We start from the raw sequence: 122,282 nt of genomic DNA, 5'->3' as shown, positions 1-122,282 counted from the left end.
TGCTCTATACCAGTGGTTCCCAACCTTGACCAACTCACGGCCCACATGAAATTCTCAAAAATATTTGTGGCCTACATCCGACCCCAAACGATACAGATGCCAAATAATATCACTTGTCGATTGACCATCTGTCTCTTGACCTTTTAATTCTTCCTGTTGCTCACCAGCTAACCATTTTATTCTCCAGGTTTTGCCATGAATGTGATCTTTTAGCGCACAATCAGACTGTGATGGCAAAAAAAAGAATATGATGTTTCTATGATTGGCTTATCACAGTGATAGGCCTTAATAAGAGAATTTTTTATGTTTTTAAAGATCATTACATTTTAAAACATTTAAAAACTTGACTTATCTTTACTTATTTTTCAGTTTATTCTTAAATTATTAGATTTTTCACCAAAATTGTACTGTTTTACAAATGATTTGTGGCCCACTTGCAATACCTTGGTGGCCCACCAGTGGGCCCACAGGTTGGAAACGACTGCTCTATACAAAGGGTTAATGTCCACAGGTTCACAGTTTCAGATTGATGTCCTATCTAAAGTTTCTGTAGACAGTATCCTCTGGCAGATGGACACATGAACATGAACATGAACATGAACACTTTATTAGGAACACCTGTGCCCCCTGCTTATTCCTGCAATTATCCAATAAGCCAATCAGTGCAATGTATAAAATCCTGTAGATATACAGGTCAGAAGTTGCCTGATTGTTGGTGCCAGACAGGCTGGTTTGAGTATTTCTGAAACTGGTGATATCCTGGGATTTTCACACACAGTGGTGTGTAGAGTTTACTCTGAATGTGGGAAAAAGAAAAAAAGTGAACACCATGGATGGCCAGACTGGTTGGAGCTGACAGAAAGTCTACGGTAACTCAGATAACTACTTTTTACAACTATGGTGAGCAGAAAAGCATCAGAGTGAACAGCATGTCAAACCGTGTGGTGGATGGAGTACAGCAGCAGAAGGCCATGTCATGTTCCACTCCTGTCAACCGTGAACATAAAGCTGAGGCTGCAGCGAGCTCAGCCTCACCAAAACTGGACAGCTGAAGACTGTAGCAGATGGTACGGTCAGGGTTCAGCATCAACAGCATGAATCCGTGGACTGTGGACTGTGTCTATCTTGTGTCAACAGTCCAGGCGTCTGCTGGTGGTGTATGGGTTTTCTTGCCACAGTTGTTGGGGCCTTAATACTAATACGTGCCATGACCTGAGGCTGCTGGCCCTATACCCAGTATTAGTATGGTGTTCCTAATATATTTTCTATGACTGTATATTGATCTATGTTGAAAACAACCTATAAGGGAAAATTGAAAATAATAACAACCAGTCTCCTGAGTGCAGGTGTTATGTTGAACCCATACATTCACTATGACCTGCTCATTACATGGGCTTTGTAGCTCTTAATACTATCTCATCTAACTTCCTAAAGCCTCTCTGGCAGGAGGTCTTTGTCAATTAAAATACATTTCAAGCCATGACAGTAATGTTATATAACTAGTTAACAGACAATATATGTACCATGTATTTGGAGTACATGGAGTAATTAAAAATCACCTGGAAAAAGACAGGAATGCTTTTAGTCCTAGTCAGGCGTTTTTTTTTTTTTACTTGCCTCTCAGGGCCTCTGTATCTAAGTAATCTTTAAGAAAATGTAAATGTTGGGGTTTGCGTGTGAATGAGTTTTCAAGATAAACACTGTTTGTTTAATTTTGGGGGGGATTGGAGAGGAGGTGGCTTGTTATAAATATTGAGAGATAAAGTAATCTTATGTTCAGCGAACTTTAATTGCCCAATAGATTTAAAGAAAACATTTGAATAATCTGAGATTCACACTTCTGAGCACATATTGTAGTTTTAAAAAAGGTTATTATTTTGCACATATTTGTATGTCAAAGGAATAACTTGCACGCTAATGGGCTTTTGATGAAACAGTAAAAGTCCAACTGTACATGTTGTTGAGGGACTAAATATAAAAATTCTCCTACGAGTAAATCAAAGCTTTGTTTTTCCTTTTCCGCAGCACAGTGACTCATAAGCCTCATGTTTTTTTTTCTGGGTCCCCCCCCCCGCTGCGTCTATCTGTTTAGCTTTGCCCATGACAAATTGTGGAATTAACAGAACAAACAATGACCACTGAAATCTCAACAAAGCACAATGTAAAGTATCGGCATAGCAAATGAACAGAAAATAGCTCTGGCTGCTGGATGCAAACACAGGAAGTGCCATTCTTTCTCTGCATGAAGTCCTTTTGTTTATTGTTTTCACCCAGAAGGCAATGCAGACTTATATCATGCTGCTGCAAGACATTTCTGCCTCTTTAATCAACACAGATGTAAGTCTAATCAGGGCTTTGATATAATACAATACACATGTACAGAACAGTCCAGGAATGAATCCAAGTAGCACGGCTGGAGTATACATTTTGACCACTAGATGGAGTGATAATGCAAAGAAACAGATGAGTTTGATGACACTGTAGTGTGCGTTGAATCTTGTAATAACATGACCCCACCTTTGCTGCAGTGTTAGCAGCAGTGATGAAGTTACTTCACAGTGAAAAGCCCCTCATCATGTCTGTTTATTAGGCAGCTGGTATGCATGTTCACATGTGAGTCATACTCAGATACACAAGACCCAGAGTAAACTAGAGTCAGAAACTGCTCTACCAAAAACAAACACACCATCACTACACACCATCCGATATTGATCAAAACTGTCTTTCAGGTTCGTCTCAATTCTGGAAGGAAACCCCAGGTCAGCGTTCAGCCCATTTTGGCCCTTGCCTAGAATTCACCTTCCTCTCACATTATGAATGCCGGCCACAACAAACTGCAAATATTGAGGGAATAAAACACGATAGCCAGTCACTTAATGTATGGTCTTTTTCACAGCAGCCCTTTCAACCTGTCTTAGCAGAAAAGCACAGGAGCCATGAACTTAAAACGGAGGCTATCCATGAACAATCTTCACAGACATAACTGTGGCTGCATTCCAGTTAGGTGTTGCACCTTCGGGGGGGCCTGGTTATTGTGCATGCTGGCTGGCTCAATGGGGTATGAGCTTGCTGGGACATGTAAATAGGCCTTTATCACAGAAGACGTGTTGAGACATGTCAAAGTAGGAAAAGCACAGGGGTAAAAAAATGGCTGAATTCCTTTTAGTTGCGTCAGTTTCATGGAACTGGTATCATTCAGAAAAGAACAAATTAATAACTACTAATAACTGTTATTGTTATTAGTAAAACTTTAAAAGTCTAATTAAATTAAATAAAAGAAGAAAGGATATTGTCTAAGCTTGAAAAACAAGATGACCCTCAGCTTCTGTAGAGACACTCATTGAAAGCATATTTCATAAAAGTACATTAGATGATATATTTTACTTTTGCTCTTCTGTGACTTTTCATAAATGCACCATATGGAAAATTCATAGGATTCATTTCCGTATTAATGAAACAATCTGTTAGTTTGGGTGAGTAAGGGCTTTGTATAAAGGATCCACAAGGAGCAAAAGTAAAGTCAGCCACCTATGTTTGATGTTTAATTCATCAGGAAACGTTGTTGTTGTGTAATATCTCTATAAGAATAAGAGCAGATAATTCATAATGTAGCTGTGGAGGTTACAGAGAGGAGCACATTTTACAATTTCTTCCACATAAGTTCAAAATAATATCAGTAAACCTGTCGTACTGTTTTAACACCAGATGGCGCTCTCCACTTTGCATCCACAGTGGAGGTGCTATAGACTTCTCCCCATCCCTGAATCCAAATACCAATCAGTCTCAGTGGGTTAAAACTTACTTCAAACATCTACAGACATCACTGTCATCATGATGTAAAAGGTAAAAAAAAAATTACAAATGACTAAAGTCACTGTAACAATATGACAAAACAAAATTAAAATTTCAAGCAAAATAAATTAAACCGCCTGTTGATGTGTTTGTGATGCTGAACGCAGCAGGTTTGCAGAGATCCAACCTGTGACCTTTGAACTAAGTCAAAAGTCACTCCAGACGCTGGCTGGACTGTAATCCATACACAGATCAGTGGCACTGAGAGCAGACACTACAGCAGGGTGATGTGAGTGCACACAACAAAGGAGGCGTTTTACATGCAAAATCGTGAAAGCTGGTTGGAACCAGTTTTCATGGCTCCACGTGGATGCCAGCAGTAATCTCATCCATCTCATCACAGTGTTTACCAGCCCCCAGGAAGCAGACAACAGCCACAGCCACACAAAGGCCACACAGATCTCTCTCTCTCTCTCTCTCTCTCTCTCATTCTCAGGCCGCTTATCTTTCCTGTATCATTCTCCTTTTTCTCTTGTCTTTCTCCGTGCTTTGGCTGACTTAAAGTAAGCATAATTACTACACCAGCCAAACAGACGGTGTGTGAAAGCTCGTGTTTGGATTAGAGGTTACAGACGAAGAAAGCAGTCTGGCAAGATCGTGAAATAAAAAGTGATTTCAGGTTTTGGAGAATGTATCAGTAACATCAATCCTTTAAATATAAATTGGGCAAAGTACCACTGAAAACAATTTAACAGCCCACAGCAGCCTTGCAAGCTGCCCACAAGCTTTGAACTGGCTCCTGAGGAGGCTGACCTCCAGTGTTGTGACATAACTCCAGCCGGGGTAAATGGATGACTCATAATTGTGGGCAATAACAAGCTTAGTAGTTCTAATTTCTTGCAGCACCTGTGTGTTCTCAGTGCTCTAAATCTGATTGAAAGTACAAAGCTCTCTATGATCTGCAAGTGCGGAGTCACTGATGATTCAGGGGTTTGATCTTTCAGGCTGGTTATTAAGGCATAAAGCTGAGAAGAATTTGAGCAATGGTGATGTCCATCTTTGTAAGCCCCTCTGGCTGGTTTTGACACTGAACAATGGAACTATGCTCTAAAAACAAAGCTTTCCCAGGCGGGAAACAGAATTATGTCACTAAAAAATTCCAAATTCACAAAATTCAGCCTGCTCAGCAGAGGTTACTGTTTTGTGTATGGTGTGGTACGTCTGTTCTGGCCAGCTGACAGCTGATCTGCTTATAGGCTTTACTGTAGGTGCCAGGCTGCCTGGATAAAGCAGTGGTGTGGTGTGCTCTACTATGATCTCTCCAGTTCCCTCTGACTTGACCCACAGGGTTAATCTGAACAGGTTTGAAACCGGTTCTGGGACAGCCTGCCTGGTCTAAGCACATGCAGGCAGATACTCTACTCTCACAGATTTTACTCTCTGTTGTTGTTCCAGCATTATGCTCTCTGTGAGCCTTAAAGCCTCCTGTTCTCAGCTCAGGCTGTACTTTATTGTGTTAAAATAGAAAGTCAGCTGATGTGTATTCATTAAAGTTATTTATAATGCAGATGAGTTTATCCTATTAAACAGTGCTACTTTTCAGCTGAAACATTAACAGCCAGGATAGAAGAAACAAATTTTTCCCATGAGGAGGAGAGTTGGGGTCAAACAGAGTAGAGCCAGCAAAAGCAGCTGCTACTTCATGTTATTCATTCTGTTCATGCAGAAGAACATTGGTGCTGCACGCTCAAAGAAAATAACTGATTCAGTAAAAGCATGTGTATGCATATTCTGTAAATGCTTGCACAGAATAACAACATGCTAGCAGCTCAGTGAGGCTGTTCTTACTGGTAAACATCAACATCTCAGCATGCTAGTGTGCTCACAACGATAATGCTAAGTTGTTGATGTTTAGCAGGTATAATGTTAACATGTTACAATGCTAACACGTTATAACACTAAATCATCCTCTGGGGATCATGAATGTCTGTAACGAATATCTGTAACCAATCTATATATATCAATAAGAAACTTCATGGTAGTGATGGAGTAAAAATCAGAGTGTAGTATATAGTGCCGCACACTGATGTAGTACTGTACTGAAGTTGAGATGGAGACGGAGTGTTAGTTGTATGGTTGCTCTCAGGTCTAAAGCTATGTGCATGTCACGCTGGATGTTCATCATATGCTGCAAGAGCCCCGGTCATATTGAAGTTATTACACAGAGGATCTGCAGTAATTAGGAATCAACATCTGGGAACCATGAATGTCTGTGCAAAATCTTGTGCCGATTCATCCAGTTGGTGGATACTTCACTGAATAAGTGAGAATTTTAACCTGCAGTGTAAGTTGGTGATATAGGCACAAAACTGTTGCATTTTTCTGCTTGTGTATGTGCATCATATTCCCTCCTGCAGAGGTTATATAGTTCACATTAAGGCTCCAGATATACTTTTAAGGAGTTCCACTATTTGAATTTTCTACTGTAAATGATTTTGAAAGAAACAAATATTTCATTTTGGACAGAGATATTTCAGTAACTTAAATGTTAGATGGTTTGTTATTGAATCAACACTCTCCAAAATTATAGCGTCTATTTTTCCACTGTTTATGTTTGATTGAATCTATTCCAAACTTTAAAAGCTTTTATTTTGTTAAAGGTCATCCTGCATGACACAGCTGCTATTGGCAGTGACACTATGAAAAACTCTCTGTACTGTTACATGAACACGAAGAAAATATGGCAACACTAAACAAAAAATAAGGGCATATGTAAGAAATAGGTTTGTCTTTGTTTTCTATGCATGAAATATTTTAGGGGCTTTTTTTTTCAGATTCTGTCTTCCTCCTCCAGCTGGAAGTGAAGAGGCACAGTGTCATCTTCTTCGTGACCACGATGATGATGACCTGCAGCTCTGACCCCGTTAAGGACCCTCTCACAGCGATCTCCTCTCCGTAGCGGTCATGCTCTCATCATGTGGCCCCCGCCGGTTTGCCAAAGCCTTCATCTTCACTGCTGCACTGAGCCGACATCAGTAGCCAGATTAAGAGCTCTTAACACAAACCACCCCAGCCTAACAACTACCGACTGCCTCCCTCTCGCTCTGATTATCATAGTGATGTTGATTACAGGCTAAGATAAATACAGCTTCTCACATCTTACCAGCAGCTGAAGAACAGAGCGGAGGAGGATAAAGAAGATATTTGAGCAGGGCTCTGAGATCGTATGTTTGTTGAGCAACGCTGCACAGAACTAATGGCAACACAAACTTTCAGTCTTTGGCTGCAGAAGACAAAAGTCTCACTGGATGACCCTGATGAAGGCCACCTGTTTCTAATGGATCATTAAAAGAAGCATTAATACGTTTTGGTATATGTATTTTTATTTTCCTTGTGTCTCTTCTTTTTGTTTCTTTCTTTCTTTCTTTCTTTGTCTTTCTTTTTTTCTTTCTTCTTTCTTTCTTTCTCCTTTCTTTCTCATTTTGTATGATGTAATTTTTATTTTATGTTGAGGTGAGGTTTAAAATAAGGCTTCAATGGGTTCCTTACCTCACTTGCACATTCTCCCAATAAAAAAAAACTATATACAAAGTATTTGTAATGTTTTATGTGTGTGAATAAATAAAATCAAAAAGGCCATAAGCCGCAAAGCTTTGGTCTAACAATAAAGTTGTTCTGTATACTGCAAGTGTTGCTGGAGTTTTGACATCTTTGAAAGTCTCATGTGTTTTTGTTTCATTACCATTTCAGTCTAGTGGCTTTCCACTAAGAATATAACGTAAACATGTGCTGACATGTGTCATTAGGGGTTACAATAATCTCATACACTGTAAATTTCACTAACGATAAATTGTGGAAAAGTTCAGAAGGTACAAAGATCTAACTTGACAATTTCAACACATTTGCTTGTTTGTGATTCTATTCCTTTCTGAGAGAGAACATTTACTGTACTTCTTGTCTCTCTATTGAACAACAGGTGTCAGGTTTTGATTTTAATGACAAAAACTAACAAATATAGGTATTCAGGCTTTCTTCCCAAAAGAGTCTCTCTAGCCTCTCAAAAAAAAAACATTTTTGTGCATCCAGGACACTTCTTCAGGCTGTATCCATGGTTCACTCACGCACCTCTGATGTCTCAGATCAGAGGTCAGACGTGTGGTCTCTGTCGATAGGAGCCTGTGCATTAGTACATTTCTTGTACTGTGGATCAATATATGATCTATGTCACATAAAGTTGAAAAGTGGAGCTTGTCCTCTCTGCCCCCGGCTCTGCGGGCTACATGTAATTACTCTACTAACGTGTTCCCTCCTGCACAGACCCAGCCCGGTCATCGGCAGCACTGGTTGTTCAAACACACAAAATCAAACAAAGCAACAAAGTCAAATACAGTTCATGTTGTTTTGTATTGTACTTTTGGCATCTCAAGACACTCTCACCTTAGTTCTTTGTATTCAGTGTTGGCAGGTCTACGCTGCTCTCATTCATGTTCAACCAGTTATTGGAGACAAAAAGCCAAATAATTGTCATTTAATTATAACTGTTCACGCCTGAGGGTTTGACTTCAATGCAGTTGACTCTGGTTTTAGTTTCAGAGTGACTCACACAGACTTTCCAGATTTAATACATTTACGATCTGATGAAACCGTGCTAGAGGAAACACGCACAGCAACCAGGCCTCAGGGGGAAACACATGCACAGTAGGCTTTATGAAGTTGAATCATATCTTAAATTTCTCATGATATTGACGTGACAACACTAAATCAATGTTGCTGTTTCATCCCATATGTTGCAACGAACCTATAATGTGCTGCAATCACAAGAAAAAAAACAACAACACCGTGGTTTCATCTGGAAACTGGAGGAAGACGACGAAACATCAGTTATGTTTCTGAGGACTGTGAGTTCACTGCTCTGTTCCATCTTTCACCAAAATCCTGACGTAAACAAAGGGGAAGGAACCTAGAGAGGAGTTTAGGTTGACAAGAAAGTGGCCAACACAACATCTGAGTGGTGCATCCATACACACCCTGTAACATGCCTCTCTTTGAGACTTAATATCTCCATAATGAAACACAGATGCATTAGCTTTTAGCTATGGCGGTGACCATTTGTTTCATGACAAAAACTCATGGTTTTAAGCTTCGTATGGACACTTTGAAAACTCTTTTTACTTCTCTGTCTCTTAGATGTGCATGCTCTGAACACAACCGGATCCAGGTGGACTACATCCACTTGGGCTGTCTGGCAGAGATGGTGCGGGTTCAACAAACATACTGTGGCTCATGTGGAGGGGCCCTCAGACTGGCGCTGCAGGCTCTGACAGGTCCAGACAACAGACCTTTGTTTAGACTGAGCATCATAGTGAGGTTTTTTTTTTTCTATTGTAGTCTGTAAAGCTGCTTTCAGCATGAAAAAAGTGTTGTTAGAATGTAGTTTTCAGCAAACATGGCTGGACGTTTTAAATCTTGAATAAAACCATTATTTCAGATATTCTCCTGTGGTGTGATGTGTGCCGACCCACATACGCTTCACTGCTGTAGGGAACATGCCTGATAATCAATTTTATTTTCAATCCTCCTTAATGAGCCTGAACACCTTCACAACCAAGTTCTACCAGTGCCCCCCCCACCCCCCACCCCCCCCCACCCCCCCCATAAAAAAAGACTGTGTGCATAAAACACACAGTCACACACCTTTGAGGCAATGAAACAATCTGCCGTCTGATTGGTCTCTGCTTTGTGATTGGACTGTCACTGTCTAATCAGATTGTAAAGTGTAAAGGCAGGGTCTGAATTCGTATTTGTAACACAGTGTGGGAACTTTGAGCGCTGGCTTTTACACACAGTTTATATGCTGCTTTGTATCTGCACACAGATGTTCACCATGTTTTTTCCAGTGTCTTTGTGTAACTTAAGCACCGACATCATTTGTTGATAGATTTTAATCACACAGTCTCATTTTTTTTACTATTACAGATCTTATCTACACATGTACAAGCTTGAGATTTTATTTTACAGGTTTACATTGGCTGATTTACGAATACACACTCATGAATTATTCCTGAAATCACTTTACCAGCTCAAAATCTCATTGGCAATAATTTGAGCCAACACACAGAGAGAGCCACTGTGTCTGTGACAGGATCTGCCAAATGTGTCGACAGATTATTGCAAAGATAACCAGAGGAAGTAAATGATGCACAATATATCAGAAGTGAACAAAGCGCTTTGTTCCTTTGAAAATCACCGGCCCGTCTATTATATTGCATGTCCTAATGAACTGACCTCGGCAGCTGTTTAACACATTAACGCTCATGCAGACCACAGACACAAACCCAGCCCGCACCAAAGCGTGACTGTGGCAGACGGACTACATATCCACTGTCCCAGTGGCGTAATGCCTGACGTTTGCCCACTCAGATATGGATCAGCTACAGAGCAATTGAGCGTTATCAGCTTCCCCTTTCTTAATCAAGTTCCTGTCTCAGCTGATGGATGTTGGGCAGGTCTGTGTGTTTGGAAACAGCTATTGTTGTACACATTTTACTCTGGAACTATGATTATGAACATATGTCCAAAGCAATATCCACAGAAGCCGAGGATGTAAACAAACAGTCTTTATGGCACCGTTCACATGATTCCAGCTAAAGCTTTCATCAGCTGTGTATTTCCTGACAGCATTTCCCCTTTGTGGCTGACATAAAGGTTTGACATAAACACTGCTATAATTGGAAAAAATATTTTTTTGTGTTTGTTTTCTTTTGTGAACTTATTCTTGCAGTTGTCATGCAGTTTTGTAGAAATGTTTTGAGACAGAAGTATAAAAGATTATATTATCAGCGCTTACACCTGAAAAGAAATGAGACACACATTCATGAGAGAGTTGTCAGTTATGTAATGATCTTGTAATGGTTTTGTAGGTGGGGTCTAAGTGATGCTACAGCCTCTTCCAGCACGACAAACCATCAGTTTTCTTTATCTAAAATATTTTATTTTATTTTATGTTTTTGTATTTTATATTTCATTTTTTCATTCAAAGCTGTCAGTACATACTGAAGACAGCTGAGGCCCTCATACCAGGCCGTATGCTTAATGAGGGGATTTTTAGTTTTCCAAAAATAACTCTGAACTCTACTCACTCAACTGTATGAATTTTAAAGGAAGTTACTACAATGTTACAGCTCCTGGCCAAGAAATAGTTCCTTTTGGTTCTTCTTTTTTCACCCACATGTCATGGGACAGGTCTTAAATCCAGGGGTGATGTGTAGCTGGTTTTGTGTTGAGTGCAATCAGTTTGCACTGCCAAAAAAATGCTGGAGGCCTCACCTGAACCCTGACGAGTTCAACTCATCTTCTGTGGTGATGCTTCACTCAAGATGGGCGGTGGGTGCTTCAGCTACCGTACACGTTGGTGGCATTGGTTTCAGTTTATTTCAGTCAGCATATAAAAGCAGAAAAATATACTGAACTAAAAACACTTGAAGGATGATGGTTATTTTTCATTATCAGTCATGGTCTCAAAGAAGGAGAATGCCAAAATTCCTCTGTTTGTGTATTAATTTTGTGTAACAGTACTCCGTTGCAAGCATTGTTTGATTCAGAAATCCCCTCCCACACTTTTCCGATGTCATAGTTGCGGGAAGGCTTAGTCCAATAATTCCTGTAACTTCCCCAATCTGACAATATCATGTTTACACTCACTTCACACAGTGGCTGTACAAGTTTTCAGAGGTGAGAAAGTCAATTCCTGTAACTTTTCATGTTCCTATCATAGTGTAACACCCTGGCTTCAGGGAGAGAGTGTTCAGACGCGTGTGCAATTATCAAATCATCATTTATACAACTCATTGTGTCTCTCCCTGCTCTATAACAACAGGCTGTTCACCATGCCTTTAAATGTGGCAGTTCTGATTTGCACTTTGTAGCATCTCACTTGTTCGAGAACTCACTGACCCTGTACAGCAGACTGTGTTTGTTTTCAAAGTTTGTACTTTGGAACATTTTAGAGTTCTTCAGTGTCAGGACTGCAGTGTGCTCAGTGCTTGTTTCCTCAGCAGTACACACGTTTTCCTCCTGCACAGCTTTGATAAGCTCACATTTCACGCAAATTCATTCCACTTTTTTCCCTTGAGAGATTTCACAATATGTTAAGACTCTATTATAAAATATTGCAACTGAATGCACACAAATTCATTGTTTAGCTCAGTGAAAAATTGCATTGTTTTGCTGCCATGCTTATTTGTGAGACCATATCACAAATATTCTGAAGGAAAGTCAACAACAGTCCTCAACATTTTATACTGGAAAACCAGTAGGTAAATGTCCAACAGGTCACTGACTGGCTGCTGTGTGCACTGTTGTTGTTTGAGGTGTGAACGCACAGCAATAATCCCACTTTACAACATCAGCGATTTGCACTGTTCGGTCTGACACAGCCTTCAAAATTCAAAATGACTGTGTTGCACCCAGGTCACACACTCACTGCTCTGTTACACTTTATCTTTCTGCCACATTTCACCAGCCGAGCACTTTGATCCGTATCATATCGTACTGTAGGTGTTCACCTGCAGTATTTCTCAAGCACTCTCGGGACGCTCATGAGGATGTCATCATTGGCAGATTGCACTTGACCAGCAGAGATAATGTCGACCCTTTGCACCGCACCAGCATCCATCCATTACATCATACATTCATTGCACTTCCTGTGCTCAGCTGGCTGCCTTCTCCTGGTGTTTCCCCGACTTTCACCCAATATGTGCTGCAGCTATGTGTTGAATTAAGATACTCAACTATAAAATCATCTCTGAGGGAGATATGCGTGATTTCCACAGGTCATATTAATACGTTAAAATTAGACAACAGACCGTATCTGCACTGGATAGTAAATGTGAGGCCTAACACTCCAAGTACCATATAAAATGTACTTTACACCTAGGTCAAAGGGGAATCCCATAACCCTTCAGCAAGGCTCAACATGCTGACACAGGGAGTTTTACAACACAGTGTAGTTACAAAATTGTATGGACTGATGTCAAACCCCCAGAATAAGCAGTCAAACGCAGATATAAAACAAAAGAATTGATATATAAATAGGAACTGAGGCCTGCTATTGTTTCTAGGCCTGTGCTTCCTCCTTCTCTGGCCCACAGATCAGCTGCACCTGCAAGGCAAGAGACAGGAGGAGAGGGTGGAGGTATAAGAGGGTGGGAGGGAGGGGGGGTTGGCAGACTGAAGAGGACAAAGGGAGTGAGGGGCAGAACAATAGTAAGGCCTTGTGGTGGAACTGGAGCGAGACAGCATGTCTGCAGGGCCGCCGGCCGCCCAGCCCCAGAAGGAACCTCCAGCGCCACACAGGAAAGGGCTTTTTCCAGAGCTGCCTGAAACACACACACACACACACACACACACACACACACACACACACACACACATACCAACACAACATACAAACACACAATGATATAGACAAATGCGAACAATAGAGGCCTCCATCCTGACCAAGTCCTGGACATGACTCTGCTGTAACTCCAGGGACTCATCTCACACAAACTCATAGAACAGACCGTCCTGTCAGGGAGAGGTTACAGCCCTCGGGTAAACTGACTTCTGATCTGCTTACACAGCACTAACTCTCCGAGGTGGCCACATTATGACTGGATACGGCCGGTTTCTGTCATTTATCTCAAATTCAAGGAAAAACAGCATCTGAAACATGAAGCTGCTCAGCCGGTCTGACCTCCAGTTGGTGATGATCACAAGGCAACACCATCAGCTATCAACAAACTATTCTGTTACGAATCACGCTCCACTTGATGCTTCATATCACATCAAATGGATGGGAGCAGAAAAAGAGAGCACGTGTTCTGTAACAGAGAGGCTCTGTTTTCATGGCCACTCACGGTTTTCACTGAAAAAAAGGTTGAACTCTTTACATACAGATCAAAAATGAGCTTGTTTGCATAAGCAAAACATTCTGGTCTGCAGGCATCATTTGATGCAGTGAACCACTTCATTCACTGCCTCCCAACACACAGTCGCCTGCACCTGCTCAACGATGTCATGCTACTAGTTTAGCATTTTGAGCTTCGCTTTTAAACAGTGTGGATTTCAGTGTTTTAAGTATCTGAGAGGTGTTTGATGGAGTACTATGACGTGTTGTACGGATATTCATGGTTCCCAGAAGACGAATCCTTTGGTCATTCCCTTATTTTGCCTCTAGCACCATCATGAGGTTGACATTTGTGGTCATCTGAAACTATTAGATGGATTACCCCAAAATCTGGTGCAGATCAGGATCAATTGTAATCCCCTGACTTTTACAGTTAATGGCATCACCGGATAAAAAATTTAATTTGTGCAGTAATTTGGTTTTTCGCCAAATACCTTAAAAACTAACAACATTCACATCAGCCTCAGCAAATGTTGGCACATCCTGTTGGCCTGGGGGTGGGGATGCTGACCGTGAACTCCTCAACCTCCCTGGTCTGCGTCAAGCCAGACTCTTTTGTTGAATGACTGTCCCCATCTCTCTCCCCCCTCATTTCCTTTCATCTCTTTGCCAAAAGATGCCAAAAAGAAAAAAAAAAAAGAATTCAAGGAACAAATACCAAGTGTTAACATGGCACAACATTAAACTAAGACACTGAACATGTGAAACATTATACCTGCTAAACATCAGCATGTGAAATGTTGTTCTGAAGAACTCCCAAGCTCCATCTGGCAAACAGACTCACAGTTCATTATTTGACAGCCCTTTGACAAATGTGCCGGACGCAGTAGATTACACATCAGACTGTGTGGGTGGTTCTTCGGCACACACATCGGTGTCAAAACTCAGATGAACTGTGGATCTGTAGTTTCACTTTGAATGGGTCTGTCCAATACAACACTTGTCTAACACAACTTAAAAGTTGGTTTATCCTCAACAGCATCAAATACAACCACAGAGTAAGAGAGTATGAGCGGTTTTCAGGGAAAAAAATGTAATCTTGCAAACACACCACATGGAAACTCATCCATTTCCTCGGAAACAAAAGCGTTTCTACCATAAAAGGTCATATTTTTATCCTCTACTGTGTGAACCATCGATATTCATCCCATGTTTGTCAAATCCACGAGCAGCCACAGTGCAGCAAGGTTCACCACGGTGTGATCCTGAGCAGCTAAGGTGATTTGAATGTTTTATTCAGGAAGTGGAGGAAGGCTCATGGTGGCCACATGGTCATCGTGTAGGTGTCGTCCAGCTGGCAAGGGTCATCTTCGACGCACACCACTGACGCAACATGTACAGCGATGATGATGTGAGGCTGGGGCGAATTGCGTACCAGAGTGAGGGCAAGTGTGCACAATACACTGACTCATCCAAAAACAACAAAGAGGGCCCTCTAGACTGCGCTGGTCCTCTCCGGAGCAAATGACATCTGCACATAGACAATCACAAACTGCAAATGTGCCACATTCCAGGAATCCTTCTTTGATGTGGAGGAATGTCTTTCATTTTCAGTTGTATTCCCATCATGAGCTAATCCGGATGAAGCTAGTGCACACATGGGGCCCCTGTGGGAGAAGCTGTGAGTCAGACAGGCCATCGCTTCAAGGAAAACTCTCGGACAGCCTGTGCCCATTCTTTTCCTGTATTCTTCTTCTTCACACATTTGACCCTCTTCCTGGATGGATATTACATCACCTTCACCCTCTGACCTTTGCTCTGTCCAGTCAAACCAGCTGCTTTTGACACGTGGTGGTGAAAATAGGACAGAGCTTTGGACTGAACTATCAAACACACTCTACACTGGAGGAGGCAACTATGTCAGTCAGTCAGGGAGGAGGGTGCTTGAGGATTATAAAGAATCTGAATTTGACGCACTAAACAGTCATTCACAGCAGGCTCTGTTTTCCCTTGGCTGTAATGACGGGATCCAGCTGAAGGAGCCTGTGACTGATGATTAAGCTATCTAAATGAGACAAGTGTTGCTCGGCAAGTATAAACTTCACTGGGTTCTAACCTGGAACTCAAACGACTGCCGTGTTTTCCTGTTAGTTCTATCATAGGACAACACTGTCAGTAATCACACTGTCGTACATCCAGCCGGAGCTGAAGAGTTTCAGAGGAAGAGGAACCTCTAAACTTCCTAACATCCCTAAATAGTACTTACTATGCACTTTCAGAGCACTTCTTTACCTGATCACCTTGCACTTATTAGAATAGATGTAGTACTAATCACTTATGCCAAGGTCTCCTACTGCACTGAAGCTTTAGTGTTGTCCCTCACTTGTAAGTCACTTTGGATGAAAGCGTCTGACACATGAGTAAATGTGAATGTAAAATGATAGTTTGCTATTTGTCAAAGTGGCTTATAAAAAAAATTGGGCTGATGTTCAGGTTTACCTGCTGCCGTATCTCTACTCATAGAAATCTGTCACAACAGTAAAGCTGGAATTACGCTATGCACGTTAGCAAACGTACATTGGTGTCGTTTGGACATGTTACTGTGTGTGTGTGTGTCTTATACAGAATGGGGGTATCATGCATGTGCCCTTCAGGAAGCAGTGTCACATTTAACAGACCACAAGGTAAAGAAAGAAGAGAGGACACCAGGAAACAAACATGAAAGAATTTGGATTCATCAGCGTTTATGGACATGACAATGACAAGATAGACAACAGTACTGAGTCACTTCAGGGGGGGGTTTAGTTTCCTCTGCTCAGCTAAAAGATCACTTGTGGCAGTATGATGTTGAAATGTATGCCCAAACTTTGTGAAACAGAAAAGAGAGAGAACTTTCTGATTGAATGAGGGATCAACCAGTCAGTGTGGTTGATCCGCAGGTCTGCGCTGTGTGCTGCTGAGATTTGGAAGGTGTGAATGTTGGCTCCTCTGTGAGCCTCTGAGACCTGACGGCCTTTATTGCGTAGGTTGACACGGACATATAAGTTTATCTGTGCAGAAGCATAATTCCTACCTTAAGTCTACCAACAGCTGCACTCAGGGGCTGCTTTGGTGCTTTGAACAAAATCCTTATATTAGCATGCTAACATGCTCACAGTGGCAATGCTAATGTATTTATCAGGTAATATTCATCATTTCCACAAGTATAGCGAGGTAGCTGTATGTCATCCCCTCTCTCTCCCCAGACGTTCCTCTCTGTCTCCACTTTCACTGTCATAATAAAGGCAAAATGCCCATAAAGTTGGAGTATGCACAATATTTTGTAGCCATTCATCAATTATTTGTTGAGATATTCTACCAAAGTCAAGGAAGACCTTGACGTGATGGCACTAAATGAAAAGTCATGGGATCACCATCAGCAGGATTACTACTATACCATGAATCCCTGTACAAAATTACATGTTAATCCATCAAATCACTGTTGGGATATTTCAGCTTAGACAAACTAAAAAATGCTGGACTCTCCAACTGATAGACATTGCCAAAAAACTAAATCCATTTTAAACATAAACCCATAACAATCTAATCAAGCATCTCTATTAATCAAACCAAACAATGTGGGAGCTGTTTCCAATGAAATTCTAGAGCAGCTGGTGGGTGGCTGACGGTAACCTCCTTCACTTCTATTCCTCTAAAATAAACATTATGGAGAATATTCTGTTTTGTTACGTGCGATGAATGTGAATATAATCATGTTAGGAAAGAGCTAGCAGAATGGCACAATTTCCGATTAAAAACAAACTAAATATAGAATCAAGAATAAACTTCTGTTAAGTTTTGTTAGACGGGCCAAGTGTCGCAGCCCCACACACTACTTCAAACACGACATTGACTTACAGTGAAGGCTGTTGATTTTATGGCAGGATTTTCCAGCTGAACACTGACTAATCCTAAGCCTGTGTACAGCTCATGCTCAGTTCCTCATCACAGACTTTGGTTTGAACCAGTTTGCACTGGATTCGGGTTGACTGCCACTCCCTGTGCCGTAATCACTAATCTAGCACCTCTCCAATTCGCTTCCCTCTTTCTCTTTCTTGATCTAACAGCACTAATATTTCACCTCTCAGGGAGCAGGTCGTCCAAATAAGGAGGAGCCACACTGCAGCCGTTTCTCTTTGTTCAGGGAAATGATTGAACAAGATCCTTTTGTGGCTGTGTATTCTGTCATTAATATGCATGTGTCTCAGAAGACGGAGAGCATAAAGACTCTGTATTAGACATACTGACTCAAGCAGCCTTCATTAAAGCTCCTCTAACATTTTCTAAATATAAAAATCCGAAACTAAGGGATAGAAATAAAAGACCATTTCATTTCTGAGCATTATATATTCTTTAATCTGATTTATTTAATTTATTTTCATTTCAACAAATGAATCTTTATTGTCTCGGTGTGTTTTTTGTACACTATTATTCACATTTTTCTTATAGGTTTCAATCATGCATAGTAAAAGTTGTTAAGTTTTACATACCATCTGTTATATTCTCCCAATATAACTTTACTGTGCCCCTGCCTCCTCGTCCACATGCACACAGCTCCACCCTATATCTTCCTCTCTCTGCGGTTACTGTCCTCCAGACCCGAGCGCTGTCTGCCACAGTGTCTGTTGACATCAAAGCATTCACCGTTTCTAAGGCCGATGAAAGGCAGGAAGAGGGTGGGAGAGCACAGACCCAGGTTCAACACTTGCACACCACTGCCAACACAGCAAAGACAGCCAAGACAATTGCCTTGAATATTTAGCTTTCTTTTCCTTAACAATTGGATAGCCCTAAAAGCGAATAGGGGGCCAATAAAAAAAGGCAGCCTGGTGTGAGCTACACGAGCCAAACAAAAGGGACAGCTGCGAGATAAAAGAGCGAAAATAGACAGCATGATTAACAAACTGTGATAAAGTTGTGCATGAAAAGGTGAGTGAACTGTGACCTTTGTAACCTTGGCTGAAGATTTAAATGAAAGAAAAACCAAAAAGATATTACATTTAATGGTATTGGAGGCTTGTTTTCTTTTGAAGGAAAAGCTATTGACATATTGGAAAATACAGAAATTCACTTTCTTGGGGGGAGTTGCAGATAAGAAGATTGATACCACTCTCATGGCTGTATGTTAAATACTAAGCTACAGCAGCTGGTTATCTTAGCTTAGCATAAACACTGGACACAAGGAGAAACAGTTAGCCTAGCAAAAATAACAAAATCCACCTGCCATCAATACGTAAACATCTTTTGTTTTATTGGCTTTTTTACTGGCTGCCGGTGGTAGTATATTTACCATAAAGATACGAGTGTGCTAATCTGAACCGTAGCAAATAGTTAAGGGCCGAGCAACCTTATAAGCACATTTGCCAAAATGTAAAATTATTTCTTTCAGTATTCTTTAAATTCATACCATTAAGAGTCATGTCAAAAAAATGGTATAACTTAAACCTCCGATAGTTGATTTTTATGGCCACTTGTGGGCGGCAGAAACAAGTTCTGACACTAACATTTTGTTTTAAATGGCAAATTTGTTAGCAAACATTTGCTTCCAGCGGTACGCAACATTATCATTCGTTTGCACTTTGCATCCATCTGCACACCTGGTGAATGTCCGTCCATGAATCTTTTAGCTCTGCTTTGGGTCTCTACCAACTCCTGAGAAAAAATATCTGGCTTTTGGACTGCTAAATGCTCCACTGCACTGGCTGGTTGCTAACCGTGTCTCTCTGCTGTCTGGAGCTGAGCAGGTAGTTTTTTTTTTGCTTAAAACAGCTTCCAGGAACAACTGAAAATGACACTAAGAGAGCAGAGAGAGTTTTTGGTTCAAACAAGTAAGAAGTCAAAATTCACTATAAATCTTTTAAGCCAAGTTAAGCAGATTTGGGTGATAATCCTCTGTAGGTTCATCAATATGAGTGACCACTTTCACATTGTCATATTGTGATTTATATTGCCCACTAAATATCTGTCAATGACAAATTTCATGAGTAAAATTTCACTCAGCATCATAAAACCTGTAAAACACCTTCAAAGTACAAGTCATTTCTTAACCATTAAATGTAATGATGTAAACGGTCGTGTACATGAAGAAAATAGACGAGCTCTATCTTGAATATAGTTACTTTGATTATTCTATACTTTCCCCTTTTTCTTAAATGTTATTTACCCTGTACAGAAAAGCCCTTTCTAATTCCCCTTTGAAAGTTATAACAGATGATAGTTGGATTACAGCGTCAGCATCTGACTGTCTGCGACGTGGAGTAATTAGTGTCTGGCATCAGCAAACAGACACTTCTTTTACCAGTCACAAGTGATTATTCACAACTGCACCTTAGGGCGACTGATACTTGAGCTTCCCATATCTCTCAGCACATGCGAGGAGCGCCTACAGTCAGATGTCGTCATGCACAACAACCCAGGGAACTGGTTTGAGCCGGTAGAGGGACTATCAAAGCAAGCAGATTAGCAGGCATCTACTGAAGTGATCTGTGTGTCTCTAGCTATAAGCCTGGGTACACACCCTCCCACTGATGAACTACTGTGAAAAACACCAAAATGGTCTGAGATGGGGTGTAAATGTAATAGATGGTTGTAGTGATGGAGGGGATGATTTATCCTTTACCTGAAGGTAAAGAGTCAGAAGGCAAGGAGGCAAAGCCTCTACTGGTCTAAACCCTGTAATGCTACTTAGACAGGCTCTTATCTAGAGAGCAGGCATGATTAAATAGACTCCAACGCAAACAAGCTGCGAGGAGAAAGCCACCCCCGCCCTCTCAGGCCAACCTGAGCTAAACTGGTTCGTGCCGGTCTGGAGAGGCATCGCCTACAGCACTGTCAGGGAAACCCAGTGAAGGTTAACCACATCCTCTCATGAGTAACTCTGCTCCCTTCAAATGCCCTTTGCTGCATCAGAGTGAAAAACAATGCGGCCAGAAATGATCTCACCATGTGCCGCTCTCTTTTTTTGTTGGTTTTTTTTTTAACAAATCAATAAACATTAACTTAATCCTAGATTACATGACTCAACACTGCTGTGACATTTACACTAATGTCACAGACATAAGTTCAAGACAAGAACACACATCGGTTTCCTTTTTTCATGGAGGTTTCATCCGTGGGGTTTCCCTCTTTATGACTAACACAGACTAACAGCTGTTCAATAGCAGATGGCAAAGATGTATTTTGTGTCATATTGCTAAAGATAATGTTGGCCAGACATCTAATTTTGGATCCAGATTTATCATTTTTATTGAAAACATGTTAAATTTTATGCTAAAATTAGATGATGTCACTGTTAGCCTATATATTTACACTACTGTGTCATCTTTTCTTAAAATGCATGAAGATGGGCTTTTTGTTCTTTCTATTTTTTCCTATCCTCATGGTTTAACACCTCACTAATCCTCAAATGATAAAGGTCAACACCTGTGACCCTAAGTGTTTATCTATCCCATGCATTTTAACTGTCTACTACCAGAACCAGGATTAAACCTAACATGCCATTAATATAAGGTATCTGCCATACCTAAACAGGATGCATTAACCTCATATGACCTGATGTACTGACCAATAAGAGCATTAATGCCGCACAAATTAAAACCACATGAAACATGTAATAAGGACAAACAAGGTGCAGCTTTTGTATACAATTCAATAATTTATTAAAAATGACAAAGACAGGAACATTATAAATGTAAATCATTTTTGTGACAGTAACACATTAGTGGCCACTAATGAACAGTGTTCATATAACAAAGAGAAGCTGAGAGACAAGGCATGTGTTCAGGACAGGCATTCATGTAGGCAGATTCTTCGGCACTAAAAAGTCTCATATCGCAGCTGTGCACGAGCATCAACACAGTGATGTGTAGCCGCACGAGCTACTGCTTCACAGTCATCACAGCATCCACAGGAACGCTTTATCAATTCAAGTCTCAAGGAAGACGTGAATGCCCATTGTATTCCCAGTCAGTTCATCTCGCTCCATCCGCTCCAGGGAGGACTCTCCGCTGTCACCTCCGTCCACGAGGCCACAGCTGCTTCACGATGCCCTCCGGGCGGCTGGCTGCACACTCTCCGCGCCTGACGCGCCCTTCCAGGCGATAGGTGAGCCGCACCTGCGGCTGTAACCCAGCATTGGGAGTGTTTTCACAGTCGGCTCACACACGAGCCGACAGAGAGACAAAGGCAGTTAAAGACTGGTGAAACGCAGTCATCGCAGGTTGAGCAGCTGTCGCACCATGCCCGCGATCTGGAGGAACTTGTCCTTCTTTCGCTGCTTCAGAGCCATCAGAGCCCGGGCCGTCTCCTCCGGGTCCTGGGTGTAGGAGAAGATGCTCCTCACCCTCTCCTCCGCCTTCATGTCTCCCGTTTTCTGGAAGAGTCTCATCAGCGCGTCCTGGTTGACGTTCTCGAAGATGTTGGCCACGGCCTTCTTGCGGTGCGCCGTGTCAAACTTGTTGCCGTGGACAGAAGGGCTGACCCGGCGGCTCTCAGAGGACACGTAGGTCGACATCTTGTCTCTTTGTTTCTCCGGTGGATGTCTCGTGTTGCTCTGGTCCAAAGTGTGGCCCCCCAACTCGCCGAGGATGAGTTGTTAGGTGCGCACTGCTTCGCCGGAGCGGCTTTCGGCTTTCGGCTTGGGTGATTGAGTGAGTGCCGGAGAGCGGAGGCTGCGCGTATTTATAGGGCCGCTGTGGGAGGTTTGCTCTGCAAGGACGCACTTCCAGCGGTGACATCAGCAGTCGTGAAGCGGACGTAGGCGCCGCCTCTCGGGGAGCAGTACAGGGGAGAGCCAGCTGCAGCTCGGCAGACTGAGTGATGAAACCATCCTGCAAAATATCACTTCATCTTTCTGATGGGGCATCAAGAGTACAATCAAACAAACAAATAAACAACTGACATACTGTCATTTAAAGAAATTCCTTCATTTATCTTATTCCACGATATAAAATGCGCTCACTTAGGATGGCCAATGGTTTCCTTGACTATTGTTTTGTCTATGTGTTTATTTTACTAGGCCTATAAATATTATTTTAATATAATAATAGATAATCAAATAATAATAATAATAATAATAATAATATATATAATATATATAGTAGTATATATAATATGATGGACTTTTGGGGTTACTATTGGATTGGATTATATATGTATAAGCAGCTGTTTTCTGTTAACTGTTTAGCTGTCCACTTACTAGCACTTTATAGCTGTACAGTTCAATCTATCCTCAGGTTTACTTAAGCACAGCACTACACACATTCCACCTATGGTCTACTTTTCAATCAAGATAAAGTAAACATGCAACACTGATATATTATGGGTGATGGTGAGGGGTATATCTGTATACTGATATGTGTGGATATTCTGTTATTATGTGTAGGACACGGATGTAACAACTGGGACACGATGGCTCATCTGAGTCATTTGTGTTTATTCTCTTGTTATTGGCTGATGAGCAGTTGAACCAGTTTATAAAGGAGAAATAAGATAAATAAAGTTCAGTTCAGTCCTCTAACAGAGATGTGTTTACTGAGTGAGTGTTCTTTTCCTGGTGGGACATCCTTCCTTTACTCTGGCTGGAGCTGTGCTGTAAATATAGTCTGAAAACATGCTAATGATTTTAAGATTATAATATTGTCTTTTTTTTTACTAAACAATAACTGAAGTAATGTAGTAAGTTGAAAAAAAAAATCTGTGTACAAACTTGTTTTGAGGTGATATTTTTAAAAGCAAATTTCACACTTCAATTAACTAAAAGTGTGTTTCCTACTGTGCCTAAAATTGCTACAGGAGATTACATCTTACTTTTCCAGTTAGCAGTGCTAAAAATATTCAGCTTACATTTTGGGCTTCAGAGGGGAGGGTTAGCGAGTTGTGTTTACAAGTGGAGTGACCCGTGGCCCATGCAACCTGCTGATCTGAGCCGATAAGGCTGCAAGGCGTTCCCCCTTCAGACACAACTCTCCCCCATAGTAAACAGAAAAGTGTCACTCTCATGCTGGTGTAGCTCTTATGCTTTCCTAAAAAAAATTTGCATTTGCCCAAAGGTGTCCCCTCTACAAGTGTGACCACAGACTGGTGCCTTATATGGAAGAAGACAGTAGGGAGCAATGGCCACAAGTGGTTCAGGAAGTTTATTTTTTCCTTTTGAGGGCTGCAGAATGAAGCTTATGCATGGTATGCCCGGCATGTGGCACCGACTTTATGTGCTGAGTCGAACAATAAAGCGAAGATCCTTGCTGAGTCTGAAGTGAAACAATAGCCAGATGCTTGCTGACAGCTTTGTTTTCCAGGTCTGTCTGAACAATGTGTCGCCACAGGATACCTGCCTTGTCTCCAGCTGGCATGACAGTTATGACTGGAGACAAAGAATGCCACTGCACTTCCACACAAAAAAAAAAGTGTCAGTTAGTGGAAATGGCATATTTATGACCCCAAAGTTGTCTCCAAAGGCACGAGAGACAAGCAATGCACAATGAGATTTCAGCGGGTAGACGGAAACCGGAGCCTTGAGCTGCTGACCCTCTTCTCCTGTCCACACCAGGCATTCATGCTTTATCATAACAAATGAGACACTAAGTTTAACTGGGGTCAAAGGTCTGTCATCTTTTTCCCCTCAGGGAGGGATTCTCAGGAGACAGTTGGCTGACTCCCTTGTACATCCCTTCAAGATAAAGCTCCCTTCACAGAAGTTGAACATCCCATTTTGGCTCAACTTGCATAATCACTCTCCCAAAAGTCCCTAAAATAGAGTCCAGGTCACAGATAAGGCTGCTCATGGAAAAGGAGGCAGCAAGTTCAAACTTGCAGAATGTCAGAAGTTTGAGTCGTCTTGATTAAGTAACATGGTCAATGTTCAGCTTTATCTATCTAGAGCAATATTTCTGTGTTTCCCTCCTCTCTGTCTTTGTTCATGGTTGTACTGTTCTACAGGCAGTAAAATATGATAGTGGGTTTCTCTGAAACCTCCTCCACAATTATTTGTCAGTCACCGTCTGGAGCTGCAAGAAGCTGACATTCACCCCCGACTGCAAAATATTTCTGCTTAAAATCAGGATTGGATTTTGAAACTGTTGACCTCACAGTTTGCAGAGATCAGGTTATAAAACGTAGCAGGTAGCCAGACATTAAATGTTTTACAGCCTGCAGCTCTTGATACGGAGCCTGACATCGATTAGTGAGCCAATATTCTCTATCTATAATGGAAGTCCTATAAGTAGGTTGATAAGTGGTAAGAGTAATGCACAAATGTGTCAGACACTATAGGCTGATTTAAGTATAGCAAATGCTTACACGCTGTAAATTGATTTTGCTTTTAATTTGCTGCCCTGTGTGAAAGTCAAATAAAGATTATTATCATTATTATTATTATTATTATTATTAAGGTAGTTATATTTCCCTTTAGTCTTTATAAGTAATTAAGACTGGTGTCCTCAGACAGGACAGTCATAAAAAAATAAAACCTAATACCTGTTAAGATACAACCTGTTAAGAACTTAACACATGTTAAGACAAATGGCAGGAGGGTGGCCCAGCAGTTAAAAAGTCAGTCTAAAGTCTACCTTGAAAATCACAGGTTCACTCTTGATTAAAGTTTTTTTGTCCTGCACACTAAATTTTGGACTTAAAGAAGACCAATTAACACCCAACATGTAACAAACATAGTCCTGTTTCTCTTATATGAGAAGATCGATACCACTCTCACTTCTGTCCTTTAAATATGAAGCTACAGTTTGTGTTGAATGTGAAGAACAGACATGGGGAGTTCCCCACATTGTATATGGAAAATGTACATTACTGTGTCAAAGTTATAAATGTCCTGGGTCGTTGGTTTGCTTCAGCGATCGCTTTGACTCTATTTTTATTAGGTTAAATTTGTATTTCATAAGCTGTGGACAGAGTTAGTGCAGCTGTTTCCCAAAGCTAAGTTAATCAGCTGTTGGCTCTAGCTTCATATGTAACAGACAGATACAGGAGTGGTATCAGTCTTCTCAAGTGAAGAAGTGTATTTCTCAGATGTTGAACCAGTCCTTTAATGGCAGCAAGAATATCTTAATTTTTCTTCAGCCTTTTATGGTTTTTCCATGTTCCTTTCCATGAAGTAAGGACACGTGTTCACAGGTGTTCAGCAGAATCTTATCCAAATCATCTGTGGTTCTTGTACAACTGAGCTGATGGCTCACCTTTTAGTAAACAGTGATGTTTGCAGCGGGTGATCTGAACAGTAAACAGTGAGTAATGTAAGAAGACAAAATGACAGCATCTGTACACACAAAATCATCTGTAATTCAGAGATACTGAATGACTGATGTCAGGTTATGGGATGTTTGCCTTTCTCTAATATGGATACAGTGTTTTGGAAATGCCTCAGCTGCTGTTTGCTGTTATTCTTGTGTAATCTGCACATGTCCCAGATATCCCAGACGATATCAATGTTCACTTCTTGAGGTAAGCAGAAACCATTTTTATCAGAAGACGGTTCACAGTTTTGTTGAGACTTTGACCCCTGAGTTCACATTCGATCATACGACCCAACAGAAAAATACTGATATGAGGAATATGAGAGAAAGATGTGATTCAGTTCATGAGAGGGAAATCTAACATTTCCATTAAGCAGCAATGAAAAAGAAATGTGTTGGTCGCATGACGTGGAAAGAAAAATAACAGCTGTTTCATCATCAGTGGCAGTAAACTGAATTAAATGACCCGTGGCATCTTGGTGGATATAGCACGATAACATGCTGATGAATAATGAATCCCCCCAGAGGCTTTGTGGTTACAGTAACAGAATACATGTCTTCATTTGAGCCTGTGTTTATGTGTGACTGCAGGACCTTACTGGAATCTGTCACTGGCAGCAAACACCCAGCATGTCTGTTCAGCAAGTGGCTTCTTATGTAACATTAACACAGGAGGGGAGGGACATTTGGGGGAGAGTAGGAGTATCTAGGGGACTAGTGTTTGTGCGTATATAATAGGGACAGTGAACACAGACGCCTCCCATGGTGAGTCTCCAAAGAGAAAAGGGCAGGTTCTGGGTGGGAGATTTCAGAATGGTGCCACAGGGGGGTGGAGAACATAAACATTACTCAAATTTAACTGGCACTGTGGGGGTCGTGTCTGATTGTTTGACGGTAACACAGCTGAACTCTGACCCACTAACAAACATCAATATCATTTGAGATTTTATTGCAGACACAAACACATTGTGCAGGCAGGGGGCCCCGTCGAGGCAATAAAAAACGAACTAATCATGTTAACTAAGAGTTCGAAATAACGATTGCAAAATGTTAATCAGTGCCGGATTTCCCAGAAAAGGGTAAAATGGGTAACATTTTACTTGAAGTAAACTATGACACATAGCAAGCAGTCGATAAACCCAGCGTGACTTAGACTTTTGTCATGATTAATCATCAGACAAACTTAAAAAATACACTTAATTAACATAATACATGAGTCATACAGGTTCCCCATAAACTCTTCTTTTGTTTTTATGTCTTGCTCATATCTTACTCATATGCACCTACATGCAATGCAGTTATGATTAAAATGATCACCACCTGAAGTTAAGGCTTGAGAGGAAGACTTTTTGACTGGACCATAACAGCAGCGCCAACCCTATGAACGCAAATGTTGCTGACTGACTGAGTGATGAAGTTACACCATTGGTCAACCAAGTGTTGAAGTGCTCTGTCAAAATGATGTAGCACAAATAAGCAGTGTTGACAACTTAAGGCCTTTGCTGCTAGATTTACAGCCTCTTCAGATCACTTTAGTGACTTTTTTTGTCAAGTAAGCACCTAGTGACAAATCTAGTGACATTTAGGAACAACCTTAGCTAATTTCCTTAGAAGAGAGTCATCAGTACTGCTCCACAAAAGCAAGGTTATTTCATGAGGTTTGTCAGATGACGTTGTGATTATAAAATCAGGATTTTTTAGCAGTGTAGAGTAGCAGCAACTTGGACCATTGTCTGAAAACATAAACTGAAAACATGTAAATGAGAATTGCTTTATTCAACTATATTAGAATATTGTGCTGTATATGTGAGTACAGGGATTCAAAAAGGAAATAAACATATGAAGCTCTGAAGCCCGTGGAATGCAAATACAACAGTCCAGTCTTATCCTAGGTTTTGACCCAGTCTTGTTTTTTACTGAGGCAGGGCAGAGTGCAACATGTTTCACAACCTGCAAGGGTGAGCAGCATCAGAGCCACAATGGACCAGGCGGTAACACTTGCACGCAAAGCGGAGTTCATGTTTCCTCTTTCCTCTGCTCCCCCCTCCCTCCCTTCCATCCCGCCCTACTCCCTCCTGATCTACCCCCCCCCCCCCCAGGGACCAGCCTGTGCATGCAGATTAAATGACCTTGCGCTGAGCCAGCATGGACACCAAGGCAATGCTAGGTACCATTACACTGAACCGGTTCTATCTGGCTACCGCTCGGTTCACGGCCGGCTGCACTACAGGGGCCCCAGGCCAACACTACTGTACATCCATCCACAAGATGCTCCTCACTCAGGATCCTAAACTGTGCCTGCCCGTCCAGGCCCCACTGGATCAGGTGGATCATATTAAGGTCACTGGTCTACAGGGTGGTTGCTGAGGGACAGCGGGGTCAAGGAGGCATTCTACAGGAACAGAATGTTGTGGTCTCTTTACAGCTCCCAGGTTGATGGATATAAGCTTTGATATAATGCACCTACGGTTGTTTGTTGTTGTCTTTGCACATATATAATTTTATATGAGCACTGTTTACATACACATAGATGCTTTATTAAATCAACATAAAACTTAAATAATGAGTGCGGGAACATTTTTATGGATGGTCCACCAATGAAAAAACCTTGTACAGACATTCACAATCCTCAAAAGATGAATTATACTGACACAAGTTTTCACTTATTCCGTGAGATAGCTTGACATTTACACAATTGATTGACAATATATTTTGTACAAAGACTTTGGGGATCCCCTGACTTTTCATTTGGTGCCACTATCAGGTTGATATTTTTGGTTCTGAGTGAAATTTCTAGACAGCTGTTGAATGGATTACCATAAAATTACAAATATACAAGGTCCCTGGAGGATATATTCTAATGACTTTCATGATACAATAACTTTTAAGTGACCCAATGATAAGTGTCATCATTGGGTCCAAATTTTCATTTGTCCAACCTATGGCAAAATGACATTCCCATCAATCTTAGCTATATTACTAGTAGTTAGCAGATGTTAGCATGCTAACATGCTAATTTGAGTGGGTGAACCTGGTAAATAGTAGTTGCTAAACACCAACATATTAGCATTACTGTGAGCATGTAAGCATGCTGATATTAGCATTTAGCTAAAAGCACCACTGTCCCTATAAGTACAGCCTCAGAGAGCCGCTGTTTTAATCTGTCTCTTGTGTCTTGTGAAGGTTCAATCCTAAACCTCTTTATTTAGTTGTATTGTGTTCTTTAGTTAATGATATAAATACATAAAAACCCATAGTAATCTTGGTCATGGGGGCTTGATGGTTGAGCATCAGGTACTATCAGCACAACTGGAACACCCTCATGTCAGCACAGTTCAAAGCTCAAGTATCAGCACAGAGACCAAAACATCTATAAAACACACATGCCCACATACACTGTTACAGTTTCTGTTTATCATTAGCAGAGCCTGCAGAGCAGGGTAGCACTGTAAAGTGCTCTTCACCCCTGGGTGAGGTAACCCAGGATGCACTGCTGCTGACAGCTTAGCATGAGCTCAGATGCCTTACTGTCTCCATGACAGTGAGGAGACAGTAAGGCACTATCTTATTACCCAGCAGTGGAGGGCAAGTCAGTGGGTGGAGGGAGTTGGAGAGGCAGGGAGAATATTGCTAGGGTTTGTCTCGGTCACCATAACACTGCAGCACCAAACAAGCAGTGACTCAGTGTGTTTGACAAACTACAACGTCCTGTTATACGTGGGGACAGAGAAACAGTCGCTGTGGAGCCTGGGAGAGTCCAGCTCTGCTGAGTACACTGGAAAAAGTTAGTGTAATCATTTATATCTGATATTCCTGAATTGGGTGCGTAGGTTGTGTGTTGTCACAGTTGTTTTACGCAGTTGTTTTAAAGATAATATTAATCATCAGTTCATACCCTTCCAAAACGAGCATTTCACCCTTCTTTCCACACTTATGATTTTTTCAGTATTCTCAGCCAAACTGTATTCGAGTCTGCTGACTCACACACTGACACTGAGAGCTGCCCAATTCAACTGGCTTGTCCTGTAGCCACCACTACAGTATATAATTAGATGAATGTGGGATTGCCAATGCTGACCCTGTATTAAGTTAACAGGACAGCAGAGAACCACATGCATTGATGGGGTTTGGTCCAGCGCCAGGTAAAGGAAAGTGCTGGAGCCGGTCCACAGCAGGCCTATTGTTCATCATGGTGGGAGGGCAAGGTCATATTGGAGAGACCGCAGGGAGTAACACGGAAGTCTGCATTGATGAACAAGTCTGTGGCAGGATTCTTGATACATTTGAGAGAATACACCTTTTCATAGGAAGTGTCACACTGAGTGAGTAGAAAAAGGAGAAAAAAGCTAGCCTGGCTCTTTACAAAGGTTGTCATATGTTGCCTATTATTAAATAATGAGTTTTAGCCTTGCTCGTGGACAGATTATGTTACCATTGTTCAGAGCCAGGCTAGCTGTTTCCCCCTTGTTTCCAGTCTGTATGCTAAGCTAGCTAACATCTGCTGGCTGTAGCTTCATATTGACCAGACAGGTATGAAAGCGGCATCAATCTTCTCAGAAAACTCTCAGCAAGAGAATGCATAGGTGTATTTCCCAAAAAATGTATAATTTCTGTCAGTATTCTATAAATTCAAATAGTCATGTCATAGTTAATGTGCAAACTTTGACAGTTGCTTATCAATGGAACAACATTAACATTCATTTTGAGTCATGTTTCTGTCCATATGATGAATATGAGTCCTATCACTATTTCTCAGCTGTGTTTTTGGTCTCCTGATTGAAATCTGGCTCTTTAACTGCTAAATGCTCCAGTATGTTCACCAGCTAGTCACTAAGTGTCTTTCACACTGAAAACAGCTGCCTGCTGCAGCTAAAAACGACTTTAAGTGAATCTACAGATGTAATGTAAAAATGTTTCATTATATTGTACCTATGTATGTAAAATACAGGCTGTATTTTACAGCCTAAAACATACTGCTTGAAAATGATATTTTATGTAGGCTAGTTTCAAACCCTAATTTTTTAAAGTTTTTAACTGAAATGGAAACACACATTGAATTCTGTGTTCTAGCTAGTAGGCTAAGCCCTCAGGTCATCCTGCCATTTGTGTAATTTTGAAGATTTTAAAGTAGAGGCTAAGGAAGTGTGACCTCAAATAAGTCTTCACATTTATTAAAAGTACTCTGCCACTTCTTTTCACTTCTCTCATCCCAAACCCAGCACTTGAGAACTATGAAAATGATTCATCCTCTTTCAAGAGAATGGGCGTGTCAGACAGACTGAGACGCAGCTACACAATTAGATAGACTGCCGCTGAGACAGAGAGGAAAACACCACTTACGAAACATAAAGCACCTCTTATTTACCATCATTAGACATTTATTAGACTGCAGTGAGACAGACTGAAAGGCATGGGAGAAGCTTTGAAGCTCTTCCTGCCAGATCCAGACAGTTCCAAAACAAAAGCAATAATCATATGGTATGGATCAGTTTGGTAAGACAAGCAATGGAACATTGAATAAAGAAAGTACCGTTTCTGTAAAATCCATTAATCGTGAAACTAGGCAGATTAAGAGGAAGCTGGTCTTTTAGGAAATTCAATGAGCTCAGGAAGGTTTAAAAGTGCTTAGTGTGGTAGCCTGGATGTGGAACTGAGAGCCACGGCTAGTTTCAGCTTCAGGCTGGTTCAAACCGGTCTGTTGGTTAGAGAAATCTGTCTTGTGTGTGACTTAACTCACCACTAGGGTCTTCTGTATCTATACGTAAGGTAGAAAATAGGGAAAGCTGGTGAGAAATAATAAATAAATATCAGCTGGGTAAACTGTAGTGTATTATCCACTTCATTCCTTCCTTCTTAAACAGTTTAAATTGTTATAGATCCTTCCTTTATGTAAGTTTATTAATAAGTTAAAGTCTTTGTCAATTAAAGTTTTATTAAAGGTTTCTTTGAAATTACATATTATAAGTTAAGGTTAAGGAATGTGTATTAGGGGTAAATTTGCTTACTCTTCAGGATTTCTGTCTCCTACTAAATAAGACACTCAGGATGTGTGGGTCCTTTTTCTGGACCAAAAGACCAAGAGGTTAGAGATCAGAGGTTATTGACCAGATATGGTCGACAATTGAGTGAAGGCCCTTCTATTAAAAGAAAGGCTCATCCCAAAGGTGGGATGAGACAGATAAATAGAGGGGTTTGTGAGACAGTAGAAGAGGGTTCTCACATTGGCAGAGATACTCCAGGATTCGGCATTTTAGACACTGTTTCTTTCTTGTTAATAAACTTCTTTTGAATTACAAGCAAAGACGTGTCGGCGGTGATCACTTCTTCACATCAGCACCTCAAGATACCACATAAACAAAATGCAAATCTGTTATCTGAGCCTGGGCCTCTTGACCTCACGTGAAACGCATCATGAAATATGTGACAACAACAACAAAGAGGAGAAAGGCAGAGAGGGAGTGAGAGTGGGGGTGAGAGATAAAGCAGAAAACACTGAAATTAGGTCAACAGTCACTCCGTCTTTACAGCATCAGGGACCCACTCAGCATGCACACAGCAATGCTAATGGAGTCATAAGGTTGAGAATGTAGCATTAAACCAAAAGACCGCCGGGTGTAAGTCCATGTTTTGCTGCTGTAGAAAAGACAGCAGGGCCGGCATCATCCCCTCTACTCCAGTTCAGGGCAGCGGCACGTGGCATAAATAAACAACAGCCATGTGTGTAAGTTAATGCAGCATGAGCTTCATCTTCAACCTGTCAACAACATTTCTTCAGCCAAGATCCAGTACTAATGAAAATATCACATGCATTTTACACTTTTACACTTTGACACTTCTGACAGATGTATTATTATAAAGCTATTCAGGAATGAAGAGACAAAAGACAAGGAATGGAAACAATACAAGCTCAAGAACATGATATAAATATACAGACTTTCAAACATTTGAGAAGTTAATCTGAACAGGGAGATTTGTTGCAGAGATTGAACAAGAGAGCAGAGAGAAACAAAAAAGATGGATGTATCTGCAGGCAGAGCATGTGGTGTCACATATTTACAACACAGATACAATATCCCCAGCAACAGAACAGAGTTTCATGTAAAATATTCTGCACCAGATCATCACGAGGAGCATGTTTTCCAGCTTATTTAGTTTGCTCTGTGTTGCAGTGTAAATTGAATGTTGGATGACTCAGAGCATTAGTTTGTTGAAGCCTAAGCTTTATGTCTCTGCTTTTCATGTCATTTGCAGCTTAACTGTGTTCTACATGGCATTATTTTTATTAAAATTATTGACCAGTAATTATCAGATTGTGTCATCGGCATGGAGACAATATTGTTTCTGATTTCTGATGACTGTTGTATTTTTATAAAATGCTTTTATTTTTATAAAATAGGATGCACTATTATAGACTACAGGCCCTGCTCAGCCTCACAGGTGCTTGTAGTTATTGAGTCTGGCTACGTTTGGTCAGGTTGGAGTTGTGCAAAGCTATGCTGACATTAATGTGAGGTTACCGTGACTCCATGTAAAACGTTTACTTTGTTGTACTAGAAAAACATGTGCAACAAGATCATTTGTGCAAAACATAAAAAAACATTTCAACACCCCGATAGGAGCCATTTTATTTTTGACATAATACTTTTCTATCTTTACTCAATAATAATTATTGATCCAGGACTTTTACTTGTAACAGAGTATTTTTTTTACTTTTTGTGATGTTTCCACTTTTACCTCAGTAAAGAATCAGCTCCGCCTTTGCTGATGGTGCAAAGTAAAATTTAGCTTGCAGGATTTTTCTTGTAACTGAGCATTTCTACTTTGTGGTTTAGTTACTTTGAAATGGGATTTAAAACCAGGAAAAATTCCACATGATATTTAATGTCATGCAGGCGAGAGTACATAGAGCAATACAGCATTCTCTTCTAATATACTGGCACATCCAATAGACTCTAATGTGTACAAATGTAACACATGTTATGAATTATGTACAGTATCTACATTGAATGATGCAACTATTTCTTTAGACAAGTGGGAAACAGATAGCAGCTGGTAAACATGATGTAGAGGCCCCTCTAAGTCACTTGTATCTCCTGTTAGGTCAAAGGTCAAATGGAGGGTTCCTGCAACACCAAGTAAAATGGAGCTGGGCAATGGTTCTTATTCAGCTTTAATGCTCTCCTAATAAAGATCAAATTAATGGAAATGTCAAAGTGAGTTCAAGCTCAGAGGTTTTTGTCCTTTTAAAAGTACCAGCTGAAAATGGATTTGAACTGATTCCACAGCAGTGATGAGATATAGATCGTGGCCTGCAGGGAAACTGGAAAATATTGCAGCCTGTTTCATCTGTGATCATCAAGGTCAGAGCAGCAGTGTGGAAACAGACTGCAGTGTCCCTGGCAGGACTCCATCAGTAAACAGTTTACATTGTCGAACTTTCTGTGTGTGCGTGTATCAGTAAAGTCACTTTTTTATTTCCACAGAGGCCGGTCACGCAGGCCCAGCTGTCCTCCCAGTGCCCGGCCGCACAGCAGCGCCGTCAGCCCGAAGGATGGGCAGCTAGATTATGTACACAAAATCCATCACTGCTGGTCATACAGCCTTTTTTTTTTTTTTTTTGTCTTGTCTAGAGACCAATTAAACCTTCCGCTGACCTACTGATACTGGTGAGGTGATGTCAGTCAATATATTAACACTGCTTCAAGTAAACTGTCATCTCCAGTATGAGATGATATTTTAACATGACTGTTTGTGACCAGAGGACTTGTCAATGTTTGTGCATTATGTGAGAGCCCCCCACAGGCAGTCCAGGTTCACTGCAGCTGGGTGGTTATGACGTGAAGAGATCACCCTCTGCTGGTGATGCTGTAAAGTGCAAATTAGTGAAAGATGAATAATGATAAATACATGTGGGCACTGACTCTGAGTCAGAGGCCAGCACTGTAGAATCTTTGGTAAAAATCTTTTTCATTCACTTTCATTCATTTTATATTCAGTTTAGAGGTGGAAGAAGTGCTCAGTAAAAGTCCTGCATTCAAAATTTCACTAAAGTAAAAGTACATAAGTTCAAAGCTCAAAACATATTTGTATAAATCACACTTAATTCTTGATTTCAATGCTTTTATGTTAGGTTTCTACTTTTGGTTTTATTTTCTATTTTGTTTTATTGATTTTATTGTTTATTAACGTGCGTATTTGTAATTCTCCCTGTTATACTTGCCTTCCTAAGTGACACTTTACTTCTCTTCTCTGTGTCTTTTTTTGCTTAGTTTGTTTTTATGTATGTATAGTACTTTGTAACTCTGTTTTGAAAAGTGCTAGTAATCATTATTATTGGTATTATTATTATTATTATTATTATTATTATTGTTGTTGTTATTGTTGTTTTTGTTATTATTATTATTATTATTAGCAACAAAATATACTTAAAGTACCAAAGGTAAAGTAATCATTATGCAAAATGGGACATTTTAGAAAAATTGAAATAATAATTATTTTGCATTAATGTGGATTATATTTTGTATTAATAATGTGAATCTGCAAATTAACTAGAAACAAATAAATGCAGCAGAGTAAAAAGTAAAAGATTTTCCTCTGAAATAATATGGAGTAGAAGTGTAAAGTAGCATAAATAGAAATACTAGCAAGTAAAGTCAAATACAATACCTCAATATTGTTTTTAAATACAGTACTTGGGTAAATTACTTTCCACAACAGGTCACTTGACATAATTGAATAANTTTGTTATTATTATTATTATTATTAGCAACAAAATATACTTAAAGTACCAAAGGTAAAGTAATCATTATGCAAAATGGGACATTTTAGAAAAATTGAAATAATAATTATTGTTGCATTAATGTGGATTATATTTTGTATTAATAATGTGAATCTGCAAATTAACTAGAAACAAATAAATGCAGCAGAGTAAAAAGTAAAAGATTTTCCTCTGAAATAATATGGAGTAGAAGTGTAAAGTAGCATAAATAGAAATACTAGCAAGTAAAGTCAAATACAATACCTCAATATTGTTTTTAAATACAGTACTTGGGTAAATTACTTTCCACAACAGGTCACTTGACATAATTGAATAACCAACATTTTGAGTTTGAAGTTAGATTTATTAGCATTTTTTTTTAGATATATTCATTTCTAGATGACGCACACTCATTTAGTAATTTTGTGTTGCCAAGACTCAAGTTCCGTTATCTTTAAGTTGCATCAATGAAATGTTCTTTCTTTTTAAGCACCGTGCCTGTAAAAGATGTGACTCATGCAATGAGCAGTGGTAAAGGGAACTCTGCTGATTACACATCACAGTCTGTTTACAGATGTTTGTGTATGTGTATGTGAAAGAAGTTGTCTTTAGTGGCTGCAGAGGGAGCTGTGGGAAGTAAAGTGCCTTGATTGACATCAGACGATATCTCTGCTGGTCCTGTGTCAAGTCTGAGTCTGACAGTGTTCCAGTTGTGATGCATGTTTGTTTAATTTGCAGTCAATTCTACAAGTTTACTTTAGTTTTTTATTATTTTTTCATTTATTTATTGGCGTAGTTAACTTTGAGTAACAAAGAAGCTACTGATGTATAGTTTGTTTTCAACACCGCTCATTATTACTGTCATGTCAGTGTTTGTCCAGCTGGTATATGTGTCCTCCTCATGTCATTGCAGGCCAGTTTTCAGTAGTTTGTTTTTTTTACCTCTGTTGGGTTCTAATTTAGTTAATCATCACTTTCCTTTGTTCTTTCTCATTTTCATGTAAATAAAGACCGACCTTTTTGAAATGCAAAAGCCCATGTCTTCTCCTAAAGAAGCTCCCGCAAATAATACTGAAACATGATCCTCTGGAATATTTAAAAACTGGCTCATGATTTTTAATTGTTCCACAATATATATTACGAGTTCAGTGGTACCAGCTGTTTCGTGTTTGTAGTTCCTTTGGATTATGCTTTGATTTATCTCAGTTTATTTTTAAGATTAAAAGGTTTTAAAAGTGAAATGACTGCATGATTTTGTTCTTTTGGTTAATTAAAGTTAATTATAATCTTCATTCTTGTCATCATCATCAACATGGTAAATAAACCATCAACACCATCAACAGGGGAACAGGAGCCAGAAATTTGACAAAGAAAATGAACATTGCTGTTTCATGTTTTTACAAGTGAATATTTCTGTTACTGAATAATTCTCAGTGAAATGTGACCTTTAGGCTTAATCATTAACCAGACTTCACAGAAAAGATTCAAAACATTTCACCCTGTGAATGCTCAGCAGAGAGTCTGATGAAACACTAGTAACACATTAACATTTTAAATGTCCTTCATGAAATTCACTTCCCCATCCCCAGGCTACGCCACTCACTAATACAGGTAAAAAAGCAGACGCAATACATCTCAATGCCAGTCAGATGCCACACTCAAGGATGCAATTGGCCACATCTGTTTGAAGGCTGATATTATTTATTATCAGTGCCTTTTTTGTGAGTAGGTTTATACTGTAATTCAAAAGCATTCTGAAAAAAATAAAATTTTGTGTTTCTCACACTAAAAAATCCTTCAAAGTTATTGCAGTTTATGTATTTAAAGAGTTGAAGATGCTCTGATAGACCACAAGGGGGCGCACAGAGAACTAAATTCTAAGATAAAAATAAAATAGAAGAGGTAGAAAATATAACACGTGTCTTTATTCCTGTAATTGCAGCCACAGTCAAGCTAAATATAGGATTTTACACCCACCTACACATTATGTCAGATTAACTTGTGATCACGCACGTGCATGCAGGAACATCTCACACATCTGTGTGGACGTCTTAGTACTTTCCCACACAGGTGGAACAGGTTAGGTGGGTGACGTATCAGGTAATGTCACATACAATTCGGGAAATACTGCTGCGAATAACAATAATCTTTCGATTCTGATCTTTAGCTTTACAGAAAACATTCAGACCCCTTCACTCTTTGGACATTTTATTGATGTTGTCGACTGAACTGTAAATGGATAAATATTTCGCCCTTCAATCAAAAAAGTGAAAACATGTTTTTAGAATTTTTGAGCAAATTTATTCAAAACCAAAAACTGAAATCTTTCATTTACAAGAGGTGAAACTGGGCAGGTCTCACCACAGGTGGTCTATGGGGTTTTAGTCTGGACTTTAGCTGAACCACTCAAAGACAGTCAGAGGCTTGTCCTGAAGCTGCTCCAGCGTTGTCTTGGCTGTTTGCTTTGGATCATTGTTGTGCTGAAAGATGAAACCTCACCACAGTCCCAGGTCATGTGGACTCTGGAACTGGTTTCTTCAAGCTGCCACCACCGTGCTTCACTGTAGGGATGGTATTAGTCAGGTGAAAACCAGTGCCTGGTGTTTGCCAGACGTAGTCTTTGGAGTTCTGCCCAAAGAGTTCAGTTTCTGTCTCATCAGCCCAGAGAATCTTTTTTCTCATGCTCTCAGAGTCCTTTAAATCTGAAGCTCTGTTAAAGTGACTGTTGGATTCTTGGTCACCCCACTGAACAAGGCCTATATTGCCTGGTTGCTCATATTGGCCAACTCTAGGAGGAGTCCTGGTGGAACCAGACCACTTCCATTTCTCCATTATCGAGGCCACTGTGCTCCTGGAAACACTCAACGCTTTAGAAATGGTTTTATTTTTTTATTGTTTTGTTTGTCCTGAACTATGCCTCACCACAGTTTTATCACAGGTCCACAGAGGGTTGTGTTTTTATCCTGACACACAGTGTGAATCATGGGACCTTATACACATAGGTGTGAACCTCTCTAAACTTTGTCCAATCAGTCCAGTACCATAATTTCTATCTTCATCGTGATTCACAGAAACACAGACGGTCTCTCTGACACTGCAGACAAACTCACAAGATTATCTGAGACATTGACACACTGTGTCATTACACCAGTTATACGTGACTTTACAGGACAAGTCACCAGCAAATGCAGCTCATAAGCAAAACGAGTATAACTGTACACTCTTAAAGCTGCTGGGTTAAGAATAACCCAATTTTTTAAACCCATATTGTCATTTGTGGGTGCTGCGTCAAAAAGGGACCGACCCAGCCATGAGCTGGACCGACCCAGCATGTTGGGTTATGTTTCTACCCAAAATAGGAAAAAATTACAATGTTGTTGAATTAAAGCTGCCAAAAACTGGGTTGAAAAAAAACAACCCAAATTCTGGGTTAAATTACTTATTTTTTTCCAGTCAATTTTCTGCTGTTAATGTTAAAATTAAATTAAAACTCTTATATAATTATGAAACAAAGAAACAAGCACATGATGTCCCAGCCCTTCTTTTATTGCTACAACCAATAAATATCAAGTTATCTATGTATAACTTAATGTTACAATACATTTAAAATGTATAAAAATATAAACCACTAATATCAAATACATGTTTCTCATACCAGTCTTTCTTCCACTGCGAAGAATGATGAGCCTCGATTTCAGGGTATATCTTCAACCCATCTGCCGCCTTAGTGTTTTATGTCTGTCTTGTCATTTCCTGCTTTATTTTGGTAGTTTCCCTCTTGTGTCTTTACTTCCTCCCGTGTGATTACCTGCCTTCTCCCTAATGTGTTTCACCTGTGTCTCGTTATTCCCAACAGTATTTATGCCCTGTGTGTCCCTTTGCACTTTGCCAGTTTGTTTTCTTTCCCAGTGAGTTACTTACCAGTGTTTTTCCTGACTGCCATTCGGCGAGAGACCGTTTCTGTTACCCGTTTCCTGAGATCTGCCTGTTCCCTGTCGGTACCGTTGCCTGATTCTGCCTGTCTGTGTTTCGACCCTGCCCGCCTGACCACGTCTCTCAGTTTTTTCCCCCCATTGGATTCCTCGCCTGTTTCCTTTGGGCTTGCCAGTTTTTCTGGAACGCTGTTGTCAGGATTCATTGATTTTGATCAATAAACTGCCTGATTGTTAACTGCCTCTCTGGTCGTGCTTTTGGGTTCAACCTTCGTGTCTTGAGCCTGACACCATTGCGTTCGGTCTCTGTATTTAACCCAACGTTAGATCAAACCTAAACCTAATAACCCAATTGTAACCTCTACTAGGTTACAATTGGGTTATTAGGTTTAGGTTTGATGTAACCTCTACTAGGTTACAATTGGGTTATTAGGTTTAGGTTTCCTAAATTGGGTTATTAAGAAAACCATGCCTTTTTTTAGTGTGTACATATAATTAGATAACATGAGGTGGTGAGAATTAAAATTTACTCTGATATCAATGTGATCCTGCTGCAGGAAGAGGAAATCTTGTAACTCATGTGACAGTCAAGAAAGCTTATCATCAAGACACTTCTCTCAGAAAGCTACACCACAGTACCACAGTTGGATGTGTCCTGTTTGCCGGAGAAACACTTGGTCTGATGTTGGTAAGTGTCTCCTCCATGTGTTAAGAACTCAGGCTCAGATACATGATACATTATGACCATGAAGACATTATATTTCAAACGTGCTTTGAGTCATAAATCTAAGCTGCTGGGAAATTTGAAAAGTAAGAGATGATGGTGATGTGTCACGGGGTTTCATCATGTGCGGAACGTGTCACGTAATCTAAAGCATCACACAAATACTTAATAACACAGCTGGATTAGGTTTAACATCTGCTTTCAGATTCAGACGCCTGTAGGCCTATACATACTGCTACACCAGTGTTATACAATAATTACTTGCTAAGTATTTGACAAGTAGGTTTGTTAAACTAGAAATTCCAGACTGAAAGCAGCACACGTCATCACTGATGTTTCAGTGTGACACACAGCTTTGTGAGTACAGAGGTTGATGATATTTGCATTTAAAGGATTGGCTCCCATTTGTCTGTCTGTCAAACATTACTCACATGTCCAATTGTGCACAAGTAGCGTTATTGACTGCTCTGATCATTCCTCCTCTTCCACACTGGCTACGAATAACACTACACCCTAACCAACACCCGAACACAACTCCAGCGTAAGAGAGTGGACATCTACAGTTGTCGTACTGTGAGAAAATGCATTATTACGTCCAGCCGATGCTAATATGATGATTCAGCAGTCCTCAGTGAGTCAGCATGGTTCTGTGGATGGAAATGTTGGTTTCCTGTCAGTCGGTTGGTTGGTTGGTGCAGACTGAAATATCTGGACAGCTATCGGTTGGATTACTGTGAATTTTTTTGCAGACAGTCATGCTTTAGTGATGCTCTGACTTTTCCTCTTGAGCCACTATGAGGTCGACATTAGTTGTAGTTTTGAGTTTCGATGAATCGCTGTCAGATTTGATGCAGACGTCCATGTGCACAGGGGTACAGAGTTGTAATAACTTTGTTTTCATCTGGTGCCATCATCAGCTCAAAATGTAACTCTGTCCCATTGGTTTCTAACTAAACAGCTGCATTACTGACACGCCCCTCAGCCTCAGCTGCACGTTGTGTTCAACAAAGCACATCCATGCAAACTTTATCATGGATCTTTGCACAGAAGGCTGCAGATGTTCTGCCTGATCACCTTTGATCACAGTGACTAACACCTACTTGTTTTACGTGAAGTTGCTTGATGCAAAGTTTGACTCTTGGTCACACTCTGTATTATTTTGGGAATCCCAAACGCAGAAACGAACCGGCTGAGGGCCTTGACTACAGATTTTGCAGAGAGTGTACGCAGTGGGTTAGCGGCTGGATATCTAGTTGACACATTACAGTTAACAAATAAGAACAACCTGACTTGGAACGGGGAACAGGACCCACACTGATATTAATAATCAAGATGTTCAAATGGCCGAGTGGACGCAGGTATTGGACACAAAGGAGCAGGTTTTATATTTCGATTAGGTTTGCTTGTGACTCGACAAGCGTTACACATCTTCACGACCTGGCTCGAAGGAAGGACAAAATGTGGAGACCACCAGTGACTCTTCAAAGGAAAAATACATTTATTGAAGAAAACTAAACGAAGTGTGCAGTCAGTTGATCAGTAATGTGTGCAGTGTGTGAACATGTGAACATGCAGGAGTGTAAGAAAACCAAAAATAAATTAAACCAAAAGTCCAAGTAACGTCAGGGAAGAGAAGGACGTTTAAGAGGTTTAAACCATCACTTCCAATGAGCCACTCCTCACATCCCAACTAACAGGACATCAGGTCCGGAGGTCTGGAGGCCGTCACAGTACATGTGTGACAGAAGAACCAGTATCAGGGCTGATTCTCTAGAGACGAGTTGTTTTCACTCACAGTGCGGAGCCAGAAAAACCAGAGATTCTGACTTTTTGCTTTGAGGGCAGAGTGGTCACCGCGCTCACAGTGAGCCAATTGTTCAGTTAGGTCATGTCCTGTGTGAATGGAAGATGATGAAATGAATGAGCATCCTACAGCTGCACAAACAATTCGTTTCTGACCAGGATTTAACTGAATGGACACATAAATGAATCCATATTTACTCCATGTCTGATGATCACATGGTTAAATGTACATTTAAGTGCTGCTGGACGCTCGCCGGGCAGAGGGAATCTGTGTACATCATCTGCCAATCCTTTTAGTGTTCAGCGATTACGTCTCTGTCCTTTGGATTTCTGTTGATATTCTGCGTGTGTCGCGTTCAGTGCTAATAATCTAGTAGTATAGTCTGATCATTTCTGACTGATGTCAAGTAGCCTTTGTACTTCCTATGTGTTGGTGGCTTTTACACAGGAAAACACTTTACTCCTCCACTGAGTGTTTGTTTTCACTCTGTTGCCTTGTATGACCTGTGTAAAGCCCTTTGTAACAAGTTCTAGAAATAAAAATCTTTATTATCATTATTATTATTATTACTGAGAATAAGAAAACTGACTTCACTTACATCATACTGCCACACTGTGGTACTTGAGCTTCACTATGCTCCACCTACTGAACCACACAGGCTGACCCCCGTGTCCTGAATTGTCCCTCTCTTGTGCACATTGGCTTTATTGTCTTTGCTGTGACCCCAAGCATTTGCTCAGTGGGAGAGGGACGGACGAGGCAGGGAAGGAGCGTCCGAGGAGCTGCGGATAGAGCTCAGTAATCAGTTTCTAAATCTGCCAAACATTCTGAAATATGATGTGGTGACGACCGTGTGACAAGTGATGCATGTGGAATTTACCATATGGTTTCAGAGGTGCGAGTGAGTCAGTCACAACAATGAGTCAAACTGCTGATGTTAATGGAAAAAAAAAAAAGAAGAAGAGCGGCTAAAATTTCATCCATCAAAAAAGGTAGGAGAACTGTCACAACCTTTGCATCATGTCTGTGTGTAAATAACTGTGAGACAGTATCGTGTGTCATGAATCTTAATGTGTGACAATGCAAGGCAAGCTTTGGCCACAACAGTATTCTTCCTGCATTCCTAAAAAGAGCAGGGGCATGCTCAGGCCGGTTGTGAGTGTGGTGTAAATTTATTGTCAATCAGGAAGTGAGCTGTGACAGGTTCTGGAGGGCCGGCCGAAGGTGTGGCCACGCATGAACAGCAACGCAGCATGCAGGTAGAGTGGCATAAAGCCTTGATCAGAGCACCGATCTGCTCTGTTACAGTGACTGTCTGCACTTGGACAATGACGCCAACTCTTCTATTGTGGATCCTCATCCTAAATGCCTCGCTCAAGCCCTCGGGTAAGTCACTGGATACTGTTACCTCCACTCAGCACGGTGGCTAATTAATAACTAAAGCCCAGGTTTATCCTATCCTACTTATTCAAAGCACTTTAACTTGTGTTTTTGGCTTCTTTGGTTTCTGTTCACATGTTCTAAACCACCAGACTAGATACAATGTGATGTAATGTTTCAGAAATGATATGAAAAACATGATACACATTTAACTTCCATCACTTTTAGGATGTTCAATTATGGGTTAAAAAATATGGTTGACTGACGTTATCAGGGATAATGGACCTTTTGGAGAAAATGTGCTCGGAGCCTGATGTATTTGCTTGTGCAAGATATGATTAGATAGGAAAGGCACAACCACAGGGACTGTGGTTTGTGCTGAGCAACAACACCTAATGGTTGTTACCACACATGTTACCGTGTTATAATGCTTGATAAGCTACGCAAAGTGTGTGAAATTACTTTAAATGCGTTTCTGATGTTGTGACACACTTGTTGTACTTTGTTTCACAACAAAGCCACCACCCACTCAGGTGCTACTGTGTACCTGGCCTTCAGGTAACCATGACTCAGAGGGACTTAGTCATTTCATTTCAGGCACATTTCATTGGCTTGGGGAATTCAGTCTTTGGTCAAGAAGTTCTTTACTTTGGTGAGACAACATCCGGTAACGACAAACTGCGAGGTGTCACTGAACTAATTAGGAAAAAAACAGCCCCAGATGAAACTGCAGGAACTGATATTGAGACACTGACTGTGATGTACAACTGTGATGGACACTATATGAAAATATGTAAAAATCAGGAAGTGATAAGTAAGAGGACAAAAAAAAGAAGTAGGGTTTATATTTGTTTAAGGAACTGTTGCACTGTTACTGACTGCACTATAAACAGATAGAAGTGTGAGGAATGAAAAGTCACAAATGAAAGCTTCATTCACTGGTTTCGTCTAAACACTACCTGTGAGATCACACTCTCAATATAGCAAACTATTTTAATCACTATAAAGACAACCCAGTCACAGTACCAGGGGTACACAAGAAAAATTATACAGACATACTCTGAAATTAATCTACTTTCTCTTTTTCCACCTTTTCAGTTAAGAAAAAAAAAATCTATTTATCTAATAATCTTTTTTATCTAATCTAATCATTTTACTGTTTAGTTACTGTTACATTATAGTAAACTTGTTTATTGCATTTTCCACATTAATGGTAATAGAACAGAAAAAATTTACAGCCCATATCCAAATGTAATATATGCACATATATTACATTTCCATATATGAAATATATATATGAAATATATGGAAATGTGAAATGGAATCATATATGTAATCTAAAAATTATCTATCAAACCTATAAAAAATTGGAACAATTTCATATATTGACATATACGTCTAGCACATAAAAATATGTATGTAGATGTATGTGCTTTTATTGTAGACATATGTTGTATATCCATCGCAAAGCCAATGTCAACATATGTTGATTTATATTTTATATATATATACACAGTAAATCTAAAAGATAGATTGAGTAAAATCCAGCCCTGAATAGTGTCTGCAGGTATTTCCCTCAGGCTGCTAAAAGACCCAGCGAGGCCGGGCAGCCTGTATCTCTGCCAGAGAGGAAAACTGCTCCCAGTGCGACTCAGATGAATATAAGTACTTTCACACACAGCTCTCTCATCTGGCCTGTGGTGGCTGGATAGTTTAAGAGCAACAGTCAGAGAGAGTTTAGCAAGAAAATCAACCACAAAGTGTAAAGCTAACAGAGGACTTTGAAATGACCTTCCCTGGTCATCATACAAACCAAAACCTGACATTTACTTTTTCCTGCTCACAAAAGCCTTTTTATTCCTCCTGATAAAGTTATAAAAGGATCCCTTCACTGATAACTAGTGTCCATGACAGAGCTTCAGGTTCTGTGTTGATACTATATACACTTCATATTAATGTATCACGGGTTGTTACACAGGGACAATAGAAAATCTCAAGTTGAATAACCCAAACATTTGAGCCCAGTCAGAAACACCAGAGGGCAGGAAGGCAGCTCAGCAACTATTTTGCACTCATCAGCCCTGATCTGATCTAATCTGCTGTGAGGTCAATGAAGTCAATGAATTATCCTACAGCAAACTTTCTCCTGGAGGATCAGTCTGTAAAGCTGCTGTAAAGATTTTACTCACCTGAAGCTAAAGTTGTGTTTTTTTAAAAATCAGCTTTAATCATTAGGGACGTAGCAGGCGCTGTTTGTTTGTTTTTCTGACTCTGGAATGAAGTTGTGAAGAAGCCAAGGGGCTAAAAGAGTTTCTCAACCTTAGGATCGGGGTCATATGGGGTCATTCAATATGTGCATGAGGTCACAGGAGGTGTCAGACCTGACAGAAAGAAACTCTCGGTTACTTTCTAAATGAAGTCCACATCTTTCGTTAAGTTTTAAAGGAACAGTTTGACATTTTTGTTGTTTGTTTCCAATGTCATGTCTGACTGTGTCGTTTGTACACTTTGTTTTTGTATGAATTATAAATAAGTTATGAAGAGGTACCAACAATCACGACATAACGTGTGCATGTGTATGAGGCCGCTGTTTGTTACTTGCCTTCTACATCGTCAGTGTTTGTTACTTTTAATCATGATAATCTTCCTTAAACTTCTAATCACACGGTTCTTCTATTAACTATGTCTGCAAATGTTTAACCAAGCCCTTTTTTCTCCCTAACTATGACTAGAGATGCCAAACTATGTATTGTTTTCTTTAATTTGGAGGACCTGGAAAAGTGCAGGACATGTTTAGTCTTGCTAGCACAAAGAGTGGAAGCTCTTGCTCTCTGTTAGCAGTTGGAAACAGACGTAATCAGCTCTATCTCCTTGTTGTATACCTAGTCAAATTATCATATTCTTTCCTATCACAAAGTAAGTTAACATGTGTTGAATCTCCACAGAGAGCCATGGAAATGGGTTCGAGGAGGTGAAGGACTACGAGGTGGTTCGACCCGTCAGACTTCACTCAGTCAGAAAACGAGATGCAGAGGTATATTTTTCTGTTTTTCACATTTTAGTGTCAGTATCACAGAGATTGCAAATATTATGCAAACAAGGTATGGTTGTGATGTTTGTGTGGGGAAACTTACTGACAGCACAATTTCAAATGTCTATTTTCCACAGTCCCTCAGACCAGAGACTATTAAGTACGCAATGAAGGTGGGAGGAAAGCACCTTGAAATGCAACTAGAAAAAAATGAGTAAGTTTTATTTCCCTAAAGGCAGGAAACTATCAGGGACAAAAAGACAAACGAATACTTATACAAAGTTTCTATAACTTGTTGAGCATAAACAGTTGATATTGTCATATGTTGTTGCATGTAATGTTGATGCCTGAGACAAAGCAGCTCTTAAGAAATCCAAGTCGAGACAGTCTTTAAAACAATTCTTCACTTCCTGGTTTTACTTCTTCTTCTTTTGTGGTTTTCCATGTCACTGAACACATTAAAAGTCATGTTAAGTTTCTTTTGATAAAAGCAGATTTTTACATGTCTGCTAATCAATGTTGGATTTGATTATTTTCAGTAAGAACATTTGCTGAGTTTTCCCAGGTCTCAAAAAGTGAGGTCATTATAAATGTGTTAGAATACAAATACTACTGTGGCATGACCTTTTATCTCTTTTCTTCATCAGTGAATTACTCACCAAAGACTACACAGAAACATACTACCAAGAAGATGGGACTGAAGTCACCAGAACCCCAAATGACATTGTAAATGTTTGCATTCATCTGCAATTTCACTTCCGCCTTCAGATGTACAGTAGTTAGACTTGATGTGAAATAACAGACAACTGTGGTTTCTAAACCATGTGTTTTAGTGGTTTTAAAATGCTTCTAAGACCAAGTTCATCATCCTCATGTCTTTACCAGGATCACTGCTACTATCACGGGAGGATTGTCAACGACAGCAGGTCGTCTGCCAGCATCAGCACTTGTGATGGACTTAGGTGAGCCCCTCAAACCACCTCTAATTAACTTTACTTTTTAGAGTCATCAAAAACTTTAATACACGCTGGTCCAATATTCTATGTTTTCCATAATAAGACTTATTCACATCACAAACAAAATGAATGGAGATAAACTTACATACAGTGGGTTTATCAAAGTTTCTTCTGTTAAAAACAGCTGCCTTCTGCCTGGAAATGACAGTGGGCTGACAATCAAAACCTGTAAAGCTGTACGACACAAAACCAAAACAATGAGCTGAAAGGCGCTAAAAGCCTAAAAACTGCAGAGCTGAGAGAATTACATTATTGAGTGATAATTCTCTTTCCATTGTCAATACACAACATATTGATTCTAGCTGCTTTAAAATGCCACCAAATCATACTGACATATGTAAAGTTAGTTAGTTAGTTCCTCTCATATATTAGCATAGAACCAAATCACAGACACATCAAGTTCTCCAAAAAATAACTAAAAAAATAAATACATAAAAAAATCCAACCATCAGGATAAAAATATTCTGAATGATAAAACTGAGTTTCTCAGTTTCAAGTGCCTCTGTGACTTATAGCTAACAATGATGGCAGTCTGTCAGCTACTCGGCAAGGAAATACAGTCACAACTTAAAAATCTACTTGAAAGCACAAACTGTGGCTTGATTCACTATAGCTAACATCACTGACCATCGAAGAACATGAATAACTATAAAAATGAAAAGTAGACATGTATATTTAGATTTCATCTTTCATATTTCCAGCGTACTGTGTGTTTGTCAGATAGCTTACGGAGGAAAGACAGAAAAAAGTCTCAATGAGGTGTGACTAAACCAGCAGTGTATATAGAACTAAAAGAACTGGCCTGATCTGGATCTTGATTTAGGGGTTACTTCAGAACATCTGCCCAGAGGTACCTGATTGAGCCCCTGTCTGGCGATGACGAGGGGGATCACGCAGTGACGACTTTCAATGAGACGAACTTCACACCTGCGGTTTGTGGCGTCACCAACACCAGCTGGAGTGATGACCTTGAACCCCCAACCGGCCGCAGCCGCTCCAGATCAGCGGTAACATGAACATCCTGTACTGTTTTAGGTTGTCAGACTGTCCGATCTGACGTGATGCAGCTCTAACACATCATTCAACCTATACATGATCAAACTGGAAATTCAGTCTTAAGAGGACATTCAGTAAAATCTACCTTCCCTCTTTTGCCCTCCAGGGAAAGTCTATCGTCTACCAACAGAAATACATTGAGCTCTTCCTTGTTGCTGATAACCGTGAGGTAAGATGTAGTTTTGGCTACATATGGTGATTTAAATTAATATACATTAAAATAATGGAGAGTTGAAATAACAGTAATTATCATAAATATCTGGCTGATGTGCTTTTTGTAAATGATCGGCCTTGTCTCCTATAATGCTGGTAAGTGTCAGCTGCGGTCAGTGTCAGTGTTTGATCATATTTCATGTGAGCACTTTATGAATCAACCTCTGAGAAACAGGATGTGTCTCTGCTCTAACTAATATGGTGTTTCAGTATGTGAAGATGAAGCGAGATCGGACAGAGCTGAGAAAGAGGATATTTGAAATGGTCAACTTTGTCAACATGGTGAGTCGCTGCTTTCACAGTTTCAGGATAACGAAGGCACAAATGACACATAACCTCTGTCAGCTGGTTTTGAGTGTTTTGATGATGCCCAGCCTTATTTCCAGTTCTTGCAATTTATTTGCAGCAATAACCCTAAAAGTTTAGTCTTTCACTGTGTCATGGCGTCTTTCTGGTGATCCCCTCTTGGTGTTTTAGGCCTATAAACCCCTGAGGACCTTCGTTGCTCTGGTGGGGCTAGAGATCTGGAACAACAATGACTTGATCTCTGTGACCCCCCCGGCCGGGGCCAACCTGGACGCTTTCATGAAGTGGAGGAACTCTGAGTTGGTCAAGAAGAAGAAGCATGACAATGCACATCTCATCAGGTGTGAATAGCCTCTAGAAGTAGAAACAAGTAGCCTGGTGTTAAATGTGAGGAACTGCCTCTTATGTTGAGTGTTACAACCCTGCAGGCATCTAGGAATAAGGGAGGCAACAACTGCAGATGCGGTCTGCCAAACAAAGCTGTGTATTATTTAGTGGACCAGCAACTTAAAGGTACAAACATACAAGCTCTCTGCCCAACTATTTATACAGGACAGAGTTCAGTGAGGTGAGGAACAATGGGAATAGCTGTAGGTGGCACCAAATCATAAAACAAACAAAATAAGATCAACTTCCTTCCTGGCCCTGAGAGCTCAACGCACTGCAGCTTGACAAACGCACTGCACTGGCTGGGATGCACTTGTTCTTCAATGTCCAACTGTGACTTTTCAAGTTAAAAGCATTGAATAACAAGTGCATTCCACCCTGGTTCATCACTCAGGTTTTTTCTTTTTAAGTTATTTTTTGCTTTAATCCCGATAGAGAGAGTGAAAGAGACTGAGAGAGAGAGAGGGAGAGAGAGAGAGAGAGAGGGAGAGACAGAGAGAGAGAGAGAGAGAGAGAGAGAGAGAGAGAGAGAGGATGAAAGGGCCACGGGTCGGACTGCAGTGGGAATTACACCTTTATGGAAACATAATCCTCTCAGCACCACATGTAGTTCTGTTAATTGTGTTGAACACTAGGTTATGGGTAATTTGACATGTAAGATGAGTGCAGCCAGCCAGTGTATTCGTTTTGCATTAAAGAAAAAACACTAAGTAGAATTAACACCCTGCAGTTGTACACCTCCGCTAGCCAGCCACATTGCAGGAAGTATGGTCACAATCTCACAATCTCTCCTTCCTGAGTTACAGCTTTGAGTAATGGCCAGAGGTGTTTTTGCAGAACATTATGATGTCACAGCGAAGTTGACATTTGACCATTTGGATATCAATTGTCATCACTTCATCAGTAATTTGTGTTAAATTGTTTCATAATTACTGTATGAATTCTTGAGTTATGGCCAAAAATAAGTCTTCTGAGGTCACAGTGACCTTGACCTTTGACCTTTGACCATCTAATTATAATCAGTCCATCACTGAGTCCAAATGAACACTTTTACCAAATTTGAAGGGATTTTCTGAAGGCCTGTATGAGATATTACATTCATGAGAATGGGACTGATGGACAGACGGATGGACAGAGCTGAAAACATCCATCTGTGGTTGTCGCCATCAGAGAGAATTTAAGAAACCAAGCCTAATGCCCAGAATCCAAAACCACTGAAGTAATGCCTTGGTCATTTAACGATATCTTATGTCTAAAGGTCTCAGTTAACTAAGTTTCACAAAGTGACATATATCAGTTTGCAATAAGGAGAGAGGGAGAAAGATTTTGTTGCTTACATACTGACTCCTACTGGCACCGAGTCAGTATTCAAACATGAAGCTGACAGCTGAGGGATTAAAACGCAGTGATCTCTGTCTCAGCACTAGACTTTGTTAAATAAAAGGGCGTCTCGAGCTCTGGTTTCCTTCTTAAAACAAACAATGATGTCTTGTTTTGTCAGTTGAACCACTCTGAAGCATCGGTTCTTAACGTACCAGACGTTTTAGTTTCCTGCTTGTGTAACTTGAATGCATGGGCATATTGAAACATTACTGGCTTCCACATTAGGTTCAGTGTTACAAAAGGTGCATCAATGTTTCAAATTCGTATTTCAGGGAAGTAGATATGTCTCAATAAACTGAAAAACATGCAATTCACAGTTACTTTGGGCTCATCAGATCTGCCTCCCTAAACTGTACAAAGTCACAGGAAAGTCTCCTCCCCACACAAAACATTGTTTTTATAATTGGCACTGCTGGTTAACTATGCGACTTAAACTCTACAGTGCCAGTTTAGTTATTTGGTCAGTCATTGCGGAACCACATCATGCCTTTGTGAAACTGGTAAAGTTGAATTCCCATAAAATCAAGACAAATAAGAACAAAACGAGTAACCAAATAAAAGCCTCAGACTTGCTGATGCCAGCCATCCGGCCACATTTCCTGTGGATAGTGCCAGGTCTTTTGTTTTTTTCACAGTCAACACTAAGTTTTGAGTAGAATTAGAGAAGTAGATGGATGGATGGATGGATGCACAGCACAGACATGATGTGTAATATTCAAACTGTTCCTCATCTTGTCTTTCCTTGTCTTTCAGTGGTATTGACTTTGAAGGATCAACTGTGGGGCTGGCTTTCATTGGGACTCTTTGCACTGATAACTCTGTTGGGGTCGTACAGGTGAGGTGCTTCAGGTCGACACTAAGATTCGTTCTCATGTATCCTGCTTCACCACGGGGTTCAAATTTCTGATTTTGAGTGAAATGTCTGACCATTGAGATTATTTGCATGGTATTTGGTCCAGACATTCATGCTCCCCTGAGGATGAAGTGCAACTTAACTTTATATACTAGCACCATCATCAGGTCAAAATGAAGTTTAATTCGTCTAATACTCTGATTAATGACCAAATATCTGCAAAAACAGACATTCCCATCAGCCTCAGTTGTACTTTGGGGCTAAATAACAAAAGTTAACATGCAAACACACTACACTACTTGATGTCATTGTAATAATCGTGTCAGTCAGAGCTGCTAGCACGGATGTAGTCTTGATATTCTATGAGTAATGGACAGAGACGGCCGATAGCTGAAGCAGATCTGTGTCTCTGTTGTCAGTACATGTAACTTTCTCTGCCTCTGCAAATTTATTTTACTGTAAGAAAAAAATCAAATATTAATAATCCACTCTTTAAAATGTCATAATTTTGAGTTCCCCATTATTATCAAGCGTAAGTAAAATGTCAGACCCTTTGTGATGCATTATTTTAAAGCAAAAGTGTCACCTTTTTCACATGGGGATAAGAAACTCCTCCACTGTAGTGCAGCACACATCTAGACTGCCATGGGAATAAAGGAACTCTGTCAGTACAGCCAAAAAAGCCTCAACATTACTGCAGCCAGAAAATTGCTAAACAAAACAGACTGAGGAAACAGATATGTTTTATGATGTGTCAGCTGGCTAACCTTGGTGTGTGTTTCGTTTAAAAGGTTGTAAAATGCTGATAAAAGTGATTAATCTGAGTTCCACTCGCATAACTGCTGGTCTGTTACCTCTCAGGATCACAATGACCGGGCCATTGCTGTGGGAGCTACACTGGCTCATGAGATGGGCCACAACCTGGGCATGGACCACGACGACTCCAGTGCCTGTGCTTGTTCTGGGGATAGCTGCATCATGGCTGCAGCCCTCAGGTAAGAAAATCATTTGAGAATCTTTATCAGATTCTGATTCTGATGTTGATTGAAAGACTTTCTTGTTTAACAAGCCTGTAATGACAAAGTATTTAGTAGCACGCTCTTCATCTCTGCCTGAGGCTACATTAGCTGCTATAACATACTCGAATCTCCATCAGAACTGTCAGTGGTCTAGTGGCATTGTGGGTAAAGTAGTGACCATGTTTTAACCAGGAAGGAAAATTTGTGGAATAAGAAAGTGACATTTCTGGTTCTGCTGCATCAGTTTTGATTCTTTTTTTTTTATTGCCCTCTGTAGGTGCAACACTAAATCAAAGGAGTACTTTTTTAGACATTTTGATGTCCCTCAGTCGGAAAAGTCCAGGTGTAAATAATAAAAGGATAATAAAAGAATTTAGGGTCCTTCTGTTGCACATTCTGGCTGAGTTTCACACTGTCGAGACTTAGAGGGACATTTTGATGGTGGAGCCATTAATGCTGTTAATCTAAGTACTTAGATCTGTGCTTTCCCCACTAATACAAGTCAAAATGTCTGCTGTGAAAAAGGCCTATAGAAAAAGATCCAATCAAAACCATTTTCTGGGAAGTGGAGGCTGACAAGGCGTCACTGCGTTCAGAAAACGTCCAATTGTGGATCAAAGACGGTGACTGTGGCATTAACAAGGACTCTTGTGTTGTTTTTCCTCAGCTGGAACATCCCTCGGACCTTCAGTAGCTGCAGCAGCAGCAACTATGAAAGATACCTGACGAGCCGCAGCCCCAGCTGTCTGCTGGACAAACCGGACTACAGGAGCTTGGAGACTCCTGCAGTCTGCGGGAACGGCTTCGTGGAGAAAGGAGAGCAGTGTGACTGTGGCACTGTGGAGGTGAAGAAAACACACAAGCACTCATTCAAGCATCATATGATTTTATCTTATTGCACTGACAGTGAAGTATCTGCATCAAGGCCATTGTTTTCTGAGCATCAGACAGACCTTGCTCCATCTTTTAAAGATCTCCCCGCTCATAACCTTATTATATTTGTCTGATCGTGACTGTTTCAGGGGAATGACGCTGCCTGACATGCACCAACACATTTAAGAAAAGAAAATCAGAGCCAGTCTTCTTCTAAAAGTGACTGAAGGCAGATACATTAATGTGAAGTAACACGTGTACTGATACAAAATCTTTTGGTTAGTAGGCTACATTAGTCACAGGTGTATCTACAGTTTACAAACCCTAATTTCCACCTTAACATCAGTTCAGCATAATAGCAAAGTTGTAATTTTCATTGAGAAGTACATTCCAAAGCGATGCGCTGTGAATCTGTTCGGACCTGTTTTTATCCTCTGCTGGTTTTCAGCCGAAAAATAAACTCTTCTTTTTCAGCAGGTTATTAATGACAGGGAAACACAAACACGTAGAACTATGTAAATCCATGGAACATTACTGATGGGACCATAACACAGGGAAGTTACACATCATGACAGGAGTAATTAAATCAATAACAGCCTAATGGCTTCTGTGTTGTTGTTACAGGAGTGCACCAACCCATGTTGCAACGCCACCACCTGCGCTCTGACAGAGGGATCAGAGTGTGGTTACGGCGAGTGCTGTGAGGACTGTAAGGTGAGTAAATGTGAATTAATAAATGAAAGAAATGGCTTTTATTCCCTTTGCTTTTACATCGTGGTGTTTGAGCTGCCACAGCCCCCTGGTGGGCATTTGAGATATTACAAATATTTGACCTTGCTCCATTTTTTAAAGATCTCCCCGCTCAAAAATTAGTTGCGCTTATTTGTATTTGACTTGGGTGTTTGAGCTTCACTGTGCAGAATGAGGTTTTTGCAGAGTTTGACATTGGAAGACAGTTTTCACATTCACCTGTGCGAAACCTTAAATCTGAGTTCGAGACACGAACATACTGAAGCATGATTTTTGCAACAGCACAACTGGTATGGAAACCAATCATGGTCCGATATGCAACTTACAAATCAAAAGGCATCCAGGGTTGGATGGTGGGTCCAGGTGGGCTGGGCTGGAGGCGCTGGTTTCGCTGTGATGTTGCAAAATTACGAAAGTTCTGACAGCTGGTTTTAAGGCTCAGTTTCTGAATACAGGCTGTGTGCATTTCTCTGTGTGAGTGTTTTGATACTTTCACACTATTACACACACATACACCTGCTTTCTAATAAAAGTGTGAATTTTCCAATGAGGCAAAAGGAGTATTCTTTGTATATTGTTCTTTATTTCTGGCATTTGGGAACGTTTATACTAAATTTTTTTTGTAAAATTTTATTAGTCCTTTACCAGAACTACTGCTGCTCTGTATCTGCTGTCACCATAGCAACTTAAAAGATGATGTCAGTATTGTTCCCACCCAAAGTGGCCAAAGTGTTAGTTAAAGGGAAGCAACTTCTAAATCTAAAACAAAAACTAGTGTAAGTGTAATTCCAAAAAGATTTACCCGACAGACACGTGACGCTATTTAATATCGCAGAAACTTAAAAGATTAGTTAACCATGTAAAACAAGACTGCAGGTGCGTTTGTCCACCACCACCACAACAGCTAAAGCAAGGCATGGTCGTTAATGTGGCACGATTAATGCACTGAGGCAGTTTGAGCACACCTGTAAAGCATCACATACATAAGTAAAGTAATCTATGACATGATGTCATGTGATTGACTGTGACTCCCACCTCCACACAGATCTCCTCTCGCTCCAGGGAGTGCCGCAGTAAGCAGGACGACTGCGATCTGGCAGAGTACTGCGACGGGACGAGCTCCGTCTGTCCTGAGGATATGTTCGCTGTGAATGGCCTCCCATGTGATAAAGGCCTGGGATACTGCTACAACGGCCAGTGTCCGCAGAGGTCAGACCAGTGTGTCAGGCTGTATGGATCAAGTGAGTGTCCTTTTTCTTCCATGAATTTTTTTTATTTATTTTTTTTTAATTTTAAATAGTTTATTCTGTCTTCTAAAAATCCCTCCTTGTCATCAGGTGCTATAGAGGCGCAGTCGTACTGTTATAACTATAACACCAGAGGAACCTACTACGCCTTCTGCTCACGTCCGTCAAACGACAAATACGTCCCCTGCCAGCGAGAGTGAGTCTCAGCCAAAGTCAGCCAGAGTTTGATAGTTACTCTGTAAAGGCCCTAACTTATATTCTTGTTAGTTTAATGTGCACACTCACCAAATTAAAGTGTCTGCATTAGAATAAATGTTTATGTTTCTGCAGAATAAGTCCGAATGTTGGCTCTTCACATTCTGACTCTCTCTCTCTCCTCTGCAGAGACATCCTTTGTGGGAAGCTCTTCTGCCACAACGGTAATGAAAACCCAAACTACGGCCGCATGGTGAAGGTCAATGACTGCAAGGCAGCTTTTTTTGGAGAATACACTAAAGACTTCGGCCAGGTGGACACTGGGACTATATGTGGGTTGGAAAAGGTAATAAGCTGTGTTACTCATTCTGTGAATGTGTTTCACTGTGATCATTGCATCAACTCGAAATCCACTTGTTCAAAACTTACAAACCGATGTGTGTGGAGCTCATTAAATGTCATTGACTGTCCTGTTTTTTTTTTTTTTCCAAGGTGTGCAGCCAGAATCAGTGTGTGGATCTTCACACAGCGTACAGAAACACAAACTGTTCTTCCAAATGCCAAGGCAATGCTGTAAGTACACACCAACACCGCTCAGAGTTCAGTTCGGTTCAGTTTACTTTAGTTTAGTTTGGATGTTTATAATACTGCAGCAGATAAGTCTGCATATGACAGGCATTGTGCATTTTATGACTGAAGAATGAAGCTTTCTCCAGTGTTTCTATAAACAATGAAGTTTATTTTCAGACGTGGAGGCATTTTAGATTTCAGAGAGGGTGACCCAATTTCTGCCTGTCAAATTTAATTGTCTTTTCACTTTTTCAAGGCGGTATACATCACTTAAGTTTTATTTTACATTCTTTTTATACATAGATTGCACAGAACTGCTGTATGAAGAGCTCCTCTCTCTTGTTATACCCAAATATGATAGACTTGAAAATGGAATGCTGAGGTCAATGAACTTTCAAGGTTTACCACAGGTCAGATATAAATTGCCTCCGTGTTTGAAATAAAGCCTTGGCGTATGTAGATTATATGCTGAAACGTTCATGCTTAAGTCATAAAATGCACAATTGGTTTGCATGTCTGCCGCACTATGATGGCAATCATCTCCTTTGTGTTCCTCAGGTGTGCAACCACAGAAGCGAGTGTCAGTGTGAACCTGGGTGGATGCCTCCTTACTGCACTTCAAAGGATGGAGCTTTCAATTCTCTTTCTACTGGTACCTAGAATTGTTATATACTCTCTCTGCCCCATCTTATGATGAATACTGAATTTGAACCACTGATGTTGCACCGCATCCAAACAAAACCGATGTTTGTTCCATCTCTGCAGGAACAGCTGTCGCCATCTCACTGACAGTTATACTAGTGGTTGTCGGGATCATCGCCGGTGTGGTATGGTTGATGTGGAAGAAACGACAAAGTCCCATGTTGTCAACGTAAGTAATGTTCACCCTGTTTGCAGGTCTTGGAGTGGCGATGTCACTGTAAACTCCAGCAGAGTAAATCTTTCTTTCTACCGCAGAGCGCACACCCAGAGGAAGCCGGCGGCGGTGAACAGGCCGGCTCCTGGTCCGCCCAGGCCGGCGCCACAGGTAATGTGTGGGAATGTTACTGTGTTGAGTTGGGATATAACAGATAACAATATCACTGCAAGTCCTAACAATCCCTGAAATTTCAGATTGGAAGGCCCAAGCCCAAAGGACCTCCACCTCCACCACCTCCAGCAGGGAACAGACCTAAACCCCCGAGCCAGAACTACATAGCTGCACGCCAGGTAACTGTGATTACACACAGTTTGTGGGCTTCTGCTACTGTGTTCAACACCACAAGTGTGACGTGATTCAATCAAACTATTCCAACATTAGATAATGCCGTTCAAAGTGTCAACAACCAGGACGCCTAGAAATGTTGATTCTAGTGTGTTTCTGCAAAAACTTGGATTGTGGAAGGTGAGGAGTGAGATGAAAATTCAATGTACAGCGATGCTCATCTCTCTCCTTGTGTAGAAACATTTATCAAAACCACAGAAGAAGAGCACAATCAGGAGCATAAATTTTGTATTTCTCTTGTTGCCAACATCCCTCATCTGATTGGATGATAAGACTTAAACTTAAATTATTCAGATACAAACCTGTGATAAAAGACATGAAAATATAAGAACTGGGTGTAAAACATAACTTTTCCTTTAGGTTTCAACACTCTCATTTATATTTTGTAATACATTTCTTGTCCTGTAGGCTCTGAAGCCAACACCTCTACCAATGGTCTGATACCTATAAGTAAACCTGGAGAGACTCACCTCTGTCCACTGTCCCCAGCAAGAGGCAACTGGCAAGTTTCTATGAAAGGCTTCCTGTCCTGTTTCCTCTGCAGCTTCCTCACTGCAGCGCTGTGTGAAGAACTCGGTGTGTCTGTACCTGCAGACTGTCGGTGGGACAAACTGGACGCTAAATCATTACTATGGCATGCCACTGTGGACTTGTTATTGCTGGATGTACTTATTGTTTTTAAGGCACTTTTTTATGCTTAGGGTGAGAGTTAGTGCAGGGAGGAAACAGCTCTGACCCTGAATTCGAGCCATATCATTTTATACATGTTCTTTTATTTGTAACAGGGATGGTATAGATTATTGCACAAGACTGGATTTATTTGTCAAACTGTATTCAGCAGCTGCAGAAGTTTCATATTTTATGTTGCTTGTTTTAAAAAATGTTTTGAATGAATTGTTTTGACAGACTTTGACGTGATGGTCTAAAATTTCTGGTCCATTTCTGGTTATGTAATAGAAATGCTAACTTAGATGACAGTCAGAAACACTGATTACCCAGCCACTCCAAAGCTTTTATAGCATGCTACCTGCAGCATTTTTAGTCCAATCTCAAGCAAGTTTTTCATTGAAAATGTAAAATGAGGAAATTAAGGGGTGAGTAGGAAAATGTAGGTGATTTTTAGTCGTGTGTTCGTAATTTGCATTTTCATGGAGCATTTTGAAAGTTGGAAAGTTCAAAATACTTAGAGCTGTGTCTCTGCTGAGCGCCCACAGACCCTCCTGTGAATGTTTATTAAAAACAGGCCCAATTAAGTTTATATTCGCTAAGTTAGTCATCATGACTCGTGTGTTGTGTTGTGAGGGGGTTTCACTCACTGTAGGTTGGGTTGTTTCTCTTTGTCATCTCTAATTTGGTTTACATAAATAGATTTTTTTACGATGAACCTTTGTTATGCTGCTGCTTCTCTAAAAGGAGTTCACTGTGTGAACATGTACATAACGTGAAAAACATTATATGAGCTAAATATCCAGGTTTCAGATTTAGTACTCAGTGAAAATATGATGGTGTTTTTCTGTGCTGCAAGGCTAAAGCAGCTGAAATGTTGTAGCATTACTAACCACAATCTTGTGAACAGTGACAGGACAACAAGCAGCCAGATATCATATTATTATAAATGTTCCAGTTAAACAAATATCTGAAAACAACATGTTCTTGTGTTGTGTGAAAGGATCCAGGTGGTAATAATCTTGATGTTAGAAAGCCTATGACTGAATAAATATCACTGTGCTCAGTTTTGGATGTGTCATTGAAAAAGTTTGTAAATGATGAGTCAATGTAAATTAATACTGAGGAATAAATGTGTATTTTATACAAATGCTGCAAATGGATTGTGTGGAAAAAAAGACAAACTGTTGATGCTAGACGTGAAAACCACTTATCTCAAAGCTGCATCTTTTTTTTTTTTTTTTTTTTAATATATATATTTTGGCCTCTTGGGGGCAGCAGAACAAGCTGTAAACACAACATTAACATTGCAGTATTATCACTTTTATAAAGAAGTCACAAAATTCAGAGAACTTTGGAGCCACTAAAATCCTGAATTTCCTGATGCAAATTTAAGTGAAATAACAAGAAACAACATCCAAGATGAGTCCAAAAAAGAAGGAAAAGGGGGGGACACACTGTATTTGAATTTTATTATTTTCTTTCAAGTGCTACAGCTACGTAAAAGATTTCATGGCCTCGCCTGACAAGTACGGTACAGTTGTTTTCACCCCTTTTTTACAGCTATTTTAAGATCATTGATGAACAATTTTTTTTTACATTTTGCAAAATGTGTATAGGACCTGACAGGAGGTCAGTATATTGTACGGCTCAGCCAATGAAGCCTTACCTTTAAAACAATTTTTAGCATCACAGTTATGAATGTAAACCGAAATATTTAGGAAGGTTTCCCACAATTTACTGAACGTAACGGCAAACAGTGATAATTTGGAAATCTTTAAGGATGTCATGTTAATATTGCTGACACAGTCTTTAATAATGTGTGATTGAAAGTCTCTTGGACTGACTCTGGTCACCATCCACACATACATACACACACACATATATGGATCTTGACATGTGTGGCCAAGGTGGCATGGCACATGAGCACAATCGCCTAACATTTAAAAAAAAACAAAAAAAACAAAAAAAAAAGGAGTAAATTCAAAAGAGAATAGCAAATCTTAAAGCTTATTTTCCCTCCTTTCTGAATTGACAAAAGACAACAGAGTTACAGTCAGGTGTGTCGAAGCACCAGTTGAGTTGGTTTTATGTCCTAGAAGAAGAAAAAGAAGAAGTGGGTCTTAAAGGGTTGGGAGTGCCTGTGAGGAGGAGTGGAGGTGTTCAGACCAGAGGAGAGCTTGAATGCCTGAATAAAACAATCACACACACCAGCAACCTCAGCGAGTGTTACTGGTCCCCATCTTGGTTTGACCACGGGCTGTAAAAAAAATACATTGTATATATGAGTCAGCCATGGTTGAGATGATTACAGTACTGTTAGGCCTTGACAGACAGCTGTTAGTGTGGTGGCGGTACCTTTTATAGTATCATCCCCGCCGAGGGGAATGACTCAGTCCATTGTGTCTGGGTGCAGCATCGTCAAAGTGCTGTCACTTCACCGAATGTCAAATGTTTCCCTTATGTGATACGCATGGTAATTACAATTCAAAAAAAAACATCTGCTCACTGTGTCATCAACAGTAGATGGAGACACTAATACAGCTTTAGAAACAAAAGGAAAGCCCCGAAAGCACAACCCTTTTTTTTTTTTTTTTTTTTTTTTAAGTGTCTGACAATAAAACATCAAATCAAACTGCCATAATTCTGTTAAATACGGTGAAATTTCTTAAGCGATAATGAACATCAGTTTATTCCGAGGACACTACGTCCAGCAGTTCCTCTGCTCTGTAAGCAAATATGTCCTCTTTAGTCCAAATAGATGAAAATGTGTCCTTTCGTGTCAGTTGGTTTCTCGTGCTGTAATCTTCACAACCTCCAAGAGAGATCAGATTCACTTCAGTGCTCGAGAAGAATAAGAATAATAATAATAATAATAATAAGAAGAAGTGCTTCCAACCAGGATGTGGAGTATTGATGTTGTGGTTATGGAGTAAGACATGCTGTACTGTATATCCCTTTTTTTTTCTTTTTTTTTTTTTGGTTGAGCGGAGCGAGAACATCCTAGCTGCCATCAAGTGAATACAAGTCATACCAGCACAGGAGCAGCCAGCAACAGCAACTATCATTGCACACAAAGCATTAATCCTTCACTTTAACAGCTTCATTCACAAATGATAATACAGGAAGAAGTTTTTCTTGATGTTACTTTGGAAGTGAAAACACTGAACAAAAAAGAAAAAATCTATTGAGCATCTTTGGGGATTCATCAAAGTTTTGTGGAAAATTTATAAATATGATTACAAGTCTTCATTAAATTTCTGATTTAAGTATAAAATATTAAATTGTAGTAATTGTTCTTACATAATTTACTTCCTTATTTTTTTCACCTTTCAATACATATATAATTTATCTGTCAACTGACACACACATATAAGCAAACACTGTACTGTAATGTAGAACCTCAAGCGCCTAAAATATCTTGACAAGACTCTTGCAAGATCCAAATGAGGCTGTTGAGGCCACAGTAATTATACTTCAAATTTTCCCTTAACAAACACGTGGTGCGCACAATAAAAAAAAAAAAAAAAAAAAAAAACTCAAAGTGACTAAAACTCCTGGATAAAAGGGATTCATCTATCTGAGCTCAAATTTATAAAACTTTTCATACTTTTGACATGTATAAGTTAGGACTTCAGTGTACAGGATACATTTGAACAAAATGTCTTCATTGATTGATTGTTACTATTACACAATATATCTAATATAATTAATCTTTAATAAATAAGATCAGATTTTTGTCCAGATAACATATCGTATCATATGTTTGTCTTTGTTCAGCAGCTGGACGTGTTTTCCCAGCGCTGTGGCCTCCTTGTGTTTTTATTATCTACTGATGTGTCCGCTTCCTTTGCCCCGCCCGACTGCGGCCGAGCAGAAGATGGATACGCAGTTTCAGTAGAGCCGACAGATGGAGAGAGAGGGACGGAGAGAGAGAGAGAAAGAGAGAGGGTGGGGGCTATGAGTCAGGGGTTTGTGGGCTGTGTGAAGATGGGAGGGTGGCGTTTCTATCCAGTGCCGTTCTTGTTGGGGGTGTTAGTGTTGATCGTGGTGCCGTCTGGCTGCTGGCCGTCTTTGCGAGGCGGCATCCTCTCGTTTATCCTGTCCAGGCCGCGCGCCTCCTCGAAGTTACGAATCTTCCTCGTAGGAGAGAAACCTTGAATGGCTGAAGCGAAGAAGAGACAAAATTACCAGAAGCCGGAAACACTTGAACGTCCCTACTCATGTTACTGCACATGTCTGCTGTAAAACACATTCTTTAGCTTTTTCTACAGTCCAGATCAAACTGGATTCTTTGTGGAGTTTCATTTGATAAGCACAAAACAACAATATCAGCCTAGCACAGTACGGATGATCAGTGAATACAACACATGCACAGGTAAACAATGACTTCTAGAGTTCACACACCAGTGGGACAAGCTACAACAAGAACACCTCACACTTTGTAAGACTTACGGTAACGTCCCGAAACAGCCAAGGAAACCAGACAGAAACGTGTGCAAACGAAAAGCAAATTTGTAAAGACTGTTCAAACACACTCTTCAGTCATTTACATTATCAGGTTAAACAGAGAATGAACACTCTGAGGGGAAGGTTTTAGAGGTGGAGTTACAGCCACACAAACAAGGTTCTACAGGGTTCTCTTGCACAACCAGATATCTGTAATAATTAAGCACCTGTGCTCACTTGAGTTAACTGCACTTTGAGTACGTGATCCCCAACCAGGAGAAGTTAAACCCCATGGGGTACTTCTGCAGTTACAAGGGAATACATAGTGAAGTGAAGTAATAACAGAAATTATGATTTGATCAGAGAAATATATCCACAATGGATACAAATAAGCCTTATACTGATCTATGGTAAATTTACTGTCACAAAAACCAGTAAGCTAGCAGCTATGCTGATGGCACAGAACCCTACAGCTATGTGAGGCGACTCAGTGTGCATGGAAACTAGTTAGCAAGTGAACATAGATGTCTAAATAGTTGAGACAGTTAGCTTACGTAATGGATATATGGTTGGAATAGTTAGATAAAGGCATATAAGTAATTTATACAATGTAGAAAATCATTAAAAATAATGACAAAATATTCTAAATAATTAGCCAAAGGAAATGGTTAAACAGCTGAAATAATTACCTATAATTAATGCTTAACTAAATGTAATGGAGTAAGTAATGGCTAAACAGTTCAAATAATGTTAAAATAATAGAGTTGAAATATCAACAAGTAATGAATAAGTAAAAGTTGAAATAATGAACTAAAAGTGATGGACAAAGCGCTAGAATGCTTCTTGACAAAACCAACCTAAACACTGACTATTCAGTGGTATGAAAAAATGTTGTTGGTATGAAAATATCCACTGTTATGTAGTGTTCCTTAACATCTACTTTGAATTGAACTGAAATCAGCACATTTGGATCATGATGGATCGAGTCTGTGACGGAGTATTTGAGCTCATATGACAGGAATGTGGCAGAACATCAGACAAAAAGAGCCTCCTCGCTCAGTTTGTGATGTTTCCTGCATTACACCACAATGGCTAAAACTGTTACATTTATAATGTTTCATAAAAAGACAGACAGTGTAGCTGCAGCCAAATGGTGTAACAGGATTAGCTTCTGAAAATATCCCAGGCAGGGATGTCCCTGGTCTTATCTTAGCCAGGTCTTAGCAGGCTTTTCTATGTGTGGGGAGCCACACTTGGCAAGACAAGCCTCTGTGACCACAGCCACTTGCTTCTTGTCAACAAGGGACAAGTCAGCTCCTAAATCTGATATACATAACTAACCCCTTTTGTAGCATGGGCTTCACTTTTGACACCAAAAAGCCTGATTCACGTGAGGCTGGTGAAAATAATTTAGTTTAAAAGTACATTTTTCATATACCATCTCATATAACTAGTAATTATCGTTGTACTAGTTGTCGTCTTATGTAAGCTTCTTTTCAGTTCCTGTCATGTGATTCTGTTACTGATTAACAACCATCAACCTGTAAATGTAAAGTGTTGCATAAACTATTTCACAATGACAGAACCAATGTGATCCAACAGATACTGATAATGCAAAAGCAACCCACACTCAAATAGTTTTACGATAATACAATAACCAGTGATATAAACACAGTGAGGAGAGTAAAAGAACATTTAATTTAAAGAAAAAAATTTAAGGGTGGGGCTGTTTAAAGGGTGAACAACACACACACACAAAACAAAGACATGAGAGTAGAGCCACACAGCCATGCGTACCTTTTGCTTTAGCTGCCTCAATCGTAGCTATGTTAATAAGAATTGAGGAAGGGGGAAAAAAAAAAAAATGAGTCATCAAAGGCAGCCAGAGACAGCAAACACAACAGTAATGTCAAACTGTAAAGGCTGGTGCAAGAAACAGTCGAAACAGATGGCAGAATATAGGTCAGCACTCAGGGCACAGGCATTATAGAAGCAAAATTTCTCAGCAGCTGTAAAAAAAAAAAAAAAAAAAAAAAAAAAACGTCATCAAAACAATAAAGTTAATGAGTGGGTGGGCGGGAAGGTTAGAGAGGAGAAGCCTGCTGGAGATTTAAGCTGGTGTTGGTGTTAAAGGGTCATGAGGACTTAAGTGTGGAGAGCTGAGGGGGGATTTGGCTGAGAACTAAGAGTCTAAGACCCGGGCCCAGATGCACAACAACGACCCGGCAGGACGACGCAGTTGTACAGTGCAGCCTCACATGAAGGAAAGTGCAGGCATTATTCTTAATGACTTCAGGCATGATTATTTAATTGGCACACACCAATTTTTTGTTTTTCAATTAATGCAGTTCACTTCTGAAAGGCAGCGATAGAAGAGTAAAATATTTATTTATAATTGAATTCCAGTGTTTTCTTGAGGCAACTGTATATAATCTTCAACCAATCTTCATCCAAAATGAGAAAAATGTCATGACCGCGAATTTAAAAATACTCAGTGGTGATTTTTTTACATGATTAATATTTCTCCTTTAAAAAGTATGTATTCAAATATGAGGAGATCCGAAATGCCAAGCAGCCATATTCACTTCTTATTGAAGCTGCATAAAATATTTGAATATTTGAATCTGTAAATGAAGACAATCATCTGAGAATGAAATATAATTTCTCAAAGAAATGATTACGTATTTAAGATGAAAGAGAGCTGCGTTAAGATCGCAGCCTACAGGTGCAAAATTGTAGCCGCAGCTAGTTTTCCCCTTCAGCTCTGCATCATGAGGCGTTTTGTCATTGGTGACACTTTAGGAAAATATTTCTAGCCGCTTCAAAGCCTCTTCCGAATCTTTAATGTCCTCAGACAAGGATTAACTTGTGGACTGGGTGCGTTCAAAGATGTATGAGCAGCACACCACCTAAAATGTCAGCTGTAGTACAGTAGTGTCAAAAACTGCAGCTGGGGCTGAGAAAAACAAAGTGAACAGTCAAGAAGGATGGACAAAAATACACAATGACTTGCCCCTGCCTTTGTTTGAGCTGGCCCGGCTGATCTGAGAACTGTGGCTAGGGGAGCGGACACGGAACATGACATTCTCCAAAAGGTCACAACATGTGGTTTCTCCTTCGATTGCTCCGCAGCTTCTGTAAGCCTCCAGTGTGGCAAAGCGTGACTCGCAGCATGTCCTCTGGCGGGCGAGGCCAGGCGCTGACCTTTAGATCAGAGGGTCAGTGCCCACTTTCAGGTGACAGGCCGACCTCCCCAACCAGCCAGCCCAACAGCTCAGCCTGAAAACTTTCTGCTGCATAGAGGGTGGGCTCCAGTCAAAGTCCAGCCAGTGCTTCCTGTGGTGGGCATGTCACCACTGATCTATAACCCTTCAAAGGGACAGGCAGGACAGGGAGGCTGGTCTCCCCTCACTGGAGGTCAGGATTGACAGATTTAGCTCCACCATCACGGATGGAGCAACCGATATTTGGTGACAATTAAAGGGAGTTCACTGTGCAAACAAAGCACGCTATTCCAGCCAAGTAAAAGAGACCAGAAAGAACAATAGCCTAATGTCCTGCACCAAACTGGTTACACTTCACATCAGTGATGACAGATAGAGAATCTGTTGCTGTATTACATCAGGAAGTCTTGGAGGAGAAACTTTGATCTCTGCTTCTTTTGGAATTGGATTTGTCTCTGTGTTTTTAACCCTGAAGAGTCGAGAGTCACATAAGGAGAACTTATAACTTAACAACTCATTGACTGCAAAAGATATGAAAGATATGAGCATGTCCTGTTATCAAACTGTAGCTGCACCAAAATACATTGAGATTTTTTGCAGGAATAAGAACAAATCTGTTAATTGTTATTTTGCTTTACACAATCGTAAAGGGTTTGACTATGAATTTTTTTTTTTGAAGTACAGTGATATTGACCTGTACTCTTCTACCATAAGCATTACTGAATATATCCACCACTCTTTAGCTTCTGTTCAAAGGATCAACATTTTTTGAAATACACTTATTTGCTCTATTATACAGAGTAAGATGAGAAAAAACAAAGCCTAAGTTTGTTTGGAAAACATGAGCTGGAGCTATTAGCTGGTTAGCTTAGCTTAGCATAGCATAGCATACAGACTAAAAACAGGGGGAACCAGCTGGCCTGGCAAACAAAATCCACCTGCAAGCTGGGAGCAGCTGTGAGGCAATCAGAAGAGACTTCAGAAAGTTACTGTTTCCAGCCAAGACAATGGAAAATGGAAAACTGTAGTTTTAACACTTTGCTTTTCGTACTGATTACACAGATGAGATGTAATGTGTTCATGAGCTTTAGAGATGCTTGTTGGTGAATTTTGTTGCCTTTGGACGGAGCCAAGCTGTTTCCAGTCTCTATCCTAACCTAAGCAGCTGCTGGCTCCAGGTCCATATTTGCTGTACAGACATGAGAGTGGCATCAATCAGCTCTCAGCTCTATGACTGTACACTGCCTGCAAATTGCAACCGTGTTTGCAAGGCAGCGGGTATGTCTAACGCAGGAAAAAGTGTTATATATAGCGTCACTGCTTTGCAGTTACTGAGCATCATGTGTATTTTCCTGTACTGATGTGCTTGTGGAGCAGTAGACCATGTAACACAGCCACATGTCATGAAGAAATGAAAAGATTTGCCCACAATAAATGCTCTGAGTTTAAAAAAAGAAACACACACTTGGTGACAGAGGGTACGGAAACATCCCTACAGGTGCAGGTTGTGTCAAAATGGTATATAGCGAGGAGGAATGAAAGAACAGGGTTATTGAATATGAAACACACTTACCGGTCTGTAAGGTCTGCTTCCCCCCTGACAACACTCCCATTGGAAGAGTTCCAGTCGGAGTCAGGCCTTTGAGTGTTAACACACTCTCACTTTCCTCCCTAGCGCACAAACAAAACACAGGCACAGAGAGAACACACACACACACACACACACACAAACACAAACACACACACAGATTACATTTCAGCTTGCAGGCCGATAGACACCTGGTGGTTATGAGGCTGCTCTGTCACCAAGAGGTCTTAAGTTCACTCATCACTCGATACCTAACCTGTGTCCACTCACTCCCTGCTTGACGGAGTGAAAGACTGTCAGCTCTAAATGCCAAATCGTTAACATTTGTCCTGGTTCTGTAAAGTGGGTCACCGATGACTTGTGTCAATTTTAGCAGCTGAAGCAACATTTCTAAGGATTGGTTACCAGTGGTCAGATTTATGTCAAAGGACTTTTATATTAACACATTTGAATTTCCATATTATTTATTTATTCTCTCCAACTGAATCAAAAGAAACAAGGGTTAAAAACTGAAATGAGACTTTTAAAATGCATCTAAACATCTACATTTCACATTGTAAACATCCTGCAAAGCAATGAGTTCATTTTAGAAGAAAGTCAAACTAGTTAAGAATTTATGAAAACATGTGTCTGACCATATTACATCTGGATTTTTCTTTTTTTTTTTTTTTTAAATGCATCTGTGTCTGAAACACCATTTTAAGCCATTGACCCATATGCTTTGGTGTGAACGACAGGCTGCTCTACATCTTGTCCACTTGCGGCAGTGTGACAAGCTCACAGCAGCAGCATTAATCTGGAATAATGCCTAATGTCATTATACAGTCTAGGTGCGTCGTGACTCATCCCATGCCAGCTCATTAATCCTAGCAGGGCAACATTGTGTTTTCAAACACAACTTCATTGTGCACTCAACTGACTCCATTCATTTCACTAACACTCCAGCCTCTTCCTGGCCCTGTGGTGACCTGCGATTCAATTTGCTGATTTTGACCCCCAGGCCACTGAGCTCATTGTGATCCCTATATACATGTCCAGTAGAAGAAGAAGAGTCTTATTGTAAGAAAGGAAGAGGAACATCAAAAGGAGAGTACTGATGACAGGGTCAGACCTGAGGACTGAGAAGACTCGGGCCATTTTCCCCACAGCACGAATCTTGTTTCGGATGACTTCCTTACGCATCGCTGAGGTGCCACCTGGAAATAGTCCAGAATGTGGGGTTAACACCAAGTTCACTGCCGAGAGTACGCAATACTATTGTTTCCATCCTCTGCTGCTGGTTTTCTCAGCATTTACTCAAAATGAACAATACGTTATAGAAAAGACTTGAGGGAAGGAAAAGGATGAAGGATGATACATTAGAGAGATGGGCTGAGGGTTTAATGGTGTGTTTCAAAGCATGGCGGCTATTCAGAACTCCCTCATCAACATCAGACATGTGGGACATAGACTGAATTATGATGAAGTGCTGCGTATAAATCACCTCCCGGCGTTCTATGTCAATTAAGTCTGTGTCAGGACTCATTTACAGTTCACCTAATTTAAGAAGTAAACTGAAAAAGCAGAGAGAACAAAAGCAGAGAGGATTCTGGAGAAAATCTACAACCCAAGCAGATGTGCAGACCAACTAGCCAATAACATATATTCTGTGCTGATTTACATCTTTAAATTTCAATAGTGTGAATAATTCCACACCTCCAGGATGGCAATATCAAAGAAACAGTATGCTTAGTATGTACACTGTACACCGAGACTCCAGACCTGAACCTACGCATTAATAACAACAAAGGTATTCACGCTAACTTTTGTAAAATCAAATCAGAATGCCACATTAAAATTACGAATTTCATTCAAACAGCAGGCACAGTGCTTAGTGCCAAGCAGTACAAAACAATAGGATTAACAACAGCCTGTACATATACCAAAATCAAGAGGGTGATCTCTCCTTACCTTCATATAGGTCATCTACCTCTGACATGAGCTCATCGTCAGAGCAGATGTTCAGTACATTCACCAGCATCTCCGTCACTGTGGAGAGAGAGAAGACACTTCAAGAATTCAGACTGGTGCCAAACCCATGTTTGAGGCAGGGTTTATATGACATTACATGACCTCCATTTAGAGATTTTCATAACAGGAGCAGAAACACTTCCACCAGCTAAATGTGATCACGCTTTACTGTCTTCTCCAAATATTAACTTAATCATTTCCTCAAGTTTAACAGGCAGCTATAGGAACCAAATACTTAAAAAAAACATACAAAAAAAAAAAACAGTGAACTTTTAGCTGGAAATATCTCCAGTATAAAAGGTCAAAATGATACAGTACAAATGATACATACAAATGTTTTTCTTAATAATGTGAATTTCTAGTTTTTTGGTTATCAAAGACTGCTATTTAGAATACAACACCTTCACTTTCAGTTGTGGTCATTTCCAAAGAGCACATTGGCATACCTTTCAAATTTAGTAAATGGGCCAACACATTAGTTAACTAGAATTACCACCTTGTAACTGCCAACTGATCAAGTTGCAGTTTACATCCATGTCTCTCCAGACTCATATATGTATTGAAGGCATTCAATAAAAAGGTATTAAGTATATTTTTTGATTTTTGATGTAGTGCTCTATAAATAAAATCAATTAAACTTGCTTTTATTAAGCTTTGTTGTTTTTATTCTGTATGAGTCATATTCCTTGTATATGTTCATATTTTTGGCCAATAAATCTGATTATGACAGAACATAAAGTTGTAGTCATGACAGTAGACACTGCTGCAAATATGATGTTGCTGTTTGTGTGAAATTTGCCATAATTAGCATATGAATTCTTGAGTTATGACCAAAGATGTTTTTTGTGAGGCCACGGTGGCCTTGAACTTTGACCACCAAAATCTAATCAGTTCCTCCTTGAGTGTAAGTGAACATTTGTGCCAGATTTGAAGCAATTCCCTCAAGGTGCTCCTGAGAATGGGACGGACAGATGGCCAGACACGCCTGCTGCTGGCGCAGAGGTATAACACAATCCTCAGCTCTTCAGTGATCATATAACTACATAAGTATTTTGTCATGTGTTCATCTGCATTAGTCTACTAGTTACGAGTTATAGCTGCAGATTGAATACCATGATGAAAAGTAGGACTGAATGATATGCAAAAAAAAATGAATATATATATATATATATATATATAAAAATGATGATGATTTGATTTTGCTGGGGCTTGTACCAAACAAACATGTTCCTTTACGTCTGGAGAGTATGATTTTCTCTGTAGCACCACAACACTTCATGCATGGTGTGTTGTGACACAACACACCATGCATGTTATGCGATTTGGATATTGCACTTGGCCATATTATGATTTCCATAATACTTTGATGATTTGGTTGCCGTAATGAAAAGCATAATTGAGCATTGACCATTCTAAAATTCACTCCTATTCCACGACTTAATGGAGAAGAAAATCTCAGTGTTTCTGGGTCAGCCTGCATCTGGATATCCCACAAAGTCAATGACAGCTCAGTAAACGGTTTTATTTCTGGCTTCCTATTCACAGTTTCCCCAATTACCCAACAAACATACCTTTCTCTCCAACAAAAGGCAAAGACCATGTGAAGACATCCATAAAGTTGGGCAACCAGTAAGGGTGGGGGGAGCAGTTGAACTGTCGGATGTTCATCACATTGTTCTCATATTTTAATACAGCAGCTAGGATTGACAGAGGGAAAGAGATGGGAGGAGAGATTCAGGGACTGAAGACTGGTAAAAATGAGAAAAATACAACGACAAGAGTGAGAAAAAAACAGAAACCTTTGTTGTTGTAGACATCTAGGTAATTTGGAGCTGAAAAGATTGTGATTAATGAAGGGAAGCCCGTGGTCTGGCTTTTTCTGTACATCCGATACCTGTACAGCCATAAATAAAAACACTCATCAAATGTGTTCTGTAATATGCTAGAAATAAACGAAAGAAACCCGACTTACCCTGCATCCTGTGCTTCATGGGCTCTTATTACTGAGAGCAAGTTATTATTTACCAAGAAGTCACAGACTGCTGAGTAACTGCAAAGAGAAAGAAACGCAGAGGAGAGAGAGCTGTTAAAACACTGAGTGCAGGTCAGAGCTGATTATGAACTTAAACCATTAAAAGGAACAGCATGAGGTCACTTAATGACCAATTCACTGACTGTTGTTTGTCTGTGGAAATAGTTTCATATTTATTTTCGGCATGCCATGCCCTCTGGCCTGCTGTGCTTGGGGTTTAAAGATGCCAGAGCCAGGACTGTAGTATTTATGAGCTCTGCTGGTCTCTCCAGAAGCTGAGGCCAGAGCAGAGGGAAGAAAGCAGGAGAGCAGAGGAGCTCAGCTGGGTGGGGGTACCTGAGTCTACTTCAACTGCCTTTCTTTCTTTCTTTCACCGCCCCCAACTAATTCACGGGTGATGCTTTGGAAAAATGAGTGGGCGATCAACATTTCATTTAATCAATACCAGGCAAAGATGAATGGTTTCTGACATTTATCACTTCAGTGGATTTCAGAGCAGGGCAGGATTTGTTTGTACCAGCTCTTTATAAATCCATTAGTTTCTGTGTAAAGTCCTTCCTGGGTTCTAACTACTAACTAGTCCAAATTAGTGATTCTCTAAATCAGGATGCATCATTAAAACTTAAGGACTGTCATTATCTGTAAATTAAAGAGTCAAGATCCAATTTAATTATCATTACGCACAAAATTACAGATGTAGTCCCTTCACGCTACTCACAAAAAACAAATGTTTCATTAATGACATGATAAATAATCTTGTCACAAAAATAAAACTGAATGATGAATTCAGTCGACTCAGAGCCTGAGGAAAGAAACTGCTCTAAAGTCTGGTGAAAGGACAGCAGATACTTCTGTAAAACTTGCTAGATGGCAGCAGGGTGAACAGGCTGTGGGTGAAGTGGGTATTGTCTTTTAGTATCCTCTGGGCTCTGCACAGGCACCTCACCTCACTGATATCAAATCAGCTCAGAGGAAACATCTGTCGCATGGTCTAATCAAATGTAACCAACTATGAACAGGAAGTCTCTGTGGCATCACAAGCTGTAACAACTTGGAGGAAGCCACATGATGTATTAAACCTAATGGCCAATACTTTTTAAGTGTAGGTATAACTTTGATTCATTCATATATACATACATAGAGAAATCAGTGTTTCAGAATTAGTGGTATGCAGTTTAAAGTTGGAGAGGTCTGATTATTTAAAGTTAACTGACATTATCTGCGGGTTCAGACTAACAACAAAACATTCTGCCATTTGAGGCGTCTAATGTTTTTAGTTATTTAATTATTATTACATTATTAAGAAGCATATTCATTTAATATTTAAAACTAAACACAAAGTACAGCTGATTAACCAAAGTACTGAAGAAGTGAAATTTTGATGCAATGATGAAAGGTTAAGAGATCATCAAAATTATTACAATTCATCCAACATGGACGCCTGAGCCACAATTCATGACAATCTATCCAATGTTCCATGAGATATTTCACTCCAAACCACCAGTGTCAACCTCGTGGTGGCACGTGAGGAAAATTCAGTAGGATTCATCTTCTGGATGAAAAAATGACAAAATTTCATGGCAATCCATCCAATAATTGTTAAGATATTTCAGTCTGAACCGACTCAGCGATACTGCCATCTCTAGAGCACTGCCGCTAGGGTGGCTAAAGATTAATTAACAACTAATCTCTACATAACAGGAAGTACAGCAACTGAATTCTTATTTAGTAATTCATAAATCTCCACTTTGTAACTAATATAGCTATGTTTAAACAGCTGATGTAACCAGCTCCAGGAAAACTGATCAAGTTCAGCTGAACTCAAGCAGACTCACAATGTTCAGTGTATTAGTGAAAATATTCCTCCTGATATTAACATGTTGCCATCCCGTTCTGTTTTTACTGTCTCAATGCTCTTTCCTGTTCTGCACCAGCAGTTTGCATCGCTCAACCTCAAAGAATTTCAAATAAGCTATTTTAAAGTGCTATTTAGTTATTTGTCAGCTCTCGACCATTTAACCTAATTTGTAAAAGCCAAATTTTATGCGTTAACCTATTTTCAACAAGCTGTTTTTATCTGTTAACCTGTTTTGAGAGGGCCTTTTTTCAAACTGCCCCAATAATCCGTTTGACCTACAAACAGTGAAGCTACCTCCACCGGCCTTTGTGATGAAGCCTATTTAATAACCTACTATCTTCTTCCAATATTTTTGTGTTTAACTGAGTCTGGTCAACAAAATATAAAAAAAACTGTCTACAATTTGATAAAAATCATTTCTTCATATTAATAATAAAGTGGTGAATTTGGTCTGTTCTGACAGTTTAGCATCAGTGAAGCTGCAGCAATTTTATCCAATACCTGAAAAAGTAAGAGCAGCCTCTGACGGAGTTATGGTTGAAGTGTTCAGATGTCTTTTCACTGCCGTAGTCCTCACCAGGGTCGGCCCAAATCAGGTCACACATTGGCCCAAATGCCGGAGGCTCTTTAAACCTGTCTAACTGTTGAACACAAAACACAGACACACACTGTATGGTTTAGACTGGCTTCTTACGTGAGGGAAACCACTGTGATAAAAAGGTAAATGGATTGCAGAGGCAATTTTAAACCAATATAACTTAATACATTGGATTTTAGTATAAAATTCATGTGTCAGTGGTCGATCACTTACTTTTCTTATGTCGTCTAGGCAGTTGATTTCTGGTGAGAGTCCGCCATGCACACACAGGAACTGTTGATTGAGCAGGGCAGCGAGGGGCAGGCAGTCAAAGGCCTCCATACAGGAATCATACACCCGTTCAGAGTATTTAATTTTACCTGCAGCAAACACATGGCGACAACACAAAACATGGTTCATTTTTGTAGCTCATAAGTATAATCTGTTATTCTTTTACAAAATAAAGCCACAATTGCCAAAAAGTCTGTTGCATGTGCTTAGTCAGGTGAAATCAACAAAGGTTTGTGAGAGGTGCTGAGAATCAGCAGCTCGGCTCCTCTGTCAACAGAAGGACTGATGATTGTTTCCAGGCCGTGTCTCCAGTGTCACTTGCACAACACTGCAGTTCAGATTAAGCCAGGAGGAAGTCGACTCCTTATACGGCAGGAGCAGCCAGGACACAGACAGGATGGGTCAATGTGGGGGGGTCAAGACATTACTAAGTGAGTGCTGCATTCAGGTCATGTAGAAAAGTCTGTAGAGTCAAGCTTTTTCAAGCTACTTGAAGTCAGCGAATTTAGTGATTTAACTACTTTATTAACTTTCTTAATCCGGACATCACCACCAAAACAGTAAAGTATCTGTAGCTACATGTCTGTACAGAATGATGTGAATAATGAAAACTCATCCAGACAAAACACTCATACAGCCCAGACTGTAAGTATTTATTACACATTTTTTGTTCTTCAGGTTCTGTGCTTCAGCATGTTCTATTTGAAATAAAATAATGGATACAACATTAAAGCGTCTCAGCTTTAATTTGAGCTGGTTCACATTAATACAGAAAGAACTGTGTGTGAAATATAGCCCCTTTAACACATAGTGACCAAAGTTTGGGGATTCAAAAGTAATTGGACAGATACACATGAGGTCAGACAAAATGATCATAATCTATTATTTTGTTGAAAATTCTTTCATCAGCAGATGTTTTGTATCTTCCCTGGTGGTGCTCTCCCACGCCTTCACAGCAGTCTCCTTTGGCTCTTGCTTATTGGGGTCTCTCTGCCTTTAGCTCTTTGGTTGCTATGGCCCTATGTTTAGGATTGTTGTCCTGCTGTATGATGAAATGTTCTGACTGGCTGACTCTGAGCACAGACTGCTCCTGTAGACCTCTGAATTCATCCTGTCGCTTCCATCGGCAGTCAAATCATCAATAAATACCAATGAGCCGGTTCCTGTCATACATGCCCAAGTCGTAACAGAACCACTGCCATGTTTGACGGATGAGCTTCCTCTTTTCATCATTTTTATAAATCTAAATCTCAATGGCAACTCAACTCTTAAGTGTCCAATTACTTCTGAACCTTTGTAAGTTAAATGCAATGTGTTAAGAGGACCATGTCCTCCACAGAGTTCTTTCAACACCAACTTAAACTTGCACAAATTAACGCTGAGACTTGGTACTCTAATGCAGAATCCATTATTTAATTCCAAATCAAATGTGCTGAAGCAGCTGTAGGGTGTGGTAGTAGTAGTGATCATGTTGCTGCTCCTCTTCTTTAAGATAGCCAGCCTCTACAGATCAGCATCCTGCTGCATAAACCAGTCAAAAGTAGCATATAAAAGTGAAATATTCACTGGGCGCAGCGGTGAGTGACTGAGTTCAAACACTGAGGTTGGAAAGATGCACAGGTTCACTGAGGTACGACGCTAATGATCATTAGCAAAGCATTGTAGAAAACATTCCGCTGCAGCTTCTCATTTTAGCCGGTACTGAGCGTCTATTTCGGTGGTTAAAATGACAAACGTCTCTGGTGATACGTCGTATCATCTGTTACTATTTAATGTTAATTCTGCCAGTAACTTGATGACAGGCCTGAATTAAACTTGGCTGTTGTTGCTTTGTGTGCTCTCTGCAGGCCAGTGTCAGCATTTGTGAGAGTGAGTCGTCTTCTTTCTAGTGGATCAAGTGTTTTCACTGTTGGGGAGCTCCCAACTAAACTAAGCTGATGGACTTAGTTTTTGAACAATGACCCCACACACACACACACACACACACACACACACACACACACACACACACACACACACACACACACACACACACACACACAGAAAGTTGTGATGTGCATTTTAAAAGTTTTCTATATGGACCAAACAAATACTTGATTAAGTGAGAAAACAATTAGCAGATATCGCCACTGAAAATTATTGATGCATCCAGAGCCTCGATCATGGAGTCTTTGAACAAATAAGAATGAACACTTGTTTGTGTTGACTCTTATATCATTTATGCATTTCTGTAGAGCAACAACTGGCTCAAACTAAAATTCTTGGGTTGAGGTGACACCATCTGAAACGGCACAATATCAAGAAGCAGAATGATTTGCACTGATCATGGTTCATTACATTCAGTAAATGAACTTGTTCAACTCTTCTCTCCTCCCACTGAATGTGATTTTGCAGCAGTGTAATGAAATAGGTGCAAGAGAGATGGGGAAGCCTAAACTCACAACAACGAGCTTTGTGCATCAACCAGGATGCATTTGAGCCATACTGCTTTATCTGCACATTTTGTTTACTCGTTTATATGCATGCTACTGACTGCTATCATTGCAATACATATACATATATTTCAGTCTGTAAGCATTACACCCTGCCCCAACAACAACCACCTAAACCACTGAAAGGTGGTACAGTGTGTAATAATACAGTCAGCGTGTGTGCGTGTGTGTGTGTGTAGATGAGGTGGCACTTGGGTGGGAGTGTTGTGGGGATGTAGTGAGTGACATCTATTTGCAGCTGGCAAGTTTGTCTTTGCTGTCTGCCAAAGTGTCTTTGTTTCGAGTTTGCACCTGCTTCACACACACATGCGCAAATACACACACACAGACAGATCCACACACTCAACTGTCACAGATTGAAATCAGTGTGTGTGTGTGTGTGTGTGTGTGTGTAGCTGTCTGAGAAGCATCAACAGCATGCCTGGCTGCTCTCCATGCTCCAGCAGCTCGATGTCTGCAACATGAAAAGGAAAAGGCTTCATCTCCTCTGTGGAGTGATGCTGATGTGCTGCCACATTTTCTGACGGGACTTCCTGATCTAACACACACTCTCTGACAAACCTAACCTACTTGTGGGAAAGTTTGTCATGTTATTAAGGGGAGTCAGTCATCTCATAGTTACTGCTCTTCTTGCAAAAGCTGCCAAAAGCTACAAACTACATCTCTGGCATGGAACTCAATCTGATTTGTCTGAAACCTGATTGATACAGGCCAGTCTGAAGTGGTGCAGGGAGCATCGTCTTCATATGGCTGAGAGAAGCGCTGCACTTACATTCCTGTTTGAAGGTGAAGTACTCTGTCAGGTGTCGGCACTCATGGTTCCCACGCAGGAGGAAGAGTGTGTTGGGGTGGTTGATCTTGAGCGACCAGAGGTAGAGAACACACTGCGAGGACAGACAGTGACAGGGAAAATGTGGGAAGAGGTGGGAGAGAAGAGAGAGAGTCGGAGATGTGAACTTACGATTACACACAGACCTGGAAAATCTAAGCTTGAAGAGGGCTTGTATAAATAATGAGTATTCAACCAGCATTCAATCAGCTGTGGACTGCTCTCTGCTCATTAATACCACATCTCACTACAGAGGATGTGAGCATACCTGTCTCAGTTACCTCCTTGCTTATATTATTATCACACACCAGATAATTTTCACTATTGATTAATCAACCAATTCCCGAGGTGACCTGTTTCAATGTCTTGTTCTGTCAAAAACTCAAAGATATTCAGTTATAAAAACAGAGAGAAGCAGTAAATTCTCACTTTGGAGAAACTGCAATCAAGTTTCTTCTTGAAAAATTCCTCAAACAATTGATTGATTATCAAAATAGTTCCTGATTAGTAGGATTGAATGAAAAAAAAAAAAAAAATCACACTGTGATTATTTTGGCAGATTTTGCGCTATGAGTCACAATTACAGTTGGAATGGTCATTTTTGCATTTCATTTTCACTGGAAAAAAAAAATGTTGCAGCTTGTACAAAACAAGCACCACCTTTACATCTGGAGAATATGATTTTTAGCCCAGGGCACCAAAATGCTTCATTTATGGTATGTTGTGACACATTTTACCTTTATCAAAAAAAATTGCAGCTCTTGCAATTTGGATATTGCACATAATTATATTGCAATTTTGATAATATTTCAATTAATTGTTGAGCCCTCAGGATTAGTTTTCTGTCAGACTAATCTATAAATCAACGTATTGTTTCAGCTTTATCACACACCTCGAGTTTTTCTACCATCACTCATTATAACTTAGGCAGAATGTGGCCAAAGTAAATTTTGCAACCACATTCCAGTGTGAAGACAGCCGTCTGAAGTAGAATTACCAACGAGCAGTAGATTTATTTGAAGGTGTTACCACACTCCAGTAGATTTGCCCACTAAAAACCCAGTGCAATGTGTTTTAGGGCTGCACTGTTCAGATTATAGCAGAAGACTGACAATAACAGGCTTCAAATGACACAAAAAATACTCCCACACACTCGTCTCTGCTTTATTTGTGTGTGTTTCAGTCAGACAGTGACCTTGATCAAGACAAGTTAACCTCACTGCAGGTTTTGCTTCATACTGCAGTAAAAATCTACAGGAGGTTTAAATAAAATGCAATGAAATGTAATATAGAAATCCACTCAGACTGAGCCATCAGGGGCTCTGTGCACAGGTTAGATAACTGTGGAGCTCCACAGACTGATTAGTTTCTCCTTCACAAACTCATCTCATACGAGAAGCACTGGGATGTTTTCCTCTGGCCATATTAGAGGCTTTAATTTAAAAAAAAAAAAAAAAAAGACACACTGTGAAAAGCAGACCAGCATTTACAATCCAAATTAACTTGCTTTCTTTTCACAGCTCACACAAGGCACTGCGCAATAGCTGCCACTTGCCACTCTCAGCCCACTCTTTTAACATGCACCAACCATGGCCATCTATTAAGTCCCTGGAACAAGATACCAAGGTAACCGCAGCCAGCAAGTCTGTATTCACATAACTGACAACGTTAAAAAAAAAAAAAAAGAGTGGGGGAGGCAGGACGACCAACTCTTGTTCACTTCAATGTTGGGAGGAACATTGAAGTGTGAAGTGTAGGTAAATGTGTAGAAAGGGGCTGTCGGTGTGACTTGCTCTCTCATGTGCGGAGGCGGAGAAAGGGACATGGCGTGGAGTGGAGTGGAGTGGCTGGAAGCTGACATGGGTTTTAATGAGAGCCCTCTGCTCTCTTTTAGCAAGCCTCTGTGTGTTTGAGCCTCAAGTGGGGGAGGCAGACAAAGGAAACGGCACAAAGCTTTGTGTGACAGACGTGAACACTGGCTAACTTCACCTCAAGCCCAGGCACACGCACAAACACACACATATGTAGACAGATGCACACACACTTCAGTCTGTGCCTGGTGTGTATGGGGGCTTGGCAGGTGGTATAGGAGGGTTAGTACAAACACACAAACATATGCGCGCGCGCACACACACACACGCACACAGATCAAAGAGAGATTTCTAAGTAAATAAAGAAGCTCAGAGAATGAAACTGATTGCTCACATGCACTGAATTTAGTCTTTGACAAATTGCTGGACTGCAAGGGTAATACGCCACCTCCAGAGGCTACACTGACTCTTTATGTTGCCAAGGTAACCACATCCTGATTTCCATTTCCCTATATCTGTGTTATGTTTTACTGGAATGAGCTCTGTGGGAAGAGAATTTTCAGCCCTGCTAGTGAGAGCTGGGGCTTTTTGGTTCTTTAATTTTGTGGCGACTTTACATTAGCAAAACAGACAAAGCTGCTCCCAGAAATTCAAGGTGGCATTTTCAAATTCCACCATCTGTCCAGAACCTACAGACTTTTCTATCATTATTATCCATGACAAAGAAAAGTAGCAAATCATCACATTTTAAAAGCTGGAACGTTTGTGATTAGTTCAATGATCGACAAATGGTTTAATAGACTAATAGAGTAATTGTTTCAGCTTTCAACCAATCAAAAGAACTTCATCAACAGTGCTAATAACACATGTTAAACAGAAAAAAGTCAGCCAATGCCAAAAGGTACTCCTAAAAAAGAAAAAAATAACCAGATAGCCCTATTCACAGGCTAAATGGCCAATCCCTAAAGGTTCCATGACTTTTAATTTCATAGATTTTCAAGTTGAGAAGAGATAATTCACCTCTTTCACGTTGGCAGTGTTTAAAGTGCCACTTTTCTATAGGAACACATGGGAAAATAAGCACAGTGCTGATGCCTGAGTTCTTCAGTGAACACAAACTCTAAATTGGATGTCAGTCTTCGTTCCCTATGCTGTTTCAGTCTCCTCCTTTCATCTGTGACATTTCACCCACCTCATTGTACAACCCAGGGTCCATCAAAAGCCCCCACAGGGTGGTCAAAATGTTACCATACTCCCCCACATACAACCGACTCCACACCATCCTCATGAAACACCCTTTATTCCCAGTTTCTCCTTTACAAATACTGAACATGAGAAGTGTTGTCTTCAGGATGTTACTAATAGATAATTAACTAAAGGACAGCAGATGAATCAGGACTGCCTAAGGCAAAAAAAACTGTTGCAAGCAACTGCCTTTTGCACCATTGCAACTATAAAAAAACAAAACAAAAAAAAAAACATCCATTTATCGTCTCACTTGAAACGAGAGCTGTACAGTTTTAGCATTGCGCTATAACCTGTAACATTGACAGATTCATAATGGACAGACAGAGAAGATCGAAATCAGCGCAGCGGAATCAGAGATAACACCTTTTTTATTCCACAGATTCTTCTTTCTTGTCAAAAGCTGGTGCCTACATTTCCCACATTGCAACCCAACCACCAATAGTGTCGTCAGGTAATCGGGTGAGGTATGCTAGCAGTGACTAATGTAGCCTGGAGTTGCTGGCCTCAAGCAGAGATGAGGAGCAGGCTGCAGAGGTCTGGTAAGATCACTTATTTCTAACTCCACACCCTCAGATTATTTTCATTTTCAAACTTCAGTCCTCAGCCCCAACCGATCTTGACTCAAGTGACATCACTTGAGGCACGTCACTGAGACTTCGCAGAACTCCCTCTGGAGACACTAAAGGCTTTATACAGGCTTTATCCCCCTTAAAATACCATTCTGTACTTCTGTACTGCACTGCAGTGTACACTACCAGGCCTCCTGCTCCACTCTCAGATCACATCCTTTGAAATACATATAGGACAATTTTGAGTGTGATGTGTGTTGAAGAATATTGACGTTGAGTCATAACCAACAAATGAAACAGCAAATGATACTGAACCTCACTGTGGGTCAGAATATGTGACTGAGAGTCTTGAGGTTCACGCTGCTCCCACAAAGTACTCACTCATTTTTACTCATCTAAATCAAGACCAAGACTCTTTCATGTCATTTAGCCCAATTTCCGGCAATTCTTTTGTCAACATGTTGATAACTTATTCACATCTTATTACTAAATTTTTCTCTTTTGACTAACTGATTCTAATGATCTATCCTGTTTACAGCTAACAGCTATCCTGTTTCATGCTCACAGCGATACACAACCAAAAACAATGTTTTGATCTAACCTACCAAACCACTGCAAGAGTATGACTGTAAGGAATATACCAATGCAGGATGACAGCAGAGATGATTGTACAGCAGCAGTGTCTTCTAAGGATGTTTTGATAGCGTTTTATCCATGAAAGCAGTTACCATTGTAACTGCCATGAATCCAAGCTTAGTATGGCCATCCCCTTCGTGTGCCTCTGTCTTATTTTTAACTGTTCCACTCAGCATGTATGAACTTTGCCCTTTGGATTTGTGCTGAAATACAATTTCAGCCAGCAGGATGTATTTGGTTAAGGTCCTCAAAGTAGCAGCACTTAAGTTTTAGTAGCTATTCTGACCATTGGTCACCATGTTAACCATCCTGAGAAATCATTTGGGACACACCACCATCCAGTTTGTCTTCATTACATCATCTCCTTTCTATTTAAGTTTCAACCAACGGTCTAAATTCACATGCAGAACACTAGGATACAAGGAGCAGAGTGTCAGGAGTCACACAAGTACAGTTTAAACATGAGGTGAAGGTAAAAATAAAGATGGATTATTAACCCATCACACACTAATACTGAGGGGTTGTAACAATACACTGAAACACATCGTATCGCTCAATGTACAATACTGAAAGTTACCATTGTGACACAATTCAGTGCCACACACTATTAGACATGAAGAAGGAAACACTAATCTTTGAACTAAACCTAAACACATAATCTGTTACTGTGCTACGTATTACAGTATCCTCACTGACAACAGAATGCAAATGTAAACTGGCACTGTCACAATACAAACCAAATGGTTTTTAAATCTAATATGAAAAAACGCCATAAAATATGAGGAGGAAACAACTTACCTCAATACTGAAGTATCCTCGATCTACGTAGTCACCGAGGAAGAGATACCGTGTGTTACTGGGTGATCCCCCCACTTCAAATAACTTCATAAGGTCAAAGAATTGTCCATGGACATCACCACATACTGTCGAAAGACAAACGCATTGCTGTTAGTAGCTCATATAACAATTACAACAAGTCATTGGGATGTTTTCAAAAGTTGTTTTTCAGTCTGGATATACAATATGTTTCTTTTTACTTATTTTAAAACCAGCCATAACCAAAAAGAAACAAGAGGAAGCCCACATTTTTTTACATTTTCCATTCAAGGTTAAATCTTATTTTTCTTATCAAATCAGGATCTGATTCAGTAACCATTACACAAACTGTATATTATAACATCCATCTGCTATAAGTTGAAATATAGACAACACAGATGCGTTTTAAATGTTATAATAAGAGAAACAGAATAATATTTGTTATTTCAGTAAATATTGTGATATGGAACTAACCACAGCAAAAGTTTTTATTAAACTGTTTCGTCAAACTGGACGATAGTTTTCTGACAAATATCTAAAAATCAATATCATTGATACTGAGGAGACAAATGTAACAATTTTACATAATATCTAAAGTGTGTTTACTGTTGTCAATTATGAGTGAAATTATCAATAATACCAATCATATTAAAAACATTAACAGTGGTAGCATTTACCATTTTTTATTTCAATCACGGCAGAGGAGAGTTTTGTGAGAGGAGTTTTGATTTGATTCAATCAGATTACTTTAATGCTGATTATTACTGAAGCCACAACAATGTACAAATTAATTCAATGTATCAATAAACAGTTTAGACACATAGACGTAAAGACTGAATGGTTGCACCTACACTAAGCACTAAGAAATGCTATACACAAGTATGGCAAATATTTTCAACACTGGTGTCAGACATGTGTAGATGGGAGCATTTATGCTTGTGTGGAATGTGCAATCAATATTACCTGTATTATTACACAATATCTGAACTGTAAATACTTTTCAGTGTTAGGAAAGTTCATACAACAACAATTAGCATCCTCATATTATTATCTCTGTTAACTAGCAACTGTTAGCTGTAAAGCTTGTGCTGACAACTGTAATCAGCCACATAACCATACAAAACATAAGAAATAAAGGCCGAGTTTCAAGTGCCATCTCTACTATTGATGATGACAGCACTACAGCAGGAGGTGACATTTTCATTTTCATGCCCAGTTCCCACTTGTCCAAAACACAGTAATGATATTTCTTTCTTTAAGATAAATTAATTAGAAAATTATATTCTCCTGTGAACAAGTTTCTGAGTATGTTTTGATTGAGGATGTTGGACTGAGGCCATGATGAACTGAGATGACTGAGTTGATTCTAACAGCCTGCAAGGCCCCTGGATATGGCACAGAAGCGGGCAGATGGCAGCTGCCGGCATACAAAAACAGTGTTGCAATGGAATAATGCCTAGGTTGATGCTGTGTTTACTCTGTGTTCACAACACTTTCTACGCTGTCTTGGAAGGTAGTGTTTCAAACTACTTGTCAGGCCAGGAATGGAGGAATCTCGACTGGACCATCCTGCACGGGAGATCGCACAAAGTATTTGTATATACTTTTTAAGCCATCTCTGTTTCCAAGCAACAGCAAGAGAACAGCACTGCTACTAGAAATGTAGTGTCTTGCTTAAAGACACAGCACAGGTGGATGGACAATATTGTAGGAAGTTTGAACTCAGAATGCCCATGTGAGGGAAGGTCTCCCTGTTTGTTTTGTTACCACACAAACCCACACCTGAAAATAATGAAATGTACTGATCTGTCCAATAAATGACAGGATTCCCTCTGAGCTCTTCACGTGCATCTGCCAGCCTACCTGTTATAGGCGCCTCCACTTCCAACATGCACTTCTCTTGGCGGAGGATGTTGGCCCCATCGTTAATGATCTTCAGAGCCACGTCCTCTTCAACCCTGCCCTCTTTGACGAGGTGGTTGCGGAGCAGCTCCGCGTTGGGCTTTCCATCTTCAAATAGCTCTTTAATAGTCAACTTATGTTGTGGAGGGTATGGCACAGCTGGAAAAGAAAAAAAAAAGCAACATCGTCTGATATGATAACGGGTTAGAGCAAAGGTTTTCAAACTGTGAGGCCCCCCTGGAAAGGAGAGGGAGAGTTTGTGACAGTGTAGAGAGAGATGTGAGGGATGAGCCACAGCCTGCATCAAAATTCATACTTTTTGGAGTCACGATTCAGTCAAATCTGCACACACAGACATGATATACATACAGTATTTATAACATATTTGATTCTGTTTGACTTAGACTTTGTGAGACTATCATTATCTCTGATGTGCACCATGAATAAACATCCATTAATCCACTTAAAATCTGAAAAAATACACTTCCACTTCAGAACTTCCCAGAGAATCGTCATGTTTTAGATTTTCTCCAGTATTTAAATAATCCAGAAATAGCTGTCTGTACATCCATGGATACTGAGCAAACAGGAACTACCAATAGTTCATTCTGCATACTTTTAGTGGTGCTAATATAGGCTAAAAAACAGGGCTCAGGTTGGAGCTCACAATAATAGACTCCCTGGTAACCTGTATACATCAAAGCCCATAAAATCTGGGCACTGTAGTAGGCACTGTAACATTAAGATTATTTCCCCAAATAAAAGAGGAAAATAATACTAATCAGTTACAAAATCCATTAATATTAAGTTTTTCCATGTTGTACTTCTGACAGTACTAAGGCTCAGAATGTCAATATGCATCTGATATAGCTGTTGCACTAACACTGTCCATTCATAGTAGCATGCCAATCAGCCAAATGTCAACATATTCACATGATGATTAGATGAAGTGCATCTCTGCAAGAAAGATTTTAATTTCATACCAGTAAAATATAAAAGGCTATGACCCCTGAAACAAACTTGGAGAATTTGCTGCATTTAATTAAGTTGTAATCACGACCGCTGACATTTGCATTGACTGAGCCAATATGAAATTACTGGCACAGGAGGAGGGATGCATACACCTACATAATGCCATGCGAGAGATGCGCAAGACAGTAAGAAGCCCCGCACCTCACTTGACCCACCCTCCCTCAGTAATCTGCTCCACACCACCTACACAATCCTTTTACCGTCACCAGAAAGGTCAGAGCTTTTCGAGGCTGAGACCTGAGAGCTTCATGATCAAAACACTGTCAAGTGTGCAACAAGTAAAACTGCAAAATTTATCAGTCTAATAGAGGATGCAGCAGTAGAAGAGAGGTGCAGTGAAAACATTAGTTTACTGTGAATACAGCAACTACAGATGAAATGAGGAACACTGTGCCTTTTCATACAAACTCACCACACATAATTAGAAAAGCATCACTTGTCCTAAATGGCACATTAGTGCAGTTAATGATAGGATGCAAGATTTTATAAATATCACAAACAAAAATGCTAAAACTTAACTTTGTACCAAAGTGTCTGTGCAGATCAGTACTGCGACACTGGCAGCAGCGTCATCAGGTCATAAAACTCCAGGAGCAGATAGTTGCCGACTAAGCTGCGCTTGTTCAAAACAATAGTAGAGTGTGATCCAAGCCCTCTCACTTACAGGGCCAGTGAGGTAAAAGGGATTACAGCTGATATGCCTAATAACAGGCCAGGCACACACCGAATACAGTATGGCACAAATGAAATATGGTGGAAAGCTACATCACTGTTTGTAAGGCATCCTAAAACAATAAAACAGAAAAAATATAATAATATAAGATGAAAAATGACTGCCTTTGTGCAGCTAAACAGAAAGAAAACTTCACCAGAGGACACACTTGTGCAGATGGTTTCATCTTGGATTCCTGATATCGTTCAAATCCATTCACAGGTCAGTGCACAGGATACCCTGTGGCATTAAATCTGACTCAAGTACTTATATCAGCTCCTGTAGATCAGCAGTACTTGTGTGATAAGTGGTTCGGTGGCAATGAACAATAAATGAGAGAGAGGCAGTCTGAGAGTGTTGTCACACCCACACAGAGCAAATCAAAGTGCACTATGAAAAAAAGCGTTAATGAGTTTTTAGTGTGGGTGTGTTTGCTACTCAGTGATGCGATGCCTGAGTGCAGAGGTAGCCTAATGTATTTCTCACTCGGGATTGTACAGACATCTGGACTTGAGGAATATATTACAGTCTTCTGATATTTGACACTGTGTTTTATTGCTGGTGCAATAAAAAAAAAAAAGGCTGTGAAAGTGGTGCTGCAGGTGCTGTTTGACTCAGTGTAGGAGAGGAAGGTAACTGATGTTAGTTAGGCCACAGACTAGTCCGGCCTGCAGTGGAAAGGCTAGAGCACAGCTCCAACTTGGCTAGCCTGTGCTGAGAACAAGCTGTCATGCGTTGACCAGTGTGGTATAAATAAACAGTAAGTGCTCCCAGGCCTACGAGGCATGGCTGCGGAGAGAGCTGTAAGGTGAGGTATGAGCCTTAAGAACAGATTAGGTAAAGCCTCTATTAGCAAGGGCTTCCAGATTCAGGGGCTGTTTACTTAAAGGCCTCATCACATTGAAGGAAGGCTCCAGTACGAACAAAGCTCCATGAAAACATTATGACACAGAATAGAATACATAATGGGCATGAGTTAGACCTTGAAACATTTTGTGGAAAAAGCCATGCTGACCAAATTTAACTGACCTGAAGGCTGGCAGTAATTACATATGCTGCACAATAATAGCTGGTCTAAAAGCCAAAGAACTGAACACTCCATTTACTTCAACAGGAATGATCCCCCTGCCGCCTCAATAATAATAATACTAACAATAATAATAAATTCTGGGTCATTCTGCTTGTACAGTCAACGCTGGATCGGTCTGTTCAAACACAGATAGTAATGAATCTCTGGCATCACTCAATCCAAACAGACAACACTGTGAGCAGAAAGAAAACCACAGTGCAGACAAAGTGACTCGTTTTTTTCCAACACATAACCCAATGAAAAAAAATGTTTTGTTATAAGCAAAAAGCTGCCACAACCATGAGACTGGCTTCTTATTAGAGCCTGCCTGGTCTAATTAGCATTAATGTTTGATGAACTCTTCAAAACCACAGGCACACAGTGCTGCACTGCATCAACACCCACACTGTCTGGCATGACAACAAACGACTCAAGAAACAAAGACACTACTATCTACCATCCTGCCCACCGAGGATAATGTTTTGGACAGTGATATGAGCCAGCGTCTAGAATATTTTCGCTATTGTTTCAAAATCAACACAATGGGGCAGGATTGAATTACAAAGATGCGGCTGGGTAGAGATGAATGGAGCAGACTGTGGCTGGATGAATCATGAAGTCCACTTCAGATTGCTCTAATTATCAGTGAATGCATTACCCTCGCAAGCTAAATGGCCAGGCCTCAGGTTTATTTGTCATCTCTGTCAGTCAATCGTGTGGTGTGGTAGTACAGGCATATACTCCCCTCTGGCCTCTCTTTGATTTTACTTCAGACACAGGGGGTTGGCTTTAAAACACGGCAACAATCCAGTTCAATTTATATCAAAAGATGACATGAATCTTTGTCACAAGCAACAACGGTTTCAAAAACCAAGTGTAGCTCAGCCAAGTCTTCACTAAGTACCCGTGGCACCATACACCTATTAGTCTGCAGTGTAATCACACAGGGAGGAAACATCAGATCAAATGACCAAAATGACTGAGCTACTAGGTCAACTGCAATACTCAGCAGCTTAACTGTTGACTTACACAACCAGAGCAGCATTAGTCTTAGGCAGTCTACCAGTTAAGCCCTCTTATAGTCACCAGTTACACTGGAAACATCACTGCAGCATACACCAAGCTTCATCCTATAAGGATTTTGAAGGGCTCACATGTTGTAACTAAATCTTTGGTGATATTTACACTTTCATTTTGGTATAGTTTGGAGTTGCAACCTAAAGCAGGGTTGTCTTTACCCCAGTCTACATTTCTTCTGTCTTGTCTCCTGCCACATTCTTATTCTCTCTCCACCATGTGGCTGGCCATGTTGGGAACATCACTAGGGAGATTCTTTCCACAATTAACTCACCCTCTACCCACTGGCTCACACTTCAGCATTCCAGTCCCCTGGCAGGACACTCTTCCAGTGCCCTTGCAGACAGACAGAGATGTGGGCTGCATTGGCATTAAGTAGTAGTGGTGGATGGCAGGGGTGGGGTTGAGTTCTCTCTCTCGGGAAGCTACCTCCGACTTGGCTGTGCCTGTTCTGTCTCGGGTAGACACAACAAATGGTGTCCTGTATGTCGAATGAGCCACGACCTCAGTGTGAAGGAATCCATCTTGTCAAGCTCTGCTGGTAACCTGAGCAGACTGTGGGTATCCCTGTGAGTGAGCAACTGCCTCATGAATTAAGATTTCATCCATCCTAAATGTCAAGGAGATTGGGCACCCATATAGGACAAACTTCTCGCCTTTGATCTCTGCTGCTGAGTGGTGGTGTATTTCATATACCAGGACAACTATGGAGATGATACCTTTATAAAGTTCTATCCTTAGCAACCACAAAAAACAGATTCAACCTCATCCACAGGTAACTGAGCATCTCCTGGTAAAGGGGAATTGCTTTGAAGCCCCCACAGATCTGACTATTGTAGAGAACACACACAAAAAAGGTAATTAAATATATACAACTTTTGTTATATGTGTATATACTGTTCTGATATATTTTCCACACTCGCCTGCTCGAGAGGAAAGGATTTAGACAAAGTTATTCTCAACTCTACAGGTGGCTTTCAATTCATGTGTTAGCTATCTGTCAGAGGATTTAGGATGCGAGCACTGTACCGATCCAACACTCACCTTTTATCAGCCGCTCTGTTGTGGACTGTTTCTCTTGTTTTTCTTTGTCTTTTCCTGACATCTTTGCTTCGACTGGAGGCTAATTTCGAGGTTAAAATCTTGTACAGCTCTCTTTGCCAGCTAGCCTGAGGACAAGCTAGCACCTTAGTCTGGCCGTCAGCTCCGTCTTGACTTACGGTTGGGGTCGGAGGCACTAGTTTTAGGGTCTGCTCTTACCAACAAACACTGGAGAATAGCTAGCGAAGGAGCTCCAGTCCTTCTTGTGGTACGACTAGCTAATAACCTAGCTATCTTGCAGCAACATTAATGCCAGCGAATACTTAAAGCACAAAGTAGTAATCTTGACACTGTTGTAGAAATGTGATAAAAACAAAAATAAACAGAGGCGACCGTTTGCTGTGTAACAGTTGTCAAGTATAGCAAATAATACCTGGATGTTACCTAAAGGGAGGTTGCTGTTAGCAGCTAATCCGATTTAGTTGCTCTTTTTCAGCTAGTTAGCCAGCTAACATCTTAACGTATTGGCAAGTCGGCGGACAGGCAAAGACAGCAACGGAAGACTGGCGTTTCATCTTCTATGTACAGGCCGGAAACTGCAGACGAAATGACAGCAGCAAGTAAAGGCGCCTTTATTTAGTAGAACAAACACCGAGAGTCTTTCCAAGATGCGGACAGCGTCTTGACAGTGTATCCTCCTCCTCGGATTAAACTCTAATCTGACAGTGAGTGAGAACCAGCTGTGGATTTCCTACAACATGGTGGAGCCGATGTGACGTGACTATGGAAACGTAACACGTGGGCTAGGGGTGTGTTCAAAAACACAAACCTCACAGTGACTAGTGGGTCCCTGGTGGTGGTGGCTGCATATGAGTGAACATAAAAGATGGCAAATACCCGTAAATACTGCTGCACTGGAGATAAGGCTTCTAAAGCAAGAGTTGAATATGTCAGTGTACATATTATTAGATTTGATAATCATTGTTAAACAATTTCCTAACTGCATATGAACGTTTCATTACTTTTTTTCTGTTTTAACCCAACCCAGTTCATTTTCAAGTTTTAATAAATAAGCATAGAGAAAAATAATGATGTTTAACTCGATTGATTCGACCAATCCAATCAAAAACTGACATCTGAAGATGAATAAATAATATTCTCTAAGTGGCTTGTTTACAGGCTATAAAGGCAGCCACAGGAAACGCCCATTCTCAAACAATGCCACTGTTGAGGTGGGTGGGTCTGCAGATGATAATGATGATAACGGCTTGGAAAAGTACTTCAGAAGATGCATAGTTGCTTAATTTGAATTAATATATAATTCAGTGGATTTACAAGTAACATCAAGACTCAGATGGGTCACTGGTAGTTTTACCTGAGGCAAACTTTCAATTTTCAGCCTTTTAAATGGGGCTTGGGTGCATTCAAAACCGCAAGTTGTTTCCACAGTTAATGTTGGGTCTTCACTACATTGATATAGTCATATTCCAGCAGATAGCCATAACTGTAACTGTTATCATACTTATTATCAATTAAATCCAAATATAATTTTACAAGGTGAGATGATTAAAATCAAACAGGAGAGAAACTCCAGATTAATAAATTACTCAAGGACTTTGCACTCCTTTCCATTTTGTAAAGTATATATAAAGTCCTGGAAACATTGCAAAGTTACTAATTTGACAGTTGTCCTATTAACTAAGTATACCCACCATCTTGCACTGTTAACATTAGATATAGAGTAGAGATAAATTTATAGATGTATTGATATGATGAATAATACAACTGTCTTCACAGTGTAAGAGATGCCCAGCAACCTTTTACAGCTCAGGGCACTGTGAAATGATTTTCAGGTTTGTTTCCCCAGCAACAGTGGGACATTTAATTCATTACCAGCCTAGAAACACTAGGTGGCTGTCTTGTTTCATTTTCGAACAGGTTGCTGCTCAGTGCAACCCATTGTGTGAAACAAGCCTACCGGAGACTACTGACACATTAAGTGAGAAGATAGTCAGATATCTTCACTGTGTAATAATAAAACAACTGGACAGAAACAGATACAAAAATTTGAGATTTATTTAACTGGAAAATAGCATTAAATTCCACTTAAACATTCATTATAAGTAAATACCTACAACATTACACTGAAAATATCACCAACCACATATAAAACCATGGATACAGTGGATCAGTTCAAATGTAAAAAGCAGCTCAACAGCTAAAAAAAAAAAAGAAGTACTGAAGAGGAGTCTTCAGACTGAACACAAAGAGCAAAGGCCATGCACAAAAGAATTATCAATTGTTAGTTGTTAGAAATGCTGGTTCAACAAGACATCGATGCTTTAGCTTCTGCTTCTTCTGTAGTTTTGCCTGCTGGTAAGTATGCTTTGTCCATTCTATGGTCCACTTCTTTGCCCTTTAGTGAAGTACTATTACCAAGATATGACAAAACATTTCGGAGCCCTGATACTTAACCAATAAAAAAAACAGCAACAACAACATGCAAAAATCTCTGAATTCATCCCAGGCAAACCTCAATACAATGGAGGAAGAATGGAAGAGAAGCACTAGCACCATTAGGCACACAGCCTGAGGGTGTCTCTTGTCTCTCTGGCACATGTACAGTGTCGCTCTATTCTGGCCTTCTGCTTCTAGCGAGAAAGCAAAACCTGAAAGACCGACAATCAGACACTACACTGTTTTTTTCTACCTTCTGGTGGAACATGAAATCAGTAGCAGGAGGAGAAGACCAAATCCTAGGTCTGTTTTTCATTTTATGGGGGAGGTGGAGGATTAACAGACGTGATTAACGTCACTTCAAGTGTAGGCACTCGTGGCTCTTCAACAGTGCACAGCGACAGCAGTCAGGAGGAAAACAAGTGAGTTTCTAATCGCACCAGGAAAAAAAAGTTTCCTCCCAAAGCAAAAGCAAGACTGACTTTGCAAGTTTCTCTTGAAGAAATCTGACTCGCATGGTTACAAAAAAAAAAAAGAAGTGTTTCAGCCTAACATCACAAACAGATATGTTGGGAACAATGGAGTGTCTCACTAAATGGTTCACTTATACATAATGATATATCAAAAAAGACTGTAGCAAAAACTTTGAACACAGCGTGTTGTGGAAAGTCTTTGGTGCTCAGTGTCTCCGAAAACTGAACAGAACCACATGTATGAGACCCAAAGAACTGTCAGCATAATTTCCAATTCTAACTGAGGGTGTTAGAGACAATGGACATCATAAAGGAGTGTTGCATTACAGCAGGAACCCACAGAAAAACAACACACATCTGAAGTGTACTGTATGGCTATACATTAATCCTTCATTTCAGGCAAGGCTCTAAAGGCTTAGTGATTCGTTATAATGGTTCAGCCAATAATCCTCTCCTTCAACTCCCTTTTTGACTTCTGCCCTGAGATGGACCAAGTGCAAGAGTCAGCCATCTTGAACCAAGCAGCTCTGGACTCTCTTTAGACACATGCAGATACTGAAGAAGAGATACATCAACCAAAGCCCTCCGTTACATGTTAATCAGTCTATCCTGGCTATTTTTAACATAACTCCATTAGTACTATATCATAAAAAGATGCTGAAATTCAAATATTCCTATGTACCTTGTGAATTTTTATATTAAAAAAGAAAAAAATCACAGCATAGATGCAGTTTCGCCTGAATATATTCTGGGAAAGATATTTTCATCAGAACTGCACAGTAATTAGGGTCTCTCTTTGCTTGCATATACGATACCAGTAAATTAGTATGCTGCAGATGGAAATGACAAATCAAACCCTTTTTTGAATGACTTAAGTGTTCCATAAAAGCTTAAGGAATATGTTTGAAGGGAGGTGAGAGACTGAAAACTAATGGGTCAGCAGAGCTGAGGGCACTGCCTGGGGACAGGAAGTGCTGAGATATGACAAGTCCCAGCTCAGTGACCGTAGACTGACACTTGTTTCACTACAGCCTGCGGTGGGCCCCTCCTCTGAGGGGACTCGGGCTAGTGAGAGTCCAGGCCGATCTTGTCACGTCTTTTTGTTAGTTGGGAGTGTTGATGGGAGTGAGAGGTGAGCACAAATCCACAGAGATTATTGGAGATCTGCTTCAGCTGAACGTGACCAGACCAGCCAGTGCAGGTCTGCCTTCCGGTGTCGTGATTGGTCGTAATCAAAGAAGGCAGACGACATAGAGAAATACTTCCCAGAGTTTCAGTGGTGAGAAGTCCACGACACACACCGTGTCCTCTGAGTGGTAACTGCTTTTATTTACTGCATGATGAAGCCAGGCTGCGGGGCCATACGAGGAGGGGGCCTCTGTGGCAAAGCAGGGGGATACTGAGAGATGAAATGGGTGGGGTAGCCAGAGGAGACGCTGGGGAAGGGCTGGCCTGTTCTGGGAGGAATTGGCGGGTATGGCGATGAGTAGAAGACGGAAGGCTGGGGGGCAGCGGTTGCAGCTGGATTTGGATTTAGAATTGGGGCTGGCTGGGATGGAGGAGGTGGGGGTTTCCTCCTGGGCTGGGGGACAGGGGAGGAACCGTTACTGGCCTCAGTGAGGAGGGAGGCCGCTGCTGACACATCCTGAGATCGGGAGGCGGGAACCAGCGCCTGGGGGAGCCGCTGTCCCTTCAGCACCATCTCCTGCAGCTTCTCGATTTTCACCCTTCTCAAGTGGGCCAGCTTCCTCTTGCTCTGATAAGCATCGATGAAGGCATCCAGGGTCATGTCCCCATCCAGGAATGAATCAGCCATATTCTGTTGAGAGAGGTGAAGAGATTTGAGACAGTTTTAGAGGGAGGATAGAGAAGTCCCTTCTGACTCTTATTCAACACCAGGTTGAGAGCCAACATGAGTCATGAAGATGGAAATAGCACACAGGGAAAATCACACAGGATCAAAGCCAGTTATGCGTCTCCCTGCGTTGTTACTGCTGTTGTATCTCATTTAGTCATAAAGCATTTAGTGTTTCCACACTTTATGTGTCGTCATAGAATCGTTATTACGTTAGAATGCGGTTACACCATGTGTGATGTGGTGCACACAACTGATCGACATTCCCTACAATACAGAGATCTGGCTTTTACTGAAATGTGGTTAGGGCCATAGCTACCAAATATAACCTGCTATATAATGGAAAACTTTATCACTTCTAATGTTGTTTTATGTGACAGTGGCTTATCTGGTGAAATGACTGATGATTTACGTGACGTTCAAGTAAAGAACTGCAGTACACAACAAAGACAATTACAAGCTTACCACTTCAGTGTAATTCATAAATTATCAATTTGCTTTTTGATGGTTGCTCTTTCAACAGTTGGAGTACAGCTGAATGTCACATGTGCTCAGTGACGTAGAGGGACTAAAGGTATTAATGGCGTATTTTCACTGTCAAAGAATTTGTTACATTGTTTTCTTTGTTTTGTTTTTTTGAATACACACTCACAGAAATGATAGTTTATTTATGATGAGTTGATTTGTATGTCTGTAATATTGGAATCCGTTTACCCACAGTTATACTCTATATACTATATGTCCCACAAGGGGTGTGGGGGTGTGTTGGTCCTCATGGTCAGCAGTGGTTGTCAATACAGTAGAAACCGCTTACAGTGATCATGGTTACAGTGATCAACTGCTTATATGGATCAAAATGCTTGGGACAGGATCATTGCTGTACAAATGCTGTTTAAATAACTTGCTTATTTTAATGAAGTCGTCCACTTACAGTGTTCATTTTGGGGCTTTTCAAACATTACAACATATGGAATGAAAATTAGAACTGTTGTAGCCTATTACTGCTGCAAGCTGTCGTATGCCGAGGCTCTCTTCTAACTTAATTGTACAAGGTTTTTGGAGCCACAGTGTGTAACGACCGGTAACGACCGTCTCTGCCTGCCATCACTATGTGCGTGTGCATGTGTGTGATTTTGCCCATCTGTTCCTGCTCTGCTCACGTATTGGGACTTTTACATTGTGTAATTACTGTGCCCGCTCTCTCACAGCAGCAGGTGTGTTATATGAGTGGAGTGTAATGCCTTCACTCATTCAGACCAGGCTTGGAGCAGGTGAATGTAGTTTGTTATTTTATCTTTAGATCAGTAAATAGTGAAGCTGTCCGTTTCATTACTTTATATTCATGTCAAAACTATACAAATGTCAGTTAGATGCTAATCTGCATGAGAAATAAAGAAAAAAAAAGGTTCTAATAATCATTTGGTTATAGTGATCAATTTGACCCAAACAGAAGTGATCACTATAAACAGTTCCCATGGTAAAGATTCTCACACATTAGAAGAATTTGATCACTTTGATTCCATGTGTAGAAATGAGCCTACACACGGTTGAGGTTTTTTAGATGACAGTGTCGTAGTAGGTGACGCCAGAATTCGGGAGATTGAAGAAACTGTTTAATCACCAAACCCAGGTGGTGCCCTCGTAGTATTTTCTACTAAAAACATTTCTAAAAACAAAGCTCAATAGTTTGATTGACAGCTCAAAAATGCTGAGAAGACAGGTAGCTGTTGAAGTAATCAAAATTGTGACGTCTAAGTTACTCAGCCTGTCTGCTGCCCACATGGTCTCAAGCTACAGCTCTGAACAATGAAGCCTCTGTAGGAGAGGTCCTCAACAACGGGAAAGGCAGGTATATGAATTACTGACTGGTGTCAGTGAGGGATACATGAAGTCATCCATGGAGAGAGCAGGAGAATACTTACCTCTGTCTCCTCCTCTATTTTGGCTCCCTCCGCCTGCAGCAGGGCCAGCAAAGTGTCCAGGGAGGTGTTTCCTGACTTGTGGTCTGTTAAATTTAAAGAGAGAATAACAACAGAAATGTTTTTATTCTGTTGGACCTGAACTGAGTGAAGGCATGTCCAGCTTTTTTTTACCCATCAGTCTTAACATTGTGTGACAACAAGAGTGGCAGCAGATCCAGAGGAACTGTTTACTCAGTATTTTCATACCATCCACCACACATGTAAACACTGTTAGCATGCATCACTCCATAAACAAATGCTAGACTGATGTGAAATATATTCAATCCTCTTGTCACTGATTTTCAAGTCCTGCATCATACTTATAATGCTCAGGTGCTTCTGATAGAGTTAATATGTTACTACACTCTGTCGTAATAAAGGTGTTGCATGCTGTACTAAACATTGCGCTTATTTTACTGTTTTGATACATTCGTCGTTTTCGTCAGTGAACCAGAGCCACAACAACATTTTTACTATTACAATACTACAATTCCTCACCTCTTTTACGCTATCTCTTCACACAGGATTCTCGTGTTCTGTTTATAAATTGCCTGAAGCAGCACAGATGTATTCTAGATTAAGTGTGATCCATGCCTAAATTAACCAAGGAGCTCATTTGCTAGAAAAAAAAAACCAAAACAAACGAAACAAACTGTTGGTAATAACAGGTTTTAATGGGCCTGTCACACAAAGCTGAAGCAGGATATGTGAAATCTGCCAGTCATCCAAACAGCCATGACGCCTCTCTGTTTGCTGTGAACTCGCAAAGCCCAACTGAGTCAACTGAAACCAACTTGCTGTCTCCAAGGAGGAAGCCTGTTTTGTTTGTGTTCCTAAGATGGACTGAAAGTCACCAGCACCAACTGGAGCTGGAGCTGCATACACACGGAGGCACACTGCCAGTGAGAGCCATCACACACCACTAGTTACTGATGTCCACTTTGTCAACTCTCCTACATTCCACCAAGCCCAGACTACAATATATTAGAGCTCTAACTACAGGAGAGACTCCAGTCTAACCTGATATGCTATTCTAGGCTTCCCTCTGTTCATGACAACCCAGCGAACAAAGATCTGGAGCAACTCATTTATGCACTGGACACTGAGTGTAATACAGGAACAATGTTTCTGGTCTCAAACATCCATTATTCATGTTGAATGTCTTCAGCTCCATTGGGCTCATTAGTTTAATCCAAAATAATAACACGAATACTATTCATAATCAAAGAGAACCTCCTTTACAGGCGCTGTACTTCACTTGCAACGCAAGTTTTAAATGATGTCATCCTCATCAACCTTTGTTCATTTTTAATTATTTATATTTCAATGATGGTGAGATTCGACACTCCTACTGGTCTTTTGTTCTCATTTGTGACACAGATGTGTTAGGAATGTTGTTATTTTAATGTTTACATGCAAATAAAAAGTGCTGCTAATTTGTGTTTGTTTGTGTTAGTGCTTTTTGAACATTTTCAGCACATTTTAACAACACCGCGATAATACTGATAACCGTAATAATTTTTCTCATTATAATCATACAGTTTTGTACAATTTCATCTCTTTTCCTAATAAAAACAATTATATTCAAAAACATTTATTAAGTTATTCCATGAGTCAACATCTAAAAGCATCCTTTCCAAGTTCAGAGTTTAATCCAATCCTGAGAGCAGGTTTGGTAAGCATCTACATTGAGGTCTATTAGTGACATAAGGTCATTTGGTAATTTATTTAAGAGTGCTTTGCAAATAAATATGTACCAGTGTTGATCTCTACTCACAGAGAGATAGGACCAGCCAACCGTTTCATACAGAGTGCAATGATGGGTATTGTAGGTATCCCCAGTGATAAGAGCAGAGCAGAGTAATTTATAGCATCTAAGTGTGGTAGCAGCAGCATATATATTCATTACATCACCATAATCCAGGACAGAAAGTAATGTAGCTTCATGAATTGTTTTTCTATGGTACACAGGAAAATAGCTTCTATTTCTATACAGGAAGTTTTGTCCAATGTTAAAAAGCCATCACTGGCATGACCTTAATTATGACTTGGCTAAACTACAGCTCTCTGATGTCACTGTTAACTGTGAATTTAACAGCTTCTCTGGTTAAACAAGGGTTAAAAAGGGAAAATGAGTGACGGTGAGTAAGCGCGTGAAAGGCAAAAGAAAATAAAGATCAGGTGTTGACAAAAGGTATGGCCAAGTTACATGCGCCTCTACCCTCCTCTCACTTTGGTACAGTGTTCACACACCTTTATCATGTTGGTGTCACTTCCAGCTCATTCACTGGGAAAACATAAATTAACTTTATTATAAACTTTACTATAATAAACCTAGAAGATATTTTTGAGGGATTACAGAAACAACAACTGGCCAAACCAAGATTTCTGTAAAATTAGGACGATTTACTAGTAATCCAAAAATTTATCTCAGAATTGTTGGCACTAGATCCCAAAACCTCACGTTGGTTTGCCAAATTTTACTGACACAAGAACAAATTGAATAGAAAACCTTCAAAGACAGGGACTTCATTCTTGACACAAAGCCTTTTTCCGAGGTGAACTCCCATTCCTTTCTGTCTCGCTCTCATTTCATAACAGGGTGGACTCTCAGGCATATCAGCAACACTCCTCCACACAAAGCTGCGATTCTCTGGCCGAGCAGAGAGCCTGCCGAGCGCACAACGCACAGTCTGGGCCCGCAGATCATGAGACAGCCATTTAGTAAATGAATCCCCGTCGACCTCTGCTGTGAGCCTCAGTTTTTGGCCTGCCTCACTGCCCTGCTCTCTCTCCCACAGATTCCCAACTCTCCTGCCTGCCGATCCCATCATCCACCACTCCCTCCCACCCACTGAGGTTGTTTTACACCAGCTTGCCTGGCAGCACAATGGCCCACTGTGGGCTGCCATTCTCAGAGGCAGTGGATGGTGGATGGAGGTGGTGGGGGTGAAAGGCAGCAACCCTGCCATTTTGGCCTCTAGAGCCTAACGGACAGTGAAGGGTAACGCAGAGGCCACACATTTCCTAGAGAAAGGATGGAAGGGGGCGGGGCTGGTGGTGTAACTGTATGCAAACAACAGCACAGCGAGCTACTCTTCGTTAAATCTTTCATCTGGGTCAAACAGCCACAGTTCTCTCAGCTCTGAGCATCGCTGTCCTTCCCCAGCTGCTCTACAGCAAATCCACAACTAGGACGGCCAGTGCATAGAAGGCGGGGGGCGGGGGAACGCTGGATAACCTACATTCGACAAAAGCCATCGTTTGCTGACAACAAACAAAACCACAGACTGCTGCATCATCTCTCCTGTATGAGAGATGCTGTCCACTAAGACAGGGGTCTGGACTGTTCTGCAGACTGCTTCTGATAGTGAAGTTAAGACTGTCGTTATTGTCTCAAAGCCTTAAATGACAAGACAACATGGAAATATGTGTGCATACGTTACTGAACTACAACAAGCCATTCAGAGTGTGCATGTCTTGCAGAGGAGGAGGCAAAGTCAAACTTTTATCAGCCTAGCAGAGTAGTGAATGGCTGGCATGCTATTTTGAGAAGGCTGCTTGGCAACCACTGCGTCAACAAGGTCACAAGTATCGTCACTCCGTCTTCTTCACACACTAGGAAGTACTGTAAGGTGTGTCAGTGAGGGATAATACAGCCCTGTAAGCCTTTATATCCTACAGTGGAGATCCAAATCAGATCTGGAACTTGCTCAACCCGAACAGAATTAAATTTCAGCAGCTCCTGCAGCAACATGAGGACAGGCCTTCTGGTAACAGGGCTGCTGCAGCCTGCGATGGGACATGTGGGAACTGGTGGAACAGGTCTCTTCAGCGTGCATTCACACAAAATAAGAACAAACAGTGTGGGGAAAAAAACATTATGTAACAGCTCAGCTTCCAATAACTGGCATGCAATGGTTCATTTTAACTGGAAGCAGACGATTGCAATCACCTGAAGTCGTGATATGATCAGTGTTATCATACTGAATGTTTTAATGTAGCGCTAAAATGATGAGTCAGTTCAATTTTATGTGAAAGTCTGTTCCTACTGCAAACATTTAGTCTATGAAATGTTAAAAGATTGTGAGAAAATGCTGTTCACAATTTTTCAGAGGCCATGTAATGTCTTCAGTTTACTTGTTATTTCTTTGAAAAGAAAAACAGCTCTGTAAGTTGGGGATGTGGAACCAAAGAGTATTCACATTTGTTCTCGGAAAATTATTGAAATGTTGCCACACCCCCACATTTCAATAATGGCAGTGTGGGCGTAGTCCAGACCATGTAAAAACCGATGTAGCGGCTCACCGGGTAATGGCCAGTTCGACCACGAAGTGTTTTGTTCTACCTGGGTGCTGTGCGTAATATGCCGGCAGAGTAAAAAATATATCCAACTTAATGATAGGTAGTTAAAACTACCTTTCTCTCTCTTTTTCTCCTCTTTCTCTCTCCCCCATTCACCTCAGACAGGTGTCGCCGTGTGTCACCACTTTTCCAAGTGTGTAATTGCAATTTCATGGCACTGTAGCGGTGGTAACAATTTGCAACTAATTGTTGCAGCTCTCCAGAATAGCTTTGTTGTGTATTTGGCCTGTTGGTCAGGCCAAAGAAGACCTCTAAAGACTTTAGCTAATGTTTTATAGACCAAGCCATTCATTGATTTATGGAGAAACTTAATGGACTGATAATGAAAATAATTGCTAGTTGCAGTCCTATTTTAATGGTACATCATCAAAGCAAGAGTATTAGCTAAATGGGGCATCCAGCAGGCCTGGGGGATCAGAAGTTCCAGGGTGTGCCAGTGGCCAAGCGGTTAAGAGGCACAGCATATAACATCCCAGTGTTTCTAGTTGAATCACAGATGTTCTATCAAAATAATCTTAATGATCTAATTTAACTTCTGCCTTCTGATTACAATCTGAATTGCAATTAAGAAATATCATAAACATCTATTTACAGTTATGTTGTCAGTTATTATAATAATATCTGGGTATAATATGCGTTCTGGTAAAACTGTTTGTACTTTGTGTATTGTGCCTTGTGCTCTGTTTCCTGCATCCACTTGCTTATGTATCAGTTATCAATGACTTCACAGATAAGACTGTGTTCAAATTTCTTAAGAGCTGGGTAACATTAAAAATTCAAGACACTGAGATCAGCTAATCAATAAAAAATGTTTCTCAGTCTGCCATAGCTGACACACTGCTACTGTACCTAGGGTGGACTTGCGGAGCTGATAAGACTCAAAGTTCTCCTGAAGACAGCTGTAGCTCTTGGTGAGCTGCTCCTTCTTGTGCTCCAGTCTGGGCTGCAGGGCGAGGTTTTGCTCGGCCAGGGTTCGGTTGTTGACCAGCGTGGTCTCCTTGCTCTGCTGGACCTCATGCATCTATAACAGAAAACAAAAAACATAAGTGATGTATTTATAGCTTCACCTTTATCATGTCAAGCATCTATTGTATTGTAGTGAATATTAACTATGAATCATCGCACTTTAGCTGCCTGTTTTCACACAACTCCCACAGTCCTCGTCACATATTTTGTCATGACCACAATGTTTCATAGAACTGTTTAAGATCTGCATCTTTATAAGTAGAAACGAAAACCCTGGTTAACTTAATTTCTTTTACAACCCTTTATCATGTGACAGTTTTTTTTTTTAACTATAAAATAAATTTGGACAAAAATTGAAATATATTTGAAACTTAAAATTCCTGCAAGAACAGTAATAATTTGTTATTTGTTATCTGGTTACAGAAGAAAATACAAAACGTAACCTGACAAACTTCACCTTAAACAGCATAAAGCACTTTAGAGCAGCAGGGGACAAACAGCACCTGGGCACTGACTCATCCAGTTATAATTGCTACTGCGTTACTAAACAACAGACCTGTTTAACAACAGCCATCTGACATGTCATGGCAGGAAAACCACAAGTGGATCAAATAACATACAGAGAAAACAGAGAAAAATTGAAAGAAAAACCAAGCAAGCGTCTTAGTAAGGTGTTGGGCCTCCACTTGCCACCGGAGCAGCTTCCTTGGCATTGATTCTACAAGAACTGTAATGGATGGATGAACACCATTCTTCTTCAACCGGGTTGAGATGTGGTGACTGTGAAGGCCGCAGCATATGATTCATATAATTTTCATACTCAAACTATTGAGTGAGCCCTTGTGCCCCGTGGATGGAAGAAATATCATCCTGTTTCTTCACTCATTTTGCAGGTTTATCCTTTGATTTGTCACTTGTCTGTAAATCATAGCAGTAATTCTATCACGTGTGCCAGTATCTGGACCCTGCTGTTGTGCGTGCTGACACATTCTCTCGTTCACTCATCACTACTCCATGTATAACAAACACTAGGTACAGTGAACAGTACACTGAGATTAGCTCTAAGAGTCTTAAAGAGGACACGAGAAACAAGAGCTAAACTCATCATTTTTGAGCATTACACTACACAAGTCATTTAATTCTATGTTAAAATCAGATATAACACTTAAATAGGTACTTCATTATATTTAGTATTGCACTTCCATTAAGTTAAGACTTTATGTTTCCCCAAAGACACATTAAAACTGTAGCTGCAGAGGCTGAGATATCCTAACGCTTAGTCTCTAGTATGGGTCAGGCTGCAGAAACATTGCATCCTACATTTCCTATAATCCAAGTCAACAGCATCTTTCACTGCCTCATAAATACTCACTTCTTTTTTTTCAATCCCCACACCTGTAGTATGTAATGCAAATTTTTAAAATGGCTATTTTGTCCACACTTTAGGAACCTCCCTCCAAACCTGTTTTAAAGGCTGAGTAGTCCTCCCTCCTTCCGATGAGTTAACCGAACCTCATGTAAAAATTGGTGGAGTGTCATTTTCATGCGAGTTTGAACTGAGAAAATTAAGACAAGTGGGAAGAACAACATGCTACAGTGAGAACAAGTGGGGGATTTAATCAAAAAAGCTCCCCAGCCACTTCCTACTTCTCAAATGACTCATTTCACACAACCACCCAACATGTTGTTAAGTGTAAAAAAATTACCAGGATAGGGTGAGAACATGTAGGAAAACCTAAATATACACTAAAGTGTGGAGGGTGATTATGGAATAGTTTCTAAAAGTGAGGCAGCGTTGTTTGTTTGAACAGAGAAAACATTTCATACAGGGAAAAGCAGCTAAATGATGTCTATTACCGCTACAATTGGAGCCATCATATCCTGAGGTGACATACCTCCCTTTTGCAAAAGCCGATCTGCTCATTCATCGTGGCCCGCTGAAGAAGCAGACCTTTAAATAGCATCCATAACTGCAGGCTTGTTCTGTCAAACCAAACACATAATTGTTTGCTGGCGGAAATGCTCTCCAGTGTTCCACTCTCTCCATAAAAACGCTGGAATAATCACAGGAAATGTAGGTTAAGAGCTACTCTGAATGGACCATAGACCTGAATTTTGGAGAGCTGGTGTAATAACCCACATTTAGATACAGGTCACTGTATTACTCCACTCGCAAAGAAAAATAATTGTTACACAAGTGAGAAACCGAAGGAGCATGAAAGCTAACTTTGGCTTGAGGACTCTGAACTACAAACGTGAACAGGTGCTGGTCTCCTGAGTCCCTGATTTTGGCCAATACCATCAAATTTTAAGTAATTTTGAGTAAAGTATCTAAATCTCAGTATTGAAGCTACAGGCAAGCAATCAGACAGGCTGACATACCAGCTGGTATTAGCTTGTTGCAGATGTATATCATTACAGGTGTTGATCAATGAGTTTCAAGAAACTACACAGAAATGCCAGTTTTGAGGTAAATGATCTCCGTCCACACTAAAGATTTTCTACTCTCCAGTCGTCTCTCCAAACGAGGAACAGCAAAGACAGTTGTAGTGTTAAAATGCAGAACTGAACTGCACAACAGCTGCTAGCAAAGACAATGGGGTCAGAAACGCTTATAATTCGTTATCCATGTGGTGTTCACCACTGGTAGTCGAAGCTGATAAGTCCCAATCAGGAGACGAATGTTGGTGTCTGCATCATTGTTTCCAAAGGTCTCAGTTTCTGTCCGACCAGACTATAGCGCAACCCCAGAGTTTATAAACTAAAATGGGGCCAGCAGCATTTCCAAAAGTCTCAGTTTTAGAGGCTCAAAAACTCAGCAGTAGTGTGAACACCAGGTGCAAATGTAGCAAAACTGATGCATTTCAAAACTCAACGTATTACTGTGGATGTAGCCTGATTAGAAGTTTGTTTAAAAAAACAAATCTAAAGCTTGGGGCAAAGCTAAAGACAGGAAAAATCACACCTCAAGATTTTTTCCTTCAACCTGAACTGATTTTTCAGTCTTTGACATTCAGAGAAGAGCATTAACCTTACAACTGAGTAAATACACCAGACAACACACTGAAACACTGGTCAGTGATGACAACGCCGCAAATCCTGCGAGAACACAAATTGTCACAAGTTCTTGCACCAAAACAAACCAGGATAGCAACCAGCAGCTTGTACTGTTCATATACAGAGACATTTGTACTGAAAAGGCTAAAAAGGTTGAGATACTGAGTGGAGAGTCACGACCAATGTGGACTGTATAGCCTATATAAGAGACTGGAAATGAGTGAACTTTGCATAATGAAGCCAACTTCAGGTAAAGCTTTTCATTTACTGGCATGTCTCCCTTGTCATCTGTCACATACAAGATTTCATCTGCTGACTGATCAGCTGATCCAGACTGGGACAGACCCACGTCAAATTGGTCCTGTCCCTACACATCCGAATAAAGAATCCGTATCAAGAATGCTTGGTGTAGTATCGTCTGATATATCATTATCAGATAACAAATGTCGATATAAGTATCGGCCTCAAAAGACCAGTAATGGTAGAGCTATAATTTATATAATTAGACGAGCATGAAATGTTTGAATCTTCAGCAATTAACCAGCGCAATAGACATTCATGCACCAAGATGTTATTATATCCTTCTACTCATAAATTCATAAATACATAAAAGCCATTCCAGGATTAGTAAAGACCTGAAAAAGATAAGAAGGCAAAGGGGAGAGACGGTGCTTAGCTTAACCTTAACTCACTTCCACATGTATAAAAAAGCTTAAATGAGCTGAAACATCATGGTGACATTGTAAACTGGGTCATCTTCACATCAAGATCATTTGGCTTTAGCCCAGTGGACACTCAAAAGGTAGGTTATCAAAACAGCGATCCTACATTTCTAAAAATAGTCATTGCAGCTTGAGCTTTCTTCAAAATATGAGCTGCAAACAGCCGACTATCACACACATACATTCATACACAGAAGTCGCATTAGAGTATGCTGTAGCAAAACATTAGTGGCACCTAGTACATGCAGGTATGACACATTTAAGGTCAATTCATGGAAAAAAAGGAAACAGTGAATCTAAACAAATTCGTGACAGCGCTATTTGCATTATTCAAAAGGCAGCACATGCGTGGCCGTCAGTGTGTGTTTTGCAAAATGAGATTATTGCCTACAGCCAAGCATGTGTGTCTACATCTGAGGGTTTGTGTCCATACACTACAGCTGTATGCTCAGTGCTTCTCAGCATTCTCAGGTTTCACTAAATGCCTTATGACACCCACTGTCTTTGTTTCCATTTAATCTGTTATAAAGGAAGAACTCCCCAGACAGTTCCACCTTTGGCTCAGGCATGTCTTCACTTGGCTGAGTCTCTTCTATAACTGCAATAATCTTGTGACTAACTTAAGTCAACACCTGCTGTGTCATTGCAGAAAATAAGTCCCTCCCTCTCCATAACCTATGCGAAGAGGAAAACGAAACCATGGAGACAACCGGACAGGGTGTGGATCAAAAACAGAACTGACAACACAAAAGGAGACATCACGGCACAACATTCATCCAAATCACTAACAATACCAGACTGTGTTCTTCCGGCTTTTGCGAGATGAAATAGATCTGGTGCACTTATGATGATGTAAAGTAGCTTGCTGTGGTAGTTTCTCATGTCTGAGGAGACAGACTCTTTCCACAGCGCCATGACACCAAACAAGAAAAATTCCTGTCTTGACAATGTTTAACATTTGTAATTACTGATCAAGTCCATGCTGTAGGGTGAGGAAGGGAGGAAGAAAGTTTTTCCTGAAGAGTTTTCACTTGACAGTAAAAAAGAAAAAGAGAATCAGTACGGTGGGAGAATGCTGGTGGGGCTGATTTAGCGTAGATTAAAACCCACACTGGAAGGAGCAGCATGATGGGAAATAATCACAAGCACAAATCCGGTATAAAAATCCTACTAATCTGTTAGCCCTCTGTCTTGATATATCAAAATTCTGTCTGCAGTGAAACCTTTCTAAGGACTGTGGCTTGTAATCACTCTGTGTATGGAAAAACTCAGGCTTATCAGCTGCTTATCGTGACAAGGACAGACTTATGATACAGCAGGTACACATTAATTGGGAATTGCTGAGCCCTTATGCTACTGGAGCAAGGCCAGAGTCCTGATATGAGCCAGTGGCCGTGGCCTGTGTAGAAAGGCAACTCTGAAAATGTCAGTTAATACTTACTTTGGCAACTGCCTCAAAAACATGTGTCATGCTGCATACTTTAAAACTAGCTCTGAATGTATGAGGTAATGTGGTGAATTCGGCATTTATAGCCTGATTCCACAACACAGCACTAATAAAATATCCTTTGATGTAGTGGTTTAAGTCTTCATTAGGGTCTGAGTGCAGAGTGAACCAGGCATATTTCAGATAAGGGTGTTCAGTGCTGTTTTCCTCGGAAACGGCCAATCTGCGCCGACAGAAGTCTTAAATTGGTAGATATGTGAGTGAAGTTTGGCACGACGACCTGACCCTGACAGAGTGTCGAGGCTAGGCCAATGCTTAAATTATGTTTACTGAAATTTACTCAGCATTAGCACGGTCATTAAAATAATATATTTTATTATATTATTGAACACTAACGAGCTTATCTCGTGTGGGGAAGTACTTTTTTTTTAGCACAAACCGGGAATCCTCGTGTGTTAAAACTTGAGACAATGCTTCCCCCTGCTCCGTCCCAAGGTTAACGATTTGTAACGTACTACTTCGTGTTTCGGAACATTAAAGTTCCGTTGACAACACGTATGTGTTACAAAATCCCGAACGTGATTCGAAGCAACCGTTTCCGTAACCGTTACCGAGCGTATGTTGGGAAAGCACAACAACAAAAGGCTAAGGAAAAAACAGTGACCGAGAAAAAGGAGTCAATAGCTAACATTGGGACTACAAAAGCCCCTAGCTTAACATACCTCGTCCATCTCTTGGACCATTTTCGTGAGTTTGTCGTCGTCCTCCAGGATCTCGTTGAGCTGTGTCATCGTGTAGGCGCTAAACTTGTTGGAAAAACTAGACATTTTAGCTCTTGTTGTGTGTTTCTCCTCGTCTGTGGTCCCTCTTCTTGCCTCTCTGGATTGTGACAGCTGACTGAGCTTCCCTTACAGGAACTAGAGAGGATACAGGCCCGGTGCTGCCTTCATGTGCGATCGGAATTTGCCACATTCATCGTCAATTGAGCAATAATCAAAGTGTAGGATGAACCTTTTACTAACTTTGACTCGGTCACCTAATTATTGACTTTACAGTAATATACAGAAATCAGTTTTAAAAAGTAAATAAATAAACGTACAGATTTTTCTTTGGAGCCAAATAAGGACTATATATAAAATGTATATGAATTAATAATGTTTAACATTATAATAATTATACTGTATTAAAATAATAAAATAAAAATACACCAAGTTATGCTTTAAGCCTATTTTCAAGACAGTTCAGTTATATCCACACGCATGTGGATGTACTGCTATAGCTGGGTGTAAAGCTTGTTTGTAAAATAGAAAAGTGCATCAGCAGAAGAATTTGACTGTAGTAGCCAATGTCCCCTGTGTTAAGAGTTATACATGCAATCAGCTGAAGGACTATAGGAGTTGCAGATCAATTAATCAACTAAATGTTTCAGCTTTAGATGCAGCAAAATTACATCCGCCAACATCATGAATTTGATACAAATGACAAAGAGTCACCCAAAATATTATAAATAAGTCACTAAAAGTTACTAGTATGCCCATGTTTCCATTGGCTGAAGGGGGGTTTTACAAGGAGACAGTGAATGTAGCATATGGCGTTAATCCAGCATGTTTGTTGTAACCATAAAAGACTCCATGCAGTGTATTTTTACAGTCTTCATTACACAGATTGTTCATTTACAGTGGTTGATACAGTTACATTATGTACAAGTAGTGTCATTAATTGCTTTCTTTCTTTATCACTGACAATCATAGATCTCTGTAGTGCATTCAGTTCCACAGCCAAAGGCACCTGTCTTTTCTTTGCAGTCACCACGCTGCTTACTTACAAATAATATCATTTATCCACCTGGAAAAGAAAAACCAAGCATTTCCACACCTGCTACAGCAAAACCAATACAAAAGCAAAAACAAACCCTGTGGAAGACTTAGATAAAACAAGTTCTGTCTGGAGTGTGATGATGAGGTATTAAAAAGTAAAAACACACACAATCTTATACAGTACATCAATCAGTTAATAGTCATATTGACCACTCATTCAAGTTTTATCTCCAATGGCAAACTCAAATCAAGGGTCAGCCTTGATATGATATGTTTTGATACATTTGACTCTATTATAACTTAATTATGCTACTCAGTTCGTCTGTAAGCGGATCTTTACCTGAACTGATTCTGACATGATCATTTCATCAAATTCCTCATTAAAATATATCAAGGTTCTGGATTTCACTGGAGCATTTTGAGTGCTCTGTGGTCTATATTCTGTCTAAGATACAGAATCTGCATAAAATACCTTCTACAGTATAGGGTTTTAGCAGCAGTCCACTCCCATTTCAACAAGCTGCTGTTGCTGATTCTCAGTAGCGAACATTGCACTCAGACTCGCTGGCGCTGCTGCTTTGTCTTCTCTGCTGACGCCCTCCGTCAGACTTCCAAGGGAGGTTTTCTGATGGGTTTAGGACCTCCGCCCCTGTCTCTATGCCCAGGACCTGCCTCTGCACCAGCTTGCAGTAGAGCCCCCCACTGGCCATCAGCTGACTGTGAGGGCCCTGTTCAGCCACACGGCCCCTGTCGATCACAATGATGTTGTCTGCTTTCTCCACTGTGCTGAGCCGATGGGCGATCACCAGCACCGTGTGCTCCCGTATGATGTTGTTCAGAGCCTGCTGAACCTGCAATGGATAGTCACAGACATAAATCAACACCTCTCTGAAACATTATATCATTCACTAATGTTGTATTTACTACAGGCTATATTACAGGGCTGCACTACATCTAACAGGTGCTGCAGATGTCATTTGGCTTTGGTAATTGTAGCAGTTTACTTACAATGTGCTCACTTTCTGCATCCAGAGCGCTGGTTGCCTCATCTAGGATAAGAACACGTGGGTTGCGGATGAGAGCTCTTGCTATGGCCACCCTTTGTTTCTGTCCCCCTGACAACTGGGTGCCCTTCTCTCCAACACCTGGGAAAAAATAAGGTGTGACATACATAATAGTTAGTAGCATTTAATTTCAGAAAACAATAATATGTAGTTACCGTTAGGCTCTTTTACATTTTGGAGGCATTTTTGTCTTTATTTGGTTAGTGGACAGAGGAGAGAGGACTAGAAATAAGCGTAGCGAGAGTAAATTCCCAGCCAGACTCAATTGTACTTGAATATAGACCAGAATAAGTGGAATGTGACTAATAATAATGAAATTCTTGGATTAAAACTGCTTTTATGTGTCAATAATAAATATCTGTAAAAACTTTTTTTATGCAAGACGCGTACTTTTCAAAATAAAGTAATGATTAAGATGAAACTTGACTAGATGAGACTAGATCCCACTCAACCTGAACTAACCGTGAGCTCTCTCGCAGGAGACCAGTCCAGGGTATGTAAAGAAAAACATAAATCAGTGCAATATTGATATTACTTAGTGTTTGTTTCTATTATGCTAATCACTGACTGGATGTCCTTGATAACATACCTTTTCCATTACTAATACAGTGACTTGCATATTAACAGATCACATAATTACTTGTCTCATAGCCTTTGGGGAGGGTGGTGATAAAGTCATGAGCGTTAGCCTTGGTGGCAGCCTGCACCACAGCCTCCATGGGGACGTCACTCAGGCCATACGTGATGTTTTCCTCGACCGTCCGGGCAAAGAGTACAGGCTCTTGGCCCACTAGAGCTACCTGCAGAGACAAAATAACAAATGGATGAAACTATGTGTGAAAAACATTAACCAACAAGTAGCAAAAGATAAGCATATTCCTATATATCGTATATATCTTCTTCCTCTGTGCCATAAAGCTCCATTGTTGTCCAAAACCTATTACAACACACCATTGAGCCGCACTGTTGAACTTGGTGACATGTTCCTTCATTATCAGGAACACACACACTGTAGTTTATTTTGACTCACTCCCACACACACCCTCCTGCTGTAGGAAATACTCACTGGAGCACCCAATGTGGATTAATCAGCAGCTGAAAATAGGCCCTCACACATGCACCATTTACTCCAGTTTGAGTAAGATTTGCTAAAACTACAGCACCCAGCTGTTTCAGGAAATTACTTAGCCTTAAAAAAACAAACAATGTATATAGAGTATGTCACACATTTTTAAAGATAGGAACAAATGGGCTTGGGGCCACAGACGGAGTAGGGAAACTGTAAACTGACAGATGAAAAAGGGCCTTGTTGGTTTTGGGCTTTTGCTGGGATTTTTTGACAATAAGAAAAAATATAGAACAACATCAGTCTCCTCCTTTAAAAGAACACCCTGTCATACCCCTGAAACTATGTCTGTTACACTAATTTATACAGACCTTGGAGTGGAGGTAGTCGTGCTGGAAGGTGTGAACAGGTTTTCCATCCAGCAGCACTTGGCCTTGTTGAGGAAGGTAGAAGTTTTCCAGCAGACTCACACAGGAGCTCTTTCCACTGCCTGAGGGTCCCACGAGGGCTGTGACCTCTCCTGGCCGCAGGGTGAATGACACTCCCTACACAAGGAACCGATTCAGGAAGTGATTTTCTTCAAACTTAGAAAATCAGACATCTTTTTATCTAGTAAGAAGAATGGGTTTCAAGGCCGGAGGGCTACTGATATTTGGGATTTATGTTACTTATATCTGATAATATTTGCAAAAAATTCGATCTGTAAATATGACCATGATCATGTTCAAATATCACAAAAAAAAAAACTGTTTCCCCAGAATAACAATGTAAAGTAGCTTTTAGACACAGATTAATTACATAAAATACTTTTAATTGAAAGTTTTTATGAAAGGCTTGTATTGGCCCAATATTTTATATAAACTGACCCTGAGCTCTGCAACATAAAGCCAAACTGACCAGCTGTGAATAGTGCATTAGTTATACAGGGTTTCTCAACACAGTGTAGCAGCAAGATCCCTCAGAACAAACCTTGAGGATATCAATCTCAGGGCGTGTCGGGTAGGCAAACGTGATGTCTTTAAATTCAACTAGACCGGTACATGTGTCTGGAACCTCTGTACCATCAGCTCGGTGTTTGGGTTCCCTGTCTAGATACTCAAAAACCTTCTCAGCTGCTCCCACACCCTGCATGAGGCCTGTGTACACCGACGCAATGCTCTGAAACATGAATTACAAAGGAGCATTAGCATCATGTACTTGTTTTTGTAGACTTGTAATAAAAAGATATAAAGGAAACAGATAACATACCTCCAGACATTCTCCCAGCTCGAGCATGTATATGAAAAAAGATATCAAGGCACCACTGCTCATCTGACCAGTAACCACAAGGTGACCCCCATAGTAGAGGATAGCAACCTCCAGAGCGAGCTCTGAAATCTGAAAAACACACACAAGTACTGTAACAAACAGTTATCAATAAAAAAAAAAAAAAACAGAACAGATTTAGAGCTTTACTGTTGATACCTACACAACTGGACCACATGTAGCAAGCATAGGCCAGGGCTTGCTTTTTGTTGAGCTGGAACATGACTAAGAGTTTGGCATAGTAGGAGTCAGCCTCCCCACACTCGTTGGCAAAGCTCCGCACCGTCCTCATGGCTGAAATGGTTTCTTCTGCAACTTTGTTGGCCTCTGCAAGAGTTGTTTGCACTTCTTTGGTCAGTTTCTGTAAAAATAACATTAAAACAGAGATGTTACTCAGTTTTATCTTCAAAATAAATCATCAGTACAGATACAAAACAAAACTACTTTACCTTGTAGTATTGTCCGTAAAGTGTAGAGACGACGGCAATGAAAGGGAATCCCATGATGGTCACCAGTGTGAGCTTCCAGGACATCCCAAACATGAAGATGAAGAAGCCAGCACCCTTGATGGTGCTCCTCAGAAAGATGTTGACATTCTGGGAGATGAGATCACTCACTTGGGTGGTGTCAGCTGACAGACGTGAAATGATGTCACCTACAGGGTGATATAGGCACGTAGTAGCATTAGGAGGACAGCTCTATTGTCAAAGAGGGCCCTTGAGTAGGTGAAGGAACAAAAGATGGATGGATGTATTAATAGCGTTTCCAGGTCACCTGTGTGGTTGTCATCAAAAAAGGCAATTTCCTGCCTCATCAGAGTTCTGAAGAGATGGTTCCTGAGCCGAAGGTTTAATCGAGCAAATGTCATGGTGAAGACTCCTCCACGCACTCCCATTGCAAGTGAACTGAGGAGAAAGAAAGGATCGTCAAACATTTTTCTGGTTTGTGGACAGGACACGTGAAGAATAAATAAAACAAACATAACATACGTCCCTCTCACACCAGTCATTTCATTTTGAAAATCCACCCAGGATTACAGTGACGACACACATACATTTCACAATCAGAAGACAATCTGTATATTGTATTGTATATTGTATTGTATATTGTGTAAACACCCACCTGGCTAAGGCCAGCACTGCCACTGTAATGACCGGTTTAGCAAAGTACTCCATGCTCTTGTGAACCACAATGCTGTCTATGGCCTTCCCATAGTAGTACGGTATGAAGGCTTCACCTGAAGGGAGACACCATGATAAACTCTCAGAGCTGCTCACATATTTCTGAGTTTGGAATTTGTCTGTGAATGTTCTCATTCGTCCAGGTCATTGCACTAGTCAGACTAGTCCGCACTAGTCAGACTAGTGCGGACTAGAGAGACCAATACATAAGAACTGATGAAGCCGCTTGGATAAGAGGCGAAACGTCTTCCACAGACAAATACAAGTCCAGTTGCCTTCGATTTAATTTGAGAGAGAGAGTTTGGAATTGATTATTCCTACATAATGAGTTACAGTATCTTAAATGTCATCAGTAAAAGCAAGATGCTTAGTGAGAACTTTTGGACAACAATGAGATATTTGTTTTCAAATTAACTTCAGAAATGGAATAGAGTTAGGTTAAGAGTGTAGTTGTTTCTCAGGTGTAAGCATTTGCTGCTTTTCTTTGTCTTACGTGATAATAAACTAAGTATCTTTGAGTTTTGGACCAATAGCTGAAGAAAACTATCTATTTTTAAAAAGTCACATTTCTTCTTTGTCTAATTTCTGACATTTCATAGACCAAACGATTAACTGAGAAAATAATCAGTCAATCAATCAATCAAGCAAGCAATCAATCAATCAATAATAAAAAATAATCATTATCTGCTGCCCCTGTTCAGTGGGTCTTAATTTATACTGGTACACATTTTGAAGGTGAGGTGTTTTTGCCAGACAGTTTACACTTTATGGACGAGCACTGTTTAGAAGCTTTTTAGAGGAGTTAGTATGTAAAACCCTGCATCCAAAAATGCTCTGTATGTTCAATAAGGTGCTATAAAGTTCCTGTTCCTGTCTCAAATTTTATTTCTTCTTTTTGTCTGTTGTGGAAGATGAAGAAACCAAGAGCCTTGTACTTTGACATTAACAATGGCACTTAACTGCATTTTTATGAAGCCAAATCTTAAAGTGTTGTGTGATAAGGAATGAGTAACACAGTCACAACCTACAGGCTCAGTACTTAAATTGCCATAGAAAGGCTCTGTTGAGATATTGAGCAAAAGTGTTGCAATCCTGTGTAACAGACAGGTGGAAACACTGTGACTGGACAGGTTTATATTACGATGTTGAGGTCACTCACACACAGCAGAGATGAGGAGGAAGAGGACAGCTACAGACACCAGTCCACCATCCTTCTTGCAGAAGGTTAGCAAACGTCCCAGTGTTGCCCCAGAGCTGGTCTTCTCCTTCTCCTGGATTCCCTCCTCCTTCTGCTTCTTCCTCTCACACCCCACACCCCGCTCCTCCTCACCACCTGTCCCCACCAGCTTCTCAGTGTCCTCAGAGTCTCCTCCGCCTCTGTTGCTGGTGCTGCTGGTGCCGCTGTCGTGAGCGCTCACTGAGACGGACTGCTTCCCCAGCAGGCTCCAGAGCAGCATGACTCCCAGAGAGGAGGCACAAGTCCAGCATATCAGGCTCAGGAGCCAGGGCTGGTGTGTCAGAGGCTCCACTTCAGACAGCATCAGCAGCTTGGCCAGGGCATAGGTGATGATGACCAGGCAGATGAGGAGAATGAGGGTGGTGAGTGTAACGACCCTTGGTGGGCCGTCCTCCTTGTTCCATGATACACCTATGGAGGCTCCCAGCAGAAGGGAGGCTCGGAGCAGCACAGTCCCCCAGAGGTCCAACACTGACTGGAGGATGTTAAAGTCCAGGACATCCTTTCTGAATATGATCAAGTGTGATCCATGTGTGTATAGGACAGTGCTGATGACAATATCCAGTAGGACAAACAACACAGTGCAGCTCACACTTATTTTGATGCCCATGCTGATTATCAAGGCAAAGTTACAGGGAGTTATGACAAGTACTATCAGTGGTATACTATCCCAGATAACTACAAAAACTGGCTTTTCAAAATAAAACTCAGGGTGATTAGCAACTAGACTCAAATGTAGGACATCTGGTCAAAATTTAAATGAGGCCTTACATTCAGAAAAACACATAATAAATACATACTGCCAGAATCATTATATGGTATTTTAAGATCACTCAGAATTTGGCAGAAATGATTCCAAATAGGATTATTTGAATTACTTCTTTACACTTACTGTTATTTTGAAGGAATTTGCTTCCGGTCCTCTGCGGCTCGTAACAAGAGGAAAATGAGGTAGTATAATATAACAAGCTTAATTTAAGCTGTACCTACGCTATAAATGATTGCCCTGTAAGGTTGGAACATTGCTCTCAGTCTAGCACATGTTCTACTACATTATTGGCTGCATGTATAAGTTAGCCATTAGCAGGCAGTGAATTGTGTTGCGTCAGGTTACAAATGCGTCCATGTTATTAAATCCCTGGAGGTCCAGTCAGGTGTCCACAGGAACCTTAAACCATTTACTATAGTTTTTCTATATTCATAGTAAAATACACAACATCGTAAATAGTAGCCTACACTTGCTACATGCTACTTAACTCAAAACGAGCAAAGTAGGTTTAAGAGAATGAAGTGACACTAGCGAGGTGGACGCCGGTTTCAAAGATCGTCTACACAACAGAGGACTCCCACTTGACAGGAACTACAAACTGGCATAAACACACACACACGCTTACTGCTTCGTACAATACGTATCTTAACTGTCATAAATCTGATGTATCCGTGATGAAATGACCTTGGCATCAGTGAAGTCAGTCATATTATAAAGCCCCCCCCCCAGTTTTCACATAATCAATAGTAGTACTAATATATATATAGTGAACTAATATTTTCAAAATTAAACTTCAAATAAATCACTTCTTGTTACATGAAAAAAGAATTTCAGTGAATTATAGTTAGCTAGCTCCAAACACATTCAAACTGCCACACAGGTTTACCCTTTAGAAACGGAGAATTCACTCCGCAGTGGTTTTAATTTATAAAGGAGTCAGAATGATACCTCATTGCTTTTGACCTACCTTTGCTTTCTGACGCACAACAGTTGTTGCGGAAGTGAACGTGTTGTGTAGCCCCTCTCACCAGGAATTGTAGCGCGTTTAAGAGCATCAGGCATGGATCATGGATGTATTATAAGAATTTATAATAATGTATTATAAGAACATTCAGGCATCACAAAAACCAACGACCCTTCTCTCTTTGATGGGAGAACGTTTTTTTGTGAAAGTGATGTTTTGTGAAATCTCAATGAAACACCAGAATAAAGTGTGTATGAAGTGTCTTTCTGTTCATTTTAGTTTCACTGCTGCAACTTCAGTTTTGGTTCACTTTCTTTAGATCTATTTTATAATTTCTGTTTTTATACTGTTTTCCTATGGTGCTTTTTATTCTATTCTTATGTTTCTTTTAATTTCTGTTAAGAACATTGAATGACCTGTGTATGATACTGTGCTATGCAAATAAATTTCCCTTCATTGCCTTCACTCTCACTGCTCTTATCAGCTTTTTTTCCAGCAGGAGCAGACAGCTGTTTTGTTTTCATCATCAGTAGACTCAATGTTCACCTGTCCTGCCCCAAACAACAGGCAGTTAGTGGCTACACACGGTGGAGCATTTGGCAGCTAGAGACACATTTTTCTTGGGAGATGGAGACCAAACCAGAGCTGAAAGAAAAGTGAATATAGGACTTACCTTCATCAAGTGGATAAAAACATGACTCCAAATGAATTCTAATGTTGCTCTCTGTTACCCTGAATGTGTTAATAGGCAACTATTTGCTAATACATTTAATACCACAACCTTATGAGATTATAAAATGCCATGTTTTCAGCTTTTTAAATTTAATTTTAACAGTAACGAACGCTCACAAGCAATATCTAATTTCCTGTCATGTAATGGCTATACACCAAGGCTTCACAAATAAAACAATACCTTTATTTTAAAGCACTGCAGTGTAAGAACATGTTGTACGACAAAGTGAAAACAATTAAGTTCACATCATTTTCATGGGAAACACTTTTTTGTTGGGAATTGGGAGGAAAAAGCTCAACAATTCTTGAGGGTCAACGCTTCCTTCCGGATCTTTGGCCAGCGAATTCTGTTTCTAAGTGTGAGATTCATCTACAAGTGACACATCAACCCGCAGTGTCTTCAACTGTAGTAGCACTCATCATCACATTCATCAGGATTTCCATCTTCGGTCCAAGACTTCAGGCAGCTCATGATGACATGCAGTCGTGCTCTGATGGGATCTCTACTCTCCAGTATTTTCAAACTGTCCCTCTCAGTGGACGTCAGACTCGGGTAAGTGATATGCTAACTCAGTCTTTATGTCTTCGGCGCTGTTTTGCTCGGTGGAAAGCACCGTGTCAACAGGAAAAGACAAATATAAACTCTCTTTCAGTTTTTTGGGTGAGGGCGAGTCTCCAGCACCGAACAGAGGGTCTGCAATTTTAAAGGTCATCGAGGGCATGTTATGTGTCCTGCGTTTGGCGTTCTTCTTCTTCTCTTGTTTGTACGCTGCGTTCATATTGGCTAGCACCTGGAAGTGAAACACATATTTAGGCACAAAACAGAAGGGATGTTAAAAGAACAATACAAAAAATCTGAGCTGAATCATTTCCCTCCATATCTACCGTATGTTAAATAACAGTTATGTAATGAGTTAATAAATCAAAGCAGATAAATGTATGTATTTGTGAATATTCTGTCCACAGGTTTGCTGTCGAATGACACATGGGTAATACTAGTGTTGACTCTGTATCCTAAATAATTAATATTTTCTTACACCTGAGGTTTCTGTGACAGAAAGGTGTAAGAATCAGGTTTCTGTCATGTAATACACATGAATGTGCACAACAGTCAACACAAATGAAGACATCATGTCCAACATGTTACGATACATGCCAAGCACCATGTCTGGGGCACATGAAAACATAAACAATGCAACAGCAAGCTTGGTTGAATGTATGTGTACTATCAACTGTGGCCAGTCACAGAGGGAACGAAAACTGTTAAAGCTGCCCAGCCCTAATATAAGGTCATGTGACTATTGTCTTAAGACAGACTTAACGCCATCTCAAGTGACCTTTAAAGACGCAGCACTGAGAAACATCGTTCCTCAGCTTTGCATGTATGTAAAGTTGCGCACATGTGAAAATCAAACAAAGAACGAACTCCAACACCTGCATTATTTTCATTCATGAGATAAAATAAATTAATGTGAATTACCAGCTGCTTAATGGAGTTCTGTTGCTCTTGCATTATTGTCATATATGTAGAGGCCTCCTCCTTTGTGGAATACATATCCTGTTCTTGCTCGTCATAATTCAGCAGGCTCAGTGTAGTCTAGAGGACAGGAAGGGACATGTAATAAGCAGACACCCATACACATAGTTAGGCTTCTTCCCTCAGTCTTACCTCATTAGGTAAATTAGCTTTCCTGTTGAACATGAGGGAGTAAGGGGTGAACTTGGTCGTAGGGTTGGTGGACGTCCTGAACAAAAACAGCACAGGGTCCAGAAAGTCGTCCCATTCCGCCTGCTTATCCGTTACCATCTGCACAACAGCTTCCTTCAGTAAAGGACTCGTGCAGTCGTGGAGCGGGTTGAGCTGAGGTTGATCCAGAGGAGACACCTTCTGCACGATGCTCCACCTGTCGCACAGCAGCTTCGTAACCTGGAAAACATCCGTATATGCACTGACAAAACCGACCAACAAACAGTACCACAATCTCTGATCGGTTTATTTCAAATGAACTTTGTGATTCACAGCTCACCTCATCACAGAAGTCAGCATTCTGCATGCATACTATTGTTTTAGGGGCACCAAACCTAATTCAGCAGAGAACAGATTTAGTGCAATTTCAGGTTAAAAATATCTTAAAATTGAGGGTATCAACATGCATTAAACTACAAGTAGTGGCCTAGATTTAGATCTCATTTCAACTTCAGTGACTATTCAAGGTTTTATGTATTTTACCTGTATATACATTTGGAGATGCATCTTGCAACAGAGAAAGCATCTGTCTTTTGCACTGGAAATGCTTCTGGCCATTTACTGAGGTAATCGATGAGGACTGTAACATGAGTGTTGCCTTGCTGTGTCTCTGGAAATGGTCCTGGTGAGAGAAGAGAAAAACAAAACAGGTGTCAAACTAAGGAAAGAAATTAAAGAACAGAAAAATGTTATTTGTTGATTTAATTGAGGCAAAAACCTATAATGTCAATCCCAACAATATCCCAAGGTGTGTCCACTTTTATAGGCCGAACCGTCCTTGCCAGGTTTTTATTCCTCTCTGTGTGCTGACAGGTCTCACATACTTTAATCTGGAACAGGCAGGAAACAGTTATCATATTATCAGTGTAGTACCCTGTGATATTAACTGAGCCAAACAAAGATTTAAGTACCCAATCCACTACATCCTTGATGATCCCAAGCCAGTAGTACTTGCTCTGGATTCTGTGGACAGTCTTCTTTTGGCCCAGGTGATGGCCGATGTCGTTGAAGTGGCAGTCAAGAAAAATCTGCCTCTTCCTCTCAGCCTCAATTACCACCTCCCTCTTCTCCTCTTTCTTGGGTCCCACATAGTACAACTTGCCCTCTTGAATAAAAATATGAATGAATGAGACGTGTGAGATATTTGACAATTATTGACAGTGTAAGCAAGGTTTAACTACCCCCAAACAGAAGACTAATACTGAATGCAGACAAATGTATAAGAGAGAGACTCCTGGCATACAGAAAGAACATGACACCATGCTCAATTGAAAAATATTTGTACTTAACTTAGTCGTGTTTATCTGAAAAGCTGGATATTTGATTGAATATAACTTTGGAGTTGCTGGAAACATTTGAGGTTCATTCTTCAATTTGGCATTTACTCTATTTACCGAACACAACTTATCTCCTGAAAATGTAAACTTTTAAAAGTAGTTGAGATGTTTTTCCCATAACGCTTTCCCCCTAAGCAATATAACATAGTTAGCACCAAGAGCTAGTTTTAGAAGTTGAGAGTTAACTGATACAGAGTACTGGTTATGGTGAGCCACTAAGTCAATGAGCCGAATTTTCTAAGGACTCAGTCAGATTCATAAAATATCGTTTGTTATGTCCTAGAAGGTTCACACTTTGTGACAACCCAGGGAAGTTTAAATTGGCAGTTTTATGAATCGAAGTTCGTCATGTCAACAGACAGTAGCGCTAGAGGATAGCAATGCATACTCAGTGTTTGCCACTATTAAATTCAAGTTTTAATATAACCCTTACCGTCAACGATAAACTTCTGGGCGTATCTTTTGAGATTCTTCTTTCGTAAAGGATTCATCGTCTGGGGCAAACAGCCTTTAGCCACTAAAGTGTAAATGTCACCGAGTTTATTGGAGCTGGATTCAACCACCTCCTCCTCAGCAACTTGCAACGACTCCACGCTTAACATTTCAGCTCAGACTTAAAAATTAGTACAAATAAGAGCAATTACACACCTCGATAAACATAAATATGCTGAATACCAATCGGCATATTTAGAAACGGTGCTGCTGCTGATAACGAAGACAAATCCACAATAAAATCACACACAGGATGAAGACACAAAGCGTGAGTTTGTGCTCTGCGTCTTCTTCTACTGTTGAATTTAGCAGGTAGATTTTTTTGCATTAGCGCCACTACTTGACAAACACAAGTACTTACTGCAAACGCTCCTTTAAAAAAGAATGGAACGAAACACAATAATAATGATAAAAATAATAATATTAAAAATAACAATTAATGTTGTGATGAAATGGTATTTCACTCATACTTCCAGTACAAACTTTCAAGGTGTCTTGACAATCATAGAAAAGAAAAGAAACCTAATATTTTAAAAAATAAAATAAGAAAAAAACTGGAAACTGATTTGACAATTCCCTCAAGTGGGCAGGAAAAACCTCCAGAAAGCCTTTCAGGTCAGATTGGAGGAGTCCTTGGGAAGAAATATACAAGAGGGGCCATCTTCCAAGGCTTGAAGGTGTCTTGACAGTAAAATCATTTCAAATGATGACATTGTTTTACAAAAACAAGAAGGAAATATTTGGAAGACATACTCACGTACAGCAATGTCATGAAGCTCCAGGGCGTCTTGATAATAACCAAAAGGCAATAATGTTGATATGAACAATAAAAGTAAAGAAAATAAAGAACTTTTTTGACACCTTCTAGTGTACAAGGATATCTTTACAACAACCCTTACAGATGAGGTTGGAGAAATCCTTGGCAAAAAATACACAAGAGGTGCCTTCTTCCAAGGCGCGAAGGTGTCTTGACAATCAAAGAACAGAAAGGAAACCTAACATTGTAAAAAATAAAATAAGAGAAAGAAGCTGGAAACTGATTGACAGTCAATGAAATGTCAATAAAATATTAACATTAATAAAATAAAAAATTATAAACATTTGGAACTGCTTGACACTCCCTCATGTGAGCAAGAAAAAGCTCCAGAAAGACTTTGAAGTCATAATGGAGTCATTCTTGGGAAGAACTACACAAGAGGGCCATCGTCCAAGGCTTGAAGGTGTCTTGACAGTAAAATCATTTCAAATGATGAAAATATTTTAGAAAAAAAAGCAGGAAACTTTGCAAGACATATCACGTCGCAATGTCATAAGCTCCAGGGCGTCTTGAAATACCAAAAGGCAATAATGTTGATATATCACATAAAATAAAAGAAATAAAGAACTTTTTTGACACCTTCTAGTGTACAAGGATATCTTTACAACAACCTTTTCAAGTGAGGTTGGAGAAATCCTTGGCAAAAAATACACAAGAGGTGCCTTCTTCCAAGGCCGAAGGTGTCTTGACAATCAAGAACAGAAAGGAAACCTAACATTGTAAAAAATAAAATAGAAAAACTGGAAACTGACTTGACAGTCAATGAATGTAAATAAAATATTACATTTAAATAAAAAAAA

At 40.3% G+C, this 122,282-nt stretch overlaps 5 protein-coding genes across 7 annotated transcripts; 1 reads left to right on the top strand and 4 right to left on the bottom strand.

The window, feature by feature from the left end:
• Positions 1-21,354: 21,354 nt before the first annotated feature.
• tcim (transcriptional and immune response regulator) lies at positions 21,355-22,386 on the bottom strand. The gene has a single exon (XM_022756272.1). The coding sequence runs from the start codon at positions 22,230-22,232 to the stop codon at positions 21,930-21,932; it is 303 nt and encodes a 100-aa protein (XP_022611993.1). The 5' UTR covers positions 22,233-22,386; the 3' UTR covers positions 21,355-21,929.
• A 21,029-nt stretch (positions 22,387-43,415) lies between these two features.
• LOC111231852 (zinc metalloproteinase-disintegrin-like batroxstatin-3) lies at positions 43,416-59,457 on the top strand. Its single transcript, XM_022759110.1, has 22 exons — positions 43,416-43,565; positions 46,505-46,593; positions 46,728-46,804; positions 47,238-47,316; positions 47,476-47,552; positions 48,430-48,613; positions 48,769-48,831; positions 49,086-49,157; positions 49,353-49,522; positions 51,705-51,786; positions 52,666-52,799; positions 53,491-53,668; positions 54,321-54,410; positions 55,492-55,687; positions 55,784-55,889; positions 56,078-56,234; positions 56,381-56,461; positions 57,017-57,110; positions 57,224-57,329; positions 57,416-57,485; positions 57,572-57,667; positions 58,131-59,457. Exons 1-22 carry the CDS (start codon positions 43,433-43,435, stop codon positions 58,161-58,163), a joined length of 2,367 nt encoding a protein of 788 aa, XP_022614831.1. The 5' UTR covers positions 43,416-43,432; the 3' UTR covers positions 58,164-59,457.
• Positions 59,458-61,342: 1,885 nt separating this feature from the next.
• On the bottom strand, positions 61,343-90,341 carry LOC111228063 (serine/threonine-protein phosphatase 2B catalytic subunit gamma isoform-like). Of its 3 annotated transcripts, none has more exons than XM_022753849.1 (14): positions 89,655-90,341; positions 84,682-84,879; positions 82,801-82,925; positions 77,682-77,793; positions 74,361-74,506; positions 74,051-74,190; positions 71,632-71,709; positions 71,459-71,553; positions 71,231-71,356; positions 69,600-69,677; positions 68,761-68,845; positions 67,635-67,732; positions 64,635-64,661; positions 61,343-62,553 (listed from the first exon to the last, which is right to left on the bottom strand). In XM_022753849.1, the coding sequence occupies exons 1-14, from the start codon at positions 89,713-89,715 to the stop codon at positions 62,396-62,398; spliced, it is 1,527 nt and encodes a 508-aa protein (XP_022609570.1). In that variant the 5' UTR covers positions 89,716-90,341; the 3' UTR covers positions 61,343-62,395. The 3 variants fall into 3 exon arrangements, with proteins under 3 accessions (XP_022609570.1, XP_022609580.1, XP_022609588.1); XM_022753859.1 differs by having other exon boundaries at positions 61,343-62,544; XM_022753867.1 differs by lacking the exon at positions 64,635-64,661.
• Positions 90,342-91,709: 1,368 nt separating this feature from the next.
• Positions 91,710-107,877, bottom strand: vps37b (VPS37B, ESCRT-I subunit). The gene is made up of 4 exons (XM_022758580.1): positions 107,677-107,877; positions 101,612-101,783; positions 96,359-96,441; positions 91,710-94,400 (listed from the first exon to the last, which is right to left on the bottom strand). The coding sequence occupies exons 1-4, from the start codon at positions 107,779-107,781 to the stop codon at positions 93,912-93,914; spliced, it is 849 nt and encodes a 282-aa protein (XP_022614301.1). The 5' UTR covers positions 107,782-107,877; the 3' UTR covers positions 91,710-93,911.
• A 736-nt stretch (positions 107,878-108,613) lies between these two features.
• On the bottom strand, positions 108,614-115,927 carry abcb9 (ATP binding cassette subfamily B member 9). Its single transcript, XM_022753019.1, has 11 exons — positions 114,547-115,927; positions 113,329-113,443; positions 112,981-113,111; positions 112,656-112,861; positions 112,370-112,567; positions 112,150-112,278; positions 111,871-112,059; positions 111,273-111,446; positions 110,476-110,635; positions 109,780-109,916; positions 108,614-109,622 (listed from the first exon to the last, which is right to left on the bottom strand). Exons 1-11 carry the CDS (start codon positions 115,232-115,234, stop codon positions 109,308-109,310), a joined length of 2,442 nt encoding a protein of 813 aa, XP_022608740.1. The 5' UTR covers positions 115,235-115,927; the 3' UTR covers positions 108,614-109,307.
• Positions 115,928-122,282: the final 6,355 nt, after the last annotated feature.

Source organism: Seriola dumerili, unplaced genomic scaffold (genome assembly GCF_002260705.1).
Source record: "Seriola dumerili isolate Sdu_G_001 unplaced genomic scaffold, Sdu_1.0 BDQW01000017.1, whole genome shotgun sequence".
NCBI lineage: Eukaryota > Metazoa > Chordata > Actinopteri > Carangiformes > Carangidae > Seriola > Seriola dumerili.
Note: the sequence above shows the minus strand (reverse complement) of the source record. Positions and strands in the feature narration are given on the sequence as shown.

Excerpts from the sequence above, each read along its gene's own strand:
- tcim (XM_022756272.1), bottom strand. The coding sequence starts at position 22,232 with ATGTCGACCTACGTGTCCTCTGAGAGCCGCCGGGTCAGCCCTTCTGTC.
- LOC111231852 (XM_022759110.1), top strand. The coding sequence starts at position 43,433 with ATGCAGGTAGAGTGGCATAAAGCCTTGATCAGAGCACCGATCTGCTCT. Across the intron at positions 47,317-47,475 it reads CCAGAACCCCAAATGACATT|GATCACTGCTACTATCACGG; the intron begins GTAAATGTTTGC and ends TGTCTTTACCAG. Across the intron at positions 57,111-57,223 it reads TTTCAATTCTCTTTCTACTG|GAACAGCTGTCGCCATCTCA; the intron begins GTACCTAGAATT and ends CCATCTCTGCAG.
- LOC111228063 (XM_022753849.1), bottom strand. The coding sequence starts at position 89,715 with ATGTCAGGAAAAGACAAAGAAAAACAAGAGAAACAGTCCACAACAGAG. Across the intron at positions 71,554-71,631 it reads CATGAAGCACAGGATGCAGG|GTATCGGATGTACAGAAAAA; the intron begins GTAAGTCGGGTT and ends ATGGCTGTACAG. Across the intron at positions 68,846-69,599 it reads GGTAGATGACCTATATGAAG|GTGGCACCTCAGCGATGCGT; the intron begins GTAAGGAGAGAT and ends GACTATTTCCAG.
- vps37b (XM_022758580.1), bottom strand. The coding sequence starts at position 107,781 with ATGTCTAGTTTTTCCAACAAGTTTAGCGCCTACACGATGACACAGCTC. Across the intron at positions 101,784-107,676 it reads TGGTCCAAGAGATGGACGAG|ATGCATGAGGTCCAGCAGAG; the intron begins GTATGTTAAGCT and ends TTTCTGTTATAG. Across the intron at positions 94,401-96,358 it reads AAATAGAGGAGGAGACAGAG|AATATGGCTGATTCATTCCT; the intron begins GTAAGTATTCTC and ends CTCTCTCAACAG.
- abcb9 (XM_022753019.1), bottom strand. The coding sequence starts at position 115,234 with ATGGGCATCAAAATAAGTGTGAGCTGCACTGTGTTGTTTGTCCTACTG. Across the intron at positions 113,112-113,328 it reads GCAGTGCTGGCCTTAGCCAG|TTCACTTGCAATGGGAGTGC; the intron begins GTGGGTGTTTAC and ends CTTTCTCCTCAG. Across the intron at positions 111,447-111,870 it reads CTGAGATTGATATCCTCAAG|GGAGTGTCATTCACCCTGCG; the intron begins GTTTGTTCTGAG and ends TTCCTTGTGTAG.